General features: G+C 40.9%; 3 protein-coding genes, 1 long non-coding RNA gene and 1 pseudogene across 12 annotated transcripts; 4 read left to right on the top strand and 1 right to left on the bottom strand.

Annotated features, from left to right (window-relative positions):
• The first annotated feature begins 4,124 nt into the window (after positions 1-4,124).
• On the top strand, positions 4,125-6,153 carry LOC123643461. Its single transcript, XR_006736800.1, has 3 exons — positions 4,125-4,188; positions 4,735-4,985; positions 6,087-6,153. It is a non-coding gene; the product is annotated as an uncharacterized LOC123643461 (long non-coding RNA).
• Positions 6,154-13,733: 7,580 nt separating this feature from the next.
• On the top strand, positions 13,734-33,532 carry LOC123643664 (nuclear autoantigen Sp-100-like). 2 transcript variants are annotated; one of them, XM_045559303.1, is made up of 9 exons: positions 13,734-13,887; positions 19,948-20,110; positions 21,203-21,371; positions 23,493-23,576; positions 28,355-28,501; positions 29,390-29,452; positions 31,318-31,422; positions 31,927-32,069; positions 33,269-33,532. In XM_045559303.1, the coding sequence occupies exons 1-9, from the start codon at positions 13,856-13,858 to the stop codon at positions 33,308-33,310; spliced, it is 948 nt and encodes a 315-aa protein (XP_045415259.1). In that variant the 5' UTR covers positions 13,734-13,855; the 3' UTR covers positions 33,311-33,532. The 2 variants fall into 2 exon arrangements, with proteins under 2 accessions (XP_045415259.1, XP_045415260.1); XM_045559304.1 differs by lacking the exon at positions 23,493-23,576.
• Positions 33,533-46,501: 12,969 nt separating this feature from the next.
• On the top strand, positions 46,502-92,012 carry LOC123643470 (nuclear autoantigen Sp-100-like). 4 transcript variants are annotated; one of them, XM_045559026.1, is made up of 14 exons: positions 46,506-46,617; positions 62,372-62,534; positions 63,600-63,768; positions 65,893-65,976; positions 68,067-68,129; positions 68,538-68,687; positions 76,945-77,091; positions 79,840-79,923; positions 81,428-81,487; positions 85,689-85,742; positions 88,849-88,911; positions 89,798-89,902; positions 90,393-90,535; positions 91,729-92,012. In XM_045559026.1, the coding sequence occupies exons 1-14, from the start codon at positions 46,586-46,588 to the stop codon at positions 91,768-91,770; spliced, it is 1,359 nt and encodes a 452-aa protein (XP_045414982.1). In that variant the 5' UTR covers positions 46,506-46,585; the 3' UTR covers positions 91,771-92,012. The 4 variants fall into 4 exon arrangements, with proteins under 4 accessions (XP_045414985.1, XP_045414984.1, XP_045414983.1 ...); XM_045559027.1 differs by lacking the exon at positions 89,798-89,902 and having other exon boundaries at positions 46,505-46,617; XM_045559029.1 differs by lacking the exons at positions 90,393-90,535; positions 91,729-92,012 and having other exon boundaries at positions 46,502-46,617; positions 89,598-89,818.
• A 2,511-nt stretch (positions 92,013-94,523) lies between these two features.
• Positions 94,524-100,326, top strand: LOC123644095 (annotated as a pseudogene).
• LOC123643609 (nuclear autoantigen Sp-100-like) lies at positions 98,900-119,482 on the bottom strand. Of its 5 annotated transcripts, XR_006736849.1 has the most exons (14): positions 119,264-119,482; positions 118,164-118,293; positions 117,268-117,351; positions 115,907-115,969; positions 115,363-115,512; positions 114,839-114,913; positions 112,724-112,870; positions 111,672-111,764; positions 110,091-110,159; positions 109,500-109,595; positions 108,908-108,976; positions 105,850-105,933; positions 103,490-103,543; positions 98,900-100,182 (listed from the first exon to the last, which is right to left on the bottom strand). XR_006736849.1 is itself a non-coding variant. In XM_045559207.1 (9 exons), the coding sequence occupies exons 1-9, from the start codon at positions 119,417-119,419 to the stop codon at positions 110,788-110,790; spliced, it is 912 nt and encodes a 303-aa protein (XP_045415163.1). In that variant the 5' UTR covers positions 119,420-119,482; the 3' UTR covers positions 110,386-110,787. The 5 variants fall into 5 exon arrangements, 1 of the variants encoding a protein (XP_045415163.1); XR_006736850.1 differs by lacking the exon at positions 98,900-100,182 and having other exon boundaries at positions 103,369-103,543; positions 108,908-108,997; XR_006736848.1 differs by lacking the exon at positions 98,900-100,182 and having other exon boundaries at positions 103,369-103,543.
• Between the last annotated feature and the right edge of the window lie 15,845 nt (positions 119,483-135,327).

Below are 135,327 nucleotides of genomic sequence, written 5' to 3'. Positions count from 1 at the left end.
CTCCATTGTCTTCTGTGATTTAGAGTAATCCTTCTCTTCCTGGCACAAAGTGGAGATTTCTTTTACAGATGTAAATTTCCCTTACAAAGGGGTAACTTCTACCCTGTTTTCAGAACTTTTCCTGTGTCTGCTGTTTCTCAAGATAATCCTTTTACCAAACGGGCATATTTTGGGGTGGCATAGTCTGGCCTCCCACACGTGTCTCCACACAGACCACATTGGCAAAGCTTAACTGCAGCTGATGTGATCTCAGTCTTGGCAGAACACCCTGTGGTCCTTCCAGGACATGAGTGCATGGAAGGCTTGAGGGCAGCTGCTTCAAATCTTTCCCCACTTGCCTGCTCATCTCCTGGAGGCCACTGTTGGAGAATCACAAACTCAGGCTTGTGCACCCACTGTGCAGCTAAAGCCAAATACTCTGACACCGGTGCTTGGAGACAGAGAAAGGTTTATTTGATTTGGCCAAAGCAAGAAGACAGGAGAACAAAGTCCTGTCTTCCCAGATCCAGTGTATTCTGGTTATGGGAGACCAAGTTCCACAAAATAGCAGCTGGTTCACAGCATACACTACGTCCTTCATGGCAGTACCTCAACCTCCAATATAACTGTCTCCAGTTGGCCCTAAAGTTAAGTCTTCAGCGAACCATCTCACCATTTAAATAATGAAGTTTTGTTGTTGGAGTGGGTAATTTTGTAGATTAAATAATATACTGTATGTAAAAGAGCTAAAATAATGTCTGAGACACACGAATATATTGTGGCTACACAGAGCAGGGATTCTGTATTTAAAATGTTAACTCAAGCAAGAGGGAGCCATTCTGATTGCCTACCTAGATATCTGACGGACAATGAGATAAATACAGGCCACAAGAAACATTAGTTCTTTTCAAAGAGACTAATGTCTACTTTCCAAGGTAACTATGCACTGGGAAAAGGAAAATCCTTTAAGAAATTATTGAACACTGGCCCTCAGCTATTTCTAGGGCCTGGAAAACCATGATGACCTATTATTAATAGAAGAGTTTCATGTAAAAAATTCAGGTTTGATCTCATGGTTCACCCAATCAAAACTGCTTCTTAATACAATTGACATAATTATTTAGGCATAATTCATAAATAAATTTGCTCCAAAGTCTATCTCCCTTCATTGAAATTATGACTGAAAGGGGGATAGTCTCCTAAATGGGTAAAAATTCAGGGATCCTGCCAGAAAATGAACTTCCTAGGACTATAGTCACCTGGAATAACTGAATAAATTCCATCTCAGATAAAGCAAAATATTCTATCTTGCAAGCTCTCACCTGTAGAATATTCTATTTCTAATCCTTTGGCTCTTACATTATATTTTTCGTTTAGATTTAGTGTTTGAAGTTTGACCTATTTTTCTTTTTAACTCCTTTTTATTTGTTGGGTTGAGGGCATTTCAGCAATGTGGCTTCATTCTTCTGTCATTATCGAGGATTGGCCCTTTTCTAGTCTACCATTTTTATTTGTGGCATAGACAGCATTCACCAAATATCACATGTGTCCCCCCAGATGTTTCTAGCCTCTTGCATTTGGCAGAGCCAAGTGATTAATTCTAGCCAAGCAGCTGTGAGCAGAAGTGGCAAGTGTCATTTGCAAGCTGATTCATAGGAGAGCAGTGGGAGTTCTCTGTGTATCGCTCCCCTCCCACATTGATTGTGGAGGCCTTGTTCTGAGATAACAGAGCCTAAAGATGCAAACAGCCTGGTGTATATTCACTACCACCTCAGAGGGCCTCCTAGATCCACTGTACGCTTTGAATGAGTAAGAAGTAAACTTTTGCTGTGTCAGCTATGGGAATTTGAGGGTTGCTTATTACTAGAGCATAACCTAGCAAGACCTGATTGATGTATGTTGGAAACAATACAGACATACTTATAGGTGTAGACTTTTTTGGGTGTTGGACCAGTTAGAAAAGATTATAAGACTGGGTAGTGGAAGAAGCCAGGTATGGTGGTGTGTGCCTATAGTCCCAGCTACTTAGGAGACTGGGGTGGGAGGATCGCTTGAGCCCAGGAGTTAAAGTCTAGCCTGGCCAATATAGCAAGACTCCATCTCTTTAAAGGAAGAAAGGTTAGATAGTGGAGACTTTACTGACATTGAAGTCCTCCTTTTTGGATCAGAGTGTGATCCAAAAGTCTATGCCCATTACGACTGTATTAGTCATGGTTCTCCAGAGACACAGAACAAACTGGATAGATTAGAGAAAGAGAGAGAGAGACAGGCAGGTTGACAATCAGACTGATGATCCAAGTAATGCAGACTGGTCTCCATCACACCCCCATTCAACTCACCTGTGTGTCCTCTATAAAAATCATGTGGATCGTGTGGATGATAGGGAGCAATTAACCCTATAATACAGCTGTTGTGTCAAATATGATGCTACTACTAGAACAACCCACCTATTGGCACTTGGAATTCAGCTATTGATATGGCAAAAAACAAAAACAAAAACAAAACAAGAAAAACAAACTCCGTTCCATCCCTATCAGTAAGTAGTTCACTTTTATATGGGAAAGACAGTAATACGCATCCATAGCCCCAGGGCTGTATCGGTTCATGTGTTATTTAATAAGGATATGTTCTGAGAAACGTGTCATTAGGCAATAATGGCTTTGTGCAAACATCATAGAGTATACTTACACACACCTAGATGGTATAGCCTACTACATACATAGGCTATATGGTATAGCTTATCGCTCCTAGGCTACAAGCCTGTACAGCCTGTACAGCCTATTACTGTACTGAATACTGTAGGCAACTGTAATGCAAAATTTGGGACAATCGCTTGAGCTCAGGAGTTCGAGGCCAGCCTGAGCAAGAGCAAGACCCCATCTCTACTAAAAATAGAAAAATAAGCCGGTGCTGTGGCATGCACCTGTAGTCCCAGCCACTGCACTGTAGCCAGGGCAACAGAGCAAGATTCTGTCTCAAAAATAAATGAATGAATAAAAAATTAAAGTGATTATGGCATATCAATTCTATGGAATAGCATTTAGCTGGTAAAAAGAATGAGGTAGGTCTGTATGTATTAAAGTGAAAACATCTCTAAGATTGTCGCTATTAAGTGAAAATGCAGAAAGAACACCATGTGCAACATAATCCCATTTATTACAAGATGGGAACACAAATTTTGTATTTACAAAAACATATCGTATATACGTAAATGCATAGAAAAAGATGTGGAAGGCTGAACTCAAGGCTCTCCATGGGACTAGGAAAGGAAGCTACTGTGGGAGGGTGAGTGGTAAAGAGGATTTTTCCTCTATATACTTCTATATTGTTTGAAACTTTATAAACAAGAATGTGTAATATAATGTGTTTCTTTTGTTTAAAAAAATTTGCAAAGTTGTGGAAACAACTGAAGTGCCCATCAGTACATGAGTGGGTTAATAAAATGTGGTTTATGTATACCATGGAGTACTACTCAGCCATAAAAGAATGGTGAACTACCTCTTGTATTAACCTGAATGAAGCTGGAGCCCATCGTTCTAAGTGAAGTATCACAAGAATGGAAAAACAAAACCACATATACTCACCATTAAATTGGTACAAACTGATCAACACTTATGCGCACATATAGGAAGTAACATTCATCTGGTGTTGGGTGGGAGGGGGAGGAGGGGATGGGTAAATTCACACTTAACGGATGCAGTGTGTGCTATCTGGGGGATGGGCACTCTTGTACCTCTGACTTGGGTGGTGCAAAGGCAATTTATGTAACCAAAGCATTTATACCACTGTAATATTCTGAAATTAAAAAAAAAAGCACACAGACACACACACATCCCAGAATCTTCTAGGAGATTTTAAAAAATGTATTGCTTAATTTCAGTTAAAATTTTTGAAAATAATAAAGCATGTTCTAAATTATTCAGAAAAAAATTAAGTAGTGTTATTTCTGAACCTATTACTAAAGAAAAGATAGGATTTCTATCCCTTTTCTTTTCAGAGGTATACCCCATTCTGGAACAGGAAATTAAAGTAAAAATAAAAATATTCAGCCTGCACTAGTCTTTTGCCATCCTAAGCCTTTCTCTTCCTGTTCCTTCTTCTGACCAAGGTCAATGGAGGAAGAAATCAGACGCCAAGCCAGCCATGGGAACAGCCTGGAAGTTGTAGAAGCTCCTCCGCCCTGTCCTGGCACAGCATCCAATGTTTAAAGTAAGCCAGGTGTTTACTGCTGAGCATCTATTTGCTAAACTACCTTCTTTGACATGACCCATGTGAAGGTAGAAGAAGGCAGAGGGACATACGAGGGTTCAAAGGTCATGGGAATTAACAAATTCCTGCCTCAAAGGACTCCTGTGTTCAGAGAGTCCTCGCCAGCTGAGCAGCAGCTGCATACAAGGAAGTCATGTGTGTTATGGCAAGTTGGACTCACACCAACAGCTGTCCTGCTGCAGTTTAAAAAACCCGGTTTCCTCTTTATATACTCTTTGATTTCATCATCTTGCATACTTGTGTCCTTGCAAAGCAGGTTAACAGCTGGACTAAAGGCACAAAGGCAGCATTATAGCCAGAAATTAGGAGGGAGATTAAGACTCACCTGTTGCTCAGGTCACAGCCCTCACCTGGACTGGACTGAGTTAGGTCTGGACATTGGCACCCGGGGCTGGAGAGAGCCAAAATGCTCGGCATTAGACACTGGGGAGGATGTGCTGGGGCAGGAGGCTGGAGCCAAGTTGGTGACAATGGTTAATGTCTTAGGTGCAAGGGTTTAAGGCCTGTCGACTGTGGGGCTGCTTTACAACACCAGAGTGAAGAAGAGACACCTGAGCTTTAAAGAAGTCACTGGAAGCCTGAGAGGACAAACGCTTCTCATTGGAGGAAGCTGGAGGTTGGAACCCAGGAAATCTAGAAATGAAAAAGGGAAATGGATTTGGGAAGAGTCATGATGACTCCACCTTTGGCATGTTCCCCAGTGTGCACACCGAGACCCTTCATTCCACCCATTTGGGGTAGGTTTTGAAACTTCTAGCCCTGTAGTACAGCATTCATGGTGCCTTGGGGGTGGAAGTCATGGTTGGTTGGAACTAGGAAACCTGGGGGATTCTTACCCTTTTGGGTTAGGAGAATACGACTCTCTTTTGTGTGGTTCCTATCCATTTGGTAGACCTTTGCATTGAGATCAAGATTGTTTGCATTGGGAATTCCCTGTACTGTTTACTTGTCAACTTGTGTTTGTTGTTGTTTGTGAGTTTTATTTCAACATGGGAGGCTCCATTTCTATTTCATCAGAAAATGAGTTTAAACAAGGTCCAAGAATTGCAACAAAAAGCTAATGAAGATCCCTCTGGATTTTGGGAACGCATCTATAAGGCATATTGAAAATATGCAGATGCAGATCCAGTGGCCCCTGTAAATATGCACATGGTTAATATGACTTTTATAGGGCAGAGTGTTCCAGATATAAGGAGGAAACTACAGCATGTAGAAGGGGCAATTGGCATGAATCCCTTGCAGTTTGTTGATATCGCCTTTAAAGTACATAAGGCTAGAGAAGAACAGAAATGAAACCTATGTCTGTTCTGTTAGCCGTGCCAACCAAGGGTCCTTTGATACAGTCAAAAGGAAAGGGTAGAAAGGGTCACTGTAGGTTGAAGTACAATCAGTGTGCTTTTGTAAAGAGGACTGACACTGCCTGAAATTGCAAAGGGCTCTGGGTGACAAGAAGCCCCCAGGACAGCAAATGCTTTCTTGAGTCCAGGACTCAGATGATGAATGAGGAGCCCAGGCTCCACGCCTCACTGGCAGCCCCTCTCCAAATATCCCCACAGGAGCCCCAGGTACGATTGACATTGGGGACTTGGTTAGAGGACTTTTTAATTGACACAGGAGCTACCTTTTCTGTTCTAAACTGTAACTTTCCTTAGCGAGAACACAATGGCAGTGGTGGGGTAACTGGTCAGACCCAACACCAAGCTGTGCTCCAACCTCTTGAGTGCCAACTGAGAGAACAAAAGCTGAGACAGTTTCTTATATGTGACAGACTATCCAATACCTCTCCTAGGCTGTGATTTGTTATGCAAGTTGAACGCTCAAATAACTTTTTTTTCCAGAGAAGCAACAACTCCACTTGCTGGTCCTTCCAAAAAATGCTCTCTGGTTTCTTCAATGTCTACTCTCTCACGAAGAAGAAGCAAATTGTACTCCTTCTCGAGGTCTACCAAAAAGTAAGGACGTATGGGCTGACAGGACCCAGGCATGTGCCACAACAGCCACACCAAATACCATTCTGTGAAAAGAAGGGACCTCATGCCCTCACAAGGAACAATACCCCCTTATAAAGGAAGCATTGGAAGGAAGTCATCCTATGTTGAATAGATTTCCAGAGCATGGACTAATTCATCCCTGTCTGTCCCCTTATCATACGCCAATTTTACCTGTCAGGAAGCCCCATACCAATGAGGACAGATTTGTGCATGATCCACATGCCTCTATTGGTATTGTACAAGACATACACTACAGGGTCAAACCCATATAGTCTTTTGACAGTAGTACCAGGTGACTATGAATGGTACTCAACATTCCTCTGAAAAAAGAGGCCAAAGTCCTTTTTGCATTTCAGTGGCAGGATCCTGAGACTAGGATGATGCCGTAGTACTGCTGGACTGTGTTGCCTCAGAGGTTTGACAACTCTCCTACCCTGTTTAGTGAGAGCGTAGCAAAAGACTTGCAGAACTTGCAATTGGACTAAGGGATTCTATCACAATACGTGGATGATTTACTTATAGCTAGCCCCAATTATCATCATTGTCTCACAAATACAGTGGCTGTGCTAAATCATCTGGCTTTGTGTGGCTATAAAATATCACCCAAAAAGGCACAAATTTGCAAACAACAAGTTACTTATTTGGGATTCCAAATTAGCAAGGGAACCCACAGCCTAACGTCAGACCACAAGCAAGGCATCTTGAATCTTAAGGTGAGCAAAAATAAAAGACAATTGCTTGGGTTCCTAAGAATGGCAGGGTTCTGTGGCATCTGGATTCCAAACTTTGGACTAATGGCAAAGCCCTCGTATAAGGCCCGCAAAGGAAAAGATGCGGAGCCCCTGATCTGGACCACAGACTGTCAGAATGCCTTTGAAAAACTAAAGCAGAGTCTTATGCCTGTCCCCACTTTGGGGTTGCCTGACTTGCAGAAAGAATTCAAATAATATACATTCATGAATAACAAGGAATGAGCCTTGGAGACTTATTACAGATGCTGGGAAACGTCCCAAAGCCACATACTTGTCAAAGCAACTGGACAATACTGTGAGACGATGATAGCCTCTTTGCCTCCAGGCAGTAGCAGCTGCTTGTGACTTGTTATAAGAGGCTGAAAAATTCACCTTACAACGTGTTGTAGTATATGACCCCCACCAGGTTCTGACTTTATTAGAGCAAAAGCAGGGGTGAGTTACTGACTGACCATGGGAAGGCTAGGAAAATACCAAGCCATCCTTTTGGATAATCCAAATGTTAAATTAAGCACTATCTAGTCTCAGTGCTGCCACCTCGTTACCAGTTGAAGAGAATGAGCCTTTACGGCATGACTGTTTAGGGATTCCGGATGCTGTCTATTCTAGCAGGATGGACCTGTCAAACTAGCTAGTGCCAGAGCTGAATTGGGATCTTTTCACCCATGGGAGCAGCTGTATAGAAGGTAGACAACAAAGGGCTCAGTATGTGGTGGTCACAGAACGACCGGTACTGGAAGCAATGGCGCTGCCACCTGGGACTGCAGCCCAGAAAGCTGAGCTGCTTGCTTTAACCAGCGCTCTTCAGTTATCCAGAGGGAAAAAGGTAAACATTTGTATGGACTCTAAATATGCTTTTATGGTCATCCATGCTCATGGTGCCATCTGGAAGGAAAGGGGCTCCTGATAGCCAGAAATGAGGATATTAAGTATGACACTGAAATAATGGGCCTGATACAGGTCATGGCTCAGCCCAAGCAGGTGGCCACCCTGCACTGTGCTGGTCACCGAAAAGAAGACACTTATGTTGCAAAACAAAATCAGGCCACTGACAAGACTGCCAAGAAGGCCACTAAAGGTGCCACCTTTCTTTGGTTATTTGTTCTGCCTATAGAATGGAGAGACAACTCCTTAGTGAGGATTTCCCAAACTATCCCCTTCTCTGCTAGTCTGTCTCACTGCTGGGTTTGTCATCCCAAACCTCAGTCAGTGCGACCCCAGTCTGAGCCCGTAGTTATTCCTGTATATAATTTCACTGATGTACCTTCCTAGACCCTGAATTTGCAGAAGCTGGTCTCTCAGATCACCGACAAGGTGTGACTAATAGCTCTGTACTCAGGGGCCCCAGGTTTCCTTCTTACCCAGCCCCATAGCAGACACTATGTACAAGGCAACAGCAAGGACCCAAAGTCCCACTGGTGCACTTTGTACTGGCCTACCAGTCTCCCCCAGTTGACTACTTATTTTAAGAATGCAACTGATACAGTCTTTTCAGCCCCACCTCCTCTAGATTACCTTGTTAATAAGTGCTGCAACTCCTCAGATAAGGAACACGGGACTCCCATTTGAGCAATAGTATGCCAGGGGAAAAAATGTGTCCCCAAAGCTTGGGAAAATTTCCAGTCTGTCAACTCCAGGAAGGACAATATCAGCTTCCTTATACAGACCTTTGGTGTGAGAACTTAACCTTAATGCTACCCAAGAATGGCTCGATAAACATTTAAATAGGAGCAGGTACTATCTATGTGTCCGTTGGATACATTTTTGTTTGTTGAGGCAAAGTAGGAAGTCCTTGGGCTTATGATTACTTAAATAGCCAAACAATGAGGGAACTTGTTTATCGGGGATCCTCACCACTCCCTTGTCAGTCTATAACAGATATGAGACTGCTCACTGGACTAGCTCCCTGAAATTATTTCATGAGTAACCAGGGAAATTTTAGAGGAGGACTCCATCCGGGGAATCCCAAATCAGTATATCCTGGGGGAATCCCAGATGGAGATGAATACTTCTTTGGGTACAGTCCACTCTCTTGGTGAGGAGTGGCAGCTCATCAACATGTGCGTTGCAACCTGTCTGTGACCTTGAGGATTATTGACAATGAAATTGCATTGGCAATAGCTGCTCAAAAAAAACTCTTTAGACTCTTTAGCTCAAGAAGATCTTGATAATCCCATTGCTTTTGACTGTATTTTATCTAACAAGGAGGTGTCTGTGTTACAGCTAATTCTTCATGCTGTGCTTATACAGATTCCTCTGCAGAGGTAGAAGTACATGTTGAGAAAATTAGGCAGCAAGCTACCTGGTCACAGCAAATTGTAGAACGTGGAGATCTGGGACAGGGATAGGTGATTGGTTTTCTAATATTTTCTCTTGCCTACCAAGCGAGGTGAAAGCCCTCCTATCAGGTATCCCCCATTTCACCCTGTCAGTCCTCACAGTTGTAGTTGTTGCATACGCCCTTCGTCACCTGGTGGTCTCCTGCATCCGTTATTTTTGTAAGTCTACTGCCGAAGCCTTGACAGAAAGAGCAATGGCATAAACAAGTACAAACCTTCCATCTGAAACGTCACCCCAGTTAGCAGGAAGCAGCTCGATGATTGTGTCACCCCTCCTCACATAGCCGTGGAAGGGTAAGATGGACACTGGGGAATGTGCAGCAGAGGAAACGGTGGGAAAAGGGCAATGGAAAGTTTCACGCGTTGTCCTTCTGAAAACCCCACACTTTTTGGGAGTTAAAACTTGCAATCCATCCCCAGGCCAGTGATCAAAGGGGCAGAAAAATGTTCTTTGCTGTATGTTTTTTATTATCTTTAAACAGGATGGTCCATATAAGGACAAAGACCACGAAGTCATAGTCACTGGAGATAAGGTCACCATCTCCCAAGAACCAAGACCCAAATCAAAAATACCAATTATAGTTAAGCAACAATAGCCCAGAGTGACACTGGTCAAGCAGGCCTGAGTCCCACTGCTGAAAATCCCCTTTTAAAAAGCCCTGTGTTTTTGCGTAAAGGGAGGATGGTAGGCTTTGAGACACTAGTACATTGTCCTTCTCATTTGCCAGCAAATTAATAAACTTCTCTTTCCTTTGTCCTTAAACCGCTTGTCCTCGTTCTTCTTCCTCATTCCTTAGGCCTCAGGGATAAGTACTGAACTTTCTGTTGTGTTTGCAAAGGAAGCATTTTCTGTTTCTGTTTCCACAAACAGAGCCCAGCTCCAAGGAGACTGTAATGCCAATTACAGCCTCTAGAGGGGAGTGTGGATGTGGCCAAAGCTAAGCCAGGGAGGAAAGCAGGTACTGGGCCTGGGTGATGGGGACACTGGGCTGCTAAAATGAGAGATGGAATCACAGGCCCTTCCTTGCCTTGTGTGCACACAGTGTGTCTGTGACCGGCCTTGCTGAAGGCTGGTCATGGGAAAGATACCTGAGCTGGTATCACTGGGCCGTGGGAGTCTGTGCCAGGGTACAGGCAATATCTGCCCTTGTCCTGTTGTGCATAACACAGGGGCTTAAACTGAAGGACTATGGGTGATCATGCAGACTGTAGGTGGGGACCACAATGTGGCCCTGGGCCAGCCTCCTTGCTCCTCGTGCTGCACAAGGACTGTGGCTTCCTCGGGGGTGTTTCTCATGGATGCTCCCTGGACCTTCAGCGGCTGCCCAGATGGACTTCCTGTGCTCCCCTTCCCTTCCCCACTCCCACAGGCCCCCACCCTTTAGCCTCTTCCTCCTCTGCCAGGACAGCTCTTCCCATTCATCTGCTTTTCCAGGATTCGCTCCCTTCCAACAGAAATAACCACATTTGCACCCCCAACAATCCCTCTGGCATTCTCCAAACCTGCAGCCTCAGGTGTCCAACGCCTCCACCACCTTAGCTCTGCCAAGCAGAGGACCAGGAGATGGAGACAAGGCTTGGGCTCAGCTTCACCCCAGGCCCTAAGAGCTGAAATATTGCCACCAATGCCTGCTGAGCCCAGGGGATAATCGCACCATGATTATGCAATTGCAGGGGCTATGTCCCCAGCCTCTGCCCATCTGGGGCACAGGTAGGACAGAATCTGAGGAGACAGACATTGACCCATATGCTTGAACCATTTAGAGTGTGAGAGGACCCCAAATTGCAACCCTTTTTTCTACCTACGTTCCAAACTGACTAAGAGGTAAGCAAAAAGGAGAGACGGGGGATAAAAATACCAGTTTTATTCTGATAAAAGATGTAGGGGGAGTATGGCTTAGATGTGTCACAATAAAGGCATCACTAAAACTGAAACCTAGAATTGAGCTTATCCACATGGCCTCAGGCTACTCCAACCAACCACCCTTCACCTCACCCCCACGAACCCCCCTGTCCCTGTGCTCCTGAGCTGGGAGGACCCACCAGGGCCCTGGTCCCTGGAGACAGGATGACTCTAGGGAGACCCAACAAGGGGAAGACACTCCCATTCCCCAAGGACCCCAGTCAGAGAAGTCTCCCCCGTGAGACAGGAGGGGATAGGGAGAGAGCTGGCGTGTGGCCCTGACTGGCGTGCAGCTCCTAGAAGGAGACACTGGAGCAGGACTCAGTGCTCCCCTGAAGGTCCCAGGCTCCTGCTCTTCACTCTCCATTTCTCCCCGCTGGAGGGTAGCAGGTTCTCCATCCTCACGCCCCAGTGGGTGCTGCCCCTGTGCCTGCAGCTGCCCCCTGCCCTTGAACTCTCCTGTCCAGGATGCCAACTGCCTTAGTCATCTAGGGGATGCACCTCCTGTCCCCACAGTGTCCACCCAGCTTGGGGAATCACCCCCACTTCTGAAGTGTGAACCGAAGCTGCTCTTGCTGAAGCTTATGAAGCCTGTCACCTTGCTGGGTCCCCTGCCCATGTCCTTCCTCAATGACTGCTCTCCTGCTGCCGCGTTTTCCAGGCTCCAGTAACATGAGCTACTTCTGTGACAGCAGAAACATTCCCTGTTGCCACTGCTCCTTACAGCCACGGAAAATGCCCCAGGAGTTGCATTATTTCCTTCCCATCAGTCCAGCAGGATTTTAGAAGTTCACCCTGCTTCTTAATTTGATCCTGTCCCTTTCCCAATCCCAGTGGGTCTGACATTGTTGTCTGGGTCAAACAAACTGCTTTCTCCACAAAGACCTGCAGATTCTTCATAAACTGCCATTGCTTTTGCAGAGTGTGGTGTGTGCTCAGCTTTCTCTGACCCCATCTGCATGAATGTCCCCTTCCCCACTGCCAGGGGCAGCACTGGCATGGATGTGTCCACCCGAGAAGGTCAACGTGTGTGGATTTCCCCGCCCAGCCCGCTGCCCACTGGCCTGGAATTGCAGGTGCTGGCCTTAGCAGACCCTAAGCAGACCCGGGGAAAAGCTGGCACATTTATGTCAGTGCTGACTCAGCTGTGGCCTGGGCCTGCCTGCTGCCTAGAGACAGAGAGAAGAGAGAGAGGGGACGCCACAGCAGGCTGGTCTGGTCCGTGCCTGGCCTAGCTGGGGCCACTGTGCCATGGGGAGGGTGGCAGCAGAGGACAGCTGTGCCCAACAGAGGCTCAGCTCACCGGCTCCTCTGCCCACAGTCGGGGGTTGGGGGAGAGACACACAGAGGGAGACCTAAGGGTGTGCAGCACCTGGTGGACACAGGGACCCTGCCCTCTGGAAAAGATGTCCTCATCAGTGTCCTGGAGTCTGTCCCAAGCAGACTGGTGCTCACTTGCTCCTTTGGGGAAAGAAGAGCAGAAGTGGAGCGAGGGTGGAATCCCCCTTCTCCCATATTTCCAAGTGTGACTGAGCAGCCACCTTGTCCACAGCGGGGGGAGGTCGGACTCAGTGGGAGCCAGTGTGGAAAACATCCCTGGAGCACTGTCCCCCTCGGGCCCCTGAATCCTGCCCTGTCCTCCCTCTGCTCACCTGGGGCCCTGGATTCTAATGCTCACGGCTCCCCCCGGCCTCCCTGTCTTCACCTTTGATGCTGGAATGATGGATCCGAATCTGGATGAACGATCTGCACAGACACAGCTCCGAGGCAGAAGTCACCCCCAGCCAGAGTCACCTGCCCTTTCCTTTCTAGATCACCTGGGTCCAACCTCCAGCTTCCTCCAATGAGAAGCATTTGCCCTCTCAGGCTTCCAGTGACTTCTCTGAAGCTCAGGTGTCTCTTCTTCACCCCTGGTGCTGTAAAGCAGCCCCACAGTCAACAGGCCTTAAACCCTTGCACCTAAAATGCTAACCGTTGTCACCAGATTGGCTCCAGCGTCCTGCCCCGGCACATCCTCCCCGGTGTCTAATGCCGAGCGTTTCGGCTCTCTCCAGCCCTGTGGGCCAAGGTGCAGACCTGACTCGGTCCGGTGCAGGCTCTCCCTCGGGCCTGAGAGCGATTTGACATTTCTGGCTTTCCCTGCAACCTGCCCCCACCACCCCAGCCTTCTCAGCAAGGGGCAGAGGAAACATGGAGTCCCCCCACCCCCCGCCGCTCCCCCGTCACTCCCAGGAACCTTGCCACCTTCTTGGAAAGCAGAAGCAATTAATGGGTTTGAGTGGATGGTTTTTCTGTCCTTTGCACAAACACGTGGGCTCCTGGGAGCTGTCTCTGCTTGTCCTGGGGTCCTTATTTCCTGGTCCTCCAGGCCTTGCCCAGGGTCTCTGACCATCCCTCTGCCACATTTCAGGAAACCTGAGAACCCTTTGGAGTGAAGGAGGCGAGACACAGTGTCCACAGCAGGTCATGAGGTTGGGTAAATACTTTCACTTTTCTTTTCCCCATTTGGGCGGAGCCCTCTCTGGGTAAGTGGGTCTGTCGGCAGACATTCTGCCCAGAGTCTGGGCAGCTACAGTGGACACAGGCCAAGTAGACTGGAGGGATCGAGGCCAGGCTCTCAGGATGGCAGGGAGGGGCCGCAACCTGAGCAGCGGGTGAGTCTTTATCTCCCTCCTCATCTCTGGCAATATTGCTGCTTTTGTGCCTTTAGTGCACTTCCTGTCCACAGTTTTACTTGAGTTTAGTCCTGCTTTGCCAGGACACAGGTATGCAATATAACAAAATCAAAGAGTATATGATGAGGAAATTGTGTTTTAAACTGCAGCAGGACAGTCGTCGGTATGAGTCCAGGTTGCCATAACACACATGGCTTCCTTGTTTGCAGCTGCTGCTCAGCTGGCCAGGACTCTCTGAACACAGGAGTCCCTTGAGGCAGGAATTTGTTAATTCCCCATGACCTTTGAATCCTCGTATGTCCCTCTGCCTTCTTCTACCTTCACATGGGTCATGTCAAAGAAGGTAGTTTAGAAAATAGATGCTCTGGGGTAAACACCTGGCTTACTTTAAACATTGGATGCTGTGGTCTCACCTGCCCTGGCACAGGGGGTCCTGCCACTCCTTGGCTGTTCACATGACTGTCTTGGGGTCTGATTTCTTCCTCTATTGACCTTGGTCAGAAGAAGGAAAAGGAAGAGAAAGGCCCAGGATGGCAAAAGGCAAAGTGCAGGCTGAATATTTTTATTTTCATTTTAATTTCCTGTTTCAGGATGGTGGATACTTCTGCAAAGAAAAGGGATAGAAATCCTAACTTTTCTCTAGTGATAGGTTCATAAATAACACTGCTTAATTTTTTAATTTAAAAATTTGTCAACACAAAAGAAATATGCTATTTGTGGTTGCTCATAAAGCTTCAAACAACGTAGAGGTACCTAGAGGAAAACATCCTCTTCACCACTTGCTCCCCAGCCCCGAGAGCTTCCCTTCCTGGTCCCATCGAGAGTCTTGAGCTCAGCCTTCCTCATCTTTTTCTACTCATGTACCTGTATACAGTGTGTTTTCATAAATACAAAATTTGTGTTCCAGTCTTGTAATAAACGGGATTATGTTGCACATGCCGTTCTGCATTTTCACTTAATAGTGGAAATCTTAGACATCTTTTCACCTTAATACATATAGACCTACCTCATTCTTTTTAACAGTGACATGCCATTCCATAGAATTGATATATCATAATTTTTTAACCCTTTCCCAATTGGAGGACATTTAGGTTGTTTCCAAGTGTTCACTTTTATCAACAGGCTGTAATAACAATTGTTATCTATTTCTTTTTGGTTTTTCTTTTGCATGTATACAAGTATTTAACTTGTGTCAAAACCTAAATAAGTGGAATTACTGAGGCAATGGGTGCTAATATTTTCTTGCTTATAGATCCTGCCAAATTGCCTTTCTAAGTGGCTGAGTCAATGTACTTTTCTTCCAATAGCAAATGAGACGGATGAGCCATCTCCCCACATCCAGCCAAACTTTACAAAGCTGATGGATAAAGAGTTGCATCCTCATTTAACTTGTATTTTCCTGATTAGGTGGGAAGTTGAACAGTTTTCCATGTTTATTGGCCATTTAAATTCTCTCTTCTATGAATTATTCGTTTATTTTTTGCCAGTGTTATTCAGTTGAGGTGTTTTCCCTTTTTTTTTCGTGATATAAGAGAGTTCTCTAAATATTCCAGTAAGTATAAATATACTTTTCTTGTTCTTTAACTGTATGGTGACTTTTACCTTATTAAGGCTTGAAAGTTGAGGTACACACCTATCACGGTTTTGATTTTATAAGAGAGATGCATGCTCATTGTTATAAATAAAGTGCTGAGGAAAGATACTGACAAATTCCATGAGCACTGCCAGGTATAAGGTAGTTCTTGTGATCTTCAAGGTGGCAGATTTGATTCTACCTTTATTCAAGGAGAAGTTTCTTCTCCAGTATCTGTGAACATTTTTTCTTTTTCAGTTTTTAGGCCTGATTCTTCGTACATTGGTACAACTTTAGCCTTCACAGCTCTTACGTGCTGCCTAGCTAGTGCTTTCATCTTTTCAGTTTTTTACTTATGTTCATAATGGTTGTCTCAAACTTTTCCTCCATGACAATTACTTAATTTTTAGTAGGTTTTTGTTTCCTGTAATTTCTGATTTAAAAAAATTGATTATGTTTCTTTTTGAGGGGTATCTTAATTTGTTTCTACAGCTCTGCAATCTCCATTTTAACTCATATTCTGTTAATTTATTATCTCATTTTCACATTCTTTTGTTTTTTTTTCTTTTTCATTCCAGCATATTATGGGGGTACAAATGTTTAGGTTACGTATATTGCCCTTGCCCCACCCGAGTCAGATCTTCAAGCGTGTCCATCCCCCTGACGGTGCGCACCACACTCATTATGTCTGTATATACCCATCCCCTCCCCCTCCTCCCATCTGCCCGACACCCGATGAATGTTATTACTTTATGTGCACTTAAGCGTTGATCAGTTAAAACCAATTTGATGGTGTGTACATGTGGTGCTTGTTTTTCCATTCTTGTGAAACTTCACTTAGTAGAATGGGTTCTTGCTTTATTTAGGTTTTGTGTGGCATTAAGCACTGTGAGGACATTCTGCTCATCTTCTTCAGATTGCATTCCGTGTTCCTTTCTTCTCTCCTGTGCCTACTGTGGCTGCTGTGCTTCTCCCCAAACCTCCCACCTCCTCAGACGTAATCTGAGTGAAATTTTTTTTCACATTTCCTGCCTTGTTGGAGGTCAAATTGTTTCCTCTCTGAGCTACTGTTTTAAGGCTCTATTTTGATTCTTAACAATTTTTCTGAGGACACGATTAATTGATTAAACCATCCTTTTCCCCACTGATTTGCAGTGTTACCCTTTTCCTTAACCACGTTGCCATATAGGCAGGTGCTTTTCTGTGCTCTCTCTTCCCTGCCATTGTTCCGTGATTGCCCCTGCTTGTGCCAGTACTACACTGTCACAATGGTGACAGCTTCCCAACAACTCCTGATACATGGTAGAGTAAATCTACGTCTCCTCTTCCTGCAAAGTGTCTTGACCTTTGTGTTTCCAAAACAGCTTCTCAAAATCTTATTGTGATTTTGTATGAGATTGCACTGAGTGTATGGACCAATTTGAAGAGATTTGACATCTTAACAGTATTATGTCTTCCATCTCATGAATACATTATATATTTATGTATATTACTAATTTAAAAATATTTTCTAATAAAATTTCTATTTTTATGTCTGAAGGTTTTGTGCTTCTAGATTTCTTCATAGATATTTGATGTTTTATGCTACTATAAACTACAGTAGTCCTCTCTTATCCACAATTTTGTTTTCCATCATTTCAATTACTAGCAGTCAACCGAGGTCTGAAAATATTCAATGGAAAATTCCAGAAATAAATAATTTATAAGTTAGAAATTGCATGCCATTCTGAGTAGTGTGATGAAATCTCATGTAGTCCCTCTCAGTCCCACCTGGGGTGGGACCCATCCCTTTGTCCAGCACCTCTATGCTGTAGATGCCACCTGCCTGCCCGTTAGTCACTTAGAAACTGTCTCAAGTATCAGATCAACTGTTGTGGTATCGCAGTGCTCAAGGAGCCCTTATTTTACTTAATAATGGCCCCGACGTGGGACAGTGGTGATGCTGGCAACCCAGATATGCTATAGAGAAGCCATAAATTGCTTCTTTTATGTGAAAATATTAAAGTTTTAGAATATAAGGAAAGAAAAGAAAATTGTATGCTGAAGTTGCCTAAGAGCTACAGTATAATGAGATATTTTGAGAGAAAAACCACATTCACACAGTAGGCACTATTTTACTATATTCTCTCTTATGTATGAATCTGTATAGGTGACCCGTGTTCTGACCCATGGTTCTATTTTTTATTTGTTTCCTAATGAAATGTTTTAGTTACTGTGATTTTATAGGTAATGTTCTGTAACCTATCTTGCTGGAATTCAATTGAGAGACATTGAATGAAAAGATAAATTTAGGAAGAATTTACATTTTAAACAACTCTGAATGATCCCAGCTACAAACATGTATATCTCTTCATTTATTCAAGTGTTCAAGTATTTGAAGTTCTATAGTAATGTTTAATGAGTCCTGTCATATTCTCATTGGATCAACTTAGTGCTAGGCATATAAAATTTAATTTGTAAGTGGGAGTTCGTTTTTCTTTTACATTTCCTAATTATTTATTGCTGGCATAGGGAAATCTATCAATATTTGTTTGTTGATCTTGCATGTAGGAATTTTACTAAGTGGTCTTCTTCATCCTAATATTGTCTTGTATTTTCCTGGAGAAATAACTACATATTCAAATATATTAGGAGTTCTGTCTTCTCCTTTTCAAATATATACCTCTATATATTTTTTTCTTGTTTAACTTCTTTCTCTCCCCCTCGTGTGTGTGTGTGTGTGTGTGTGTGTGTGTGTATGTGTCATAGAGCATTAGCCAGGACAGCCAGTTAAACTGAATAGCAGTAAAAATGACCATTTTAGTTTTGTTCCTGATTTTAGGGGAATGTTTATAATGTTTAAATTGAGGGTTTCTGATAAATGCCCTTTATCACTGCGGTCCCCAACCCCCAGGCCATGGACTGGTACTGCACAGTAGGAGGTGAGCCTCCCGTCAGATCAGTGGCAGCATTCAATTCTCACAGAAGCACAAACCCTGCTGTAAATACACAGCACATGTGAGGGATCTGGGTCTCATGCTCCTTATGAGAATCTAATGCCTGATGATCTGAGGTGGAGCTGAGGTGGTGATGCTAGTGCTGGGGAGCGGCTGCAAATGCAGATTATCATTAGTAGAGAGGTTTGACTGCACAGAGACCATAATAAACCAATTGCTTGTAGACTTATATCAAAATTCTATCAGTGAGTTTCAAGTGACAAGCTGCATCTGGTGGCAGGCTTTATAGTGGCAAGTAAGCATCTTACTTCAACTGTTAAGCTACATGTGGTGGCAGGCTTTATAGTGGCAAGTGAGTTGATGTACATCAATGGTACAGCTGCATCTGGTGGTAGGCTTTAAGTCAGAATCCGACACTTATTTTAGTCTGTGCATGGCCTGCCCATTGTTTTATTTACTATTTCCATCCACGCCTCTTTCCTGTACTGTGCACTTGTCTCAGTCACAGTTTTGGTAAGCCCACTAGCCAACCCTAGCAAAAATGAGTAAAAAAACAAATGTCGCTGGAAAGCGTCTTTGAAAAGGGGGAAAGAGCCAATGATGAGACAGTAGATAATGAAGGACTGCCTACAAAATGAAAGCTGCATTTAAAAGAAAATACCAAGAGTCCAACTTAAATTACAGGCTCATTGCAACAGGTGATTCATATTCTCCAAGCCCGCATTGTATATGTGGTGACTGACTATCCAAGAAGTCATGAAACCTTCAAAACTGCTTCACCACATGAAGACCAAGCATTCTGCATTAACAGACAAGACTTTGGAGTTTTTCAAAAGAAAAAAATGTGAACACAAAGAACACAAACAATTATTGAAGGCCAACACTTCATCAAATGTGTCTGCACTGAAAGCCTCATTCTTAGTGGCTAACTGCGTTGCTAAAGCCAAGAGGAACTTTAAACCCCATACCTAGATATATTATCATGAAAATCTAGAACATCAAGGACAAAAAAGAATCATAAAGATTTCAGAAAGTAAAAGAAACTTACTGACAAAGGAATGAAAACCTGATTAAAGGTGGGCTTTTCATAGGGGGCACTGAATGTAGGAAGACAATGGAAAAATACGGTCCACATTTTTCAGTGAAAAATCAATGTGATTTAGTAAATTAAAGAATAAAAATGAAAAATTATATGAATACCTCTGTAGACACACTTGATAAAATTCAGTATCTATTCATGATTTTTTAAGTCAAAAATATTCCAGTTATGTTTAGGTGAAGATATCTTTACAATGGCTTGATCAGGATGGACAGGAGTTTTTCAGTTCTATATATTAGTCTTTCATAACCTCCATGCTTTCTTCTATTACATCTTTGCTTCAATTCCATTTACTCTGGCCTCTACTCAAGACCACCTGTTTTACATATGTTCAGTCTTCGAAGCCTGTTTTTCATATATAAAATCTTACATCCTCCAAAAACATGTCAGAATCTTGATGACTGTTTCTACATGGTATCTTTTTTCCCTAGGATGGCCATAGAAGAGCAGAACGTAGAGGACAGGCTTATCTATGACCGTATATTCAGTCACTTCAAAAAACATAAGGTGGAGATTTCATGTGCAATAAGAAAGACATTTCCATTCCTTGAGCACCTCCGTGACCATGAATTGATCACAAAAAAAATGTTTGCAGTAAGTAAAGTTCATTATGTCATAACCTGGTAAACCAGCTGCAAAGTAAATTTGGCTTTGATATCCTAGACCCAAACTTTGGGGTACAAGTGGCTGACTGAGGGGTCTTCTATGAGTGGGGAACATTTTCAAGTATTTCTGTAAGTGCTCCTGTAAGGCAGAGGGTAGGGGAGAAGCAGACATCACCAAAGATGATCCTGCTTCTAACTGAAGGAATGGTGTCCATGGCACCCTCTGGCGTCAGGGTGAACGGCACTGGAAATAAGCGGGGTCAGAAATCGGCATACTCCATAAATGTACAGTGTCTTGTAGGGATTGATGCAATATAACATAAACTAAACATTAAAAATATTTTAATGAATTGAATAATTTTAATGAATTGATTTACTGAAATGGTAATTGGCATGGCATTTTATTTGAGTTAATATCAATTTAAAATATCTAGATTTAAGAACATTAAAACCCACAGGAATTAGCGTATGATTAGGACAAATTTGGGAGTAGATGCTTCCTATTCTTTCTCCAACATCTTTCAGGTTTCTTTTTTTTCCCCCCTTTTTTAATTTTTTAAATTTGGGTAATTTTCACCACTAGGCCTTGTTGAAGATACATAACAGGAAGTATTCTCTTTGCCTTTGAGTATGCCTCCTCTATGGCCAAGTTCAAGGCAAGGGAAGAATGGTCACCTGGTTTCCCTGAGCCCTTCAGGCCAAGGCAGTCCTGGGGAAAGGGCAGAGAGTGTCCATCAAACAGAACAGCCACTCATCACCTGCTAAGTCTACTCCTAAACATCTCAGCCAGGCTCTTAAAGGGCTACACATCCTTTAACTTTAATCCAGTTTTATTCTTCAAAACTGCTTCTTTTTACATCTAATGTAAATGAGGCTGAAGAGATCAGACTCATCAATGGTTATTTTTAAGGAGGATGGATTTACTTGTTTCATTTAGTAGCTATATGAATATATAAAAATTATAAATCATTACATGAAGAAGACACCTATGTAGGGAAATTGGAATACATTAATCATAAAATTACTTTCCACAGTTCTTTGAAATCTGTATTTATATTTTTCCCATCCAATATTTTTTAAGGATTTTGAAGAATCTTGTAGAAACCTGGTCCCCGTAAAACGAGTGGTGTACAATGTTCTCAATGAGCTGGAGAAGAACTTTAACCTAAAAGTTCTGAAGATATTGTTCAGTAACATCAACATGAAGGAATACCCTGCTTTAATTCCTGTTCGTGAAAGCTTCAGAAGTGGTAATTAGATTTACTACCTATCCTTTGAGGTCTAGGGCCAATTTTTTTCAATAAGCATGTATTGTTCTTCCACCACACGCTGTGCTGGGCAATAGGGATACAGTAGCTAACAAAACAGGCATGCCATGAGCCTTCTTAAAGCTATGGTGTAATAGCTATGGAACAACAACCATCTAGAGGTCTGCTTAACTGGACATTTAGACTCACAAGACAACCAGAGCTACACTGGCATCAGCTTTACTTAGAAGAACATAGGATAAGCAACACAGAATCCCAACAGGGCAGCATCAGTTGCTTCTCTTCAGTGAGAGCGTTTGCAGTGGTCTACACAGCAGTCCACCAAGTTGACTGCTACCTGCCTTGAGTGACAGCTTACCTGTGCTTAGAGGATCCATCTTAGCCTAGCACCACATCCCTGTGGGAGGCAATGTCTCTTATAAAAACTCCACAATCATAGCTTTTAAGGACTCCACAGTAGATAAGCTGAGTTACAAGAGTTACCACATTGAAGAAAGACCAAAATATGGCTTCCCACCAGTTATTCGTAGTTGATATTTAGTCTTTCCCAGTATGCCAGTCATGGGTATTTTCTAAGCCCAGTGTTTGCCTAGTAACAGAGCAAAAAGGCCATAACTTCCAGATTAATGAAGAAGGAAGTAAACCCTGGGTCAAATTTGCCTTTATCCACAAGGAGTGAAGCAAACATTAACCAAATAATCACAAAACTGATTGATCTGCTAGGGATTATTTTTGGTGTTATACAAAACTAACAGTTTGCTTCTAGACTTTTTCCTGAGAAGGCATATTTTACTCTTTTATTGGGACACAGTAAAGAGGATGCCCTTCATTTTTTTAAATTTACCTTGAAAACTTTTTATTCCAACACAGTTTGGTCTCAACCCAGTTCTCCAAATAAGGCTAGAGACATCACAAGAAAGGTAGGCACATGCCCTGAGCAGGGTGAATGCTGTGGGAACAGGAATAAAAGTGCGAGAGCATACCTGCAAAACAGACCAAACTGGAGTTGGCCAAATCCAAGAGTGCAAAGCAGTGTAGAAGCTGATTCAACAGAAATAAGTTGGAGAAAGATTTTGAAAGGTCTGGCAATTAAAGCTAAGGAATTTGAAGTTTACTTAAGAGGCAATAAAGAGACACTACAGGTCTATAAGCAAAGAAAAAAATTTTAAGGATGTATATATGGCTTGTTGATTTGTGTCAGTAGTAACCTTATCTAATTAAAAATAAAATAATTTTCATTGCACATCATTCAAATCAGAAGAGGAAACTAAAGGCAACCAAATACGTGGGCCCAAATTTCAAGTCAATATTATATTTAATGTCCCCAGGCTGTGGGTGCCCATGGAATGGTGTTACCTTTACTGCTCACATCCCAGGGGCTCTGATATTCTCCATGGACTACAGGTTCCCCCTCCCTGGTTCCAGAGTAGCTCCCTGTGCTTGGGTGATGCACGCTGAGTATAACCACTGTCCAGGGCACTGCCCACTGCCTCACTCAGTGCAGTCGCCCCCTTGCCCTCAGGGAGACGCTGCCTCCTCCTGGACCCTGAAGTCCATGCGAGCTGCCCCCCAGGCCCCGTGTCCTCTGTTATGTTTCTCTGGGAATCGCTCCTCCTCCCTGACACAGTTAAACCAAAACCTTCCTCTTTTCTAGCCCCATTACTAAAGTTGTTGGGGTTTTCTATTTTATAATCAGCTCTCTAGGACCCAAGACCTTCTCCCCAAGAAATCCCCATTTCTTCCTTAGTTTGAACAGTTCAGAACACACACTTTACTTCTATTAGTTATTTTGAAATGTGTTTTTCCTGCCATCTGAAAACTTTTTTAGGCGAGTAACATGGCTCACAATGTTTCACTTCTCTCTTACCCTAAAATCTTGAGTGTCTCTTTTCTGTGTGGTAGACAAAGTCTTCCTTGATGGGGTCTTCTCTTTTCTGTCCCAGAGGATGATGGGAGAACATTGAGTCATGTGGGACCCACTGAGCTCTGAGTGACGCAAGGGCTGGAAATTCCTAAATGTAAAATTTACAGATGCTGTCACTGGTCTCTGGTGGAGGTAACTAATTGCCTTCTCTCTCCCGCTGACTCTCTCCGGCTCTTCAGTGCTCCCAGACAAATTGTATTTACAAGAAATTGATGAAGAAGGGAGAGAGGAGGGGCCCAGCAGCCAACTAAGCTTTGAACAAGGTAATAACGACAGGAGAGACCTTTCTCAGCTGCTAAGAGGAACAGGGGCCCGAGGTGCTGAGTGGAGATTGTGAGTCGGGGAAGAATGAGGAAGGACCATAGGGACGGCAGGGAGAGGAGTCTGTCTGAGCTCCCACCCAGGTGTGGGTCCTGAAGGAGGAGCCATCACAAGACACTGCTGGCCCAATAATAGTATGTTTTAAAGTCAAATAGTGTGATGCTTTCGGCTTTGTTCTTTTTCTTTACAATTGCTTTGGCTATTCAGGATCTTTTTTGCTTCCACACAAATTTTAGAGTTGTTTTTTCTATTTTTGTGAAAAACACCATTGGAATTGTCATATGGATTGCATTAAATCTATACAGCACTTTGAGTAATGTGGACATTTTAACAATATTAATTCTTCCAGTCCATGGATATGGGATGTCTTTCCATTTCTTTGTTTCTTATTCAATTTCTTTCATAAATGTCTTAGTGTTTTCCATGTAAAAGTTTTTCACTTTCTTGGTTAAATGTATTCTTAAGTATTTTTTGTACTTATTGTAAATTGGATTGTTCTCCTGATTTCTTTTTCAGTTACTTTATTGTTTGTGTATAGAAACGCAACAGATTTTTGCACATTGATTTTGTATCCTTCCACTTTACTCAATTTGTTTCTTAGTTCTAGCAGTTTTTTGGTGAAGTATTCAGGGTTTTCTACATATAAGATCATGTCATCTGCAAATAGGGACAATTTAACTTCTTTCTGTCCAATTTGGTTGTCTTTTATTTCTTTTTCTTGCCTAATTGCTCTGGATAGGTCTTACATTACTATATTGAGTAGGAGTAGTGAAGAAAGTGTACCCTAATATTATTCCTGGTCTTAGAGGGAAAGCTTTTGACTTTTCACTGTTGAGTATGATGGTAGCTGTGGGCTCGTCATACATGACTTTTATTGTGTTGTGGTCCATTTCTTCTATAGCTAATTTGCTGAGAGTTTTTATTATGTTGAGGGTTTTTATCATGAAAGAATTTTGAATCTTGTCAAATGCTTTTTCTGCATTTATTGAGATGATTATACGGTTTTTGTCCTTCATTTTATTAAGGCAGTGGGTGACCTTTATAGATTTGTGTATGTTGAACCATCATTGCATACCAGGAAGAAATCCCACTTCATCATAGTGAATATCTCTTTAATGTGCTATTGAATTTAATTTGCTAGTATTTTGTGGAGGATTTTTCATCTTTGTTTTTAAGGATATGGGCCTGTAATTTTCTTTTCTTGTAGTGTTCTTCTCTGGCTTTGGTATCAGGGTAATGCTGGCTTCATGAAATGAGTCTGGAAGTATACCCCCTTCTACATTTTTTTTAGAGGAGTTTGAGAAGAATTGGTATTAGTTCTTTAAATGTATGGTAGAATTCAGCAATGAAACCATGTGGTCCTGGGCTTTTGCTTGATAGGATGTATTTGATTATGGATTAAATCTCCTTACTTTATATTGATCTGTTCAGATTTTTCTATTTCTTTGTGACTCAGTCTTGGCAAGTTGTATGTATCTAGGAATTTATCCAATTATTTCTTCTAGGATATCCAATTTGTTTGTGTATAATTTTTCATAGTATTCCCTTATGATCCTTTGTATTTCTGTGTTATGAGTGGTATTATCTCCTCTTTCATTTCTGATTTTATTCATTTGAGTCTTCTTTCTGTTTTTCTTACTCTAGCTAAAGGTTAATGAATTTTGTTTATCTTTTCAGAAAACCAACTCCTTGCTTTTATTTTAATCTTTTTGTTGTTTTTCTAGCCTCTATATCATGTATCTCTGATATGATATTTATTATTTCTTTCTTTCTGCTACTTTAGGGCTTAGTTTTTCTTCTTTATCTAGTTTCTTGACGTGTAAGATTATTATTATTTGACATCTTTTCCCTTTCTTGATGTAGATGTTTATTGCTATCAACTTTCCGTCTTAGAACTGCTCTTACTGAATCCCACAAATTTTGGTATGTTGTATCTCCATTTTCTTTTACCTGAGGATATTTTAAATTTCCTTCAGGAGCATGTTGTTTAATATCCACGTACTTGTGAATTTTCCAAAATTCTTCCTGTTATTCATTTCTAATTACATATCACTGTGGTCAGAAAAGATACTTGACATAATTTCAAACTTTTTGACGTTTTTAAGATTTGTTTTATGGCCTTTCATATGATCTATCCTGGAGAATGTTTCATGTACAATTTAGAAGAATGTGTATTCTTCTGCTGTTGGTTAGACTGTTTTGTATATGCCTGTTAGGTCAATTTGGTCTAAAGTTTTTATGTTTAATGTTTTCTTATTGATTTTCTGTCTGGATTATCTGTCCATTCTGAAAGTAAGATTTTGAAGTTCCCTACTATAATTGTATTACAGTCTATCTCTCCTTTGGATCTTTTAATATTTCCCTTATGTATTTAGTTCCTTGGGTGTTGGGTGCATTTACATTTATAATTGTAAATTATATATCATCTTGATGAATTGATCCCTTCATCATGATATAATGACCTTTTTTGTCTTCATTTACAGTACTTGACTTGAAGTTATTTTACCTGATATAAGTATAGCTACTCCTTCTTTCTTTGGTTTCCATTTGCATGGAATATCTATTTCAATCTTTTCACTTTTACTCTATGTGTGTCCTAAAGAAGAAGTGAGTCTCTTGTCAGCTGCATATATTTGGGTAACTTTTTTTATTCCCTTAGCCATTCCTTGTCTGTCGATTGTAAAATTTTTTGTTGTTGTTGTTGATTGTAAAATTTAATCCATTCAAATTTAAGGTTAATTATTGATAGATAAATAATTACTTCTCCCGTTTTTTAAATTGCTTTCCAGTTGTTTCATTTATCCTCTTTCGTTTCTTCCACTCTTGCTGTGTTCCTTAGTGTTTAGGTGATTTTTCTCTAGTGTTAAACTTTTTTTGATTTCTTTTTATTTTTGTATATTTACTATGGGTTAGTTTGTGGTTAACATGAAGCTTATAAAAAACATCTTATACTTGTAACAGGCTATTTATTATAAGCTGAAAACAACTTAACTTTAATCACATACAAAAATTCTGCAATTTTAGTCTATCCCCTCCATTTAAATTATGGAAGTCAAAATGTACTTCCTTTTATATTGTGTCCCTTAAAAATTATTGTAGATATTATTTTTACGTTTTATCTTTTATCCTTCATACTTGAGATATAAGTGATTGATACACAACCGTTACTATTAGAGTACTCTATATTTTGACTGTGCTTTTATTTTACCAGTTAGTTTTATACTTTCTTATATTTTTATATTATTAATCAGCAACATTTTCTTTCAGTTTGAGGAATTTCTTTTAGATTTCTTGTAAAACAGGTCTGGTGGTAATGAATTACTTCAGCTTGTGTTTGTCTGGGAATGTTTATGTCTTCTTCATTGCTAAAGGACATTTCTTAAAAGTACAGTATTCTTTTTTTTTTTTTTTTGAGACAGAGTCTCACTCTGTCATGCAGGCTAGTGTTCTGTGGCATCAGCCTAGCTCACAGCAACCTCAAACTCCTGGGCTCAAGCAATCCTCCTGCCTCAGCCTCCTGAGTAGCTGGGACTACAGGCATGTGCCACCATGCCCGGATAATTTTTTCTGTATATATTTTTAGTTGTCCATATAATTTCTTTCTATTTTTTTAGTAGAGACAAGGTCTTGCTTTTGCTCAGGCTGGTCTCGAACTCCTGAGCTCAAATGATCCACCCACCTCGGCCTCCCAGAGTGCTAGGATTACAGGTGTGAGCCACCGCGCCTGTCCAAAAGTACAGTATTCTCGGTGGACAGGATTTTTTTTCTTTTAGTATTTTAAATATATCATCCCACTCTCTTTTGACTTATAGGTTTCTGCTGAGAAATGCACTACTAGCCTTATTGAAACACCCTTATATGCTATTTGCTTCTTTTTTTTTGCTGTTTTCTAGATCCTCTCTTTGTACTTAACTCTTGGCAGTTTGATTATAGTACGTCTTAGTTTAGTTTTGTTTGGATTGAATCTGATTGGAGATTTCTCAGCTTCCTGTACATAGAAATTTATGTTTTTCCTCAGATTTAGAACATTTTCTGCTATTATTTCTTTAAAAAAGCTTTCTACCCCTTTGTCTTTCTCTTCTCCTTTATGAATTCCTATGACTCAAGTATTAGCTCTTTTAATGTGTCTCACAAATCCTACAATTTTTTTATTCCTTTCATTCTGTTTTCTTCTCATGTGCTCAAATAACCTGTCTTTGAGTTCACCAATTCTTTCTTTTACATGATCAGTTCTGCTGTTGATGCTCTGTTACATTTTTCATTTCATTCATTGTATTTTTCAGATCAAGAATTTCTGTGTGATTTTTTTTAATAATATCAATATCTCTATTAAAATTTTCCTTTTGGCAGTTTATTGTCTCCCGGATTTCAGTGAATCATTCCTCTGTATTTTCTTGAAGTTTTCTCAGATTCCTTAAAACAATTATTTTGAATTCTTTGTGAGACAGTTTGTTATTTCCATTGCTTTGGGATCAACCACCAAAAGATTGTGGTTTTTTGGTGGTCTTATGTCTCTTTGTTTTTTTATGTTTCTTGTTACTTTACATTTATGTCTGTGCATTTGAGGAAGTAGGGACTTATTCCAGTCTTTTCCAACTGACTTTGTCTGGAAAGACTTTGAGCCCATGCAGAGATTTTGGGAAGAGGGAGTTATCAATGGCAGTGAAGAGCCCAGTGGGAAAACAAATGAAAATTCTTTGTTCCTTACAATTTGGCCCAGGGGCAGAACTCTCCAGCCAAGGACTCCAAAGTAATTCCCGTTTTGTGCCATTGATGAATATAATGAAGGAAAAGCCATTTTTTAACTCAGAAAATAAGCAGCAAGCCCAAGCAAGAACTAACCACAACCAGGCATCTGAAATAATAGGTAAGGCTGACTGGATAAATTTGTAGCTGTGAATCACAGGCTACCAGGTAAGGGGCTCAGGCATTTCATCAGGGCCCATTGAGGCAGTCCTGGTATCCTGGGATGGAAGCAAGAAGGGGAAGGGGCCAGCACCTCAAGCAGTGAGCCCTCACCTTAACAGAAGAAAGTCCCTAGGAACTGGGAAAATACCAAAAGACAGAAATGGAGGTAATAAGTATTGATGTCGGAGAGGTTATTTCTTAAGGAAGAGAGGAAGGCATAGGGGAAGAGTCAAAGAGTGGATTAATAAAATGTGGTATATGTACACCATGGAGTACTACTCAGCCACAAAAAACAATGGTGATCTAGCACCTCTTGTATTATCCTGGATGGAGCTAGAGCCCATTCTACTATGTGAAGTATCACAAGAATGGAAAAACAAGCACCACATGTACTCACCATCAAACTGGTATTAATTGATCAACACTTACATGCACATATAGTAGTAGTAACATACATCAGGTTTTGGACAGGCGGCAGAAGGGAGGAGGGGATGTGTATATTCACATCTAATGGTTGTGGTGTGCACCATCTGAGGGATAAACACGCTTGTAGCTCTGACTGGGGCAGAGCAAAGGCAACATATGTAAACATGCATCTAGAATGACTCACTCTTTTTTGGACACACCCAATCAACATATATTAATATATCAGATACTACATTCTTCTGAGATATTTTTAAAGTCAATCCTTTGTGCTATCTTTAACTCTACATCTCTTAGACCTGGGGCCTTAATTTCTACAAATTCCCTGAAAAGTTACAATTGAATGGTGTTTTGGTAAAACACTACTATTTGTGATGCAATGTCATAAACAAGAGATGTTGGTGTTATTTTTCTACTTTCTCAGAGAGAAAAACTGCCATCCCTAGACCTGTGAGGACAAGAAGAAGCAGAAGAGGCAGAAAAAGAGGTAAAAACACTTTTAATAGTGAACTATCTAGATTTTTATTTTGTATTCTGTGCTCTGAGTGAAAAATCATTTTTCTTAACTGGCTTAGGGGCAGCCAGTACGGGAGCCACAAACTTGGCCACAAGTCTGGCATCAGTCTTCCAGACTTCAAACTTTACTACAGGGCTATAGTAACCAAAACAGCATGGTACTGGCACAAGAACAGAGACATAGACCGTTGGAATAGGACAGAGATCTCAGGTGAAAAACCATCCTCATATAGCCATCCAATCTTCGACAAAGCAGAAAAAAGTATACGCTGGGGAATAAACTCTCCATTCAATAAGTGGTGCTGGGAAAACTGGGTATCCATATGCAGAAGATTGAAACTGGATCCCCACCTCTCACTTCTCACAAAAATCAACTCACAATGGATGACAGACTTAAACATAAAGCATGAAACCTTAAGAATTCTGGAAGAAAATGTTGGGAAGACTCTTTTAGACAGTGGCCTAGGTAAAGAATTTATGAAGAATACCCCAAAGCAATCACAGTATCAACAAAAATAAACAAATGGGACCTGATCAAATTAAAAAGCTTCTGCACAGCCAAGGAAACTATCACTGGAGTGAACAAGCAACCTACAGAATGGGAGAAAACATTTGCTTTCTGCACATCTGATAAAGGGCTGATAACAAGAACCTATATAGAACTTAAGAAAATCAACAAGAAAAAAATCAAACAACCCCATCAATAAATGGGCAAAGGACATGAACAGAAACTTTTCAAAAGAGACAAATGGCCTGCAAACATAAAAAAGTACTCAATATCTCTAATCATTAGGGAAATGCAAATCAAAACTACAGTGAGATATCACCTTAGTCCAGTGAGAATGACCTCTATCAAAAAGTCCCAAAATAACAAATGCTGGCGTAGATGTGGAGAGATTGGAACACTCTTACACTGCTGGTGGTACTGGAAATTAGTACAACCCCTGTGGAAACTAATTTGGAGATACTTCAAAGAGCTAAAAGTAGAACTACCATTTGATCCAGCAATCCCACTACTAGGCATATATCCAAAGGAAAAAAAGACATTCTATAATAAAGACATCTGCACTCGAATGTTTATAGCAGCACAATTCACAGCTGCAAAGATGTGGAAACAACCCAAGTGACCATCAATACATAAGTGTGGTATATATATACCATGGAATACTACTCAACTACAAAAAACAATGGTGAACTAGTACCTCCTATATTATCCTGGATAGAGATTGAGCCCATCCTTCAAAGTGGGGTATCCCAAAGATGAATAAACATGCAACACCTGTACTCGCCATCAAATTGGTATTAACTGATCAACACTAAGGTGTTCACATGGTAGTAATATTCACAGGGTGCCAGTCAGGTGGGGAGGGCAGGGGGGGACAAACCCACAGGTAATGGAAGTGGAGCACACACTGTATGGGGGAAGGACATGCTTGTAGCCCTGGCTTCGGTGAGGCAAACACATTACATGTAACCAAAATATTTGTACCCCCATAAAATCTTGAATTAAAATAAATAAATTAATTAAATTACATAAAAAAAGAAAAGTTGCTCTCATCTTTCAGACTTCTATGAAGTTCATGCTGAAAATTTACAAGACACATAGTAATGTTAATGCCAGAAGCAGTGTTTTATGAATCTCTGTTGGTTTCTTACAAATATATATTGGTTATAAAAGGATTTGTATTTAATTAATTAATGAATTGCATTTTAATAGATTTGTATTTCCTAATAAATTTGCATCTAATAATAATAAGAAGAAGGATCTGAGGATGGGTGGGAGAGATGCTGCCCAGCTATAGAGGAAGATGGAATGAAAAAAATGCTTCCTTGCAGGTCCAAGAATTCCCAAAGATGAAAGTATGAATTTTCAACTTCCTGAACTTCCTGTGACCTGTGGTGACATAAAGGGGACTCTATATAAGGAGAAATTTAAACAAGGTGAGTTTTCTGGTCATCTAGGATTTTCAACTGGAAAATACCCATGCAAATAGCACACTGTTGAGGAGTAGATACCTGCTTTGGGGGACCCCAAGACCAGCCCCAGGTCTGATTTGCTAGGAGCTCTCCTAAGCCTTGGTACAAAGTCACACTCACAGCTTGGGTTTGTAAGACTGAAAGGACGCAAAGCAAAGTCAGCAAAGGGAAAAGGCACATGGGGCAAAGTCCAGAGGAAACCAAGAGCAAGCTTCCAAGAGTCCTCTCTGGGTGGAGTCACACAGGACTCACTGCTTGAAGGTCAAAGAAATATGCACACATGGCCGGGAGTTCCCTTCTTGCCTGGCGTTTCAGCCTGAGTGTGGGGCCCCTGATGTCAGAGAGGAAAATTCAGACTCTCCTGCTGCTGATCCTGAACCCAAAGTGGGTGGCTCCAGATCCAGTGTTGGGGGAGGCCAAGTGTAGGTGTTTTCACAGTCGGGAGCTGAGCTTGTCTTGCTCTTACAGGAACCGCAGTGAAGTGTATAAAGAGTGAGACTGGAAGGTGGCTCACTCTCAGGCAATTTAAAATTAAAGGAGGCTACAATGAATCCAGCGACTGGAAGCAATGTATACGCTGCGGTGGATTTCCCCTGAAACACCTGATAGAGGTATTCTACTGATAAACAGCTTAAATTGAGGATTGGGCTGTCATACCAGGCTTTAGCAGAATTTCTAGGTGTCCAGAAAATCGTCACGACTCCCTTTGCCCAGGGCCCAGTGCATATGCTGCTACTATTAATAACGTTCCCCCAGGTGTGACCATGGATGGCTTATACTACAGCTCACTCCTCTAAGCACAGTAACTCTTCTCCTTTTGAAGCTAAGACAGTAAATAGTGGACTTGACTCTGCCAGGAATGAACTGTGCAGTTTGGTCACATGAAAGTAACTTAAATTGGAGGGAAAGGGGTCTTAAACTTTGGGGGCCAATGTTAAAAGTAACATAGTAGAATTATATATCTCAATATAATACCTCAGGATAGTTAGTTCCTACATTGCACAATATTTGGAAAATATTCCTTTTCATAAGTCACCTCAAATTTGTTCTTGAAAGAGAATACAAATAAATTGTATTTTAAACTAACTGCTGTGCTCCTCATATGAATCCCCTGATGTGGACAAAGCAGGGACAGGCACTTTGTTGAGGATGAATCTATTTCTTTTGACTCCGGATACAGTGATTTCTCAGTTGCACACCTCAGACAGCCCCTCCCTGTGCCAGTCTAACCATAAAGAAGAGGGAGGTCTTTGTTAGGTAAATGTTTATTGAGCTACATCTAAAGCCACGAGGGAGTACAAGGTGTGAGCCCCTACCTGGGAAGAGGGCTGTGCTTTCGTAACCATAGGCCTGCACAGTGTGAATGCTCTGAAGAAAGACATTTGCAGGAAGAGATGAAGGAGGGAGGAAGGAAGGGCATTTCTGCCTTTGAGTTTGAGAATGGTTTCTTAGAACAGTTTGCACTGAGCTTGGTCTTAAAAGTAGAACAGTTCTGACAAGCAAAAATGTAGAACAAGGCATTCTACATTCATAAGAAAGGATGGCATGAAAATCTGCTCCACAAAGTGTTAACAAGTTGTGGATAATGAGGTGTGATACATTCATTGAACTGACTGTGGACATCATGAGGCCAGAGAAAGTAGCCTAAACACTTCTTTTATCCTTTAATCCCTGAGGAATCATGGAAGATACCTAGAATTTGAGTTGAAAGAGGGATATGCAAGTAGAAATATCTGGAAGACATTCAGAAATATTGAGTCCATAAAATAAAAACAAGAACCCATCATATCATTAATCTCTTTTCTTTCAGAAAGGATATCTGCCAAAACCACCAAGAGGCAGAAAAAAGTGATTATCCAGTGATTTTCTGCTGATGCCTCATCATTCATATTGTTGGTTTTCCATCGCTGTAGCCTTGCTGTCTTTAAGTTGACCAATCATGAGAAAATTTGATTGTATAATATGCTGCTTTCAAACATTATGTAACGTATAAGGCTGGGACTTTGAACAACAAAACATTTGAGATAAGGGTGGGAACAATCCTTAAAAATAAATAAGACAGACGTCTTTTTTATAGCATGTCTTTTGTTCTTTTGGGTAGATGCCCAGTAATGGGATTACTGGGTCAAATGGTAGTTCTACCTGTAGCTCGTTGAGGCATCTCCGTATTACCTTCGACAGAGGTTGTACTAGTTTGCAGTCCCACCAGCAGTGTATTAGTGTTCCTATCTCTCCACATCCACACCACCATTTATTGTTTTGGGACTTTTTGATAAAGGCCATTCTCACTGGAGGTAAGTCACTTGAAGCTCTTATACATAACCTAAAGATTGGTACCATTGTTTCTTATAGCTGAGTAGTACTACATGGTATACATATACCACATTTTATTAATCCACTCACGTATTGATGGGCACTTGGGTTGTTTCTACATCTTCACAATTGTGAATCGTGCTGCTATAAACATTCGGGTGCAGATATCTTTGTTATATAATGTCTTTTGTTCTTTTGGGTAGATAGCACCTCTTGTATTTTCCTGGAAAGAGTTGGAACCCATTCTACTAAGTGAAGTATCCCAAGAATGGAAAAATAAGCACCACATGTACTCACCATCAAATTGGTTTCACTGATCATCATCTAAGAGCACATTTAAGAATAACATTGATCCGGTGTCGGGTAGATGTGAGTGGGGGAGGGGATGGGTATATACATACAGAATGAGTGCGATGTGAACTGTCTAGGGGATGGACACGTTTGAAGCTCTGAATTGGGCTGGAGGAGAGGGCAATATACGTAACCTAACCTTTTGTACCCCCACAATATGCTGAAATAAGAATAAATAATAATAATAATAAAAACACTAAAAAAAAACACAGTAAAAAAAATTATATATATATATATATATTGGACCTCCACAAAAAAAAAAAAAGATTTGCACCCCCGTAATATGCTGAAATAAAAAAAAATTAGAAACAAAACAAAAAAATAAATAAAATGAAATAAAAATAAATAAATAAGACAAAATTGACCTCGTGAGTATGATTTAATAACAGATCTGAATGCCATTCTTTCTCAAAATTAAATATAAAAGATGGGGCTGGAGTTGGAAAAGCAAGCATGATTTTGAAATGCACAAAACAATACACTGAACAACTATTGTCTTTACAACCTCAACTTACACACTGATTGTTTTTCATTGGTTTTTATAGTCTCTGTCTTTAATGAAATAAGAATGAAGCAAAAGTTTTCCTAGAAACATCCCGTGGTCAATACAGATGACCTAATGTAGAATTCCCTTGGAACGTATGTACCGCCATATTCACCCAGGGAAGCAAACAACAAAACACACCTTCTCTTTCTTTCTTTTATCTTTTTCCTCCACTGCATACACACACATTCACAGACAGGCAGACAGACAGACACACACACACACACATACACAGAGTTCACTGGAAATTTTTCCTTCATGCCACCCTTGAGAATAGAGTGATTGGAAGGCAGAAATGCCCTGTAAAGCTGCTGACCAGGAAAATCATTTTCTTCGTGGAGAGGCTCTTTGGCCCCACCAGAGATGCTGTGCAGACCTCACTTCCATCCATGAAGGTGGAGTCTCCCTCCATGGAAGTGGCATGTGGAGTTAATGGACCACTTGTCTCCAAGCTGGGTGGATTCCAGGGAAGCTGGTGAGATCCTGTGTGCTCTTCACAGCCTCTCCTAGGCTGAGTGTGAGGGAGAATCTGGTGAAGAAAGGAGGTGGACGAACTTCCACTTTCCTAACCTCTGACATCAGTGACCCTGGATAACTCTGCCACACCAGGATACCACAGTCTTCACAGAGCTGGCTTCTGGGGCTCTTTGCTACCCTGGCTTTATGACTGGAGATACAGTGCCTACGTCCTGCATCCACTGAGATTTCTGGAGAAGGAGACATTATTTGATCTATTTCTTAAGGCCAAATATGTCTTTCCAGAGAGTCAAGGGAGGCTCAGTTTGGGCCAATCAATTGAGTCGGCCTCCCCCATCCCTTCATTGCAAGCTCCCTCTATCTATTCCCCATGGGTTCCATGGCCCTACAGGGGCAACTGCCTCAGTTCTCACGGGGTCTCTCCAAAGGGTCTCCTGCCCCAAACCCTTGGCTTCTGATGCTTCTGTCACTCATAGCTCCACATGGCACGTGCCGCTGTTGGTAGCTTCCCTGCTCTTAAGTTTCTTATTAAACCTGCTGGTGGCAGGTGACAGGCTCTGGGATAGTAAGATACAAAAGTCCAAGCTGAGTATTTACTGGCTGCCACTAAATCTCTACTCCTGAGTGACAACTGTGTTCATTTGTTCACACACTTATGTGTCCATTCAGCAAACAAATGTGGAGCAACTGCAAAGGCCCACATGATGGGGCCAGTCAATGGCAATGCAAAGGAGGACCAAAGGCAGCCTTAGGGGCTGTGTCAACCATGTTGTCTTACCTGGGAGGTCACTAGTGGGGTGGGGTGAGGGATTCTAGGCCACTCAGATACTACACCAGCTCTTGGCCAAAAGGCCAAGAAATAATCCAGGCCAAACAGAGACAGTGACAAGTCCTTTTCTCCCATCATTGTGCCTTGGATCACACTGGGTGCTTTGTATATGGCCTCTGCCCTGGCTGGAGGTAAAAGCTGAAGCAGTCATTGTTCCAGACCAGAAAGAGGCTGAGTCATTCCACAGATATCCAAGGTCAATGCAAGCTCTTGGGATTCAAGAGAAAGTGGAGAGGTGCTTTCCTTCAGGAAGAAGAACTGCAGCACCAGGGACCTTGGAGGCATTTTATCTTCAGTGCTGTGTCTCTGGGGAGCTGCAGAAAGCTTGGAGTTCTTTCCTGGGATGCTTCCATGGCCTCCAGACTGGTACAAGAGATGAATTCTCAGCCCAATCCCCTTTGCAGCTCCTCTGAGTGGGAAGCTGCTTTCTAATTTACAGAGAAATGCCTAAGGGAAGGCGGAGAATAAGAAGGAAAAGATGCCAGACTAGAAGCAGCCCGTGAGCATGCCTCTCTCAAGGAAAGGATCATAAGTTGCAGGCAGATGCCTACCTATGGATAGCTCTTCTCAGAAGGAACATTGTGAAACCCCAGAGAAGTTCTGTGGGACATTTGGAGTGAAGGAGAAGCTGACAGGTGATTAATTTGACAACGTAAAAATGATCTGTGGGGAGACATCTACACATGGGGAAGATTAGGAGGATAGAGAGCTGGGGTGCCATGCTCACCCCTCAGGCACTATGGCATGAGTTGTGAGAGGGCTACCTCCACTGCCACAGACCTCTGTCTGGACTGACTGGGGAGCTGCCTGGGGTCTGTGCATAGTCATTGCACTGGAGAACAGGTGCAGTAAGGATCCGGTGGGTGTCAGTCCCAGGTTTCTGCAGCTCATGCCATCCTGAGCTCTCAGGTTCACAGCACAAAGTTAGCACAGGACTCAGCTTTTCAGCAATAGCCTTCACATTGCCCTTACCAGGCTTTGAAGGGGGCAGACAGAGTGGATGCTCCCCTGTGTTGTGCCCTGTGTCTGGGAGTCTATCACACCTCCCCACAGCATGCTGGGATCTGAACAGAGGAAATTCCTTGGGTCCTACAGGCTCGACCTGGGAACTTTTGGGTGACTGCCTCAGCATGACTTGGCATGGGGGGAGAACTGTGGTCCCTGGGCTGCTGGAACCAAACCCTGCCCATGCAACTGGGCACCTGTGGTCTCTAAGCTGGTGGAACACCCTGCTGCTTGAGTTGCCCTACCTCCACAAATCCCAGTTCTGGCTCTGAGGTACTCACCCTTCAACCTGAGGATCCATACCTGTGGCCCCAGAACTCCTGCCAGGCCCAGATCACTGCCTCTGAGATTCCAGCATTGCACCTAGAATCCAAGACCCCAGCCCTGGGCCAGCAGAACTGTCCTGAGGTCCAACGCCCCACCAGGGACCTGCAAGCCTCAAACTACCATTACACCTGCACCTGGTTTGAGCAAATGCCCATAGCCCAGGCACCCATGAGAACAACCAAGGTAGCAGCTACTGTCGCCTCTGTAGGGAGAGCCTGGGCAGAGCAATACCTACAATGCCACCCTTCTTGGGAAGGTTCTAACCCAGCCCCCAGCTGGAACTTCCTACAATGATCTGTGAAATAATCCACCACCACATACAAAGATCATCCAGCACTGACTTGAACTGTGGCATTCCCAGGTGAATGGGGCAAAACAGAACAACTATACTATAGGGTTATAGGGCACACACTTTTCCCCTGCTAGGTCAACATTTTAGACTAGGAAAAAATGTACAATATAGGGACTGCCCCTTGTTCTAATTAAGCAGGAGAAGTCTCACCAAGGACAATAAGTCCTCTCTAAACCTATTTCCACTGAGCTGAGAAAAGAGATGTCAAATGAGAAGAAACAAGCAAAAAATACCTGAAAACACAAAGAAAAAAAACATACAGTTTGACACCTCCAAGTCATCACAATGGAGCTACGGTAATGGATTCCAACTAAAGGAAATGGCTAAACTGAAAGAAATGGAATTCAGAGTATGAATAGCAAATAAGATGTGTGGAATTGAAGAGCAAGTTGAAAACCAACAAAGGAGCCAAAAGAATATTTCAGGAAATCAATGAAAAAGTTGCTAAAGAGCTAGACAACATAAGAAAGGATATAATAGAACATAAGGAAATGAAAGAGTCATTTAGAGACTTTTAAAACATAGCAGAAAGCTTCAACAGATTAAACCAAAGAGAAGAAAGACTCTCAGAGCTTGAGACAAGGCTCCTGAGCTAACCCAGTCATTTAAAGAGGCAGAAAAGGGAATTAAAAAAGACTGAGCAATCACTTAAAGAGATATGGGACTATGCAAAGCAAACTAATATATGAATTATAGGTTTTGCTGAAGGAGAAGAAAAAATAGCTAAAAGCATGGGAACTTTATTCAAGGAAATTGTTGAGAAAAATTTCCCTGGTATCACCAGAGATTCAGAAACCTAGATACAAGATGATCATCAAACACCCGGAAGATTCATAGCAAATAGGACATCTTCAAAACACATAGTAATCAACCTGGCCAAAGTCAAAATGAAGGAGAAAATTCTACAAACAGCAAGATGAAAGCAACAACTAACCTTCATAGCAAAACCCATCAAGCTAATGGCACACTTCTCAGTAGGGATTTTATAAGGCAGAAGGCATTGGGGCTCCATCTTCAATTTCTGTAAACAGAACAACTGCCAGCCTAGAATTTTGTATCCTGCAAAACTAAGTTTCACAAGTGAAGGAGAAAGAAAGTCTTTTCCAGGTAAGCAAACACTGAGGTAATTTGTCACAACCAGGCCTTCTCTGCATGAAATACTCAGCATAGATACCCACCAGTGTAAAATCACCTAACAAAGCTATAGGTCACAGCTCTTATAAAACAATAGCACAAGGAGGAATATAAAGCAATGAGGTTCTATCTACCATGATGAACTGAACAGCATCCCACATATCAGTTCTATCAATCAATGTTACAGTCTGCATGTTCCACTGAAAAAACAAAGGCTGACTGAATGGATGGTAAAAACATCCCAAGTCTGCTGTCTCCAAGAAACATATCAAAACCACAATGACACACACATACTCAACATGAAAGGATGGAAAATAATATTTCACGAAATGGAAACAAAAAGAGACCAGGTATAGGCATTTTCACATCAGATAAAATTGACGCTAAATAAAAAATGGTAAAGTCAAAGATGGCCATTATATAATGGTAAAGAGAGTAATTCAACAAGAAGACATAACAATCCTAAATATATATACACATAACACAGGAACTCCCAGATCCATAAAGCAAATTCTACTAGAGCTAAGCAAAGAAATAAATACTAACATCATAATTGCCAGGGACTTCAATACCCCACTATCACAGCTGGACAAATCATCAAGGCAAAAAAGAAAGAAAGAAATACTGGACTTAAACCAGACACTAAAACTAATGGTCCTCAACGATGATGATCTAGCACCTCTTATATTTTCCTGGATAGTTTGAGCCCATCCTCCAAAGTGAAGCATCACAAGAATGGAAGAATAGGCACCACATGTACTCGCCATCAAACTGGCACTGACAGATCAACACTAAGGTGCTCACACAGTAGTAATATTCTTTGGGGGTAGGGGGTTGGATGTGGGTAAACTTACAACTGATGGACGTGATGAGTGTTGTAGGGGGTAAAGGGTACGTCTCAATTCATGGTTGGGATGTGGCAAAGTCATAACATGTAATCAAAATGTTTGTACCCCCATAATTTCCCAAAATAAAAAAATAATTAATTAAAAAAATAAAAATAAAATAAAAAAATAAAACTAATGGACCTAACAGACATTTACAAATATTCTACCCAAAACTACTGAATACACATTCTTTTCATCAACACATGGGACATTCTCCAAGACTGATCACATGTTAGGCCACAAAACATGTCTCAACAAATTTGAAAAAATGAAAATCATAGCATGTATGTTCTCAGACCATAGTGGAATAAAACTAGAAACCAATTCCAAGAGAAACACTCAAATCCACACAAAGTCATGGAAATTAATCAACCTGCCTCTGAACAGTTATTGGGTCAATAATGAAATTAATAATTAAAAGATTCCTTGAAGTTAAGGACAAAGGAGACACACAGTACTAAAATCTATGGGATGTAACAAAAGCATTTCAAAGAGGAAAATTCATAGCCTTAAATGCTACATCAAAAAGATAGAAAAATCACATATTAACAACCTAATGTCACATCTCAAGGAACTAGAAAAGGAATAGCAAATCAATCCCAAAGGCAGCAGAAGAAAAGAAATAACAAAGTTCAGAGTAGAAGTAAATGAAATCTATAAGAAAAAACAAAACAAAGAATCAATGAAATGAAAAGTTGGTTCTTTGAAAAGATAAACAATATCGATAGACCGCTTGCTAGATTAAGCAGGATTAGAAAAGAACAAAGTAACATCAATCAGAAATGAAAAAGGAGATAGTACAACTGATACAACAGAAATACAAAACATCATCTGTGAATACTATAAAAATCTCTATACACATAAAGTAGAAAATGTGGAGGAAATGGACAAATTCCTGGAAACATACAACCTCCCAAGACTCAATCAGGAAGAAATAGAACTCCTGAACAAACCAATAATGAGCAGCAAGATTGAAACTGTAATGAAAAATTTTCCAACAAAAAAAAAGCCCCAAACCATATGGATTCAGAGATGAATTCTACCAGAGGTACAAAGAAGAGCTTGTACACATACTACAGAAATTATTCCATAACATCAACAAGGAAGGAATTCTCCCTAACTCATTCTATAAAGCCAGTATCACCTTGATACCAAATTCAGGAAAGGGCACAACAACAACAAAACCTACAGACTGATATCCCAATTATGCTTTTATGGTCATGCATGTTCATTGTGCCATTGGGATGGAATGGTCTCCTGATGGCAGGAAATATAAGTATGTCACTGAAATAAGAGCCCTGATATTAGCTGTGGCTGAGCCCAAGCAGGTGGCCACCATGCACTGTCCTAGTCACCAAAAAGGAGACACTTATACTGCAAAACAAAGTCAGGCCACTGACAAGGCTGCCAAGAAGACTGCTAAAGGTAATCTGTTCATCGGGACCCTGATACCCCAGCTAGATTTAGATCAATATAAGCCCCACTATACTGATGAGGATGGAAATACAGCCAAATGCTGGGGCTTTGACACTTGGGATGACACAGCTAAGTGGAGACAGAATTCTCATGGACTCATCCTTCTACCCAAAGCTTAGTTCATCCCCTTTGAGGCACCTACATGAATACACACATTATGGGCATGATGCCTTAATGGATTTGGTGGGGACCTCATTTAAGAGGACTCCATTTGTAACAAACTATCCAAAAAGTAACTCAAAGCTGCTTTATATTTTTGAAACAATCCAAAAACAGAAAAGTGACCTCCTGCACAGGGAACCCAACATAAGGGGACCCACCCTTTCAATGATTGGCAAATTGATTTCACTCAGAAATCAATAAAATCTCTAGAAACTTCAAATAGCTGCTTGTACTAGTAGATACTTTTTCAGGCTAGGTAGAAGCTTAACCTACCCAAATGGGGAGAGCATCTGCAGTTACCTGAATCCTTCAGAAGGAACTCATTTCAAGGTATGGTCTCCCTTCCTCGATACAGAGTGACAATGGAAACTCTTTTATATTGGAGGTAACTCAACAAGTAAGTAAAGTTCTGCATCTAGAATGTAAATTGCATGCATCCTTGTGACCTCAATCTATAGAAAAAAATGGAGAAAATGAATCATACTTTAAGGAAAACTATGGCAAATTTGATGCTGGAAACCCAACTAAAATGGGATAAGGTGTTGGTGTTGCCCTCCTCTGGATAAGGTAGCCCCTAAAAGCAGGCTTATGATAAAACCCTATGAAATGGTTTATGAGAGACCCTTCTCAATGCCCCAAGGTAAAAATGGTAATAACACCATAAATGAGGAAAACAGAGTAAAGTGTTATGTCAAACAAATAAAATAAATACTAACTACTTGAAAGAATTTGCCCCTTTCAAGTCCCCTGCCCAGTTGGGAGCACCCCAACCCTTTTAACCAGGAGACCAAGTGTTGCTTAAAGCCTGGAAAGAATGAGGATCTGAAAAACAACTGGCAGAAAAATGGAAGGGACCCTATGAAGTACTTCTCACAACTCACATCTTGTTGAAACTGTCAATGGGTCCATCATATCAGAGTGAAGAGGTGTCCTGTGGAAGAAGAAGACACAAGCCCCCAGTGGATGGGCCAGCCTTTAGGCAATCTAAAGTATCTGTATAAGAAGAAGGAAAAATGAAAACGTTGATATTTTTGCTAACTTTTCCTTGGTTATTTGTTCTATCTATGGAATGGAGAGACAAATCCTTAGGGAGGATTTCCTAAACTATCACCTACTCCTTTGCTAGTCTGTCTCACTACTGGGTTTGTCATCCTAAACCTCAGGTGGTGCAAGACCATTCTGATCCCGTGGTTATTCCTGTATATAATTTCACCAGTATACCTTCCTACACTCTTGAATTTGTAGAAGACAGTCTCTTGACCACCTACTAGGTGGAACTAATAGTTCTGTAGTCAGGGGTCCCATGTTTCTTACCTAGTCCCATTCAGGCACTTCGTACAGGGCAACAGTAAAGACCCAAAGTCCTACTGGTGCACTTTCTACTGACCTACCAGTCTCCCCAAATTGACTACTCATTTTATTAATAAGAATGTAACTGATAGTCTTTTGAGCCCCACCTTCTCTAGATTACCCTGCTAATAAGTGCTTTAGCTCCTCTGATAAGGACCATGGAACTCCAATTTGTACCATAGTATGCCAGGGAAAAATGTATCCCCAAGGCTTAGGAAAATTATCAATATGTCAGCTCCAGGAAGGACAATATAGGCATCCTTATACAGACCTTTGGTTTAAGAGCTTAACTTAAATGCTACCCAAGAATGACTCTATAAATCTTTCAATAGGAGCAGGTACTATCTAAGCACCCCTTGGATAGATTTTTGTCTGTGGAGGCAAAGTAGGAAGTCCTTGACCTTATAATTGCTTAAATAGCTGGACAGTGGGGGAACTTGTTTATTGGGGAACCTCACCACTCTCTTGTCAGTCCATAACAGATCTGAGACTACTCACTGGACTAGCTCCCTGAAATTATTTTCATGAATAACCAGTGAAATTTTAGATGGGGACTCCATCTAGGGGACCCTAAAACAGTATTCCCTTGGGGGAAATCCCAGATGGAGATGAGTACTTCTTTGGGTACAGTCTACTTCCATGGTGGGGAGTGGAAGCTTGTCAACACTTGCTTGGCACCTATCTGTGACCTTGAGGATGATTGCCAATGAAATTGCATTGGTGATAGCTGCTCAAAAAAAAAATCTTTAGACTCTTTAGCTCAAGAAGATCTTGATAATCCCATTGCTTTGGACTACATTTTAGCAGAACAGAGAGGTATTTGTGTTGTAGCTAATTCTTCATGCTGTGCTTATAGAAATTCCTCTGCAGAGGTGGAAGGACATGTTGAGAAAATTAGGCAGCAAGCTACCTGGTCACGGTAAACTGCAGAACGTGGAGATTTGGGACAGGGATACGTGGCTGGTTTTCTAATATTTTCTCTTGCCTACCAAGCGAGGTGAAAGCCCTCCTATCAGGTATCCCCCATTTCACCCTGTCAGTCCTCACAGTTGCAGTTGTTGCATACGCCCTTCGTCGCCTGGTGATCTCCTGCATCCGTTATTTTTGTAAGTCTACTGCCGAAGCCTTGACAGAAAGAGCAATGGCATAAACAAGTACAAACCTTCCATCTAAAATGTCACCCCAGTTAGCAGGAAGCAGCTCGATGATTGTGTCACCCCTCCTCACATAGCTGTGGAAGGATAAGATTGGACACTGGGGAATGTGCAGCAGAGGAAACAGTGGGAAAAGGGCAATGGAAACTTTCACGCGTTGTCCTTCTGAAAACCCCACACTTTTTGGGAGTTAAAACTTGCAATGCATCCCCAGGCCAGTGATCAAAGGGGCAGAAAAATGTTCTTTGCTGCTTGTTCTTTATTATCTTTAAACAGGATGGTCCATATAAGGACAAGGACCACAAGGTCATAGTCACTGGAGATAAGGTCACCATCGCCCCAGAACCAAGACACAAGACTGAAAACACGAATTATACTTAAGCAACAATAGCCCAAAGTGACACTGATCAAGCAGGCCTGAGTCCCACTGCTGAAAATCCCCTTTTAAAAAGCCCTGTGTTTCTCCGTGAAGGGAGGATGGTAGGCTTTAAGACACTAGTCCACTGTCCTTCTCATTTCCCAGAAAATTAATAAACTTCTCTTTCCTTTGTACTCAAACCACTTCATTCTCATTGATTCCCCCTCAGGGACAAGAACAGAATTTTGGGTTGTGTTTGGATAGCTGCAATCTTGAGAAGAGAAACATTTTCCCTTTGTTTCCACAAACAGAGCCCCGCTCTAAAGAGACTATAATTCCTATCATGGCCACTAGAGGGGAGTGTGGACGTGGCCAGAGTTAAGTCAGGGATGAAAGCGGTACTGGGCCGCGGTGACAGGGACGCTGGGCTGCTAAAATGAGAGACGGAATCACAGGCCCTTCCTTGCCTTGTGTGCACACGGTGTGTCTGTGGCCAGCCTTGCTGACTGGGCTGGTCATGGGAAAGATACATGAGCTGGTATCAGTGGGCCGTGGGAGTCTGTGCCAGGGTACAGGGGATAGGTGCCCTTCTCCAGTTGTGCATACAACAGGGGCTTAAACTGAAGGAGTATGGGCCCTGGGCCCTGGGCCAGCCTCCTTGCTCCTCGTGCTGCACAAGGACTGTGGCTTCCTCGGGGGTGTTTCTCACGGATGCTCCCTGGACCTTCAGCAGCTGCCCAGATGGACTTCCTGTGCTCCTTCCCTTCCCCACTCTCACAGGCCCCCACCCTTTAGCCTCTTCCTCCTCTGCCAGGACAGCTCTTCCCATTCATCTGCTTTTCCAGGATTCGCTCCCTTCCAACAGAAATAACCACATTTGCACCCCCAACAATCCTTCTGGCATGCTCCAAACCTGCAGCCTCAGGTGTCCAAAGCCTCCACCACACTGGCTCAGCTGGGCCTGGGCCTGCCTGCTGCCAAGGGACAGAAAGAAGAGAGAGAGGGGACGCCACAGCAGGCTGGTCTGGTCCCTGCCTGGCCTAGCTGGGGCCACTGTGCCATGGGGAGGCTGGGAGCAGAGGACAGCTGTGCCCAACAGAGGCTCAGCTCACCGGCTCCTCTGCCCACAGTCGGGGGTTGGGGGAGAGACACAGAGAGAGAGACCTAAGGGTGTGCAGCACCTGGTGGACACAGAGACCCTGCCCTCTGGAAAAGATGTCCTCATCAGTGTCCTGGAGTCTGTCCCAAGCAGACTGGTGCTCACTTGCTCCTTTGGGGAAAGAAGAGCAGAAGTGGAGCGAGGGTGGAATCCCCCTTCTCCCATATTTCCAAGTGTGACTGAGCAGCCACCTTGTCCACAGCGGGGGGAGGTCGGACTCAGTGGGAGCCAGTGTGGAAAACATCCCCGGAGCACTGTCCCCCTCGGGCCCCTGAATCCTGCCCTGTCCTCCCTCTGCTCACCTCGGGCCCTGGATTCTAACGCCCCCAGCTCCCCCCGGCCTCCCTGTCTTCACCTTTGATGCTGGAATGATGGATCCGAATCTGGATGAACGATCTGCACAGACACAGCTCCGAGGCAGAAGTCACCCCCAGCCAGAGTCACCTGCCCTTTCCTTTCTAGATCACCTGGGTCCAACCTCCAGCTTCCTCCAATGAGAAGCATTTGCCCTCTCAGGCTTCCAGTGACTTCTCTGAAGCTCAGGTGTCTCTTCTTCACCCCAGTGTTGTAAAGCAGCCCCACAGTCAACAGGCCTTAAACCCTTGCACCTAAAATGCTAACCGTTGTCACCAGGTTGGCTCCAGCGTCCTGCCCCGGCACATCCTCCCCGGTGTCTAACGCCGAGCGTTTCGGCTCTCTCCAGCCCTGTGGGCCAAGGTGCAGACCTGACTCGGTCCGGTGCAGGCTCTCCCTCGGGCCTGAGAGCGATTTGACATTTCTGGCTTTCCCTGCAACCTGCCCCCACCACCCCAGCCTTCTCAGCAAGGGGCAGAGGAAACATGGAGTCCCCCCCCCACACACACACTCCCAGTAAACCGTGCTGCCCTCTGGAAGGCAGAAGCAGCCGAGTGCAGTTTGGGTTCAAGGGGATGGTTTTTCTGTCCTTTGCACAAACATGTGGGCTCCTGGGAGCTGGCCCTGCTCGTCCTGGGGTCCTCCTTCCCTGGTCCTCCAGGTGTTACCCAGGGCTTCTCTCCATCCCTCTGCCACATTTCGGGAAGCTGAGAATGGCTTGGAGTGAAGGGGGAGAGCTCAAGCACCTCATGAGCTTGGAAAAATAGTTTCACTTCTCTTTTCCCCATTTGGGCGGAGCCCTCTCTGGGTAAGTCAGTCTGTGGGCAGAATTTCCCGGCAGCTACAGTGGACACAGGCCAGGCAGACTGGACGGATCAGAGCCCAGGCTCTGAGGATGGCAGGTGGAGGCCACGACCTGAGCCTCAGGTGAGTCTTTATTTCCCTCCTAATCTCTGGCAATATTGCTGCTCTTATGCCTTTAGTGCCGTTCATGTCTGAAGCTTTATTTGAGTTTAGTCCTGCTTTGCAAGAACATAGGTATGCAATATAATGAAATCACAGAGTATGTGATGACGAAATTGTGTTTTTAAATTGCAGCAGGACAGCTGTTGGTGTGAGTCCAGCTTGCCATACACACGTGGCTTCCTTGTTTGCAGCTGCTGCTCAGCTGGCCAGGACTCTGAACACAGGAGTCTTTGAGGCAGGGATGTGTCGATGGGATGTGTTATTTCCCCATGACCTCTGAACCCTCTCCTGTCCCTCTGCCTTCTTCTACCTTCACATAGGTCATGTCAAAGAAAATAGTTTAGAAAATAGACGCTCTGGGGTAAACACCTGGCTTACCTTAAACATTAGATGTTGTGGCCTCATCTGTCCTGGGAAGGGGTGGGGCGAGGGGATGGCTCTTGCGACTCCCAGGATGTTCCCATGACCGGCTTGGGGTCTGATTCTTCCTCCATTGACCTTGATCAGGGAAAGGGAAAGGAAGAGAAAGGCCCAGGACAGCAAAAGACTAGTGTAGGCTGAATATTTCTATTTTTACTTTAATTTCCTGTTGCAGGATGGGGGAATACCTCTGAAAGGAAAAAGGATAGAAATCCTACCTTTTCTCTAGTAATGGATTCAGAAATAACACTGCTTAATTTTTTAATTTAAATGTTTTTATGAAAAAATAAATATATTATACATTCATGTTCATAAAGTTGTAAACAATGTGGAAGTATATAGGGGAAAAGATCCTCACCACTCACCCCACCCAGTAGCTTCCTTTCCTGGCCCCGTGGAGAGGCTTGAGTTTAGCCCTCCTCATCTTTTCCTACGTGCTTACCTATATTCAGTGTGTTTTCATAAATACAAAATTTGTGTTCCAGTCTTGTAATAAATGGGATTATGTTGCACATGCTGTTCTGCATTTTCACGTATCGTAATAGTGGAAATCTTAGACATCTTTTCACCTTAATGCATATAAACTTACCTCATTCTTTTTACCAGCTAAATGCTATTCCATAGAATTGATATACCACTATTTTTAAAAAATTTATTTACATATTTATTTATTTAATTATGAAACAGTCTCTGTGGCCCTGGCTGGAGTGCAGTGGCATCATCATAGCTCACAGCAAACTCAAACTCCTGGGCTCAAGTGATCCTCCTGCCTCAGCCCCCTAAGTAGCTGGGACTACAAGCACATGCCACTGAGCATGGAGAATTTTTGTATTTTTAGTAGAAACGGGGTTTGGCTCTTGCTCAGGCTGGTCCTGAACTCTTGAGCTCAAGAGATAGTCCCATCTTGCCCTCCCAGAGTGCCCGGGTTACAGATGCAGCCACGGCTCCTGACTGATATACCATAACTTTTTAAGTTGAAGGACATACAGGTTGTTTTCAGTTCACTTTTACCAATAAGTTGTAATAACAATGATTACCTTTGGGCTTTTTTGCATGTATACAAGTATGTAACTTGTGTCAACACCTAAAAAAGGGGAATTATTGACACAATGGGTGTTAACATTTACTTGTTTATAGATCCTGCCAAATTGCCTTTCTAAGTGACTGAATCGATCAATATATTTTTCTACCAATAGCAGATAAAATGAACAAGCCATCTCCCCACACCCAGCCAAACTTTGCAAAGCTGATGGATAAAAAGTTGCATCCTGTTTTAATTTATTTATTTTTTGCCAATGTTACTCAGTTAATGTGTTTGTCCTTTCATAACATGAGAGAGTTCATTAAATATTCCAATAACTATAAATATACTTTTCCTGTCTTTTATCTTATTAAAGCTTAAAATTTAGCATATAGACCTATGGTGGTCCTGATTTTATAAGATAGGTGCGCACTAACTGCTATAAATAAAGTGCTGCAGAAAGTTACTGACATATTTCATGAGGACTGCCAGGTATAAGGTAGTTCTTGTGATCTTCAAGGTGGCAGGTTTGCTTCTACCTTTATTTCAGGAGAAATTTCTTCTGCAATATCTCTGAAAACTTTTTCTCTTTCAATTTTTAGGCCAAATTATTCTTACATTGGAGCAACTTTAGCCTTCACAGCTTTTGTCTGCTGCCTAGTGCTTTCATCTTTTCATTTCTTTACTTTGTGTTAATAACAGTTGTCTCAAACTTTTCCTCCATGACAACTAATTTTTAATAGGTTTTTGTTTCTTGTAATTTCTAATTTTTTAAAAATGGATTCTTTCTTTTTGAGGGGGATCTTAATTTGTTTCTACAACTGTGCAATCTCCACTCTACCCCATTATTTTATTAATTTATTGTCCCATTTTCACATTCTTGCTTTATTTAGGTTTTGTGTGGCATTAAGCACTGTGGTGATATTCTGCTCATCTTCTTCAGATTGCATTCTGTGTTCCTTTGTTCTCTCCTGTGCCTACTGTGGCTGCTGTGCTTCACCCCAAACCTCCCACTTCCTCAGACGTAATCTGAGTGAAATTTTTTTTTTCACATTTCCTTCCTTGTATGAGTCCAAATTGTTTCCTACCTGGGCTACAGTTTTAAGGCTCTATTTTGATTCTTAACAAGTTTTCTGAGGACACGATTAATTGATTAAACCATCCTTTTCCCCACTGATTTGCAGTGTTACCCTTTTCCTTAACCACGTTGCCATATAGGCAGGTGCTTTTCTGTGCTCTCTCTTCTCTGCCATTGGTCCGTCATTGTCTCCGCTTGTGCAGTACTACAGTGTCACAGTGGTGACAGCTTCCCAACAACTCCTGATATATAGTAGAATATTCTTCTCCTCTCCCTCCAAAGTGTCTTGGACCTTTGTGTTTCCAAATCAGTTTCTCAAAATCTTATTGTGATTTTGTATGAGATTGCATTGAGTCTATGGACCAATTTCAAGGGAATTGACATCTTTACAACATTGTGTCTTCCATCTCATATATATGGTATATATATATTACTAATTTTAAAATATTTTCTAATAAATTTCTATTTTTGTATTTGAAGGGTTTGTACTTCTAGATGTCTTCATAGATATTTGATATTTTTATGCTATTATAAACTATAGTAGCCCTCCCTTATAAATAATTTTGATTTCCATGGTTTCAGTTAATCTTGGGGTCAACCAAGGTCTGAAAATATTCAGTGGAAAATTCCAGAAATAAACAATTTATAAGTTATAAATTGCATGCTATTCTTAGTAATGTGATGAAATCTCATGCAGTCCCACTCAGTCCCACCTGGGCTGGGACCCATCCCTTTGTCCAGCACCTCTATGCTGTAGATGCCACTCACCCACCCATTAGTCACTTAGAAACTGTCTCAAGTATCAGATCAACTGTTGTGGTATCACAGTGCTGTGTTCAAGGAGCATTTATTTTACTTAATAATGGCCCCAACGTAGGATAGTGGTGATGCTGGCAACCCAGATATGCCATAAATAAGCCGTAAATTGCTTCCTTTAACTGAAAAGGTGAACATTCTAGACAATAAGGAAAGAAAAGACAATTGTATGCTGAGGTTGCCTAAGATCTACAGTACAATGAGATATTTTGAGAGAGAGAGAGACCACATTCAAATGGTTGGGACTACTGTACTATCTTCTTTCTTCCGTATGAATCTGTATAGGTGACCCCTGTTCTGACCTATGGTTCTATTTTTTGTTTCAATACTGAAATGTTTTACTTACTATGATTTTATAGGTAATATTCTGTAACCTATCTTGCTAGGATTCAATTGAGAGACACTGAATGAAAAGTTAGATTTAGGAAGAATTTACATTTTAAACAACTCTGAATGATCCCAGCTACAGACATGTATATCTCTTCATTTATTCAAGTGTTCTGAAATCTTTATGATTTGTTTTTTGGCTTTGATGTTCTCTATTTTCTTGATAATATGTTTAGGTATGTGCTTTAAATATTCATTCTCTGAGCCTATATAAGCTTTTTTAAAAATGTATGTAAAACTGTATTTATTTATTTATTTTGAGGGGATGTAAATTTTTCAGTTAAAATCATATCCAAAGTTTAAAAACATTTGTTATTCTACAGAGAAGCATAATGTAATACTTTGGAAACACAGAACATGATATAAATTGTTTGAATTAAAAAATGACCAGAAGTTAAACTATTTGGTTGTGATTGCCTTTTTATTTCTTTCCTTTTTTCTGGTGTCATTGAGATATCATTGACAAAGTTGGATACATTTAAGATGTACAATGTGATCATTTGATATACGTAAATATTGTACAATGATTGCCACATTCAAGTTAGTTAACATATCCATCTCCTCACATAGTTACCTTTTTGTGTGCGTGTGGTAAGAACATTTAAGATCTATTCTCTTTGCAAATTTCAAGTATACAAGGGCTCTCTGGAAAGTATCCAGCCATTGTTAACACTATTTTTCAGATTACATGGCTGGATACTTTCCAGATAGGTCTCATTATTAACTATAGTCACCATATGGCACATTAAATACCCAGAACTTATTTATCTTATAAGTGAACTTTTATACCCTTTGACCAACATTTCTCCATTTCCCCCACTCCCCCACCCCTGGCAACTGCCATTCCACTCTCAATGATTCGACATTTTTAGATTCCACAATCAGTGAGATCATAGTATTTGTCTTTCTGTGTCTGACTTATCTCACTGAGTATAATGCCCTCAAGATTCGTCAGTGTTGTCACAAATGGCAAGATTTCCTTTTCTATGGCTGAATATTCCATTGTGTGTGCATATAAAATACATTATAATATAAAATATGTTCTACATATTAATATATAATAATATTCCTTTGTATTTTCTTTATCCATTCATCCATTAATGGACATTTAGGTTATCTTCATGTCTAGGCTAGTGTGAGTAATGCTGCAGTTAACCTTGGGATGCAGATAACCCTTCAGGATACTGATTTTGTTACCATTGAATATATGAGGGCTGTCTGGAAAGTATCCAGCCCTGTAAGGTGAAAACTAGTATTAAAAATGGCTGAATACTTTCCGGACAGCTCTCGTATACCCAGATGTGGGATTGCTGGATCCTATGATAGTTTTATCTTTAATTTTTTGAGGACCCTCCATACTGTTTTCCATAATGACTGTACCAATTTACATTTCCCCCAACAGTGCACAAGGATTCTCTTTTCTCCACACCCTTACCAAAATTTTTATCTTGTCATTTTTATAATAGCCATCCTAACAAGTGTGAAGTGATATCTCATTGTGATTTTAATTTACATTTTTCTGGTAATTAGTGATGTTGAGCACCTTTCATCTACCTGTTGGCCATTCATATGTCTCCTTGGAAGAATGTCTATTTAGGTCCCTTCCCCATTTTTTCAATTGAATTATATTTGGGGTTTTTTTTATATTGAAATGTACGAAGTTCTTATATATTTTGAACATATAAGGGTTACCATTATCAGGTAAATGGTTTGCAAATATTGTCTTCCATTCTGTAGTTGCCTTTTCATCCTGTTTATTGTTTCCTTTGCTGTGCAGAAGCTTTTTAGTTTGAAGTAGTCCCATTAGTTTATTTTTGCTTTTGTTGCTTGTGCTTTTGATGTTGTATCCGAAAAAACATTGCCGAGACCGATGTCAAGAACCTTTTTTCCTGTTTTCTTCTAAGAGTTTTATGAGTTCAGGTCTTACATTTATGTCTTAAACCCATTTAAAGTCAATTTTTTGAGTATTATAATTTCATTATTGTGCATATGGATATTCAGTTTTCCCAGCACTATTTATTGAAGAGACCACCCTTTCCCCATAGTGCATTCTTGGCATCATTGCCAAATATTACTATATGCATTTGTTCATTTCTGGGCTCGTGATTCTGTTCCATTGGTTTCTGTGTGTGTTTTCATGCCAGTATCATATTGTTTTGGTCACTATTGCTTTGTAATACAGTTTGAAATCTGAGACGCCTTCAGCTTTGTTCTTTCTAAAGATTGCTTTGGGCCAGGCGTGGGGTGGCTCATACCTGTAATCCTTTGGGAGGCCAAGGCAGGAGGATTGCTTGAGCCCAAGAGCTCAAGGCCAGCCTAAGCAACACAGTGATACACAAAAAATAGAAAAATTAGTAGGGTAGGGTGGTTCCTGAAGTCCTGGGCACTAGGGAGGCTGAGTCGGGAGGATGGCTGGAGCATGGGAGTTTGAGTTTGCAATGAGCTATTATGATGCAACTGTATTCTAGCCTGCCAACAGAATGAGACTCTGTCTCAAAAATTTTTAAAAAATTTAAAAAATTCAATAAAATAAAAAATAAATAAAGATTGGTTTGGCTATTTGGGGTCTTTTGTGGTTCTCTACAAATTTTACTTTTGTTTTTTGTGTATCTGTGAAAAATGACCTTTGAATTTTGATAAGGATTGTACTGAATCTATGGATCACTATAGGTAGTCAGGACATTTTAACAATAGTAATTCTTCTGACCCATGAACACAGGATATCTTTCCATTTATTTGTGTCTTCTGCAGTTTTCTTTCATCAATGTCGTATAATTTTCAGTGTCTAAAGCCCTCACTTTCTTGGTTAACTTTATTCTTAAGAATTTATTCTTTTGATGCTGCTGAATAAAAGATTGCTTAATTTTTCTTCAGATAATTTGTTGTTAATGTATGGAAACACAACTGATTTTTGTATGTTGATTTTGTGTCCTGCACCCTAACAGAATTCTTTTACTTTTCCTAATAAATTATTGGTAAAGTCTTTAGGGATTTTTATATATATATATATATATATGTATATATATATGTGTGTGTGTGTGTGTGTATATATATATATATATATAAAACACCATGTGATCTGGAAGTAGAGACAATTTTACTTCTTTCTTTTTTGGATGCCTTTTATTTTTTTCTTGTCTAAATGATCTAGCTAGGACCCTCAGTACTGTGTTGAATAGAAGTGGTAAGAGTGGGCATCCTTGCTTTGTTCCTGGTCTTAGAAGAAAAGCTTTCAGCTTTTTATTGTTTTTTATGTTGTTAGCTGTGGGCTCGTCATATATGGCCTTTATTGTGTTGAGGTACATTTTTTATACCTAACTTGTTAAAAATTTTTATCATAAAAGGACATTGGATTTTCAAATGCTTTTTCTGCATCTATTACAATGTGCATATAATGTTTGTCTTTTATTCTACTAATGTTGCATATCACATTTATTGATTTACATATGTTGAACCATCCTTGCATCCCAGGGATAAATCCCATTTCATCATGGTGAATGATCCTTTTACCATACTGTTGAATTTGGCTTGCTAGTATTTTGTTGACAAATTTTGCACTTATGTTCATCAGGGATATTGATCTATAATTTTATTTTCTTGTAGTGTTCTGAGCTGACTTAGGTATCAGGGTAATTATACTGTCATAAAATCAGTTTGGAAGTGTTTCCTGCTTTTTTATTTGGAGGGGAGGGAAGAGTTTGAGAAGCATTAGTATTAGTTCTTCATTAAATATTTAGTAGAATTCACCAGTAAAGCTATCTGGTCCTGGGTTTTTCTTTCATGGGAGGTTTTTGATTACTGATTCAATATTCTTACTCATTAGTGGTCTCCTCAGATTATCCATTTATTCATAAGTCAGCCTTGGTAAATTGTATGTGTCTAGAAATTTATCCATTTCTTCTAGGTTATCCAATTTATTGTTATATAATTGTTGATAGTGATCTCATGATCCTTTGTATTTTTATGGTATCAATTGTAATGTTTCCTTTTTCATTTATTTGTAAGTTTATTTATTTCAGTTCTGACTCTTTTTTTCCCTTGGTTAGTCTAGCTAAAGATTTGTCAGTTATGTTTATCTTTTCAAAGAACCAACTCTGAGTTTTGTTGACCTTTTCTATTGTTTTTCTATACCCTATTTATTTCTACTCTAATGTTTATTATTTCCTCCTTTCTGTTTAACTTTGGGCTCAGTTTCTTTTTTTCCCTCAGGTATAAAGCTAGGTTGTTTGAGATCTTTCTTTTTCCCAAATGTAGGTGTTTATAAAAGTCTCCTACTGTTATTGTATTGCTGTTTATTTCTCCTTTCAGTTCCGTTACCATTTTCTGTATACATTTAGGTGCTTCAACGCTGGATGTATAAATACTTGTAATTGTTACATCCTATTGATGAATTTGTCTCTTTTTCCATATATAATGATTTTCTTTGTCTCTTATGACAATTTTTTACTTAATATATATTTTGTTTGTTATAAATATGGATGAATATAGTCATCCCTGCTTTCTTTTGGTTACTTTTTACATGGGATATCTTTTTTCCATTTCTTCACTTTCAGCCTCTGTGTGTTCTTAAAGCCAAAATGAATCTCACATATGCAGTAAATTGTTGGATCTTGGTTTTTAAAATTATTTTGTGACTATTTTGAAGTTCCTTTTTTCATTCTTCTTTTTTTTAGCTTTCTTTGTGATTTGATGGCTTTTTCTGGTGGCATCCTTTGATTCTTTTCTCATAATCTTTTGTTTATCTACTACAGATTTTTCCTTTCTGATTTCCATGAAGGTTATGAAAAAATCTACTAGTTATACCATCCTATTTTAAGCTAACAACTGTGATTGTATACAAAACTTTGTACTTTTACTTCTCTTCCACTTTAGCTTATTGATGTTAAAATTTACATCTTTTTAATATTGTGTACTTAATAACAAAATACCAAGGTTATACTTATTTCTAATTTGTTTTGGTTTTTTACTTTATAACAGAATGTAAAGTGATTTATGCACAATTATTACAATATTAGAGAATTCTGAATTTGACTGTATATTTACTTTACCATTGAGTTTTGTATATTCATATATTGTTATCTTCTTAATTAATGTCCTCTCATTTCTGCTTGAACAACTCCCTTTAGCATTTCTTATAAGACAGGTCTAGTGGTAATGAAACCCTCAGCTTTTGTTTGTTTGGAAAAGTCTTTATCTCTCCTTCATTTCTGAAGGACCGTTTTGCCAGGTATAGTATTCTTGGTTGGCAGTTTTTCTCTTTCAGTATTTTGAATATATCATCTCAATCTCTCCTGGCCTGCAAGGATTCTGCTGAGAAATCCATATGGGGGCTCTCTCTCTTTTTTATTCCCCCACGTTCTTTCCTTTAATTTTGCACACTAGAGCCACAGTGTTAACACAGCCCCTGCTAGTCCCAGGGCAGAAAGGATTTTTTTTGCAGATCTAGAAAAAATAATTCTATGCTTCATATGGAACCAGAGAAGACCACATATAGCAAAAGCAATCTTAAGCAAAAAGAATAAATTAGGAGGCATCAATTTACCAGACTTCAAGTTATACTACAAGGTTATGGGGGCTCTCTTATATATGATGAGTTACTCTTTTTTTGCTGCTTTTAAAATTCTCTTTTTAATCTTTTGACAGTATAATTATAATGTTTCTTGATATAGACATTTTGTGTTCAACCTGTTTGAGCACTTTGGGACCTCATAAATATAGATGTCCATTTCTCTCCCCAAATTTGAGCAGTTTTGAGCCATTATTTCTCTAAATGGACTTTCTGATCATTTTTCTCTCTCTTCTCCTACTTTAATTCCCATAATGTGTATGTTGTTTCACTTGATGGTGTTCAATAAATCCATAGGCTATTTTCACTCATTTTCATTCTTTTTTCTTTTTGCTTGTCTGAGTGGAAAATTTCAAATGACCTATCTGGTTCACTTATTCTTTCTTCTGCTTGATTGAATCTCTGTTGAAGCTCTCTATTAAATTTTTTCTGTTCAGTCATTGTATTTTTTAGATTTATGATGTCTGTGCTTTTTTATAATTTCCATTTCTTGGAAATTTCTGATGTTCTAATTTTGTTTCTATATTGTTTTCTAATTTTGTTTTGTTGTCTATCTGTATTTTCTTGTAATTCACTGAACTTCCTTCAAAGTATTATTCTGAATTCTTTGTCAGGGAGTTCATAGATCTTCATTCCTTTACAGTCAGTTATTGGAGGTTATTTGTGTCTTCTGGTGGTGTTATTTCATCGTGTTTCTTTATGATAATTGTATCCTCATATTGCTATCTACACATTTGAGGGAGTAGTAACCCCTTCCTGCCTTTACAGGTTTGTCTGGCAGGGAAAGATGTGCAATCTTCAGTCTATCCTGGGGTTCTGGATGAGCCAGCTGGTAGTGTCCTTGGACAGGCAGAATTTGCTCTTGGGGTCTGTGTTTGGGTGGGGTCATTGCCTGTGCTCTGAGGTTAGGTGGGGCCACTGGCTGGTCTCTATGGTTGGGTTTATCTGTTGGCCAGGCTCTTTGATTAGGCATGGCTGAACTGCCTTTCCCAACATTCATTCTAAATCTTACACACAAATAAAAGACTTTATTAGTTTGATTTATATAAAAATAGGATCATAATATGTTAATCTGAACCTGATGTTTTTATTCAACACTAAAGCTATGACCTTCCATCCAAATTACTGGAAATAAATAGCTATGTAATATTTCAACTGTATATATTTACAATGATATACTCAACCATTCAGCCAACCAGGTTGTTTTCAGGATGAAGATACATGTTACTATTTTTTTCCTACTAATACTTCCATAAATACTTTTATATTTATGAAAATCTAGTCAACAAATATATATTGGACAGCTTGTATGTATTAGGTATACAAGAAAAAAATCAATGGACAAAACAGGCAAAAATCCCTGCCCTTATGGCATGTATATTTTGGGGAAAAGAGAAACAATGAAAAATACAATAAACAATAAGTAAAACAAATAAGTAATTCATTTCATATGTTAGCCAGTGATAAGGGCACAGAAAAAAGAAATAAAACCAGATTAGGGGCTTGGGAGTAAAGGGGAAACAGAGGGGTTGTGATTGTGATTTTAGATAGGTTGGTCAAAGCAAGAATCATTGAGAAGGTTACAATGGAGTAAGTACTTAGAGGACACAAAGACATTAGTTCACTACATGGATATCTGGACAAAGACTATGCTAAACAGAGGAAACAGCAAGTATCAAGTTCCTAATGCTGGAGTATGCCTGGTGTAGTCAAGAAGCAGCAAAGAGGTGGGCGCAGCCAGAGAGAAGTGAGCAAGGGGAGAGGAGAGAAGGGCTAGATCATTTTAGACTCTTTGAACAGTGTAAGAATTTGGTTTTTGCACTTGAAGAAATGGGGAGCCATTGACAGTTCTACAGTTCTTGTTTCTATAGGACGTATATTGGTGTTTTTGTTTCTATAGGATATATTCCAAAAGTGGGACTTCTGGGTCAGTCTGTAGTATATCTTAAAATTTGTTAGATATTGCCAGATCTTTTCTGAAAAGGCTGTAGTAATACATGCTCATATCAGCAATTTATGTCTGTTTCTCTCAATCTTCTTCCACATTGCTTAGTGTCACTAATGAAATTGTGTTTGCCATTCTAATGGGTGAGAAATGGTTTGTCATTGATGTTTTAGTATGTATACACTTGTATGTTTGTTGGACATTTTAATTTTCTTTTCTCTAAGCTGCCTACTCAGGTCCATCTGACTTCTTTTGAGACCAAGATTATGCTCAATGTTGATATGTATTTCAAAGATACTGAGAAAAAATGTGTACTTTGTTTTTAAGTCACAAGATTAAATAATAAATCATTTAAAATTATCCAGACCCTATATATTTTGCATACTTAAAGAGTCAAAAACTAGAGATGAATTGTTTTTATTTTCTTTTTTATTTCAGCATATCATGGGGGTACAAATGCTTAGGTTATGTATATTGACCTTGCCCCACCCAAGTCAGAGCTTCAAGCATTTCCACCCCCCAGACGGTATGCACCGCATTCATAATGTGTGTGTATACCCCTCCCCACCTCCCGCCTCCCATCTGCCCGACACCTGATGAATGTTATCATTATATGTGCACTTAAGTGTTGATCAGTTAAAACCAATTTGATGGTGAGCACATGTGGTGCTTGTTTTTCCATTCTTGGGTTATTTCACTGAGTAGAATGGGTTCCAGCTCTATCCAGGATAATACAAGAGGTGCTATATCACCATTGTTTTTTGTGGCTGAATAGAACTCCATGATATACATATACCAAATTTTATTAATCCACTCATGTATTGATGGGCACTTGGGTTGTTTCCACATCTTTGCAATTGTGAATTGTGCTACTATAAACATTCAGGTGCAGATGTCTTTTTTATAGAATGTTTTTTGTTCTTTTGGGTAGATGTCCAGTAATGGGATTGCTGGATCAAATGGTAGTTCCACTTGTATCTCTTTGAGGTGTCTCCATATGGCTAGAGGTGAATTGCTTTTCAATGTTCATAAAACATTTGTCCCATTATTTGTTTATTGACTTTTGTTTTGGTATTGATGGGAACATGCTTGCTTTCTTTATTGTTTGCAGTTGCATTCCTTAACTTGCCTATCTTTGATTCAACAAATTTTGTGTCACTTTGTCTTAGTTGTGACCTAGTTGGATTTATGCCTTTCAATATCATTTTTCATATATATTTAGTGTTATAACTAATCATTTATAACTTTTTAAAATTTTGTCTTTTATAACTCACTGTCTTTTTCTTTTATCTCTCTAAAAATGCAAACTATGTTGTGTGCTTTTTATTTTTATTTTCAGTGTTTCATAAGGCTTTATAGGGTCTGAATTTACTCGCCTAGTTGTTACTTTTAGTTTTTCAAATTCATTCCTTAGTCTGTATTTCTGTAATTGTCATAATTAAATTGGAAACCATATTATTCAAGCATATTGTTTTCATGCTTGAAGCAAATCACTTAACTCACATTTCCCTTTACCAGTTAACTCAATATTGTGAGTTTGTTTATAAAATTTGAAACTTTACATCCAAATAGTTACTATTGGAAATTTTTCTTCTATTCCTACAATATCTCTATTTCTGCTATAGTAACTTTTTTGCTCTTTTTAAAATATTATTCTTTCTAATATTGGAATATTTCTTCAACTGTCTGTTGATTTGTGTATCTATTCCTACTTAAGTTGAGGCTCTGCAAATGAACCAATGTGATTTAACAATTAAAGAATAAAAATGAAAAATCATATGAATATCTCAGTAGATACACTTGATAAAATTCAACATCTGTTCATGATAAAATTCTAAGCAAATTAGGAATAGATAAGAACTCCCTTAGTCTATTTCAATATACATATTTTTGTATATATAATGTATGTGTGTATATATACATATACATAAAACATCATACTTAATGGTGATACTCAATGCTTTTTCCCTAAAATTGGAAACAAGGCAAGGAAGTCCATGCTCACCACATCAGCATTGTATTTAAACTCCTAACCAGTGTGATAAGATAAGACAAAGGAAATAATTGTCAGAAAAGAATCAGTAAAATAGTCTTTATTTGCTGATGACATAATTATTTTCTATAAAATCCCAAGAAAATCTATAAATACTTTACTGGAAGTTATACACAAATTTAGCAATACTATAAATGCATGGTTAATATTTTTCAAACCAATTCTATTTCCATATGACACTAATAAGCAATTTAAAAAGCAATACTACTTTAAGTAGCATAAAAAAATAAAATAACTAGGAATGCATTTAATGAATGCATGACTTATATACTGAAAACTATAAACAGTGCTAGGCAAAATTAAATAAAACTAAATAAATGAAAAGATATACAATGTTAACAGATTGGACGCTCAATATTGTTAAGATGTCAGTTCTTCCAAATTTATCTATGCTTAAAAATGTCTGCCCATCAAAAAACATGCTTAAGGAAAGGAGAGGAAAACCACAGACTGTGAGAACATATTTATAATATATAAATCACAGAAAACATTCCTATCCATATTATATAAAAAATCCTTCTACCCATCAGTAAGTAAAAGAAAACTTAATAAAATAAATGGACCAAAGACTGAAACAGATATGCACACACATATATATATATACATATATATATCTAATAAGCACATGAAAATATGCTTCACACCATTAGTCATTAAAGAAGAACAAATTAAAACCAAAATAAGATGTCATATCATACACACCAGAATAGCTGAAATTAGAAAGACCATCTCTAATGGTCTTTGAAAAACAGTTTAATAGGTTCTAAAATGCTTACACATGATCCTACACAATGACCCAGCAATTCTACTCCTAGGTATTTACCCAAGAAAAATGAAAACATCTTACCAAAAAAGACTTTTACAGTTTTATTCATACTAGTCCCAAACTGGATTCAACCCAAATGTCCTTCAACAAGAAAATGGATAAACAGATTGTGATAGGTTCACAAAATGGAATATGACTCAAAAATAGAAAAAAAAAGGACCAAACTGCTATTCAATGCAACAACATGGATGATGAGCAAAAATGGCAGTCACAAAAGCATACATTATGTGTTATTCCATTTGTGTGAAATCCAATAACAGTATTAACATATGGTGAAAGAAATGACAGCAATGTTTGCCCCTGAGAGGCTTCCTGGCTGCATGTAGTCAGAATGTGGGATGGACTATTCTGTTCTTCATTTTTCAAATAACACATCAATTTTTAGCCCTGTGTCCCCCTCTCAATCTCCACAGCTTCTTCAGAGTTCTGCAGGGCACACTAATTGCTTTCCTGATCTCTGGGAGCATCCTCCACCTACAATAGCAAGTCTCTCCTCTGGTTGCAATTTTTCATCTACTCATTGTTCTCTATCATTCTCTTTTGTCATTGTGAATCCAATTCCTTTCTTAGCACTTTCGTGGGGTCTTTAATAAAGGGGAAGATATACTTCTCCCTAATCTACAATCTTTATAGCCAGAAACATTTTTTACATGAATTAAAAAGCAACAATGTGAGGGAGGGGAGCAAAAAAATTTTTTTGAAGAAAAAGAAGAACAATTAAGTGGTAATATTATTCCCTGCTGCATTTTGGGTACTAGGAAATGCTGATAATTCCCTCTGGTTTGACCAAGAAAGCTTATGAGTTGTCATAGCATTTAGGAATGTAGAGATGTTGATTAAAATATTATCATAGCAATAAAATGATCAAATAAGAGTCAGAATTACAGACTCGGGTGTAACATTAATTTCACAGGAAACAGCAGCAATTTCTGCAATTAAGATGCTGAAAAATATTCACTATATATAACAATAGCACAAACAAATTTATGTTAACACAAAGCAGAACTGGATGTCCCAGGAAATATCATTGATATATTCATGAAATTCTGATTTTATAGCTAACCATCTCATTGTCATTATTATACCACATAATATTTATGAATTAATTCTATGATTTAGGATAATATTTCTTCCTTAACAGCCTGTTTTTACCTTTCTGAGATTGTTTTTATCTTTCAGAGATTTAATTTTCTTAGTTGTTAATTAAGATGCATTTTCAAGATTGGAATTTATTTTTATACCATTGTTTTTCATTTCTGTATGGATAACCTGCTCACTCCACCTTGATTTTATAGGAATTTAGATTTTTTAATTAAAAAATATTCCAGTTATGTATAGGTGAAGATATCTTTGCAATGCCTTTGATCAGGATGGACAGGAATTATTCAGTCCTATATAATAGTCTTTCATAACCTCCATGTTTTCTTCTATTATGTCTTTTTTGTTGTTGCTTCAATTCCATTTACTCTGGCCTCTACTCAGAACCACCTGTTTTATATGTCTTGGTTCATCATAGCCTATTGTTCATATATAAAATCTTACATCCTCCACAGACATATTGGAATTCTCATGACTGTTTTTACATGGTATCCTTTTTCCCTAGGATGTCCACAGAAGAGCAGAACATAGATGGGAGGCTTAACTATGAACTTATATTCAGTTACTTCAAAAGATTGAAGGTGAAGATTTCACATGCAATAGAAAAGACATTTCCATTCCTTCAGCTCCTCCGTGACCATGAATTCATCACAAATGAAATGTTTGAAGTAAGTAAAGTTTATAATGTCACAATCTGGTAAACCAGCTCCAAAGTAAATTGGGCTTTGATATCCTAGACTCAAACTTTGTGGTACAAGTAGCTCACTGAGTGGTGTTCTGTGAGTGGGATATCTTTTCAAGTATTTCTGTAAGTGCTTCTGCAGAAATCACCAAAGATGATCCTGCTTCTAACTGAAGGAATGGTGTCCATGGCACCCTCTGGTGTCAGGGTGAACAGCACTGGAAATAAACTGGGTCAGATATAGGTATACTCCATAAATGTACACTGTCCTGTAGGGAAACACACAATAGAACATAAATTAAAAATTAAAAATAATTTTAATGAACTGACACCTAATTTTAATAAATTGATTTACTGAAACAGTAAGTAGCATGGCATTTTATTTCAATTAATATCAATTTAAAATATCTAGATTTAAGAACATTAAAACCCACAGGAATTAGCGTATGGTTAGGACAAATTTGGGAGTAGATATTTGCTATTCTTTCTCCAACATCTTTCAGATTTCTTTTTCTTTCCTTCTTTAATTTTTTTAATTTTGGTAATTTCACCAATAGGCCCTGTTGGAGACACAGAACAGCAAGTATTCTCTTTGCATATGAGTATGCCTCCTCTGTGGCCAAGTTCACAGCAAGGGGAGAATGGTCACCTGCTTTTCCTGAGCCCTGCAGGCCAAGTCATTCCTGGGAGAGGGCAGAGTGTCCATCAAACAGAACAAGTACTCATCTCCTGCTAAGTCTACTCCTAAAACATCTTGGCCAGGCTCTTAAAGGGTTACACATCCTTTAAATTTAACCCACTTTTATTACTCAAAATTGCTCCTTTTTACATCTAATAAATGAGGGTGAAGAGATCAGACTCGTCAATGGGTAATTTTAAGGAGGAAAGCTTTAAGTGTTTCTTTTAGTAGCTGTATGAATATTAAAAAAATTGTAAAATTTTATAAAAGAAAATACTTATGAAGGGAAATTGGAATACATTAATCATAAAATTACTTTCCAATGCTCGTTGAAATCTGTATTTATATTTTTTCCATTCAATATTTTTTAAGGATTGTGAAACATCTTGTAGAAACCTGGTCCCTATAAATAACGTGGTGTACAATGTTCTCGACGAGCTGGAGAAGAAATTTAATCTAGAAGTTCTGAAGATATTGTTCAATGAAGACAACATAAAGGAATATCCTGGTTTAACTCCCATTTATGAAATCTTCTTAAATGGTACTTAGGTTTATTACCTACCTTTTGAGGTCCAGGGCCAACTTTTATCAATAAGCATATATTGATCTTCTACCATGTGCCACACCCTGTGCTGAGCAGTGGGGATATAGTAGTTAACAAAACAGGCATGTCATGAGCCTTCTTGAAGCTTATGGTACAACAGCCACCTGGAGGTCTGCTTAACTCAGAAGACAAGCAGAGCCACACTGGCATCAGGTTTACTTAGAAGAACATAGAATAAGCAACACAGGATCCCAACAATGCAGCATCAGTTGCTTCTGTTCAGCAGAAGCCCCTGCACTGATCTACACAGCAGTCCACCAGTTGACTGCTACCTGCCTTGGGTGACAGCTTAGCTGTGCTTGCAGGATCCACCTTGGCCTAGCACCACGTGCCTGTGGGAGTCAATATCTCTTATCACAACTCCATAGTCATAGCATTCAGGAACCCCACTACAGATAAGCTGAGTTACAAGAGTTACCACATTGAAGGAAGGCCAAAGTTGCCACTTAACACCAGACATTTGTAGTTCATACTTAGTCTTTCCCAGTCTGCCAGTCATGGGTGTTTTCTAAGCCCAGTGTTTGCCTCATAACACAGCAATAAGGCCACAATTTCCAAAGTAACAAACAAGGAAGTTAACCCTGGGTCAAATGTGCCTTTAATAAAGGTAAATTTACCCTTTATCCACAAGAGGTGAAGCAAACATTAACCAAATAATCACAAAACTGATTGCTCTGCCAGGGATTATTTTTGGTGCTATACAAAACTAATGGTTTGACTCTAGACTTTTTCCTGAGAAGGCATATTTTACTGTTTTATTGGGACACAGTGAAGACATTGCCCTCCATTTGTTTTACTTGGCTAGAAAACTTTTTATTCCAACACAGTTTGATCTTAACCAAGTTCTCCAAATAAGACTAGACACATCATAAGAAAGGCAGGCACATTCCCTGAGCAGGGTGGATGCTGTGGGAACAGGAATATAAGTGTGAGAGCATATCTGCGGAACAGAACAAATTAGATTTGGCCAAATCCAAGTGTGCAAAGCAGTGTAGGAGCTTATTCAACAGAAATAAGTTGGAGAAAAATTTTGAAGGGTCTGGCAATTAAAGCTAAGGAATTTGAAATTTATTTAAGAGGCTATAAAGAAATACTATAGGTTTATAAGCAAGGAAAAAATTTTAAGCAGGTATATATGGCTTGTTGATTTATATCAATAGTAACCTTATCTAGTTAAGAATAAAATTATTTCTATACCAAGTCATTCAAATCAGAAAAGGAAATCAAAGAAATCCAAGTACTTGGGCACAAATTGCAAGTCAATATTGTATTTGTAACCAGGACATCCCCAGGCACTGGGTGCCAAGGGAATGATGTTACCTTTACTGCTCACATCTCAGAGACTCTGATCCTCTCCGTGGACTACGGGGACCGCCCCCTCCCTGGTCTCCAACGGGCTCCTTGTGCTTGCCATACAAGGGCAGGGAGGCTCACGCTGGCCAGGGCACTGCCCACCACCTTGCTCAGTGCAATCCCCTTTCCCTCAGGGAGACACTGCTTCCTCCTGGACCCTGAAGTCCACACAAGCTGCCCCCGAGTCCTCTGTTATGTTTCTTTGGGAATCGCTCATCCTCCCTAACCCAATTAAGCCAAAACCTTCTTCTTTTGTAGCCCCATTACTAAGGCTGTTGGAGTGTTTTATTTTATAATCAGCTCTCTAGGACCCAAGACCTTCTCCCCAAGAAATCCGTGTTTCTTCCTCAGTTTGAACAGTTCAGAACAAACATTTCACTTTTATTAGTTATTTTGAAATGTGCTTTCCCTGACATCTGAAAATATTTTTGTGAGTAACATGGCTCACAATGTTTTTACTTCTCTTTTAGCCTTAAATCTTGAATATCCCTTTTCTGTGTGGGAAACAAAGGCTTTCTTGATGGGGTCTTCTCGTTTCTGTCCCAGCGGATGGTGGGAGAACATTGAGTCATGTGGGACCCATTGAGCTCTGAGTGACGCAAGGGCTGAAAGTTCCTAAATGTATAATTTACATATGTTGTTGCTGGTCTTCGCTGGAGATAACTAATCGCCTTCTCTTTCCCGCTGACTCTGTCTCTGGCTCTTCAGTGCTCCCAAAGAAATGGTATCTACAAGAAATTGATGAAGAAGGGAGAGAGGAGGGGCCCAGCGGCCAACTAAGCCTTGAACAAGGTAATAACGACAGGACAGAACTTTCTCAACTGCTAAGAGGAACAGGGGCCCGAGGTGCTGAGTGGAGATTGTGAGTCAGGGAAGAATGAGGAAGGACCATGGGGACGGCAGGGAGAGGAGTCTGTCTGAGCTCCCACCCAGGTGTGGGTCTTGAAGGAGCAGCCATCACAAGACACCACTGGCCCAGTAACCAGGATGAAGGGATGGGAGTGAGTCAGTAGCCAGATTGCAAGACACTGACTGCCTGGAAGTGATGGTGACGTAGCCAGGTCCCTGCAGGAGAAGATCCCTGTGAAGCTGTGAAGGGCTAAGAACTGTGGCCCATGGTCAATACTAAAGAGAAGACTCTGGGTGAAAGAAAAACACCTGTCTTAGCTATCTGAGCCCTCACACTCACAGCACTTCTGACAGCGCATGTGGGAGAGTTTTCCCCACACCAACCAGTTCTCCAGTTCTCTGCAGATGCCAAGTGTCCTCTGATTTAATTCAGTTCTCCCAGGGTTAGCACAGACTCCGCATGTTAAGGCCTCAGTCTCACAAGACTGTCCCTCTCTTCAGACACCAGTCGCGGGTCTCAGGTCGTGACCTGTGCTCCTTACCAACTGGCTATAAGTCAGAGGTTCTCATGACCTTCTCTTTGAGTTTGATACTTTGCTAGCACAGGTCACAGAACTCAGGGAAGCATTTACTTACGTTTGACACTTTATTATAAAAAAATACAACTCAAGAACAGCCAAATTAAAGAGATGCATAAGGCAATGTATTGGGAAGGGGCACACAGCTTCCGCACCCTCTTTGGGGGAACCACCCTCCCAGCACTTCCATTTGTTTGCCAACCTGGAAGCACTTGGAACCCAGCCATCTAGGGTGGTTATAGAAATTCCATTATATGGTCATGATTGATCAAATAATTGGCTATAGCTGGGCTGAAAATCCCAATCGTTTAATCATTTGTTCATTTCACCCCCCACCAAGTCTCCATCATTAGAGGTTTTACAAAAGTCACCTTCTTAACATAACCTCAGGTGTAGTTGAAAGGGGCTTGTTTTATGGATTACAAAGATGCTCTTTTCACCCTTAACACTTAGGATATTACTAAGGTTTTAGGAACTCCGGCCAGGAGCAGAGGAAGACCAAAATACATATTTCTTATGACATCACAATATCACACTTGGTGATGGCAGAAGAAAGGACTGATTTAAATGTGGGGGTGTTGTTCAAGAGCAGGAATATTCACAGAGAAAGGAAGTCAGGTGGAGAGTCACAGAAGAAGTGGTTCCCATGTGGAGAAGAGGACATGAGTACTCTGAGAGAGGAAAGGCAGGGAGGAGGGGAAAGGAAAGACAGAAGAGAAGAGCTCTTTAGCAACAGCTCACTCTGAATGAACATCTGCTCTGTGGCAGTTGCTGGTTTAGTGCTCACGGCTGCCACTGGAGATTAGTGTTACTTACGTGCCCATCTTGCAGACAGGGAACTGAAATCTAGGGAGACCACGTGTGGATATTGCCTAGGGTCAGAAGAGCAAGGATGAACCCAGGCATTCTGACCCCGGGGCCTGTGTTTTAACCCTGTGCTGCTACCCGGGTAATCTAACAGAAAAGGCAGAAACATGGAGCAAAAATAGGGACGTATATCGAGAGACAAAAATACAGAGAAAAGAATAGCAAGAGCTTCAGGAAGTGGAGGCAAATCAGATGCTGAATCCTAATGGAAAAGCTTTCAGGAAAGAGTGAACAGATGGGCAGTGGGTGCGGGCAGGGTATGAAAAGGGGTGGGGTTGAGGCAACCAGGAACTGGCAGGAACTGAGGGAGGGCCCAGGGCAGGGCAGCTCTGGGACAAAGGCAGGTTCACTTTGGCCAGGGATGTCAAGACAAGCCATGGCCGGTTACCAGGGTGCGAGGTGGCCTGGCCAAGGCCTCTCAGTCAGGGGTGTGGTGGACTCGGTGGATCTGCCAGCTCCTGATGGGCTCTGCACTGAGACTTAGAGGGGTCTTTAACTCCTACACTATAAAGACTAAAAAGGGATTGGGGAAAAGGGCAAAACTCATACTTAAATTTCTGAAATAAACTTCTAATTTCTCTCCCCCAGGAAGTGGTGAAAACTCTTTTCCAAGCCTGCCTGGACCACAGTCAGATTCCTCCTTTTCCACTGGTCTGTTCCTATTGACTGTTCTGTCCTTTGTTGCCTCATCCCATTCTGGAATGTGCTGTGGGGCTGCCTCTTGTGTAACTGATTGCCCAGAACTTTCAGCCTTTGCATCTGCCGTGTTTCAAGTTCAGGATTTAAGTAACAGGCCTTTATCCTCTGGGTTGCCTGGGAGGGTTTCTTCTTCCCACACCCCTTGGACACACCTGCTGCCACTTCCTGCTGGCTCTGGGCCTGGGTGTTTTACTGATGAGCCTGCGCCACAGTTTTCTGCCTGTGTCTGCTCGACTGTGGCTACAGCCTTAGTGCTTTGACCTCCACCAGCGGTGGCCCGTGCTGTGGTGGTTGGAGGGGACAAGGAGTGATGAGCAGCAGGGGAAAAATAAAATATCTATGAATCAAAACATGGTTTAGGTACAACCCCACCTGAGAGCGGACTCTTGGAGCACCTCTGTGAAACAGAACAAGCAAACGCAAGGAGAAATGACACAACTGGAGACAAAAATGATGCAGTAGGAGGCCAACAAGCAAATCAACAATGTGCCCCAAAGCCTGAGCCAGCAGGTAAGACTGACTGACAGGGTTTGCATGAGTGTGGAGGGGCTGAGGCGCCCTGGCTGAGGGCAGGGCATTGGACTAATGCAGGGCACAGGGAGACAGTTATTTAACAAAGGTGGAAACCACACAGACACAGAGAGCGCAGGAATGGAGCCTGATATCCTGATGATGCAGACCTGGAGGAAGAACCTTAGGAAGGAAAACTGGGAGACAAGGGGGAAAGGTTGCAGAGCCTCACCAAGGAAGAGAAACACGCTTGAAGCTCTGACTTGGGGCGGGGGCAAGGGCAATATATGTAACCTAAACTTTTGTACCCCCATAATATGCTGAAATTAAAAAAAAGTTGTTAATTTAATATTCCAAAAATGTTTATAAATAAGTGTGATTAAGAAAAAAAAAGATCATATCATCTGTACATAGGGACAATTTAACTTCTCCTTTTCCAATTTGGATGCCTTTTATTTCTTTCTCTTGCCTAATTGCTCTAGATAAGACTTGCAGAACTATATTGAGTAGAAGTGGTGAAGACATGGCATCCTAATCTTATTCCAGATCTTAGAGGGAATGCTTTCAACTTTTCACCGTGGACTATGATGTTAGCTTTGGCCTTGTCACATATGACCTTTATTGTGTTGTGGTACATTTCTTCTATAGCTATTAATAATTGATTGAGAGGTTTTATCATGTTGAGAGTTTTTATCAAGAAAGAATGTTGAATCTTATCAAATGCTTTTTTTGCATCTATTGAGATGATTATATGGTTTTTGTCCTTCAATTCTAATAATGCAGGGTGTGACTTTTATAGATTCGTGTACATTAAGCCATCATTGCATCCCAGGGACAAATCTCACTTCATCATAGTGTGTATCTCTTTAATGTGCTATTGAATTTGATTTGCTAGCATTTTGTTGAGAATTTTTCATCTATGTTTATCAGGGGTTGGGCCTGTAATTTTCCTTTCTTATATTGTTCTTGTCTGGCTTTGGTATCAGAGTAATGCTGGCCTCATAAAATGAGTTTAGAAGTATCCTTTCTTCTACAGTTTTATAGAAGATTTAGAGAAGAATTGGTATTAGTTCTTTAAGTGTTTGCTAGAACTTAGCAGTGTAACCATCTGGTCCTGGCCTTTTGTTTCATAGGAGTATTTCATTATGGCTTAAATCTCCTTACTTCTTATTGATCTTTTCAAATTTGTCTAATTCTTTGTGATTCAGTCTTTGTAGATTTTATGTATCTAGTAATTTGTTCATTTCTTCTAGGTAATCCAATTTGTTGGTGTATAATCATTCATAGTAGCCTCTTATGATCCTTTGTATTTCTGTGGTATGAGTTGTATTGTCTCCTCTTCCATTTTGATTTTATTCATTTGAGTCTTCTCTCTTTTTTCTTAGTCTATCTATAGACTTGTCAACTTTGTTCATCTTTTCACAAAACCAGCTCTTTGTTTCTTGATCTTTTTATTGTTTTTCTAGTCTCTATCCCATTTATCTCTGATCCAAGGTTTATTACTTACTTCTTTCTGCTAATTTTAGGCTTGGTTTTTCTTCTTGCTCTAGTTTCTTGAGGTATACTGTTAGATTATTTGAGATCTTTCCTCTTTCTTGAGGTAGGTGTTTATTGCTATAAACTTTCACCTTTAGAACTGCTCTTGATGAATCCCATAAGTTTTGGTGTATTATATTTCCATTTTCATTTGTCTCAAGATATTTTTAAATTTCTCTTTTAATTTATTCATTGACCTACTGGTTGTCCTTGGCATAATTTCCGTGTGTTTGTGAATTTTCTAAATTCCTCCTGTTACTGATTTCTAGTTTCATAACTTGTGGTCAAAAAAGATACTTGATATAATTTCAACATTCTTGGCTTTCTTAAGACTTGTCTTGAAGGCTAACATATGATCTATCCTGGGGAATATTCCATATGCAATTAAGAAGAATGTGTATTCTTCTGCTGTTGGATAGAATGTTCTATATAAACTTGTTAGGTACATTTGTCTAAAGTGTATTTTAAGTCCAATGTTTCCTTATTGATTTTGTGTCTTGGTGATCTGTCTATTCCGAAAGTAGTGTGTTGAGGTTCCCTATTATACTTGTTACAGTCTATCTTTCCTTCAGATCTATTAATATTTGCTTTAGGTATTTCATTGCTTGGGTGTTGGGTGCATTCGATTTTTAATTATTATATCATCTTGAAGAATTGACCCCTTCATGATTCCATAATGATCTTTTGGTCTTCATTTATAGTATTTGATTTAAAGTTTATTTTACCTGATGTAAGCATAGCTACATCTTCTTTCTTTGGTTTCCATTTGCATGGAATATCTTTTTCCATCTTTCACTTTCAGTCTATGTGTGTCCTTAAAGGTGAAGTAAGACTGTTGTAGGCTGCATATATTTGGGCAATATTTTTATTCACTCAGCCAGTCTATGTCTGTTGATAGGATAATTTAATCCATTTAAATTTAAGGTAATTATTGATAGGTAAGTAATTACTACTGCCCTTTTGTTAATTGTTTTCTGGTTGTTTTGTAAATTCTTCATTCCTTTCTTCCTTTTTTGCTCTCTTCCTTTGTGAATAGGTGATTTTTCTCTACTGCTAAATTTTGATTTCTTTTCATCTTTTGTGTATTTTCTACAGGTTTGTTTGTGGTTACCATGAAGCTTACAAAAAACATCTTATAGTTATAACAGGTTATTTTAAGCTGATAATAACTTAACTTTGATCACATACAAAGATTCTGCACTTTACCTCTTCACATGAAATATTTGATGTCATAATTTACATCGTTTTATACTGTGTATCCCTTAACAAATTGTTGTAGCTATTATATTTTTAGTTTTATTTTTTAACCTTCATACTCAAGATATAAGTGATTTATACCTCACCATTATTATTAGGGTAATCTGTATTTTGACTCTGCACTTATTTTACCAGTGAATTTTATACTTTCTTTTGTTTTTATATTATTAATTAGCAACCTTTTCTTTCAGCCTGAAAACTCCTTTTAGGATTTCTTGTAAGATGGGTCTTGTGGTAATTAATTACCTCAGCTTTTGTTTGTCTGGGAAAGTCTATATCTCCTTTATTTCTGAGGGACAGATCTACTAAGTACAGTATACTTGGTTGGAAGGTTTTTTTCCTTTAGCACTTTGAGTATATTATTCCACTTTCTTTTGCGCTTACTGATTCTGCTGAGAAATCCAATACTAGCCTTATTGGAACTCTGTTATATGTTATTTGCTTCTATTCTCTTGCTGCTTGCAGGACATTCTCTTTGTCCTTGATTCTTGACAGTTTTATTGCATTATGTCTAAGTGTAGTTTTATTTGGATTGAATCTGATTGGTGATCTCTGGCCTACCTGTACCTAGAAATTTATTGGTTTCCCAATCTTGGAATATTTTCTGCTATTATTTCTTTAAGCTTTCTAGTCCTTTGTATTTCTCTTCTCATTTATGAATTTCTATGACTAAAATATATGCTCTTTTGATATATATCATAAATACTGTAAGCTTTCATCATTCCTTTTCATTCTTTTTTCTTCTCTGACAATATATGTTCAAATAACCTGTCTTTGCATGATTCTTTCTTTGCATGATCAGTTCTGCTGCTGATGCTCTCTGTTGCATTTCTCATTTTATTCATTGTATTTTTCAGCTCCAGAATTTCTGTTTGATATTGTTTTAATAATGTCAATATGTCTGTTAAATTTCTCATTTTGGTCATTTATTGTCTTCCTGATTTCAGTGAATTTTTTCTCTTTATTTTCTTGAACTTTGCTGAGATTCTGTAAAACAATTATTTTGAATTCTTTGTGACAGAGTTTGTTATTTCCATTGCTTTGGGGTCAAGCACCACAACATTATTGTGTTCTTTTTGTGGTGTTATATCTTTTTTTTTCTTGTCACCTTACATTTATGTTTGTGCATTTGAGGAAGTAGGGAGTTATTCCAGTCTTTCCTGACTTTGTCTAGGAAAGCCTTTCACCCCATCCAGAGATTTTGGAAAGGCCATCTTGCATAATCCAAAGGCAGGTTTCCTACAGGAGTCTTCAAGCAGGTTAACCTGGTGCCTAGGACAACAAGTGGGCAGGCCTGTGCTGGGGTGGGACTTGAGCCAGAGTCTGCAGGGCTCTGCAGCACTCATGCAGGCTCTTGAGGCACTAGAGGAGGCCTGAAGTCCACTTCCACTGGATCTGATCTGGCAATGGGTCACTGAGGCCAGACAGGTGCTGGGCCAAACTGGAGACTGAATCTGCAGGGGTGGCCTGTTGCTTGAGGCTGTAGGATTCAGCCTGGGGCCAGGGTCATCTTAGAGGTTCAAACAGCAGTATCGGCCTGGAGTCTGAGGTCTTAGAGACCAGCCTGGCACTGGGTTTTACTGCAGATGAACCTGGTGTTTGGGTCCAGGACAAAGTCTGGTACTCACAACCTTCTCCTTTTCCCAAGCATATGATATCTCTCTGAACACTATACTCCCTGGGGTTGGGGGATGGTTGGCAAAGATAATGTAAAACTGTTCCTCCTGTCTTTTTCAGTGTATTGTGTCTTATTTCTGTGTTACACCTAGCTGCTGTAATTTCTCATCTGGTATCCTCAGCTATTGTGAAGGTATTTTCATTAGTTTCATGCATGAATAGTTGTTCACATTGATGTTTCTGCAGGGGTAAAAGTGCTGGAGGGTCCTATTCTGCCATCTTGCTCTGCTCCTCCCCAATTTCATAATCGTACCTTTGTTTCCCTTTTTTTCCTTTTCTTCCCCAAAATTCGTATGTTGAAACATATCTTTTGTTTTCCTATCAAAGCAAAAACTTTTTGTATTCCCACACAAACTGGCTACTCCCACCCACTGCACACAGCCTCAGGCTGCTTTTAGCAGGTGTGAAATTCAAGGGAGAAAGATAGCTTTCTTTAATGGAAGGGGTATCCCTGGGTAGGGAATGGAAGAAAAGAGAATACAAAAAAAGATCAACTGCAGAACACTAAATAACAAAGTACAGTTGACCCTTGAACTATGTAGGGACTGGGGCACCAATCCCCTATACAGTCAAAAATTTTCACATAACTTTTAACTCGTCCAAAACTTAACTCTTCATAGACTATTGTTGACTGGAGGCCTTACTGATAATAGAAACAGACAATTGACACATATTTTGCATATTATATGTATTATGTACTATATTCTTACAATAAACTCTCTAAAAGAAAATGTTCTTAAGAAAATCAAAAGGCAGACAAAATATATTCATTAAGTGCAAGTAGATCATAATAAAAGTCTTCATTCTCATCTTCATGTTGAGTAGGCTGAGGAGGAGGAAGAAGAGGAAGAGTTGGTCTTGCTTCTCAGGGGTGGTAGAGGTGGAAGAAAAGCTGTGTACAAGTGGACCTGTACAGTTCAAACCCATGTTGAGAAGTTCAAACCGTGTTGTTGAAAGGTCAACTGTACATCAGTGAAACAGACTTTGGAGAAATTGACATAGAATCCAAACATTGCCATATTGTGGGGTTGCTGAAAAAAATAAGTTACAAGTTATGTTTCAGACATTATAATATAATAAAAATGTGGAAATCATGCACAATGCTGCCTTATTTAGATTTTCTAAAAAGGAAGCCCCACCGAAGGGCCTTCAGGAGGGAACTGCAAACCAAGGGATTCTGATGTGGTAGATGAGGGCCCTGGGTGAAACCTGTGGTGAACACTGGAATGTCTGAGATGAGAAAAATAAAGACAGACAAAAAGTGATACAGGAGAGGTATGCAGAGGTCACAGTAATGATTAAGAAACAGGCTGGGCCCAGTGGTTCTCACCTGTAATCCTAGCACTCTGGGAGGCTAAGGCAGAAGGATCTCATGAGGCCAGAATCTGAGTTTGCAGTGAGGTATGGTTATGTCACTACACTCCAGCCTGGATGGCAGAGTGACACCCTGCCTTAAAACAAAAAAATTAGGGCACAAAGGCAGACTAGCAGCAGGTAGGACACGTAGCAGAGATGGATCTACTGAAACCTCAGTTAGGGAACAGCAGGGCTGGCACTAGGTGAGGCAGGAAGGCCCCAGGGCACAGCGTGGCAGAAGGATCTCACTCTCAGCACCCGAGGCTAAGTGCTTCCTCAAATTTTAAGGCACCCAAGGTGCCACCTTTGCCTCACCCTTGTTCTGACCCTGAGAGACAAGACAGTGATTTAAAAAAAGTATAGGGAAAAAGAGTGTGAATAGAGAAAGATACAGAAGGAAATAAATATGCAGAAATAAGAAAAAATGGGAGAGGCTCAAAGAGAACTAACTATAGAGAGAATGAGCTGAAGAGAAATGAATGAGAAATTGGTGGAGAGCAGGCCATACAGAGAGGGAGAGAGGAGACACGTCAAGACGCTGTCTGAATTGAGGGGACAGTCACCAGAAAGGAGGCACAGGGTTGTCCCTGTTACCGTTGGGAAGGGTGAGGTGTATCCTTGTCAAAATGGCCCCTGTGACCCCTGAGATTGCAATGGGCCTCCCCTCAGGCACCTCATCATCTCCTCGGCTCAGTCACCGTCTGCTGATCCTGGGACACACATCTCCAGCTTAGACCTGTCCTCTAGGCTCATGTCTCCAAGTACCTGAAGACCGTTATTCGAAGGTCAGAAGGACGTTTCTCTTGGAGGCTGTATCAGTTACCTGTGGCCATGTCATGTCACAAACCATCCTAAAACTTGGTGGCTTAAACAATCATCGTTTTGTTTGCCATGTCTGTTAATTCCAACTTTAAATATCTCCAACCTGTCCATTTCTCTGCATCCCCAGCATGATCACCCCAGTCCAGATCCCCCTCACTCTCACTGAAACCAGGGGCCTCGTCACCCGTCTGGTTTCATCCTTTAGTCTTGCTCCCCTCAAGTCAATTCTCTGCACTTTGGCTGGATGGACCTTTCAAAAAGGGAACGGGTTCATATGGCTTTCCCGTTTAAACCCAGTGCCTGCTTGTGGCCCTCGGCGTTAGGTCAGCGCTGCTTGCTGTGCATGTTGAAGGATGCCCGCCGTGCACCACACATGGCCTGTCACTTGTCTCCCGCCCCCTCGTGCCACGTTCCCAGCACACCAGACTTCGTCAGTTACTTGAACTTGCCAAGTTCTCTCTCTTACATCTCTGCCTTTCCAAATGCTTTTGGACACAGTTTGGTGTAATCTTCCAAAGTTGAAAATACATATACTCTAGAACTCAACAATTAAACTCCTCAGCAGAAACCAAGAGAAATATGTATTACCTTCATCAAAACATATAGAAAAGCATGTTTATAGTGGAATTATTCAAAAAAGCTAAATGGATAATGGAAATAGCACAAGTGGATAAATACTTCGTGGCTTATTTCTATAATGGAATACTACACACCAGTGAACATAATTACAGAAAATGAATACACATGACTTTCACAAGCATATTGAAAAAAATATATAGATAAATTTGCTGGGATTTCGCTTCTTTTGGGAAGATATGTATATACGTGCATATATGTGTATATAGAAAGAAAGAAACAAAAGAGAGTGAGAAAAGAAGAAGAGAGCATGATTCCATTTATATAAATTACATAACAAGAAAAATTAATTTATGTATTGGGGGGCAAAATGGTGGTTGGCCTTAAGCAAGACTGTAGGGACAGTTAGTGGGAGGTGTCACTAGGAGACTTCTGAGGTGTTGGGGAAATCCTATTTCTTGACCAAAGTGATATGCTAACTTTATGATCATTCAAAACCCACTTTTATCTATTATTATTTTATTCTGCAATTATAATTATTTATTTATTTAAAGACATGGTCTTTCTCTACCACCCATCCTGGAGTGCAGTGGCACAATCTTAGCTCCCTGCAGCATTGAATTCTGGGATGAAGTTATCCTCTAACATCAGCCACCTGAGTAGCTGGGACTACAGGTGTGAGCCACTCCACCTGGCAAATTCTGCTTATTTTTTGTAGAGATGGGGTCTAGCTGTGTTGTCCAGGTTGTTCTCAAACTCTTTGCCTCAAGCTATCCTATAATTTTTATTTTTTAAAAAGTCTGGAAAATTAGTCATCAAAGGTTATGAAAACTAGGTAGAGAAACATAGGAAAAAAAAAAACACTGTGTCAAGGCAGGCACAAAGGAAGAAATAGAGTTAAGGAACAGGAAAAAAGAAGGGTGAGGGGAAGATTTCTCCCCAGCAGTGAAATTGAGGGAGGAGTTATCAATGGCAGTGAAGGGCCCACTGGGAAGACAAATGAAAATGCTTTGTTTCCAACAATTTCTCCCAGGGTCAGAGCTATCCAGCCAAGGACTCCAAATGAATTCCTGCTTTGTGCCTCTGGTGAATATAATGAAGGAAATACCACTTTTTCACTCAGAAGATGAGCAGCAAGCCCAAGCAAGAACTAACCATAACCAGGCATCTTACACAATAGGTAAGGCTGACTGAATGAATTTGTAGCCATGAATCACAGGTCACCAGGTAAGGGGCTCAGGCACTTCATCAGGGCCCATCGAGGCAGCCCAGGTAGCCTGGGATGGAGGCGGGGAGGGGAGGGGGCCAGCACCTCAAGCAGTGAGCCCTCAGCTTAACAGAAGACAGTCCCTAGAAATTGGGAAAATACCAAAAGACAGAAATGGAGGTAATAAGTATTGATGTCGGAGAGGCATTTATAAAGGAAGAGGGGAAGGTACAGGGGAGGAGTTAAAGGGGAAGAACCAGGGAGCCACGATATGCACAAGAGGAGATGGAGAAAGAAAGGCTTCAAGGCAAGGAGAGGTATAAAGAGACGCCACTGCCAGAGACAGAGGCAGAAGCAGGGGAGATAGACAGAACCAAGAGAAAGTTAAGAAATAAAATGAGAGTGAAAGAAAAGTAGAAGGAGGGGGGGGGTGAGAACAGTGCCAGTGGATGGGCAAAGCTGCCCTCTGTGTGTAAATCTCATCAGCTTTTGGTTTAAGACCTGGAACAATCTGCGATCACATTCATTCAAGAAAGAGAGCAGGGCCTTGCGGGGTTTTTTTGCTCTTTGTTTTTGTTCCTGTTTTTGTTTTGAGACTGCCTGTCACTCTATCCCTCAGGCTGGAGTGCAGTGGCATCATCATATCTCACTGTAACCTCAAACTCCTGGGCTCAGAGGATAGTTTTGCCTCAAGACTCCCAAGTAACTGGGACTGTAGGTGTGCAGCACCACACCTGGCTAATTTTTTTATTTTGTGTAGAGACAGGGTCTCCCTATGTTGCCGAGGCTTGTCTCAAACTCCTGGCCTCAACGGACCTGCTTGCCAGGGCCTCTCGAAGTGCTTAGGCAAGAGCCTAACATTACAGGCAAGAGCCACTGTGCCGAGCCCCTGGTGCCCCCCCTTTTTTTAATCATTTTATTTCAGAATATTACAGGGGGACAAATATTTAAGTTACATATATTGTGTTTGCTCTGCCCGAGTCAGAGCTACAAGTGTGTCCATCCCTCAGACGGTGCACACCACATCCATTAGATGTGAATATCCACATCTCCTTCTCCCCCATCCCACCTGCACAACACCTGATGAATGTTACTACTATATGTGCACATAAGTGTTGTTCAATTAATACCAATTTGATGGTGAGTAAATATGGTGCTTGCTTTTCCATTCTTGTGATACTTCACTAAATACAAAGGGCTTCCACTTTATCCAGGATAATAAAATAGGTGCTAGATCACCATTGGTTTTTGTAGTTGAGTAGTATTCCAAGGTGTGTGTGTATATATATATATATAATCACATTTTTTAATCCATTCATGTATTGATGGACACTTGTATAGCTTGAATTCTGGTAAATTGATTTCTCCCAATTTGTTCTTTTTGCTTAAGATTACTTTTGCTATACAGTGTCTTCTCTGGTTCCATACAAAGCATAGAATTATTTTCTCTAGATCTGCAAAAAAATGATGATGGTACTTTAACAGTGATTTCATTGAATTTGTAGATCACTTTGGGTAGTATGGACATTTTAACAATGTTGATTGTGCTTACCCATGAGCATGGTATGGTTTTCCAACTGTATATGTCCTCTGCTATTTCCTTCCTCAGTGTTGTGTAGTTCTCCCTATAGAGGTCTTTCACCTCCTTAGTTAAATACATTTGTAGATATTTTATTTTCCTTGTTGCTATTGTGAAGGGTATTGAGTTTCCGATTTGGTTCTCAGTTTGACTATTGTTGGCTTATAGGAATGCTACTGATTTCATTCATTTTGTAACCTGAGAATTTGTTGAATTTATCAATTCCAATAGTCTCCTGGCAGAATCTTAGGGGTTTTCTCAATATAAGATCATATTGTCACCAAAGAGCAATAGTTTGACCACTTCTGCCCCAATTTGGATGCCCTTGATTTCCTTCTGTTGTCGCATTGTTTTGGCTAGGACTTCCAGCACTATGTTGAATAGAAATAGTGATAGAGGGCAACCTTTTCTGTTTTCACTTCTAAGTGACAATGCTTTCAATTTTTCCCCATTCAGTATGATGTTGGCTGTGGGTTTGTCATATATGGCTTGTATCATTTTTAGGTAAGTCTCATCTATGCCTATTTTGTAAAATGTTCTTATCATAAAAAGCTGCTGAATTGTGTCAAATTCTTTTTCTGTGTCTATTGAGAGGATCATATGGTCTTTGTTTATTCTTCTATTTATGTGGTGAATTACCTTTATAGATTTGCATATGTTGAACCATCCCTGGTGCCCTGTCCGCAAGAGGCTCTGTGCTCACTGGCAACAGCAGTCTCTGGGCTGGTGTCGGCAGGTCTCTCCGGCAACTCGGGAGCCCACCAGCAGTCTGAGATGCGAGGGAGGGGAAATTTAACTGCTCCACCTACCCTTGTTGCTGGTCTCAAAGCTTCTCAGGGCCTAATCCCTGACGATGCCTTTTTCCTTCCAGTTCTGCTCTGCAACCTCTTCCCATGGAGTCTCCGGTAGGTTAAGGCAGCCTTCCTTCTGACCCTCATCCAATCTATGTTTGTCTCTCTGTTTGTTTTTTTTGTTTTTTTCTCTTTCATGTAAAATTTCTCCTTCTTGCAGAGACGCTCTGACTGGAGGTATTTCTCATCTGCCATCTTGCCTTTCCCCCTAGTCCTCTTATTATGGGATTTCCTGCTGTATGGACTCCTTGGTCACACCCTGAAGTTAAAGAGTTTTGCTTCTTTCCACAGGCATCAACTGTGGAGACTCTGGAAAACCCAATGATGGACACGAGCCCCCAGGACCCTCCATCTCAGCACTGGAAGGTGGGCATGGTAAGAAATCTGAACTATGCGTTACTATTTCCTGATACACTTTATTCTGAGCCCTTTCTGTACTTTGGATCCAGTTTATCCTGAAGTCTCATTCTCTGCATTTATTTTACTTGAGCTTTTTGGGAAGTATAAGAAGACAAGAACTTGTTATAACTTTATTTTTGAGGATTGGGCTTATTAATTGATGGATTCTATTAATCAATATGTGCACCCATACATTGATTATATAGAAGAAATAGGATAGCAAAGTGATGAGTTTCTTTTTAAAACTGACTAGTTACTGTGCCTGAAACGTGTTACATTTATTCAGGGATTTCTATAGAGAACATAAAGCTAAATACTCTTTATAGGTGGATCATGTTGTCATCTGACTATAAACTGTGAATAGTGTCAAAAGACAAATCATCCAAATATCTGGTGTTAGAAGAAATAAAGATTTGAGATAAAGTTTCTTGAGACCTGAAGAATTGTTTTCGACAGAGTTCTTTAGCAAGTCACGGCATATTTAGTGATTTTTCAAAACAATTTTGCAAATAGTATTTTTTCATTACAATAACCATAAACGATAAGCAGGATAGACAGTGTCATCCTCGTTGCCTAGATAAGAAAACACAATCACATAAATGTTTCAAGGTCATCTACAAAGACTCATGGGAAATTAAAGCTAAGTCCAGACTAGAATCCTGGATTCTTAGTTTTTTCAGAATCAATTATCAAAATGTTGTAATATCGCAATCCTATTTGCAGTATGAGTTGCGATATGATTTATACCTCTTTAGTGTACAAATTGGTGATTTTTACTTTCTAGATCCATAGAATATTAGAAACATGCCACTTTAGGTAAAACACACTAGGAAAAGACCAAAAAGAAAAATACAAACGTTGACTCATCTTGATGCTGCAAAAGAACAATGTGTTAAATACATTCATTCTAATTGCTCACTGTATATTTCAAAGTCAAATGAAAATTTGCTTCATGTTCTAGACCCTGCACACAACTTTTATCTTAGTGTTAGAAAACTGTTCTAAAATGTGGTCCTCAAATGTGTCTATGCCTCAAACACAAAAGGTGATTTCTCAGGCTTGTAAACAGTTCAAGGAGTCCTGTGGATAGATGGGGTAGAGGAGGCTCAACACCTTCAACACAAGATCTTCAAGGTCTCCTTGTGTGGAAGACAGAGGCAGAGGTGAAAGAAATGTGAAATGACAGGAGAAGGGGTGAGAAGTAACATAGAGGCAGTGCAGTAAAGCAAAGGTCAGCAAAGCAAAATTGCCCCTTGCCAGTGAATTGTCTCTGCCTGTGGGGATGGGAATGGAGTATCACTCACCTACTAGGCAGGTAACTTAGAAGGGAAGACCAGCTTGGCCTGGGTGCAGTCTAGGACTTGCATAGATTTACAAGGTTTTTCAAAGTTTTTTTATTAGGGAATTTCCTTGGCCGCACACTGAGGCCCCTAAATAATCCTATTCTTTCTTGCAATGATCAATGACCATGGCTCTTCAGAATCAAGTAAGAGAGAGAAGGCCCAAGAAGCCACTTGCTCACGACCCCAGACTGCACCAGGTAAGAATATTGGAGTTGCAATTCCTGGACTATAGAATATCTAGAGTCCAAATCTAGAGCTCTGTTTTCCTGATGGATTTTATTCTGAACGTTCTCCTTATGCCTTGATTCTATAACTTCTAGGGTATCATTTTCTGCATTTAACTTCACTGGCCCTATTGGGAAATGGAAAGTATCAGGAAGGCATTATAAACTATTGTTCAATTGGATAGGTCCAATGAAATTGTATATTGAAAATGTAGGAAAAACATGTGAGTAAAATGATGGCCTGTTTTACTACACACTATTGTATTTATTAATGGTAAAAAGTTGGAATATTGTGTTTATTCTCTACCAACATCCTTCATATTTGATGCAGCACTGTCTGCACAGGATTCCTCTGTCTGTTGCTATATTGTCGTTGGTCACAAGCTCACAAAGTCTTCAAACTATAATTTGTGCTGTTATTTGATTAATTAATGTCAATGAAAATATTTCAACCATATTTATTGATATCAGTGTGGAAGGAATAATAAAAATCACAAAGAGACAGAGTAGGGATGGAGTCAGCTGTATGCTATACAAAATACCTAGAAAGATAGAGCCAAAATGGATGAACACAGACATAAAGTGGAGCAGAGATTAAGAGTATTATCATGACAAGATTAAAAGCAACACAAGAGACAAGAACTATCAGGGCAAGACAACTTCACAGAGTAAAAGACATAGAGTTATAAATGTAAGAGGCAGAACAATGGGTAGAAAAATGAGAAGTGAGGGTGAGAATGAAGAATGGCCAGACCAGAAAAGAGAGCAAATTTCTGTTGGATGTGAGGTGCAGTCACTGGAGTAAGTGTATTTCTTTCTCTGCTCATCTGAGCTCTGAAAATAGTTCAGCAGGACCACATTGAGTTGCATTCCCTGGTTCCCTGGTCACTATCTATAGTTCATCATTTTCTTATTTGTCTTCCATGTCCTGTGAATACAAAGCTCTTCAAATGAATACAGAAAGAGTCAGAAGAGATTCAGCCCATTGGCCTGTGTTAGAGAAGACAATTATTATATTAGTTACCATGGATCATTGTTTTCCTATGTGCAGGGAGGAAAAGCTCTTTCTTCTTTTCCTTACGTCTACCAAAACACATTACAGACACAAATACGCACATAGACACCACACACGCAGACTTGTGCACAGGCTCTGACTGCTTTCAGCAGGTTTGAGTTAGGCAAAAGAGAAAGAAGTTTTGGGCTTCTCAATGAAGGAAGGAGACACTGAGTGGATAATATAAAGACAAAGAATGGAAAAAAAAAATAGGCCATGGTCAACAAATGAAAAGACATCAGAATAAGCTTCAAGTTTTTCTGAGTGGATATAGGATCTAAATATATCAGGAGTTAAGGAGTTTTGTGGAGGAAGCGGGATGATTCTTCAAGCTACCACTCAGAATTTATAGCAGAAACATCAAAATAAAGTTGATGACTAGTTGACAGGGTTGCAATGTAGAAAGCTCATAAGGAATTGACAGAGGTAATAGAGCTGGCTGTGTGGTCAGTGTCAGAAGAGCAGGCATTTGGTGATGATGAAAGTAGTCTGTGAGATTCAGCTGAATACAGGTGAAGAAAATATGGATACCACCCAGGGAAACAGAGTGAGGCCATGTCTCCACAAAAAAAAAAATTTTTTAAAGTTAGTCAGGCATGGCGGCTGCACCTGTAGTCCCAGCCACTTGGCAGGCTGAGGCAGGAGGATTGCTTGAGCCCAGGGAGTGTGAGGTGGCAGTGAGCTATGATCATTTCACTGCACTCTAGCCTGGACAAAAGAGCTAGACCCAGTCTCAAAGAAAAAAAAAAAAAGAAAGAAAGAAAGAAAAGAAAAGAAAACACAGATAAAGATAATGGTTGAATTTATAAGACCAGCCAAAAGATCACAATAATATTGAGAGAGAACAGAAAGCGAAGTAAGTGGTGGGAGAAACAGTACCCCCTCAATAATAAAACTAGATCTAGAGATATGAAATGGAATCTAGTTGGAATGAGATATATGCAGAGGGTTATGAATGGAGAGTTGTGAAACATGAGACACGACAAGAACTGTGTAGAGGAAGAGTTAAAAGATGGGAGAAACATGGAGGAGAGAAGGGAAAGTGTAAAAGAGAGAGAAGAGAGAGATGGAGAAATTGTGGGGTCTGAGATGATCATGAGAGAAAAGCAACTTTGGCACAATGCACGATTCCCAGTAGCAGTGAGTTTTCAGAGTAAGTTATCCCCAGGTATCAAAGTGGCCCCTGTAACTCACCCAGATTGCAAAAGTCCTCACCGAGGCATTTCATGCATTTCTATCAGTTCGATCACTCCCCTCAACCGGATGATTCCTAAGTGTATATCTGCAGCCAGCCCTGTCTTCTAAACGCCTAAACTCATTCATCCAAGTGGCCAAAGCCTCTGTCCAAGGTCCTAAAGGCCATAGGCTTCTCCACTTGGATGTCTCTCAAGATGTACAAACTTCAAACTGAACTCCTCCAAAACCGAGCACATCGTCTCTTCCCCTAAACACCACCTCTGCTTCTCCAGTCTTCTCCATCAGTGAAACACACTGTTAATTCACCCTTTCTTTCAAGTTGAAATTCTTGGAGTCATTCATGAAAGGAAAGGACAAATACAGTGAGGAACAAGAAAAGAGAAAGAGATTTCAGAGGTAGATCCATGCTTTAATGTAGCAGTGGGTAGTCACTAATGTTTGGAGAGGCTAGGGCAAAAATGAAACTGTTTACAAATCACAATTTAGGATTCAGAGCTACAAATACCTGAAAAGGAGAAGTGTTCCTGTGTCATGTGTTTTTCAAAAAGCATGCCAGGAAATCAAGAAGCAACAACAGAGAGTAGCCAAACACCTGACATGATGGGTAAGGCTGCCCAAGGGTCTTGGGATGGACATGGCTGAGTGGATACCACAGACACCAGGGAGGGCTGTGACAGGTGATCAGAGTTCAAGGAGAACATGAAGCAGCCTCTGGGTCACCAACAGGAAGTGGGCCCACAGACCCCAAGTGGCAGAAGTTCAAAAGCCTGAAATTGGAGCTCCTGATTCCTGCACAATTGGCTGTGAACACACTGTGACAAGGAACAGGCCTGGTCCAGGCCAGAATCCTGTTCTCTGCATTTGGTTGGCCTGACCCTTTTGGGGACTGCAGGGAGGCAGAAGATCATTATAGAGCCATGTTTAACAAGATGGGCTCTCTTGGTCATGTAGGAATGACGTAGAAATAAGCTGGTTAAAAATGGTATCTCATTTACTATATTAGCATATCAATAGTAAAGTGCTGGATTTATACAGTGACTTTCACCATTGTTTGCAGAACAAAGAAAGCCATGTTATTCCATTGGTAGATAATAGTGTCACTTTGTCACACCTTGGAAAGGCCTAAAAAAACCAAATGGTCCTGTTACCTGTCAGGAAAAAGACCTCAGATACCTACTCTTAAACTAAAAATGCATAGTTTTGTTTTTTTTTTTTTTTGAGACAGAGTCTGGCTCTGTTGCCCGGCCTAGAGTGAGTGCCGTGGCATCAGCCTAGCTCACAGTAACCTCGAACCCCTGGGCTTAAGCGATCCTCCTGCCTCAGCCTCCCAAGTAGCTGGGACTACAGGCATGCACCGCCATGCCTGGCTAATGTTTTCTATATATATGTTTTAGTTGGCCAGATAATTTCTTTCTATTTTTAGTAGAGACGGGGTCTTGCTCTTGCTCATGCTGTCCTCAAACTCCTGACCTCGAGCGATCCACCCGCCTCGGCCTCCCAGAGTGCTAGGATTACAGGCATGAGCCACCGCGCCCGGCCTAAAAAAAAAAAAATGCATAGTTTTGAAGGCTGTCCTCCAGCATGTTATTGATTTATATGGTGATTTCCTATTAATTTATTTAATCTTCACAAAATATTGAAAACCTGAACAGGATAACTGCTGTTTTGTAAACAGGATATCCCTGTTTCGTAAATGAGGAAATTGGCACATGTAATTAAGAGCTTTTTCAAAGTTTTAGAGAACTAAAGGGAGATTTTAGATATCAGTTCTGTACCTGTTTGTTTCCTTTAGAAGGAAGACAGGGAACTGATACTCAGAACATCGTTGTTAACTCCATCCTTTCACACAGTGTGAATTGCTGTAAGATTTGTAACGTTTATTTACAAATTACAGTTCTCTGACCACCACCTGTCACTTTCTAGATACCATGGATGCTGGGAACAATTCTGCTTTGGAAGAACACAATGGAAAAAGAAGTAAGAACAAATAAGAATTTACTTGATTTTTATGTGACAAATGAACTATTTTTTAATGTTACGGTTTATTATCATTATTTTCTATACCTTTCATGAGATAAAAAATAAATGCCTTTTAAACTAACAATTTCCTTTTTCAAAATGCTCATATCTTTATGTTGCTTTTTGTTCTGATTTCAACATATGTTTCTTGCAAGCATTGGTGTATATTTTTCCATACATGTATTAACACATTTTGGAATATAAGTTCATTAATTTAAATGAAGCAATTTTATATGTATTTTTATTTTCTTGCTTTTTAAACTAATATATCATATTTAGACAATAAAACACTTAACATTTTTAATTGAAATATAAAAAGACTTATTTCAGTGCAGCTTTAACTTACATTGTTTTCATTTTTAGTGTGGTCAGGAATTTTTTATTTGCTATTGATCATTTGTTTTTCTTCTTTGTGGAACTCTTTGTTGTAGAATGCAGTCAGTGTTTTCTGTGGTGGTGTTTATCTTTTTCTTACTATGCTGAACGACTATAGAGATTCTTATATGGGCCAGACACACTGGCTCACGCCTGGAATCCCAGCACTTTGGGAGACCAAGACGGGAGGATCACTTGAGGCCAGGAGTTCAAGACCAGCCTAGCCAACATAGGGGGACCCTATCTCTACAAAAAAAATTTTTTAAGTTACCTGGGCATGGTGGCACACACCTGTAGTCCTAGCTAGTTGGGAGGCAGAAGGATTGCTTAAACCTAGATGTCTGAGGTTGCAGTGAGCTATGATTAGGCTACTGCACTCCAGCCTGGGCGACAGAGAGAGATACTGTCTGTAAAAAAAAAAAAAGGAGGAAGAAAGACAATAAAAAGAAATACTTTTCTGTTATATGTATTAAATCTTGGTGTTATATATTTTGTCCCATTTGCTGTTTTTCTTTCAGGTTTGTTAGGGGAATCTTTTATTCTAGAGAAGTTTGAAATTTTTAGGCAGTTAAACTTGTCAGCCTTTTTCTCACTGGGCCTGCATTTCATATCATATTTACAACAGCCATTTCTTCCTCAAGATTTAAAAAATTATTGTTCTATATTTGATTCTAGAATGTTGGGAGTACCTGATTATTTTTAATGTGTACATGTATAATCCACATGGGATTCGCCTCTTTGTGTATATGAGGTGGGAATTTAAAAAATATTCTCTATGTTACACTGTCATGATTGGAATCACGAGTTTGATCACACAGTACCTTCACCAGAGAACTCAGAGTTCTGCCTGGTGTTCTTCCTTGTTTTTCCTGGCATTGTGCTTTATATTTTCATATCAATTTTAGAATCAGATTTGCTCAATTTAAAGAAACCATCTATTGGTACTTGTAGTGGGATAGCCTTAAATATACAAATTAACGGAAGGAGAATTTCCGTCATTATGGTGAGACTGCCTCTCCAAGAGCACCATGTTGGGGTCCATTTATTCAAACAGTCCTTTGCCTTCAGTAGGGCTTTAACATTTCCTGATACAGGTGATGCAGACTTTCTGGTAAGTTCAGTCTGAGATTTGTTGTTGTTGTTGTCACTTATTAGTGCTTATTTTAGGTAGTTATCTAGTGCTTATTCGGTAGTTATTAAGACTGGTAGACCCAAGAATGGTTAAATTTTATTTTCTCCAGGCATTTTACTTCCTGGAGGTAAAATAGCAACAAGGTGCTACAGCAAGCTGGCTCACAAAGAACCATTGGAAAGCAAAGTTCAACAGCACTTTGTTACACATGATCTGGTCTTTAGCCCAAACTTCTCCATGTCCAGAACTGGGAGGGAGTAAAATGACTGTCTGTTTCTTTGCCCTAAAGTTGTTTGCCCTCAATAGGTTTTGACTGAAAGGAGAGTCTAGCTAACCCTCTAGTCCTAGAAGGGAGATTTAAACAGAGAGTTTGAGAGCAAGAGAATGTGTGTTGGCCAATAATGGCTATCACTGGACAGACCCAGGTAGTGACCAGGGCTTCAGTTTGACCACCTTAGGGGGAAGGAGAAAGCAGGCAGAGCACAGGTGTTTCCTCCTGGGACAGTGGGGAGGAGGGGGAGGGCAGGAGAGAGTTCGAGCTGGCCAGTTTTCCTGTGTGCACCTACCCCTTCAGCACCGTGAGTGGCAGGAGGGAGGGTCCCACAGAGCCACACCTGTGTGGATGACTTTTTCCCCTGGGAACCACATCAACTACCACACATAGCCGAATCATGTTCTTTGAAACAGATCGATCTAGAGCAATTTGTATTGAGAGACAAGCAAGGAGTGTTAAGAAAGCTTCATTTACCTTCTTGAGGACTCCATTTTCCCCACTTTACTTGTTTCTTTTAAATCTTTAGTTCAATAACCAAACCTATAATTCTTTTATGTAATTTTACTAATCTCTTTTCTCTGCATGTCTCCATAATATCTTAATAAACTTCCTGAGGGAAACACCTTGTGAGATAGAATATGCTTGATCTTGGGATCTGATTCCTCTTGGGATGTTAATTATCATTAAATGTCTTACAGTACCTTTTTTATCTTGATGAGGTTAAAAAAAAATCTCTGGGTAATTGGTATGGCAAAGGCCCAGAAAATAAAATAACATCATCAAACCCGAGGCTTCTTTGTGCTTGACTGCAGGAGAGATTCCTTTCCAGCTTACTGTGGTCATAATCCGTTAGAAGGAAAGAGCATTCATTTGTGGTGTCAGGAAGAGGTTTCTCCTGCGTCCTGCACTAGGCAGGATAGAAGCCATGGGCACACTGTGATGGGCACAGACCTTCAGGAAGAAAGAGCATTCCCTTGGTGTCCCTGACATCAACATTCAAACACATTTGAAGAACGCAGACCTAGACATGTACCTGGAATGACTCACTCTTTTTTGGACACACCAACCAATGTATATTAATATATCAGATACTACATTCTTCTGAGATATTTTTAAAGTCAATCCTTTGTCCTACGTTTAACTCTACATCTCTTAGACCTGGGGCCTTGATTTCTACAAATTCCCTGAAAAGTTACAATTGAATGGTGGTTTTGTAAAACACTACTATTTGTGATGCAATGTCATAAACAAGAGATGTTGGTGTTATTTTGCTACTTTCTCAGAGAGAAAAGCTGCCATCCCTGGACCTTTGAAAAGAAGAAGCAGCAGAAGAGGCAGAAGAAGAGGTAAAAAGAAGTGATCAAAACACTTAATAGTGAACTATCTAGATTTTCGTTTTATGCTCTGTGCTCAGAGTGAAAAATCAGTTTTCTTAACTGGCTAAGCGGAAGCTAGTACAGGAGCCACAAACTTAGCCACAAGTTCATTTTAAGACCTTCAGTATCTGCTTTGGCTGAATCCAATCCCTAGTGCCCTACTCACATGTGCGGGGCTCCCTGAGCAATGTGAAGTTTCTTTTTTATTGATTCATTGAGTGATACATAATAGATGTACATGTTTTGGGGGTGCATGTGATAATCTGATACTTTCTTATGATTGAATCAGGGTAATTGGGATATCCATCACTTACAATACGGATCTTTACACTAGGAACATTTGAATTATTGTCCTCTAGCTATTTTGGAATGTACAATTGATATTAACCGTACACCCCCTACTGATCTATCAAATACCAGGTCTTATTTCTTCTATCTAACCGTAGATTTGTACCCATTAATCAACCTCTGCTAATCCCCACTCCTGCAGTGGGCAGTTTCTTCTAGAACTCCCTGCCCTGAGCTTCCCCTTCAGCCACAGAGAAAGCTCAGGTGAGGGAGAGTGAAGGAAAGCAGATGACAAAGGGGGAGACAGACACCAGCCTGTTCGGTGCCGCATTCGCGGCCCTGCTGCCATCCTGCTCTCTGTTCCCCAGGTGATTTTAGGGGGTTGAGCCGAGAATGACATTATCTACAGATATCTAATCTGCCATAAAAGAAAGACCTTGAAGTGTAACTAATTCCTGGGGAAAATCCTGCAATCATTTTAAATTATAAAAGAAGGATCTGAAGATGGGTGAGATAGTTGCTGCCGAGTTGTAGAGGAAGATGGATTGAAAAAATTGCTTCCTTGCAGTTCAGAGATTTCCCAGAGATACAAATATAGATTTTCAACTTCCTGAACTTCCTGTGACCTGTGGAGGGATAAAGGGGACTCTATATAAGGAGATATTGAAAAAAGGTGAGTTTCATGGTCTTCTGGGATTTTCAACTGGAAAATACCCACACAAATAGCGTACTATTCAGGAGCAGATACCTGCTTTGGGGGGCTCCAAGACCAGCCCCAGGTCTGATTTGCTAGGAGCTCTCCTAGGCCTTGGTACAAAGTCACACTCACAGCTCGGGTTTGTAAGACTGAAAGGACGCAAAGCAAAGTCAGCAAAGGGAAAAAGCACAGAGGAAACCAAGAGCAAGCTTCCAAGAGTCCTCTCTGGGTGGAGTCACACAGGACTCACTGCTGGAAGTTCAGAGAAATATACACACATGGCCGGGAGTTCCCTTCTTGCCCGGCGTTTCAGCCTGAGTGTGGGGCCCCTGATGTCACACGGGACAATTTAGACTCTCCTGCTACTGATCCTGAACCCAAAGTGGGTGGCTCCAGATCCAGTGTTGGGGGAGGCCAAGTACAGGTGTTTTCACAGTCGGGAGCTGAGTTTGTCTTGGTCTTCCAGGAACCTCAGAGAAGTGTATAAAGAGAGATAATGGAAGGTGGTTCACTCTCAAGCGATTTGAAATTAAAGGAGGCTACAAAAACTCCAGCAAATGGAAGCAAAATATACGCTGCGGTGGATTTCCCCTGCAAGATCTGATAGAGGTATTCTACTGATAAACAGCTTAAATCGAGGACTGGGCTGTCACACCAGGCTTTAGCAGAATTTTTAGGTGTCCAGAAAACCATCACGACTCCCCTTGCCCAGGGCCCAGTGCATATGCTGTTACTATTAATAACGTTCCCCCAGGTGTGACCATGGATGGCTTATACTACAGCTCACTCCTCTAAGCACAGTAACTCTTATTCTTTTGAAGGTAGGACAGTAAATTGTGGACTTGACTCTGCCATGAATAAACTGTGCAGTTTGGTCACATGAAAGTAACTTAAATTGGAGGCAAAGGGGTCTTAAACTTTGTGGGGGGCAATGTTAAAAGTAACATAGTAGAATTACATATCTGAAAATAATACATCAGAATAGATAGTTCCTACATTGCACAATATTTTTACAATATTCCATTTCATAAGCCACCTCAAATTTGTTCTTGAAAGAGAATACAAATAAATTACATCTTAAACTAATTGCTTTGCTCCTCATGTCAATCCCCTGATGTGGACAAAGCAGGGACAGGGTTTTTGCTGCAGATGAACCTGTGTCTTTTGACTCGGGATACAGTGATTTCTCAGTTGCACACCTCAGACAGCCCTTCCCTGTGCCACTCTAACCATAAAGAAAAGATCTTTGTTAAGCAAATGTTTATTGAGCTACATCTAAAGCCATGAGGGAGTACAAGGGGTGAGCCCCTACCTGGGCAGAGGGCTGTGCTTTAGTAACCATAGGCCTGCACAGTGTGAATGCTCTGAAGAAAGACACCTGCAGGAAGAGACACAGTAGGAAGGAAGGTCATTTCTGCCTTTGAGTTTGAGGACGGTTTCTTGGAACAGTTTGCGTTGAGCTGGATATAAAAAGCAGAATAGTTCTGACAAGGAAAAATGTAGAACAGGGAATTCTACATTCATAAGAAAGGATGGCATGAAAATCTGCTCCACAAAATGTCAATAAGTTGTGGATAATGAGGCATGATACATTCACTGGACTGACTGTGGACATCATGAGGCCAGAGGAAGTAGCCTAAATACTTCCTTTATCCTTTAATCCCTGAGGAATCATGGAAGATACCTAGAATTTGAGTTGAAAGTGGGATATGCAAGTAGAAGTATCTGGAAGCCATTCAGAAATATTGAGTCCATAAAATAAAAACAAGGACCCATCATATCATTAATCTCTTTTCTTTCAGAAAGGATATCTACAAATACCACCAAAGGCAGAGAAAAAGTGATTATCCAGTGACTTTCTGCTGATGCCTCATGGGTCCTGTTGCTGGTTTTCCATCGCTGTAGCCTTGCTGTCTCTAAATTGACTAATCATGACAAAATTTGATTGTATAATATGGTGCTTTTGCAGTTGCTGCTTTCAAACATTATATAATGTATAAGGCTGGGACTCTGAGCAACACAACATTTGAGATAACGGTGTGAACAATCCTTAAAAATAAATAAGACAGATATCGTTTGTATAAAATGTCTTGTTCTTTTGGATAGATGCCCAGTAATGGGATTACAGGGTCAAATGGTAGTTCTACTTGTAGCTCTTTGAGGTATCTCTATATCACTTTCCACAGCGGTTGCACTAGTTTGCGGTCCCACCAGCAGTGTCTGAGTGTTCCTACCTCTCCGCATACACACCACCATTTATTGTTTTGGGACTTTTTGATAAAGGCCATTCTCACTGGAGATAAGTCGCTTGAAGCTCTTATACATAACCTAAACATTTGTACCCCCCGTAATATGGTGAAACAAAAACATTAAAAATGAAACAAAACAAAAAAATAAATATAAATAAATAAGACAAAATTGACCTCGTGAATGTGATTTATTAACAGATCTGAACACCATACTTTCTCAAAATTAAATATAAAAGACGGGGCTGGAGTTGGAAAAGCAAGCGTGCTTTTGAAATGCACAAAACAATACATTGAACAACTATTGTCTTTACAACCTCAACTTACACACTGATTGTTTTACATTGGTCTTTATAGCTTCTGTCCTTAATAAAATTAGAATGAAGTAAAAGTTTCCCTAGAAACATCCCAAGGTCACTACAGATGACCTAATGTAGCTTTCCCTTGGAACGTATGTATAGCCATATTCACCCAGGGAAGCAAACAACAAAACACACCTTCTCTTTCTTTCTTTTATCTTTTTCCTCCACTACATACACACACAGACATAGACAGACAATAATATACCCAGATAATATGGATAATAATCAGAATAAAATTAATCGATAGAAGCTCTGATTTCAAGCTCCCGTTGGTGGCCATTTGGCATCTTCCTTACCCAGACCGCTTCTTGGTGCTGAGCCAGAGGCTTCCTGGGGCATTTCTTTATTACTCACTTGCAGAGAGTCACCCCTACTGGCCTCTGAACAAAGAAAGGAAACCTTTGGAGGTCTTAGCAGGTGCCCAAGGAGCCAACGCAAAAGGAAATCACATAAGAAGACTAGGGGGAACCTGGGAAGCTCCAGGAACTCAGGAGTAGCACCAGGCCCACCTGAGGCTACCCTGGTGTGACTCTCAGGTACTTTGTCTTCCCACTTTCCATTTCCTACACCTCATTGTCATTCTCCTTCTTACTCTTCCTACTTGTCTCTACTAATCTTGCCTGACTCTTAATTCTGTTTCTTCCCCGGGATCATCTCAGAAGATGAGCATTGAAGATGGTAGAGCCTCCAGCATCCCAGGTGTCTCAATGACTGTGTGGGGTACAGCACCCATCCTCTCTTCCGACACCTCAGAACCCACTCATGACCTGAAACACTGTAGATTGTCCCACAAACAGAAATCAACTTCTATTTATTTTAGCAATTACAAATGTTCAGGGTCTATTTGCTATAACATAGCCTACCCTAACTAATAAAAAAGATCAATCTGGACCCTGCAAAATTTATTAGTTTACTTGTGAATGTTTCCACCAACAATGGGATTTAATGATTTGTAGAATATTTAAAAGTGGGGGGGCACCTTAAACATTTGAGAGCTTTGGTTTCCTTGGGTATAGAAGAGAGCTATCAATAATTTATTATGCCTACATCTCACAGCTTTCGTAAAGTTAAAATGAGAGATTTTTTTAAAGCCTTTTGATAAACCACTACATCCTCAATGACAAATAAAAAGTAAAACGAGGAAATAGAAAGTAAAAATCTGCTCTGTCATTTGTGAGAATGCAATAACAGATACAGAGGAAGTCAGCTGCAAAGATAACAGGAAACAGTATTTCTCCTAAAAACTTGCTGCAGCAATAAACTGTCGTAACAACCCCCTTCTTTGAATGAATACTGCTTTCTTACTCGCTGAGGAACTTTGCTGTCAAAAATCACACACAGGGCCAGGCACGGTGGCTCATGCCTGTAATACAGTTTCATTTATATTTATATCCCAAGGAACACTGCGAGAATAATAATAATGAGAGCTAACACTTAAGTGCTTATTATATGATAGACATTAATACAAGACCTTTACATCTACTCATTTATTTATAACATAGGGAGTTTTACTACCCCATTACCAATGAAGACACTGAAGCATATGGGGACTGACTGTGTTGGCAGCCAGCTACAGCCCCACTGGTAAGGATACCATGAAAAGGCATCATTACTTCCCACAGGCCTCCCTGGGGGTGGGAAGAGCTCGATTACCTCTTCTAGAGAGATATTCAGTCCATGAGAATCACTTGGTGGATGAGGTGACCCTGCAGCAGTGTGGACCACCCAGGTGCTGGGAGCCTAAGAGGGAGGTGGCAAACAGCCAGTTCCTGCACTGGGGGAACTTCAGTCGATCGGTTCTCTCTAAATTGGGTGTCTCTGAAGAACTCACAAATGAACGTGGCTCGTCCATCCACCACATCTGGGAGACACCAAGGACAAATCACGAGAGGGCCATCCCTGCTCCTCACCACTTCCTTCTCTCCCTCCTCCCGGACCCAGATTAGCTGAAAGCAACAGATACTGACCGGAGTTAGGGAGGGAGTGCGGATGGAAGAAGATGTCGGCCTCACCCAGCTTCTTCGCTACATGGTTTCCAGTTTTACTATTATATCAGGTCAGGCTTTTTAATATTGAACGAGGTACCACCACTGCTAGAAAGGACTAGCTCAGCTCTGAGGCTTACCTGAGACTTCGTCCATGGGCAGGAAAAGAACTATTGAGCGAACAGGTTTGAAAAGGAAGTAGGAGGAGGAATAAAGGTGATTTCTGTTTAGACTTACCAAATCCAACTATTTTAATAAAGCAGGTCAGAGAGGTTGAGAGGTTTCCACAGAAACCAGTAAAAACTCAAAGGAAAAGAAATCTTAGGCCTAAGTATAAACTGGTATATAACCAAGATGATAAGGATAGGTATGGAGATAGAAATGATAGAGATGGTAGAACTGTTAGATGCATACGTTTATGTATGTTATGACTATATTTAAAGTCATTTATGATTGAAAGTATTTATATTATTTACATAAATATATGTATATATAAGTGACAGAAATAATCAGAAGTAATGGGAAAAAAGCAAAATATATCCAAATATGCCTCAACTCTAGAGGAGAAAGCCCTGCAAACTCTACAGTGCCATATAAACTACTAAAAGTATTTTATTTTATTTTTTGGGTTTTTTTGAGATGGGGTCTTGCTTTGTTGCCCAGGCTAGAGTGTAGTGGCATCATCTTAGTTCACTGCAATGTCAAACTCCTGGGCTCAAGTGATCCTCCTGCCTCAGCCTCCCGAGTAACTGGGACTACAGGTGCATGCCACCATGCCCAGCTAATTTGTAAAACTTATTGTTTAGAGAAGGGGTATCCCTATTGCCCAGACTGGTCTTGAACTTCTGGCCTCAGTGATGGTCCTGGCTTGACCTCCCAAACTCCGGGGATTACAGGTATAAGCCACTGCAACCAGACTAGAAATATTTTATATGATGTAAAAAAAAGTGAACAAGAGAAATACAACAGGCAAAAGAAACATAAATAGAATAGGAGAGGGAATAAAAAAGAAGAGAGACAACACAGAGGGAAAAAAGGAGGAATACAACAGAAATGAAAAACTGCAGAACCTGATGCAGAAAATGGAACCTCACATCTTTTTCAGCCTCTAGTGCACACAGTGTGGTACATGCTCTGGTTGAGTTTAGTTTAATAATTGTGTGTTTCCCAGGCTTAGATGGGATGTGGCACCAGTACTCTGACTTCTGCTTAATTGATTCCAGTTCTCTCTGTGTCTCTTTGTTCTGTAATGGGCTATATTCAATAATTAAAACACACCTTTCTAACACTTTCTCCTGTTCCCTCATTTCCTAATCAGAGCTGGCATGCTTCTGGCCACGTAGCTCTGTGCTACATCCCAGGTTCCAGCTCCTACTCTGCTGAAAGGATCTCAGGTGACAAGAAGACTGGATTTGAATCAACATAGAGTCTGAGTTTTCCTCATTATTTGAGGAAATCAATGACTTCGCATGCAAACGTGGAGAACAAGTAGGCAGATTATTATTTGTCACCCATAATCCTTCTTTCTTTCTTCTGTAAGAATAGAATTACAGCTGAGTGCCTGGCCAGTGATTCCGTTTCTTGGCCTCACTCAGCTAGCTCTTGGCCCTGTGACCAATTTGGGCCAATGGGATGTCAGCAGAATCTTCTGCATCTTTCCATTAGAAGAAATGAATACCTGATTCTTTTTATCATTTCTTTCATTCCCAGTGGTTGGGAAATAATGTCATCTAGAGCAACCTTCTTGGACCTGGAGTTGGAAAACACATGTTAAGGAAGGCAGATTCTTCCTACCACTTCTAGACTGTTAAATGAAAGAGAAATGAATTATTTGGTTGAAGAAACAGTATGTTGGGATCTTTTTGTTACAAAGACTTAGTCTTGTATTCTAAATAATCCATTAGTTATGAAGCCACCATGGCCCATGGGAGATTTAGGGGCTACAGCCAGGATGGGGTCTGGCAGGAAGGTCAGGACCACAGCAAGCTCAAAGGAACGAATCCTCAGATTTTTTTCTTACCTCCTGACAGTACATTTTCATTATCTATATGTCTTATCTTTTCCCCTTCAACAGAAAAGAAAGAAAATAATCCTTTAGAACTATAAATGAAGATTTACAAGCTTTATTTCTCAGTAGTTGTCAAGTATTTTATTTTTAAGGCTTCCTCCCACTTCTGTGGGGCTAAACCCCCAGTTACCAACATCACACAGAAAACAACTTCAACCACAAAACAACATTTACACAGTTCCAGCCATTTACCCTGGTTTTACGTAACCACATGAGGTCCTATCATTGACAATACAGAAAATTTCAAAAGCAGCTGAAATCAGGGAGAAGCTGATGGCAGAAAAAGGAGACTGTCAAGAGGGTTGAGCCACAGTATATCTTCAAAATCACCATTTAAAGTAAACCTTTTGGAATTCAGAGGTAGGCCTTGAAAAGCTAAAGCTGTAACCCATATTTATGACAGCCAGAAGTTAAGAAAGAATTAGAAGGGAAAAAAAAACTTCAGACAGATAAAGATAAATTTAGGAGGCGAACAAAGGAAATTAGACATTTTAGAAATTAAAGCAAAGGGCATAGATTAAAGAAACATGAAAAGAAAACAAGGAATTTTAAGAAAAATTAGGAAATATTAGAAAGAAAATAATCCATGGAAGACAATGAACAAATCATTGAAGTTCCTGAAGAAGAAAATCAAAACAATAGAAGAAATACTTAAAGATAAAGTCAAGAAAAAAGTTTGTGAAATTATAACATAAAATGGAATGTATATATGAACAGTTCATACATTTTCACCCTGAAGTAGAAAAATTGACTCTAACCTGTCAACACTGAGATATATTCTAGTAAATTAACTGGACTTTAAAGATATAGAAAGAATTGAATAGGCAAAAAGATCAAGTCATTTTCAAAGGAAGAGATCTTATTGATCATAAAATTTTCCACAACTTTTTTATGTCTGTTTGTTTTTTTAGAGAAAGAGTCTCACTCTGTCACCCTGGCTGGAGTGCAGTGGTGTCATCATAGCTCACTGCAGCCTGGAACCCCTGGACTCAAGTGATCCTTACACCTCAGCCTCCTGAGCTGCTAGGACTACAGGCACACAACATTATGCCTGGTTAATTTTTCTATTTCTCGTAGAGATGGGCTCTTGCTACGTTGGTCTTGAACTCCTGGGCCCGAGTGATCCTCCTGCCTTGGCCTCCCAAAGTGCTAGGATCACAGGTGTGAGCCACTGCACCCAGCCTCAATTTTGCTTCTTTTAGCCCATGAGAGATCAGTGAACAAAATACAAAAGGATGGAAGACCCAAATGATGCATTTAACAAGGTTGATATGACTGATACATTTTGAACCCCAAAGCCAGAAAAGAATATTTTCCCCACCCTCTTTTAACTCTCCCATAAGTTAGTTCCAGTTTAATAGAGAGTACAATTAGTATTTGTTTTTCTGTGCTTTAGATACTTCACTTATGATAATGGTCTCCAGTTACATCCAAATTGTAGCAAAAGGCATTAAATCATCCTTCTTCATGGCTGAGTAGTATTCCATGGTACACATATACCACATTTTGTTAATCCACTCATGAATTGTTGGGTACTTGGGTGGATTCCACATCTTTGCAATTGTGGATTGTGCTGCAATAAACATTTGAACACAGCTGTCTATAATGAATTCCTTTTCTTTGGGTAAATACTCAGAAATGGGATTGCTGGATCGAATGGTAGGTCTACTTTTAGTTCTTTGAGGTATCTCCATACTCTTTTCCATAGAGGGTGTATTAATTTGCAGTCCCACCAACAGTGAATAACATACCTTTCTCTCTGCATTGATGCCAGCATCTACTGTTGTGGGGCTTTTTAATAAAAGTCATTCTAACAGGGATAAGGCAATATCTTCTTATGGTTTTAATTTGCATTTTCCTGATGATTAGTGATGTTGACCATTTTTTCATATGTTTATTGGCCATTTGTCAATCTTCTTTTAAGAAGCTTCTGTTCATGTCTTTTGCCCATTTTTTGATGGGGGTTGTTTAATTTTTCTCTCTGATTTGCTTGACTTCTTTGCAGATTCTGGCTATTAGTCTTTTATAGGGGGTACATAGCTTGTGAATATTTTCTCCCATTTGATTGTCTTGACACGACAATTTCTGAGACTGGCTGTAATATTTTAAGAGATATCTGTATCTCTACACTATGTAAATATTGGAATAATTTTATATTAAATCATTGGCATCCTGATTTTCTCACATACAAGTAGATAATAAAATGGCTACAGATTTTCCACTTAAATATTACTAAAAATTTTGAGAATCTTGTCTCATTAAAATTTACTCCAGTTATTAGGTAATGAAAAAAACAGATATTCATAGTGACACATAACTTTATACAGCACATAAAACTTTTAAAATGCAAGAGTTGTACAAAGAAAATTCTTAGTGGAAGAACATTAAATAATACATGAATAAAAGGGTAAAAGTCTCTGTTCTCCCTAAATTAATCTGCAAATTGAATGCATTTCTAATCAAAGGTTCCAATGGACTTAGGAAAGGAGTAGGGGGAGATCTTCCTGAGTTCATTCTAAAATTTACCCCCAGTGAATCATCAGGGTGTTTCTATCTCTGAGTTCTCCTTTCTCTTCTCTAGCCGATTTGGTTACAAAACAAAAACAGAACATAGGCAGGTAAAGATACTGTGGGATCAAACTGGTGTTTTAAATCATGATGCAACAGTGTGGAGAATATTTTTTAAATTTCCACCTCATATACACAAAGAGGCAAATCCCATGTGGATTACACATGTAAACATTAAAAATAATCAGGTATTTCAAACATTCTAGAATCAATATGGAACAATATTTTTTAAATCTTGAGGAAGGAATGGCTGTTGTAAATATGATATGAAATCCAGGCACCAGTGAGAAAAGACCTGACAAATTTAACTGCATAAAAATTTAAAACTTCTCTAGGATAAAAGATTCCTTTAACAAACCTAAAAGAAAAACAACAGAAGCTCTGCGTTCTGGAGTAGCGCTGCTTGGGCCGGTGGCAGACTGCAGGCTGCTGGCGTCGCCGCTGAGGACGGCGAGTGGGTTCGGCATTTCCCGGCGTGTGGGTTCGGCACTTCCCGGCGGGTGGGTTCGGCATTTCCCGGCGGGTGGGTTCGGCATTTCCCGGCGGGACCCCTACAACGAGGAGCGCGGCCGGAGAGTCTCACCCCCACGGGGTGAAGCGTTCAGCCTCCCCAGTCGACGATCCTGAATCTAGCAATTGGGAGGCCGCAGACTTGGGTAACGAAGAGAGAAAACAAAAATTCTTGAGACTGATGGGTCCAGGAAAGAAAGGACATACTGGTCGTCTTGTTACAGGCGATCACAAATCGACATCGCCCTTCCGAACAGGGGAAGAAGACAAGAAAATTAATGAAGAACCGGAGTCTCAATATCAGCAAGTATGGACAGTAAATTATCAGGAAGATACCGGCGACATTGTGGACTTGGCTTCAGTGAGGTAGAAGATCATGATGGAGAAGGTGATGTGGCTGGAGATGATGACGATGATGATGATGATTCACCTGATCCTGAAAGTCCAGATGACTCTGAAAGTGATTCAGAGTCAGAGAAGGAAGAATCTGCTGGAGAACTCCAAGCTGCTGAGCACCCTGATGAGGTGGAGGATCCCAAAAACAAAAAAGATGCAAAAAGCAACTATGAAATGATGTTTGTTAAATCCAGTGGTTCACAACTCCCAAACACTCAGTCTTTGTATTAAAGGTAAGACTTATTGTTATAATGCACAGTGGAGGACTGCTTATAGAGCACAGAACTTTGTCTTACAATTTTTAAAAAGGCCCTTTTAAGTAATTACAAAGAGTGTTTGCTTTCAGATGCCATTGGTTACACTTTTATGGGCATGATTGTAAAGAGTAAGAGTTGTATGGAATAAGAAATAAATACAGTACTCAACTTCCTTTCATATTAGCATCATCAACCCTCTAATCTTACCTTTTTACCCCTTCAGATGCAGTTATGGGGGAGACCCTTCTTTTTGTTTGTGGTAGCTACTTTATCATTTTTGTTCCCTCATATTTTTCTCTCATAAAAATTTGATACTGTGATATGTTCATGAGAAGTATTCTTTAATTATCCTTTGTTATAGTAGAACTATTCATCATGGATATTTCTGCTGCCAATCACAATTAATGTTAGCAAAAGATTAGTTTCCTCTTACTCAGCTCTTCTCTTTGGACCAAAGCAACATGAGAGCAAGTACTTTCACACCTACTAGGATGGAGTAACCACTGTCATACATTTGAGATGTTATGAGCCCAAGCAGTCTTTATATAATTTGAGTTACATTTTGTTAGGCTTTTCATAAATTTTTTTTACAGTTTTTACAGAAGTTAATTCTGTAGTCATTTAGTCCTATCTATTTAAAAATATGTAAAACTGGTTTTGTTTTTTTTTTAGATAATATGTGACCAAAGTTAATTTTGTCCCAAAAGTCTAAATAAGGAGGAAGCAGTTTCCCATATTTGGTTGTGATATCTTTATCCTCGTCTAAAAATGAGAAACAAGTTTATTGAACAAGAAGATGAAATAAGAAATTCTCTTCATTTTATCCCAGTGCTGTTATATTGATTATCTAATTACTAAAAAGAAATATTACTTTCTAATTTTATTGCTGCTTCTGTTGGACTGAGATTAGAATCCTCTGACTGCTGTTATGGGGTTGATTTGTACAGCTGATTAACACAAACTGCATTATGGATTAGTCAGTGGATCTTTGAATAATTGGGTCCAAAGTCTTTTTTTTTTTTTTTTTGAGACACAGTCTCACTCCATTTCCCCGGGCTAGAGTGCCGTGGCATCAGCCTAGCTCACAGCAACTTCAAACTCCTGGGCTCAAGCAATCCTACTGCCTCAGCGTCCCAAGTAGCTGGGACTACAGGCATACGCCACCATGCCCGGCTAATTTTTTCTAAATATTTTTAGTTGTTCGGTTAATTTCTTTCTAGTTTTTAGTAGAGACGGGGCCTCGCTCTTGCTCAGTCTGGTCTTGAACTCCTGACTTCGAGCGATCCTCCCACCTTGGCCTCCCAGAGTGCTAGGATTACAGGTGTGAGCCACTGAGCCCAGCCTGGGTCCAAAATCTTAATCTCTCTAAGTAATAAGTTCAAGGTCTTGAGTCAAGCCTGTGAGCTGAACTGTTACACATCTAGATACTTAGGTATTTGCTGTGTTGGATTTTTAAAAAATTATTCCTGTTTTGAAATTAAGAATGCTTTAGGAGTGTAGCAACTAGAACAGGTGGTTTCTGGTTGATAGACTCCATCTTGCAATATTTTTCACATCAAACTCTCAATTCCTGGGTTCAAGTTTTGTTTTGTTTTTTTTAGTTTCTCACATTGTTTTAAAATAGGTGCTACTCTGTATAGTAAAATATTGAGTCAGTGGGTGGTTGACAATACGTATGACATTTAAGAAATAACTTGGTTTAAAGAAGTTTGGATTTATTCAACAATTTTAGTTTGCCCACTGATTTTCAAATACCTAGTTTGTGGGGTTGCTCATTGCAATTTCAGTAGAAAGTGAAGACTGAATTAGGTTTAAGAATGGAAGAGGGGGCTGGGGGGCAAGGGCAATATACATAACCTAAACTTTTGTACCCCCACAATATGCTGAAATAAGAAAAAAAAATTAAAGTGGAAAAAAAAAAAAAGAATGGAAGAGGGAGAGACTGCGATTAGTATTATGTTTTTAAAGGTGGGTATTTTCATCAGTTCATTATTTAAATATACTTGGTTGTTAAGTCTTGGTTCTAACAATGTAAATAGAAACACCTTCTTCTAAAATAACTACACTAGAAGACTTTTTTCTTCATCTCCAAATAGAGAAATTCTTATTTCAATTATTATAACTTATTTATTGGACACTAACAAAGTTCAGGGTTGTGATAAATTTAGATCTGTTGATCCAGGTAGCCTAGTGTCCCAGCATCACATTAAACACCATGGTGTCTTTTAAGCATTAAAACAAAAGAAGAAAAAGAAAACAACAAATGAGACAAAATATTAGCAACATATATGACCAAGATTTAATATATATACAAATAAGTATTTCTTTTTCTTTTTTTAGAGACAGTATCTCACTCTGTTGCCCAGGCTGGAGTGCAGTGGCCTTACCATAGCTCACTGCAACCTCGAATTCCTGGGTTCAAGCAATCCTCTTGCCTCAACCTCCTAAGTATGTAGGACTAGAGGCCTGTGCCACCATGCCCAGGTAATTTTTAAAATTTTTTTTGTAGAGACAGAGTCTCACTATGTTGGCTAGGCTGCTCTTGAACTCCTGGCCTCAATAATCCTCCCATCTTGGCCTCCGAAAGTGCTGGCATTACAGGCGTGAGCCACCATGCCCAGCCCATATAAATATTTCTATCCTCATTCAGCGTAGTAAGAAAAAGATAAACACCACAACGGAAAACACTGACTGCATTCTACAACAAAGAATTCTATGAAGAAGAAAAACAAATGACCAAGAACAAATAAAAACTTCCTGACTGCAATAAAAATGAAAACAGTGCACATTAAAGCAGCACTGAAATAAGCCTTTTTATATTTCAATAAAAAATGTTAGATGTTTTACTAAGTATGATATATTATTTTTAAAAAGCAAGAAAATAAAAAGTAGGTATCAAATAACTTCATTTAAATAAATAAAATTATATTCCAAAATATGTTAATGCATGCATAGAAAAATTCTGGAAAGATATACACCAATGTTTACAAGAATCATATCTTAAAATCAGAATATAAAGCAATGTGAAGATACGAGCATTTTGAAAAAACTACTCTAAAAGGCATTTATTTTATCTCAAGAAAGATATAGAAAATAATGATAATACACCTTAGCATTTAAAATTAGTTCATTTGTCACACAAAAATTAAGTAAATTCTTATGTTTTCTTACTTCTTCTTCCACTGTGTCTTTCCAAAGCAGAATTGTTTTCAGCATCCATGGTATCTAGAAAGTGAAAGGTGGGGGTCAGAGAACTGTAATTTGTAAATAAAAGGCACAAATCTTATGACAATTCACACTGTCTTGTTGTTTTGTTTTGTTCTGTTTTGTTTTGTTTTGAGATGGGGTCTAGTGCTGTCACCCAGGGTGGAATGCAATGGCATGATCCTAGCTCACTACAGCTTTGAATTCCTGGGCTCACGTGATCCTCCTGCCTCAGTCTCCCAAGTGGCTGTGACTACAGGTGCGGTAACCATGCCTGGCTACATTTTTTACAATTTTTTTGATAGTCTCACACTGTTCCCAGGGTGGTATCCATATTTTCTTCACTTGTATTCAGGTTCATCTCACAGACTACTTTCATCATCACCAAATGCCTGCTCTTTTGACACTGGCCACACAGCCGGCTCTATTACCTTTGCCAGTTGCCTAAGAGCTTTCTACATTGCAAGGCTGTCAATCAGTCTTCAGCTTTATTCCCATGTTCTGGTATAACTTCTGAGAGCTATCTTGAAAATCATCCCTCTTACGCCGCAAATCTCCTTAACTACTGGTATATTTAGCTCCTATGTCCACATAGAAAAACTTGAAGCTTACTCTGATATCTTTTCATTTAGTGACCCCAGCCTCCCTCTTCCCATTCTTTCTCCTTATATTATCCACTCAGTGTCTCCTCCTTTCATTCAGAAGCCCAACTCTCCTTTCTCTTTTGCCTGCCTCAAACCTGCTGAAAGCAGTCAGAGCCTGTGCACAAGTCTGCGTGTGTGGTGTCTATGTGCGTATTTGAGTCTGCAAATGTTTGGGGGCGAGGTAAGGAAAAGAAGAAAGAGCTTTTCCTCTGTGCATGTAGGAAAACAAAGATAACTGATAATTAATAATCATAATTGTCTTCTTCATCACAGGCTAATAGGCTGCATCTCTTCTGACTCTTTCTGTACTCATTTGAAGAGCTTTGGATTCAGAGGACATTGAAGACAAATAAGAAAATGATAAAGTATAGATAGTGGCCAGAGAACCAGGAAGCACATCTTATTGTGGTCCTGCTGAAATATCTTCAGAGCTCAGATGAACAGAGAAAGAAATACACTTACTCCAGTGACTACACCTGACGTCCAACAGAGATTTGCTCTCTTTTCCTGTCTGGCCACTCCTCATTCTCACCCTCACTTCTCATTTTTCTGCCCATCCTTCTGCCTCTATACTTTCCTAACTCTATCTCACTGATTCTGTGAGCTTCTCTCTCCCTGAATTTTCTTGTCACCTGTGTTGCTTTTTCTCTTTTCATCATGATGCCCTTAATCTCTGCTCCCCTTTATTTCTATGTTCATCCTTTTTGGCTCTATCTTTCTAGGTATTTTGTATACCACATGGCTGACTCCATCCCTATTCTCTGTCTCCTGGTGATTTTTATTTTTCCCTCTCCATTGATATCAATGAATATAGTTCAGATATCTTCATTGATATTTCAACCAGTATATATACACGTGTGTATGTATATATTATATACAGTGAATACACACACTCACACACACAAATGGTTGTTGTTGTTAAACAAGCTTCCTTGCATCAGGCACTGATATAGTTCCCTGTGAATACTCTGGGTTCCTTGTGTCTCTTCTTTGGACTTTGATTCCCATGACATAGCTCTTAGCCGCCTGTCTGTTACACGCAACAGTTACCCACCATGAGACACTTGGGTTGCCAGTCCCTATTGTTCTTTTTGTTTTCTGGCCCTCATACCTTTGTACATCTATTTTGTCACCCCAAAATGGGGATAGCAAGCGTTAGGCCGCCTACGTCTTAAGGATTTTGTGATGACAAAATGGGATCTTATTTGCCAAAGTGCACTAAAATAACACAACGTATTTCTGCCAAAAAGTATATTAAAGTTTGAGAGTGGCTGATCAGAAGTTTTTATTTCTGTCTATAATTACATAGTAGGAACAGTTGTCTTTTGAGGCTCTTACAGACAACATTAAGGTCAACCAATATGTTGCTATAAAAATCTAAGATCTCAGTATTAGTAGGCACAATAGTAGCTATTAAAAAGAAGCCATCATTTTGCTATTTATTTCTTCTACAGCAGCAATATATAATTACATACACTTAGTCACTAAGACCCATCCTGTTAAGCATGAGTTTATTACAATGTCCTGCCTGCTTCCATTTTCTGAAATGCTAAAAAGGAATTCCCAGGATTAACTGGATACAAGGGAGTCAAAGTGCTTAGAATAAAATGCATCTGGAAGCACTAGCTTTTAATTCAGATTTCTAACATCTTGCAGGCCAAGGCTTGGCATCCTAATCTTTACCTGACCCACTTCTTAGGGCTGAGCTGCAGGTTTCCTGAGGGTCTTCTCCATGACTCATCTCTGAAGGATCACTATTGCTGATCCCTGCAGAAAGAAACATAATTCCTTAACAGTCTTAGTGTCTGTGTTTTAGGAGTCAATCCTGCAAGGAATTCTTTAAAAGGAAATTCATGTAGGAGGGGTAGAAATATTCCTACCACTGGGCCACCTTTGCCTTCATCTGACCTGTTAGTCACAGTTGGCCCAGGAGCCATCCCCAAGGCTGGGGCTGGGGACAACTTTGTCAAGGCAGGGATTCCCTTTTGTCACCAATTCTTACACTTCCTGCCCTTTCCACTTGTTTGCACACACTTCTGTTTCCACATCAGTTTCTCATCCAGCTGAACCATGGAAGCAACATTTTCAAGATGCCAGAGCCTCCATCAGCTGGACCCTAAATGACTGTGTAGAATAGAACACTGCTCCCAGCCCCAGAAATCTTTTATCCTATTTAAGTTTTTATCCGGTATTTATGTGAGTGAAGAGCAAACCTGTATTGCACTTGTGCTATCAAACGCTTTGAGGCCAATTTTGTCTTTTCCTTTTGAGTATCCTCCAAGTATTAAGTCACTAAATGTGAAATGTCCAATTTTGAATCAAAAGTGTAGTTTATTATATCTCAAACAAGAAGCAGCGCAATTAATCAAAGTATGTGCCTAAAATATTGACACAGCTTTGCCATCTTAACAGTGGCTTGTTTATGCCAGCAGCAAAGAATCTTGGAGAGTGAGTGGCGATGAAATCACAAAAGGTGTTTTCCACAGCTTGTTGAGAATTGAATATTTTTCCTTGAAAGAAGTGATTCAAAGCCTGGAAGAAGTGGTAGCAGCTGGTGCAAGGGCTGGTAAATACGGTTGATGGCAGAGAGTTTCCAAGTCAAGCTTCTGTAGTTTCCGCAGTGTTGTTTGTGCGACATGTGGTGGAGCGTTGTCTTGCAAGAGGATTGGCCTGTCTCTATCGACCAATCTCAACTGCTTAAGTGCAAGCATCCCCTTCATTTCATCCAATTGGTTGCAGTAGACATCTGCTGTAATCGATTGATCAGATTTCAGGAAGCTGCAATGGATACCAGCACTGGACCACCAAACAGATACCATTAGCTTTTTTGGATGAATATTTGGTTTTGGACTGTGTTTCGGTACTTCATCTTTATCCAACCATTGGGCCAAACACTTATGATTGTCAAAAAGAATCCATTTTTTATCACATGTCACAATACCGTGTAGAAACAGTTTACCTTTATTTTGTGACAGCAAAGAAAGGCAAGCTTCAAGACGATTTCTCTTCTGACGCTCGTTTAATTCATGCAAAACCCATCTATCCAACTGCTTTACCTTGCTGATTTGTTTCAAATGGTGCAGTATTTTTGGAATAGTAATGCCAAACCTTGCTGCTAATTCACACCTAGGTTGTGATGGATTCATTTCCACTACAGCTTTCAGCTCATTCTTATCCACCGTGGTCTCAGGTCACCCACATGGCTCATTTTCAAGATCAAAATCACCAGAACAGAACTTCAAAACATTGACATACTGTGCCTTCATTAGCCACATCCTTCCCAAACACTTCATTGGCATTTTGAGCTGTCTGCACCACAGTGGTTCCATGACAGAACTGATATTCAAAGATAACTTGAATTTTTACTTTACCCGTGGTTTCACAAAAATTGCTGTAAAAAATGTTTTTGAAGGATAATCACAAGCCAAACCATGTGTTTTAAAGAATGAGGATGTACCTTCACAATAAAAATAAAACAAGAAGTGTCAAAGTGAAATGTCAGAGATAGCAACTGTCAAGCTGAGTACTTAAGGAAATCGGACATTTCATACTTAATAACCTAATAGCTGTGTTTCCAATATTCACAGGATCTAGAACGGCAAGGAAAACAAAACCAGTAATCCATAACTAAAAGATTGTAAATCTTATGACTACTTACACTGAAGACAAGATTTGGGCCATAAAGATGCTGTAATGATCATTTCTGTCTCTCCCTGTCTAAAGGAAAGGGATCACTACACCAAATGGAGTAGGGACCAACAATCCTTTAGCTCTAATTGCAAAATCAAACATGTTTTGAAAACCAATATTTTTGCATATGTTTGCAGCTAGCCAATTTGGCGGTAAATCTGGACTTCAGCCACCATAAGTCTCTATAAAATCTTATATTTGGAGTGAATATTTATACAATTTGCTGCTGAAACATTAATATAGTATATTTTAGAATAAGATTTTGCCCCAGACTCTATTGAGGTGTTTTATAATATAGAAAATATAAATCACATTGTCTTTTAAAAATAATAAAAACATTTTTAAATTCTGAAATACATGTTGCTTCAAGGGTTTTGAATAAAGGACTGTGGATGTTTGGTAGTTCAGGCTATTACTCCTGCCTCTTCCTGTAACCTTCCATATATCATGTGAAAAAAAAAAACAAACCCTGAAGTGTTTGTGTGCTGGAGTTTCCCCATTTGTGAAATGGTGGAAACAGCCATTATTTTGCCTATCTTCTAGGGTGTTGTCAAGATAAAAGGAGATCTTATCTGAGAAGATCTTTCAAATATCATTATTTGGCCAATGTCATGTTGGGGTCATCTGTCAAAAGCTATGAATTGAATTTGACAGTAATAACCAGAAGGATTTCTTTCTGTCAATAATTAGAGAGTATGACCCGGGTCTGTTGAGTTTTGAACAGGTTTGCAAAAAATCAAGAAACAGCAGACCACCCACTTTCTCTTCTCTACAAGATAGGGGATGGGCCGAAGCAGAGATCACTACATAAATCCAATACTTAGGGGTTAGTTGGTCTGGCGGTCAGTAGTAAAAAGGGCACTGCCACTCAATTGCAGCCATCTTCTTGAGCCTGAATTTATAATGGCTTCTTTCCTCCCATTTTCTAAAATGGCCAGATGGGGCATATGCAGAGAATGGGCTCCCAGTGTATGCGCAGAGGAAAATGCACCAGGAAACAGGAGCTGTGCAGTCAGACTCCTGCTGTCCTGGAGAGGCAGGTGGTCCTTACCCTTCTCACCATGCTCACTTCTCAGTGCTGAGCTCCAGACTTTCGGGGGTGACTCATCCTCACTGGATTCTGAAAAGTAATGGTCATGTCCTATTAAGGCAGAAAAGAGCAAACGTCCCTTGGAGTTCTCAGTGTGCAACAAGGGTACCAAGACAGAAGAATATTCTAAAAAAAGAAACTAGGAAAAACTTGGGAAATTCTGATGATGAGGCAATAAAGTCCCTGCTCTTAGACCTCCAGGACCTGCCTTTTGAATTCGTGTGGCCTGAAGGTTAGTATTTTAGCCCTCGCTGTCACTTGAGCCGAGGGCTGAGAAAATTTCACTCCAGTGGGCATCTCTGCTTTGTCTTGGCTCTTTCTCATCTTATACCACATTATCTTTCTTCTTTTATGAAAAATCACAATGTAAGCCAACTATTTAACTATAATGTGGGTTTGGGTGTAGTTGCTCTGAAGTCTTTTTTCCCCATTAATAATTAAATAGCAGCACAAATTATTCTTTGAAGACTTTCTAAGCTTGTGACACCGCCCCCCACCCCCCAAAAAAACCAAACAAACTCTTTCATCCCATTTATGTGAGTGAGGAATAAACCTGTATTGCACTTGGGACATGGAACACTTTGAGGCCTATGTGGTCTTTTCCTTTTAAGTATCCAACAAGTAGGTGTGTTTCCAATATTCACAAGATCTAGAAAGGAAAGAAAATAAAACCAGTAAGCTATAACTAAAAGGATTATAAACCTTCTGACTATTTACATTGTACACAGGATTTGGACTACAAAGGTGCTCTGATGACAGACAGAAAGACAGAGGAATGCTGTGCTGACAGTGCCCCATCAGACGTGAAGGGTGGTGGAGAGTAAGTATTGCTCCAACTCTGTAGCATCAATATATATGATAGTGGGTAGTGAAATGACTGTCATTGTACTAACATATTTTTGCTACATCTTCAATGTATGATTCGATTGGACCCATCCAATCAAAGAACAGTTTATAATGCCTTCCTGACACCTTCCATTTCCCAACAGGGACAGTGAGGTTAAACGCAGAAAATGATACCCTAGAAGTTACAGAATCAAGGCATATGGAAAATGTTCAGAATAAAATTCATCAGGAAAACAGAACTCTGGATTTGGACTCTAGATATTCTATAGTCCAGGAATTGCAACTCCAATATTCTTACCTGGTGCATTCGGAGGTCATGAGCAAGTGGCTTCTTGGGTCTCCTCTCTCTCGCTTAATTCCTTGATCACTGCACAAAAGAATAGGATTCCTTAGGGGTCTCAGTGTGTGGCCAAGGAAATTCTCTAATAAGAAAACTTGGAAAAACCTTGCAAATCCATGCAAGTCCTGTACTGCATCCAGGCCAAGCTGGTCTTCCCTTCTAAGTTACCTGCCTTGCAGGTGAGTGATGCTCCATTCCCGTCCCCACGGGCAGAGACAATTCACTGGCAAGGGGCAACTTTGCTTTGCTGCACTGCTTTCTGTTACTTCTTGCCCCTTTTCCTGTCACTTCACATTTCCTTCATCTCTCCTCTTGTTTTCCACACAAGGAGACCTTGAAGACCTTGTGTTGAAGGTGTGGACCCTCCTGTACCCCCACCAGCTGGATTCCTCCTTGAACTGTTTACAAGGCTGAGAAATCACCTTCTTTTGTGGTTCAGCCATAGACACATTTGAGGACTATTTTTTAGAGCAGTTTTCTTACACTAGGATAAAAGTTAGAGTGTGCACTGCCTAAAAAATGAAGCAAATTTACATTTTACTTTGAAAGATACAGTGAGCAAGTAGAATAATGTATTTAACACATTGTTCTTTTGTAACATCAAGATGAGGCAACATTTGTGTTTGTTCCTAGGTTTTTACCTAGTGTGTTTTCCCTAAAGTGGCATGTTTCTAATATTCTCAGGATCTAGAAAGCAAAAAGGGAAAACAAATCACTCATTTGTACCCTAAAGAGTTATAAAACATATGACAACTCATGCTGCAAATAGGATTGAGATAATACAACATTTTGATAACTGTTTCTGTCTCTCATTTTACAAAGGAAAAAACTCAGAATCCAGTATGCTAAGTTTTGTCTTTCCTTTAATTTCCCAAGAGTCTTCGTAGATGACCTTGAAGCATTTATGTGATTGTGTTTTCTTATCTAGGCAACGAGGACAACACTGTCTATCCTGCTTACCCTTTGAGGTTATGGTAAAGAAAAAAAAAACTATTAGCAAAAGTCTTCTGAAAAATCACTATATATGCCATGACGTGTGGAAGAACCCTGTCAAAAACAATACTTCAGGTTTCAGGACACTTTATCTCAAGTCTATTTCTGCTAACACTAGATATCTGGATGAATTGTCTTTTGATACTATTCACAGTTTGTGATCGGATGACAACATGATCTTCAAATAAAGGAATATTCAGATTTCTGTTCTCTACAGAAATCATTGTATAAATCTAACACTTTATAGGCACTGTAATTAGTCAGACTGAAAAACAAACTCATCACTTTGCTAGCCTATTTCTACTACATAATCAATGTACAGGTACATATATTGATTAATAGAATCCAACAATTAATAAGCCTAATCTTCAAAAATAAATTCAGAACAATTTTTTGTCTCCTTGCAACCAGAAACCCAGAAGGGTCAAGTTACATAAGTGCAAAGAATGAGATTCCAGGATAAACTGGATCTATCCTGAATAAAGTGCATCAGGAAATAGTAACTCATAGTTCAGATTCCCGCAGCCCAAGCCTTGCTCCTCCGACCTTCTCCATGGGGCTCACTCTCCAGTGCTGAGATGGGGGCTCCCGGGGGTTCATCTCCATCGCTGGATTCTTCAGAGTCCTCGCTGCTGATGACTGTGCAAAGGAGCAAAATCCACTCATTAAGAGTCTCAGTGTGTGACCAAGAAATCCACACACAGAAAATCCCATAGTAAGCGCACTAAGGGCTTCCCAGCACTTTGGCAGGCCCAGGCAGAAGGATCCCTTGAGGCCAGGAGTGTGAGACCAGCCTGGGCCACATAGGAAGACCCCGACTCTCCAAAAAATGTAAAAATTAGCCGGGCGCGGTGGCACTCGCCTGTGCTCTCCGCCACTCCAGAGGCTGAGGTGAGAGGAACGTCTGAGCCCAGAAGTTTGAGGTTACAGTGAGTTATGCTCGGACCACTGCACACCAGCCTGGGGGATACAGGGAGACCCAATGTCAACAACAAAAAAAAGAGCACTAGGAAGACCTGGGAAGCACAGTGAACCCTCTTTCTTGAATGAATGTGATCGCAGGTTGTTCCAGGTCTTAACCAAAAGCTGATGAGATTTACACACAGAGGGCAGCTTTGCCCATCCACTGGCACTGTTCTCACCCCACCCTCCTTCTACTTTTCTTTCACTCTCATTTTATTTCTTAACTTTCTCTTGGTTCTGCCCATCTCCCCTGCTTCTGCCTCTGTCTCTGGCAGTGGCGTCTCTTTATACCTCTCCTTGCCTTGAAGCCTTTCTTTCTCCATCTCCTCTTGTGAATATCTTGGCTCCCTGGTTTTTCCCCTTTAACTCCTCCCTGTACCTTCCCCTCTTCCTTCAGAAGCAGCCTCTCCGACATCAATATTTATTACCTCCATTTCTGTCTTTTGGAATTTTCCCAATTCTTAGGGACTTTCTTCTGTTAAGTTGCAGGCTCACTGCTTGAGGTGCTGGCCCCCTCCCCTCCCCGCCTCCATCCCAGGCTACCTGGACTGTCCCGAGGGGCCCTGATGAAGTGCCTGAGCCCCTTACCTGGTGACCTGTGATTCACAGCTGCAAATTCATCCAGTCAGCCTTACCTATTATGTCAGGTGCCTGGTTACGGTTAGTCCTTGCTTGGGCTTGCTGCTCATCTTCTGAGTTAAAAGGTGGCTTTTTCTTCATTATATCCACCAGACACACAAAACAGGAATTAATTTGGATTCTTTGGCTGGGTAGCTCTGCCCCTGGACAAAATTGTAAAGAACAAAGCATTTGCATTTGTCTCCCCAGTGGGCCCTTCACTGCCATTGATAACTCCCTCTGCCTCAATATCACTGCTGGGGAGAAAGCTTCCCCCCTCGCCACTCTTCTTGTTTTCCTGGTGCTCAACTCTGTCCCTTCCTTTGTGTTCTCTTGACTCTGGTTTTTGGTTTTTTTTTTAACCTTTCCCTTTACCTATTCATCTCATCCACGGATGACTAATTTTTTTTGCCTTTTTAAAAATAAAAGTTACAGGCCGGGCGTGGTGGCTCATGCCTGTAATCCTAGCACTCTGGGAGGCCGAGGCGGGAGGATCGTTTGAGCTTAGGAGTTCGAGACCAGCCTGAGCAAGAGTGAGACTCTGTCTCTATTTTTTTAAATAAATAAATAAATAAATAAATATTATAGGATTGCTTGAGGCTAGGAGTTCGAGACCAGTCTGGGCAACATAGTGAGACCCAATCTCTACAAAAATAAGAAGAATTAGCAAGGCATGGTGGTGCATGCCTGTAGTCCCAGCTACTTGGGAGGCTGAGGTGGGAGCATCACTTGAGCCCAGGAATTCAAGGCTGCAGTGAGCTACGATTGGGCCACTGCACTCCAGCCTAGGCAATAGAGCAAGACCCTGTCTCTAAATAAACAAATAAAATAATAAAATAAAAATTATAACTGTACAATAACATACAGAGATAAAAGTGGGTTTTCAGTGATCACAAAGTAAGCATATCACTTTGGCCAGGAAACAGGATTCCCCCAACACCTCAAAAGCCTCCTAGTGATACCTCCCACTAACTGCCCCAACCATTATGGAAAACAGTATGGAGTGTCTTCAAAGAATTAAAAATAGAACTACCATATGATCCGGCAATCCCCCTACTGGGTATATATTGTATCTGAAGGATATGAAATTAGTACAGAGGCTTCTAGACTTATGATGGGGCTACACAGCTCCATAAGCCCATTGTAAATCAAAATTACTGTAAGCCAAAAATGCATTTAATATTTTGATAAACCCATCATAACGTTGAGGAATTATAAGTAGAGCAATCATAAGTCAGGGACTGTCTGGATGTTGAGGAGACGTCTGCACTCTCATGTTCATTGCAGCATTATTCACAATAGCCAGGATTTGGAATCAACCCATGTATCCATCAAGGATGAATGGATTAAGAAATGTGACACATAGATACACAGTGGAATATTATTCGGCCTTAAAAAAGATAGAAATCCTGTCATTTGCAACAACACGGATGAACCTGTAGGACACTGTGTTAACTGAAATAAGCCAAACACAGAAGACAAACATAGTATATGTCACTTATACACACAGTGTAGAAAAGTTGAACTCATAGAAGTTGAGGGTATGTGGTGGTAAAGGGGCAGGGGTTGGGGAAAGATGGGAATAGGGGAGATGTTGGTCAAAGGATACAAAGTTTCAGTTAGAGAGCAGGAATAAGTTCAGGAGATCTATTACCAGCAGTCCCACACCTTTTTGGCACCAGGGACTGGTTTCATGGAAGACAATTTTTCCATGGACCGGAGCAGAAGAGCAGGGTGTCATGGGCCAGGGGGTGCAGGGCTCAGTGATGCGCGGCTGTGTCCTAATAGGCCACAGACCAGTAGCAGGCTGCAACCCAGGGTTTGGGGACTACAGTATTATACAACATGGTGATGATAGTGAATAATGCATTGTAGTCTGTAAAATTACTAAGAGGACAGACTTTAAGTGTTCTCACCACAAAAATTATAAGTATGTGAGGTAATGTATATGTTAATTAGCTCCATTTAGCTTTTTCATAATGTATACATATTTCAAAACAATGTACATGACAAATATAGATAGCTTTTAATTTGTCAATTTAAAGAAATAGTTAAGATGGTATAAAATAAACAAACAACCAAAAACATAGAGCATCTAAAAAAAAGAAAATTTATAGGTAAGTAATAATTACTTGGCTCATCGCAGGGCAATGGGCTGGGTGTCTCCTTTCTTGCATCTCCATTAGTCACTACTGGTCCACAGGACTCTGAAGACAATAGAATCCACAGCTGAGATACAACAGAGCCTTGCTCTGTCCTATTTCCATTCTGTTATACCTCACCCTGCCTCTTTCCTTCTCAAGTTTCTACTTAACAGCCCTGTCTGCATCTATTGCTGTCTCCACCCTGTGAAGGTGTCTGTGCTTCACTGAGTCCGTGGCCAGCCTCTCTCTAACGCCTCCTTTTCCATTTTGTTTCTGTTTCTCTTCCCTGGTGAGGCATTTCCCCCTTATCTCCCAGTTTTCCTTCCTAACTTTCTTCCTCCAGCTCTGTCTCATCAGGATATCAGACTCCATTCCTGCCCTATCTGCATCTGTGTGATTTTCCCCTTTGTTAAATAACTGTCTCTCTGCGTCCTGCGTTAGTCCACTCCCTGCCCTCAGCCAGGGCCCCCCAGCCCCTCCACACTCATGCAAACCCTGTCAGTCAGTCTTACCTGCTGGCTCAGGCTCTTGGGCACATTGCTGATTTGCTTCTTGACATCCTAGTGCGTCATTTTTGTCTCCAGCTGTGTCATTTCTCCTTGCGTTTGCCTGCTCCGTTTCACAGAGGTGCTCCAAGAGTCCACTCTCAGGTGGGGTTGTACCTAAACCATGTTTTGATTCATAGATATTTTATTTTCCCCTGCTGCTCATCACTCCTTGTCCCCTCCAACCACCACAGCACGGGCCACCGCTGGTGGAGGTCAAAGCACTAAGGCTGTAGCCACAGTCGAGCAGACACAGACAGAAAACTGTGGCGCAGGCTCATCAGTAAAACACCCAGGCCCAGTGGCAGCAGGTGTGTCCAAGGGGTGTGGGAAGAAGTAACCCCCCCAGGCAACCCAGAGGATAAAGGCCTGTTATTTAAATCCTGAACTTGAAACACGGCAGATGCAAAGGCTGAAAGTTCTGGGCAATCAGTTACACAAGAGGCAGCCCCACAGCACATTCCAGAATAGGATGAGGCAACAAAGGACAGAACAGTCAATAGGAACAGACCAGTGGAAAAGGAGGAATCTGATTGTGGTCCAGGCAGGCTTGGAAAAGAGTTTTCACCATTTCCTGGGGGAGAGAAATTAGAAGCTTATTTCAGAAATTGAACTATAGGTTTCGTCATTCTCCCTTTAGTCTTTATAGTGTAGGAGTTAAAGACCCCTCTAAGTCTCAGTGCAGAGCCCATCAGGAGCTGGCAGATCCACCGAGTCCACCACACCCCTGGCTGAGAGGCCTTGGCCAGGCCACCTCGCACCCTGGTAACCGGCCATGGCTTGTCTTGACATCCCTGGCCAAAGTGAACCTGCCTTTGTCCCAGAGCTGCCCTGCCCTGGGCCCTCCCTCAGTTCATGCCAAGTCCTGGTTGCCTTGGCCCCACCCCCTTTCATACCCTGCCCGCACCCACTGCCCATCTGTTCACTCTTTCCTGTCGGCCTTTCCATGAGGATTCAGCGCCTGATGTGCCTCCACTTCCTGCAGCTCTTGCTATTCTTTTCTCTGTATTTTTCTCTCTGCATTTATTCCCCATTTGTGTTCCAAGTTTCTGCCTTTTCTGTTAGATACTGGGTAGCAGCACAGGGTTAAGAACACAGGCTCTGGGTTCAGAATGCCTGGGTTCATCCTTGCTCTTCTGACCCTAGGCAATATACACACGTGGTCTCCCTAGATTTCAGTTTCCCTATCTGCAAGATGGGCACGTAAGTAACACTAATCTCCAGTGGCAGCCGTGAGCACTAAACCAGCAACTGCCACAGAGCAGATGTTCATTCAAAGTGAGATGTGAATAATATGGTTCTATTTATTGCCCTTTACCCTTTTCTACCCTTTCATTTCCCCTCCTTCCTTGTCTTTCTCTCGATCTCTCTCTCTGTCTCTCTCTGTCTCTCTCTCTCTCTCTCTCTCGTTCTCAGAGTTGCCACATCCTCTTCTCCAGATTTGCACCCCATCTTCCCTGTCTCTCTACATGACTGCCTTTCTCTGTGAATATTCCTACTCTTGAACATCATCCCCCACATTTAAATCAGCTCCTTCTGCCATCACCAAGGATCTCCTCTTTGATGTTGTTGGCCACAGGCCCACCATTCTTGGCCCGTCACAGCTTCACACTGAAGGTCTCCTGTAATCTTCTGATTCCACTCTCCAGGTTAGTGGGCAGAAAGTCTCTCTTTGCCACTTCCCAAAAGTGCTCTTGGATTCCACTTGGAGGCAGGTCACTTTGGAATCAGTGCAAGGTGACCCTCGACTACCTTCCCCACGCCCCTCCAGCACTCTCCCCAGCAGGACAATCTGCCCTCCAGAGCTCAGGTCTCTGTCTCCTTTTCCTCTTAGTAGACCAGAAAACAAAGCTTTAATCCAGTCATAATTACCTCTTTCACAATCTGGCTGAATGCTGTGCTTTTTTTGTGTCTCTTTTCCATCACTTTTCTGGGGAGAATATTTGTCTTGGAGCACTGAACACAGAAAAATATTAATTAAAGTCTGCAGGCAAGTGATCAGGGACACCACCTCATGATTACACAGAAGGAGCATGTATGTCTTCTTATAATTCAAGGGGGAACTCCTAGCCGTTGAGTCACTCTGAATCTCAGTAGCTTATGAGTTGGTATTACTCGTCCCTTCCCCTGAGACAACAAAGAGTAGGGGGTAAAAAAAAACACTGAAATCTTACAGGTGGTGAGCCTCGTGGGTTTTAAGAATGATGGATCAGTGGAAAAATTGTAAACAATAATTAATCCTCCAAGAAGATGATCAGAGAGGAGTGAAAGCTTATCTCAATATAAGTGGCATGTCTCTGTGAACTGTACAAATTTTAGGGAAGAAACAGAGGATCCTAGAATCCTTTTACCATGTAGGTAAAAGAGAAAGCCCAAAAGTCAAAAAGGTGTGCCTAGAAAAGAGGAGAGTTTTGGCTTAATTGGGTCAGGAAGGGTGAGAGGTTCCCAAAGACAGAGGATACCATGGAGGAACTAGACAGACTTCCCCAGAGATGGCACAGATCCAAGGAACAAAGGAAGGACTATCAGAAGGCTCCAAGCAAGTGAATATTGCGATGCTGAGAGATGTTCCAAGATGCCTGGAGCAGGGACCCAGGAGGCTGCCGGTGAGGGGAGGCCAAAGCACCAGCTCAGTTATATTCACACTGCCTAGCTCAGGGCCTGGGACACAGAAGCATTTCATGAATACTTGTTAAATGAGGGGCTGAGCCAATGAATGAATGAAAAGTAGACCAGGACCCCAAAAGAAAGGGGAGAGAATGGATTACCATTTTCGAAGCTTTTATGAATTTCAATTAATTCAGGATATTCCTTCAGGTTAACCCTGCTGAACAGGACTTCTAGAAGTGAACAATCAAATCTCTCCTCGAGGCGGCAGAGAACGTTGTACACCACTCTCTGTACAGGAACCAAGTTTATACAGGCTTCGTGAGAATCCTTTTTCAAAGTTCAATGGGAAAAGAGTACAAAATAACAGTTTCAAAGTTAAACAGAGATCCAGGAAGTAATTGCATAGAGCACTTGTTCCATTTTCTCGGTGCAGGTAGACTACTATTTTTCATGTAACATTTTAAAACTGCTTATATATTTGATCCACTGCTTAAAAAACAAGTAAACCTTTCCTTTTGACTTTTGAAATTTCAATCCACCTAGGATGCTTCAGGAATGGATCTTACAGCAATTCTGTTGACTGCACAGCAGTCACTGCCCCTGCCCTGCCCCCTTCCCCCTAGGGTAGGAGAAGTCCTGAATGGGCTCCAGGAATTCGGGAAATGGCTCTGCCCTTGCTGCAAAGAACACAAAGAGCACAGCCACACACTGAAGAGATGGCTTCCTTCCCTATGTCTCCAGGAGTGCCTATTGATCAAATTTACTTGAATCCCACAGCTCCAGAGTCATCTAACGAAATTTAAACACTCTGGAGGAGACAACAGCGAGGCAGAAATTCATTTTATAATGGCATGAATTCCCCAGGGCTTTCATCTGACATAAGTGGACATTATAATGAAATGCTGCTCCAGTCCTCCTAATTCTCTTAATTTTCCTTTGTGATGTTATATAAATCATTATACATTTGCAGAGCATATCAGTTTCAATACAGCCACCTCACCATTACCATCCACTCCACCCCAACACTTGCTACAAAAGAGAAGGGCTTCAGTTAAAATAGAAGATCTTCAATGACATCTGTTTGCCCGGTCACCTTGTACCATATAGGATGATTACCTAACAGAAAAGAGTCTTCCCATGAAAAGCATAAAAGGCCATTTAGGTAGTTAGCAACATACTAAACTTTGAATCCAAGAGGCTAAACATAAATTAACATGGGGCTGGATTACCATGGGGTGATGTAATAAACTTCACTTACAGTATAGATTTTATTGGTGATAAAAGAGCGGTCTCTGAGGCTTTCGAGGAAAGGAAATAGCTTTGTTATTGCACTTGCTATCTTCACCTTATTTTCCTTGAAGTGATTGAAAAAGATCTCATAGAGAGTATTCTTCTTATGGAGAACTGCAAGCATCTTAAGGAAAAAAATACAATGAGAAAATAAAAATCAAGATTTCAAGATGCTTTTCTCAGTCAAAAAAAAAAAATCCAGGTCCAGATGACTTCACTTGTAAATTCTTCAAAACATACATTTAAGAAAGGACATTACCAATCCTACACAAAGTCTTTCAGTGAATACAGAAAAGAGGAACACACCCCATCTTACTAGAGAAGGACAGCATAATCCTGATACAAAAACCTGACAAAGACATTACAAAAATGAAAAGTACAGGTCAATGTCTCTCATGGACATAGATGGGGAAACTGCAACACAACATCAGCAAATTAAATTCAGCAATAAGTAAGAAGAATAGTATATCAGGATCAAGTGGGACTTATTCCAGCAATGCAAGAATTCCTTAACATTTAAAAATCAAGGAATGTAAACCACCACATTGACCAAATAAAGGAGAAAAACATAGGATAATTTCAATCGATCCAGAAAAAGCATTTGATAAAATCCAATATCTGTTCATGATTTTTTTAACTCTAAGAAAACCGAGAGTAGAAAGTAATTTTCTTAATCTAATAAAGTACATAAACAAATAAACAAAACCCAATGGCTAACATTATACTTAAATGTGAAATATTAAATACTTTCCTACTCAATTTGAGAACATGACAAAGATGTCTACTGTCACCGTTTCCATCTAACATTTACTAGAAATCCTAGCTAACGCAATAAGGTGAGAAAAAGAAATAGAAAATATAAACCTAAAAAGGAACAAATATAACTGTCATTATTTGCAGATGACTATATACTTAGGAAACCTAAAAGAATCAATAAACAAACTATTATAATTAACTAGTAATTTTAGTAAGTCAATGAGATTCAAGGTTAATATGCAAAAATCAATTATATTTCTATATACAATTATATTTCTATCAAATGACAAGTGGAAATAAAAATAGAAAAGCAACATTATTTTCAAAAGCATCAAAAACCATCAACAATACAGATAAATCGAACAAAAGATGTGCACAAACACTACACTGTAAATCACAAAACATTTGCTGACGAAAATTAAAGAAAGCCAAAATAAATGGAAAGATATACCATGTTTGTGGATTGAAGACTAAATATTAAAATATCAATTCTCCCCAACAGATCTATAAATCCAATATAATTTTAATAAAATCCAAGTGGGATTTTTTTTTTGTGGAAATTGACCAACTGATTCTAAAACATAAATGGAAATGCAGAGGGCCAAGATTAGTCAAGACAATCTTGAAAAAAATGACAATGTTTAACTTCAATATAAAGTTACAGTAATTAACACAATGTGATATGGGCACAAAGATAGTCACATAAATCAATAGTACAGAGAGCACAGAAACAGACACACACACATATGGTCACCAGATTTACAACAAAGACACTGTTCCCTTTCAGCGGGAAAGGGTGGTCATTTCGTGAAATGGTGTCAGAGCAATTGAACACCCCTACCTCATGCTATGCAAAAAAATTACTTTCAAGTGAATCATAGACCTACATATAAAAGATAAAACAATGTAGCTTCTAGAATATGTTGGATAATATCTCCTTGGCTTGAGGTAGGTAAAGAATTCTTATGCAAGATCCAAAAAGCACTAATTACAAAAGAGATCAATGATAAATTAGACTTACTTAAAATTAAGAGCTTTTGTTCACCAAAAGACACTATTAAGAGAGTGAAAAGAAAAGCCACAGAATACGCAAAGATATACACCACACATATATCCCACAGAAGATTTATATGTAGAACATATAGAAAGAACTCCTAATAATTAGAAAGAATAACATAATCCCCAATTATTAAAAAATAGGCAAAATAGCAGGCATTTTATAAAAGAGGATATCTATTAATAAATTACCAATAAGCATAAGAAAAGGTGCTCAAAAGCATTACTTATCAGGGAAATGCAAAGTAAAACCTCGATGAGAGACCCTGAGTGGTAGCTCCTGCAAACCCAAGATTTTGGGAGGCAGAAGCGACAGGATCACTTGAGGCCAAAAGTTTGAGACCAGCCTGGGTAACATAGACAGACCTCGGCTCTACAAAACAATTTTTTTTAAAGTTAGCTGGGCATGGTGGTGTGCCTATAGTCCTAGCTACTCAGGCGGCTGAGGCAGGAGGATTACTTGAGCCCAGGAGTTCAAGGCTGCAGTGAGCTATGATCACGCCATTGCACTCTATCCTGGGTGACAGAGCAAGACCCTGTCTCTAAAAATAAAATTTTTTTTAAAAAACCCTCAATGAGATACCACTATATATTGACCAAAATGGCTAAGATTGGGGGGAAAAAAATAATAGCAAACATTGAAAACAATACAGTGATTGGAACACTCATACATTGCTGGTGGAGTGAAAATCAGCATCCCTACTTTACGAAACTGGTGATGTCTACTAAAGCTACTCTATGACCTATCAATTTTACTCTAACGTCTACACCAAGAGAAACAAAGCAAAGCTAATAAAAGAGACTTCAGGGTTCAAATGGCTTTGACAAACCATATTTGCAAGTTAACAAGTCAGGGTCGGCAGTGTCTCACCGGTAGCTATCACTTGCCACTTTTTACCTGATTTCTCATAGCTTAGTTTTTCCTACTTTACAATATATCATTGGTTTTATAAGCCAGTTCAAAGAAGTTTCAGGATGAAACTGGATATAACTAACTAGCAAATGAAAACCTACCTTGACAAAGATGATGGAGAAAGGGAGATAAAGATTAATCTTTGCCCGCCTGCTGCCTCCACCTGCCGGCCTCCTGCCCTGCTACTTTCTGGGCTGAAGAGCCGAAGGGGGGATGACTCAACATCGGGACCATCTGTGCTCCCTCAGGCCCACATTGGGCTTCCCACCCTGGCTCCCAGGGGCCAGAACAGAGAGTCTGAACTGACTCGCCAAGAAAGCAGAAAAGAGAAGTGAAAGCATTTGTGAAAACTGTAATAGATCACAGATATCTTTGGTCTCCTTTTTCAGTCTCCAAGTTCCTCAGCTCTCCCGTCTCGGGGAACTGAGAAGGACGTGCAGAGTCAGGACGTGGAGGAGCAGAGGAAGGCCCAGCCCAACGAGTAGGCACAGGCGACCAGCTCCAGGGAGTCCGTGGAAGACAGGAGCCATGCGTTTATGCAAAGGAAAGAGGCGGAAGAGTCTACTTGGCCAAAATTGACTGAAGCTGTTTCTAGGTGAAGTCTATATAGGAGAGAAGTAAACCTCCACGTTTGCCTCCTCTCCTTGCAGAGATCACCGTGGCAGGGAAAGGGAAAGACAGAAACTTCCAGCTTCTCTCAGGCCTGTGGGTTGGCCGGGCACCTCGTGACCTTGACTGGACAAGTTAGACCCCAGGCATTTACAGACAAGGCTGGAGGGAGCCGAAATGCTCTGCCTTATAAAGTGAACTGGCCTCTGCGACTGCTTGACCAATACAATGTGGCGGAGGCGACACTGCGCAGTGTCCAGGCCCCAACCTCAAGACGCAGCAGCCTCGGCCGGCCGTGGGGGGCTGCGTACTGGCAGCAGACCCCCCAGGGGGTTCCCACCTGCGGCGGAGACAAACCGTCTCCACTGAGCTCTGTCCCAGCTCAGAGGCAGAGCAAAATAAAATGTGATTTTTGTTGTTTTAAATCACTATATTTGGGGTAGATTTTTCACAGTACTGTAACGGGAACAGATTTTGAAGTGGGATGCTATTGTAACAAAAACGAAACATGTGGCGCTGGCTGTGGGACACGGAGCAATGGGTGGAAGCCTAGAAGTGCCCAAGAAGCTGTCCCTGGGACTTACTGGAAGGTGAGAAGTGTTAGTAGAAGCTGAAGGGAAGGAGAGCCCTGCTTTGTCGTGGTGGGAACTTTTATAAAACTCCCCCCGCGGTAACGTGGAACTAGAAGATGTTACTAACAAAGTCAATGATCTAGTTAAGGAGATTTCTAGGCAGAGGGTTGAGAAGGCCAAGGCTTCTCGCGGGACGGGCCAGAGGGATCGGAACCAAGACGCCGACAGCAGTGGCCCCCAGCCTTTTCGGCACCAGAGGCTGGATCCCAGGGCCCCAGACGGCAGAGGGCGGACGCAGTGAGGGTTCAGGGGCCAGGGCAGACGGTGCTCCGGAACAGTATTTTCTAAATCATGTTCCGCTGGATTCAACTTCAGGACAGAAGTGTTCTGTGCCCAAACACTGAAGAATGTGGGGAGAAGACATTTGCTTCTTGGTTTGCTTTCGGTTCACACAGATTTGACTGGGACAGATCCCAGGACACTGGTGAGGACATCCTCACCATCAGCAAGGCTCGCTGTGCCCACCAGATGCTACACACGCCTGGGTCCCTCTGTCTCTCTGCCCTCGGTGTCTCTCTTTGGTTCTGATATGTCACTTGTGTGCCGCAAAGCTAAGCTGAGGCAGGATGTGCTCCCTCAGAGCAGACCCGTCTCTCCCGGCTCTGCTCTTTCACCCTGCCCATCTTGCAGCAAGTTTAACCTCAGCAAGACCTGCGGCTGGACACCCTTGCCCCTCCTGCTGCTCCCTCCCCTTCCCCTTCTGTCCCCTCCTCCCCATCTTCCTTCTCCCTCCTTCGCCTCTTCTCTCTCCTCTCCCTGCTCCCCCTCCTCCCCTTTCATCCCTCCTCCCTTCAGTTCCCTCCCTCTCCTCTCCCTCCCCTCCCTCCTCCCCCCTGCGCCCTCCATCCCATCTTCCTCTTCCCCCTCCGCTCTCTCTGCCCCTTCCTCCCCCACTCTGCCCCCTTCTCCCCCACCTTTCTCCTCCCCTTCTTCCTCCTCCGCCCCCACCTCCCCTCCAGCATCCAGACTCTGCTCCTGCCCCAGCCCTGTCCTAGGCCACTTCTGAGCAGAGAGTGGCCCAGATGTGCTGACTTCTCTGACTCCCTTGGCACGAACAAAGCACTCTGGTATTCTTCAGATGCTGAATGGCAGGATTAGGACTCGTGGCTCAGAAAGAAACCCCACGCTCCAGTCCGGTCAAGAGTGCTGCAGTATCATACACTGGCCTGCTCGTAATACACTGGAACTGAGTTCCCATCTCCCAGAGTCTTTTTTTTAATAATTCCGATTCACTCAGGAGCCTCACTGGAGGATTGTCTGTGACCAGATGAGATGTGGGCACTCCTGACGCTCCTTCCTATTATCACCCATGACAACAAGGGACTCCGTAGTTCCTGACACAAGAGCAGCTTCTGCTCCCTCCCAGGCCACGGGAACAAGGCGAGGACGCAGGCCAGCCTGCTCACGTCTCCTCCCATGAGACAGGCAGGCGTGGCCAACAGCAGCCTTAGGGGCAAATCCACACTGCCTGCCACCAGGGCCAGACTCCCCCCACCCGCCCTTGTGAGTGCACTGAGACCCATCACTTGAAGTTAGGAGATGACCTATGCAGAGTCCCGGTCACGACCCCTGGGTAAGGGCCTAGTCACGTGGTTGCGTGGGCAGATACACACAAGACTGACTTGCAAGGGGCTGACTTGTGGGGATGAAGTCCCTGTGACTCAGGCTACCCATGGCACCAAAGAAGAAAGATGCATTTAGGGCCCACAGCCAGCTTGTCAGCACCTCACTGTGCAAGGGCAGCGAGAGTTCTAGCAGCATCCACAGGCCTCCACGAAGGAAGCGGCTCCCTCTGGACGGCAAACATCTTGCTATAAACAGGCACAGGCTTCTCAGCCACTGGTGAACGGAAGGAATTTTCCATCACAGCTTGCTTTGCCTCTTGATTCTGCTTCTCACCAGAGCTCCAAATGAGGCCAAAGCAGAAAGTCTCAGCGCACATGGTCCCAGACTTCAGGGAGCTAAAGAAACACTGGCGCTGCCATGACGAATGCACTTCAGGGGTCCCGCTTAACATGCTGCAGTTCAGCAAGTCTGAGGCTAGAAGCCAAGTGTCTCAGTGTCTCTGCAAGCAGCCCCCGACTCCAGTGCAGTGGTCAGGAGACCCACCTTGAGAAACATTCCCTGCCCTTGACCTTTTGGGCTATGAGAGCTGGGAATTGGTGGACACTCCAATGTTAATTGCCTCCACTTCTGTTTGTCTTTCTCTACTTTGGAATCCCACAAGGTCTGACAGGGAACCTTGGCAGGTTTCTTGTGGGTGAAGCTTATCTTGACCCCCCCCTTCCCCTCTGATGAAAGCACGTCCCCTCCCTTAGAAGAGGACTGACTACGGTACTGAGTTGCAGGGAACGGAAATGGGGTGTTATTTGTGCAATGAGAAGAGAATTTATGTTGGGAATGACGAAACAGTTTTGGAAATAAATGGTGGTGATGGATACGCAACATCATGAATGTATTTAACACCACTGAATTGTACACTTACAAATGGTTACATGCCAAATTGATAATGATAAATGATAAAAGATCATTTTAATGATAAATATTATGCTATGTGTATTTTACCACAATCAATAATGACAATAGTAATGAGAGGGGCTCGTATTATTTGAATTTCAAGCTTTGTGTGCATTATTCCAACTAAGCCGTCACGTGGCGCTCTCTGCAGAGCCAGGGCAGACAACAGGTCTGAGAGCAACTGGGGGCAGAAAAGAAAATGGGGGGAGGGTTTTCAGCTTACTGGGGGCGAGATTTTGTAGAGACTGAACATCATGACCGACATCAGAAATTTCTCAGAACCCTGAGCTGCTACTGCTGGTTTCAAGTGCCTGCCAGGCAGCAGCAGAACCACGGGGAGTCGCCCGAACGAGCCTTCCTGTGTCCCCCTCCTCCCCGGGGTCAGCCACGCCCCGGTGCCGGCTAGGTTTGGCCGCCAAACTTAACGGTTTAACAGAAAAGGAAACGGAAGTGAAGAAATTAAGGAGGAGGGGGAGATGGCTGGCCCTAGCTCCTCACTCTTCCCCCAGAGGAGGGAATTCCCAGCTGCTCCGGCGCCTTTCCCGGACCAGGCACCAAAGCCCGGCGGCGGCGCTCCGGCCAAGGACAGGGTCTGGCTTGCCCCCCCCTCCCCGGCAAAGCCGGCAGGAAGCGGGCGGAGGCCCTGGGCCGGCTCTCCTTGCACAAGCCCACTTACTGCAAGGCCCCCGTGGCACAACTTCCGCCCCTGGGGGCCCCATTTCTCGGAACTCCCCGCCCCCGCCGGGTGGGGCCGTGGCCCCCCCACCCGGATGCCGCACTAAAGCCATACACGTTACTCAAGTACAAACATGTTTTTGACCCAGTTGGTAAACAGCCTCTGCCCTGAACCCTTCAAGGAGTCAGGAAATGCCACCCCAAAATACGCCGCTTTGGTATACCGATCACTTTGAGCTGAAGACACGTGAGAAACAGCAAATGCAGAGAGAGGCTTTCTCTCAGCTCCCCTCTCCTGCCTAAAGAGGGACCCTCGACCCCTCCCAGGGAGTTTGATCTACCAGGAGAGGAGGCTAGAAGACTCCACACCCTGGCAAACCATGCCTTCTTCCGGGGGCCCCCTGATCTTTACCCAGAATCATTTACTCTCCCTGAGTGGCCTGCACCCCCACTCCCTTCTCCCCTGTGGGGGGTATATAAGCGCCCAAACCTCCCCGATTTCCGGCACGTACTTTTCTTTGCCGTGATGCCCCTGCGCAGGTAAGAAATTAGCATACCTTATGTGCTGTTACTTTGCCTGCTGTTACTTCACTTCATAGGCTCAGGTACCGAACACACGGAGAGTAGAAAGAGAGTCTTCCCTCCCCTGCAGTCCTGAAGACCCTCCCTCCACCCTGGCTGCCTGGCCACCTCCCCAGACCCCCCAATCAGCAACCTGACCCCCAGGAGCCTCCGGAACCGGCTCCAGACCTCACCAGGTGTCAGTTCTGATCTGTAGGAGCACACAGAGCACCATGACAGGCAGGGCCCTCGTGCTGGGGTTGGTTTTTAATTCTCACTTTAGGAAGTAAAACTTTATTTGAAATTTGCATTTTACTGCCAGTTCTCTCCCCGAGAATTTCAGAACCTTTTTCCTCACTTCAGATTCTCCAGACAGGCTGCGCTGCCCTCTAGTGGCGTAATGTAGCTGTTGCATAGTCCCCTTTGGAAGCCTCTGACTTTTCCTCTCATAATTCATCCTGGTGTCCCTCCTGGGAAAAATGGAAGTCTTTTTTCAACCCTCTAACCAAACATGAGAAAAATCAAGGTTATGAGTGACATTATTGCTTCTAAATAAGGGAATACGGGTGGAATAACATAAGGAAGGGATGCATGAGCTGGTTTTCATATTTGGCAGTTCATGCACCCATAAATGGGTTTATGACCTAAACAGAGACATCTTACTTCACATTGTGAAGAAGGTGCTGTATCTTTGACTCTCTCCCATCCCCTTTATGATCATTCCATCGTCCTAGGTCCCCCATGGCTTCATTGTGGGCCTAGGAGTCCCTGAAGACAATGTATCCCTGCCCGCCCTGGGTTTTTCACCCTAGGGTGCAATGCTCTGAAGTGAAGCTCCCCACAAAGCGACTCAGGTTCCCAGGGGGCACACAGCAGTGAGCCAGGGGATAGTGACGTCCCAGAGGACTGAGGTAGCACCTGGACACCCATCTGGGCAGCCCCCACCTCAGCACAGAGCCTGTCGGCTTCCACTGGCTTCCCCTGTAGGTCCTTCCTTCAAGTGGAGTCTCGACGGTGGCTTGAGCAGACAAGAAAAAACTGGGCTTATGAGATGAGCTTAATACAGCAGGCAGTTGCCTTTTTATGGAAGAAAAGTGGGCTGTTATAAGTGGCTGCCGTCCCGGCCAGGGCATTCGTCCTGCAGTGTGGATTAGTGCACAGCATCTCACCGTTGCTCTAGACCTGATGCGTGGTGAAGTGAATCCAAAAAAAGGTGACTCAAAGAGGGCCCTGCTCCCCAACAGGAGCTCTGTCTATGAAATGTGCAGTTGGCAGACACAGAACCGTCACTTTGTGCACTCACGAGGGGCCCGGTATCCAGGGCAAGGTGTATCTTCCCAGTCTGACAGCCATAACTAAGATGGGCTCACAGCTCTGGCCCTAGGAAATAATACCTAACTAGAGCATCCCCCAGGGGCAGCCAAGCATCTGGAGCAAGTGCCACAGTGCCAGAAGTTGTCCCCACTTCCCCTGCCTTGTGAGGAGGGAGGCAGCCTCCATAAACAAGAGAACTTCGTGCTACAAATCCTGAAAGTTAAAATCCCAAGTAACGAAGGAATCTTAATATATTTCTCCCCTGCACGAACATTGAGAGCTCTTTATAAATCCTCCACGTTTTACTGGACAAAGACTATGACCTTTTTCAAATGTTTGTTTTCAGTACTCTTTTCATTTGGCCTTTTTGAAGAATGTTAACTGTGGACCACAGTAGTTCACCTGCCCATACCCTGCTAAGTGTCACAAGGCCTCATCTCCTTGCCTGCATGTCATGAGGCCATTCCTGCCCAGCCTCCCCAGAGCAGTTCATGGAGGGATGAAAGGTCGTGTTCATGTTACACTTTTCCAAAAACTTAGAAACAATCTTCATACAAATATAAAATAAACATGCCAATGGTTTTATCCAACTCATTCATTAATGAAGGAACCAGAAATATGCTAAAACTAGTTGAACAGAGAATTTGAAGAACTGAGATTTATATTGCCAGGCGAGTCAAAAGTATGCTGAAATGAATTTGCTAATAGGCACAAAGCTGGTTAACATACTGCTAAGCAATAAACTGTATGAAGTCATCTTTTCTATCAGACAGTAAATAATTGTATTTCTCCTAGACAAAATTCATTTGCATAGCTATACACAGAATCATTTACAAGACTTTCCAATAATAATCTTTATATTATTATCATTAGTTTTCTGCAAGTTAACCTGTACCTCCTAGAGTTATAAGGTATGCAGGGAGATAAAAAGTTAATCAAAATTGCATAGCAAACATTGCACTGGAGGAATACCCAGTAATCTCTTAATTTCTCCTGACTGTATAAAATAAAGTGTGTAAATTTGATGTCGTAGGGAACTGAGGCATTATGATCTCCACGCTTCTCTTTCTGGAAATGTGGTTCACGTACATGCCAGAGCTCACTATAAGTTCTGAGCCCACAGGTTGTTTTTCCCTCATAACACTGGCTTTTGCTCAGGTGCATTTATGCTAAATCTGGGGCCACGTGAAGGACAAGTGAGCCAGGCTGGCATCTTAGAGTTCAGCATGATCACAGCACAGAAGGGCACCCGGGACTGGCCTTTCTGGAGACACGTCAGGGTGGCCTTGGAGCAAATTTTTCTATAAAGTACCGGATGGTAAATACTTCAGACTTTGCAGGCCATAAGGTCTTTGTAGCAACTACTGCTGCCATGGTAGCACAAAAGCAGCCTTAGACAACATATAAACAAATGGGAGTGTCTTTGTCCAATAAAACTTTATATACAAAACAGACAGTTGGCTGGATTTTGCACATGGGCCATACTTTGTCAACACCTGGTACAGAAGATACAAGAGCTTTAATTTATTCACTCAATAAATATTAACTGTGTTGCTAAGTGAGCTGTTCTTAATCAGACCCCGTCTCTGCGCTCACCAAACTGCTGGTATGGCAGAGAAGGCACAGTTTAAACAAGAAATTTTAAGGAAGTAAATGCAATGGCAGAGATGGCAGAACAGACAAATGAAAAATGCCACTTACACTGAAACGTCAATACTTATTAAGATGCTGAGTTTGAGGTCCCTGTGACATATCCAGCAGAGACATCATTTGGACAGGTATATTTATTGAGTCCAGAGCTCGGAAAGCCAGTCTAGACTGCAGGTCGGATCTGGAAGTCACTGAAGCCTTGGGAGAGGAGAGTGGGTGGTTGAGAGGAGCCACGTGATTGTCTACACCTGAACTTCTCAGGCACCTGGGAGGCTGCTTAAGATACAGATTGCTGGGCCCCACCCCCAGAGTCTCTGATTCAGTACCTCTGCTTTGGAGCCAAAGAATTTGCATTTCTATCAAGTTCCCAAAGAAGAAAGTACCTCTGGAATATAGTTAGGTTTTGAGAAAATGCCTTTTAACTACAAGCTGAGTATAACCAGGAAAGATAGCTCCTTGTACCCTCCAGGGGAATAATAATATCTTCTAAGAAAAGTCCAAGATTCTGCCATTTTGGTTAAGAGGTCAAGAAATAAGCTCGAACTAAAAAAAAAAAAAAAAAAAAAAGGATCATCGTGAGATGGACCCAAAGTCTATTTCGCTAACATTAGTCATCTTGGACTATCTAATGCAGAGCAACAAGTACCTTCCGTGATTCTGGGCTTCCTTATGAACAGTTTTTAAAGAAGCAACCTCAGTGGGCACTGATCAATGAAACAGAAATTGTTACAACACAAGAGATCTAAAGGTGGAAATCTGCCCTCGGTTGGGCAGTGCTAGCCCTTGACTTAATTTCCTTAGAACTAAAGTGAATGTGGCTTTTGTCACCATGGCTCCAATCCAGAAAATAATCTGGCTGCAATGGGCCCCAGGAGAGACAGATCTCAAGATTTAGTGAAAAGATTAGAAGCAATGACTCTGGAATCAGGCAGTCATGGGTTTGATATCTAGATCTGTCATTTACTTTGAGTGACCTAGAGCGCTAGAGTACTAGGATTACAGGCGTGAGCCACCAGGCCCAGCCAGGATATCATTTTGGATTAGTGGGGTGGGATAGATGTCTCAAAAAATGGTCTCAGGAAGACCAGCTACCTTTTGTCCTTACCCCCCAAATGAACTTAAGATAGATTTTTTAATATAATCCAAAAATTAAATCATAAAAGAAGAAAAAACAGAAAACATGTGAATTTCGTTATATTCTTGGCATAGAGAAGGCCTTTGTAGCATAATATATCAGGACACCATAAAAGGAAAAAAGATTTTTTACTTTTCCGTAAATAAAAACTTTAAACTTCTTCAAGAAAAAAAGACAAACCAGGAGAAAGTATTTGCAGATGTATGGCTATTTTCCTTAAACTCAATGAAATCTTTATAACCAACAACATAAAAGATAACCCAATAGAAAAAAAAATGGGCAAAGGAAATGAACAGTTGATAGGAAAATATAAAAATAGCCATTAAGCATGAAAAAATGTACTTTCCTAATAATTTTTAAAATGCAGGTGACTATATAGTTAACAATTTATTGTATATTTCAAAATAGCTGGAAGATTTGGAATGTTCTCAACACAAAGAAATGATGAATATTTGAGGTGATGTATATGCTAGTTACCCTGATTTGATCGTATTTGCATGTATCAAAATATCACATGTACCCCATAAATCTGTACAATTATTATATATCAATTTTTATTAATAAAAAGAAAAAAGAGAGATGCAAATGAAAACAACTAGATATCATTTTTACTAACTCAGATTAAAGCCAGGCACAGTGGTGTATGCCTGTCGTCCCAGCTACTGGGGAGGCTGAGGTGGGAGGATCCCTCATGCCAGGAGTTCCAGCCCAGCCTTGGCAATACAGCCAGACCTCATCTCTAAAAACAATTACTGGCCGGGCGCGGTGGCTCACGCCTGTAATCCTAGCTCTGGGAGGCCGAGGCGGGTGGATCGCTCGAGGTCAGGAGTTCGAGACCAGCCTGAGCAAGAGTGAGACCTCGTCTCTACTAAAAATAGAAAGAAATTATCTGGCCAACTAAAAATATATATACAAAAAAATTAGCCGGGCATGGTGGCTCATGCCTGTAGTCCCAGCTACTCGGGAGGCTGAGGCAGTAGGATCGCTTGAGCCCAGGAGTTTGAGGTTGCTGTGAGCTAGGCTGATGCCACGGCACTCACTCTAGCCCGGGTAACAAAGTGAGACTCTGTCTCAAAAAAAAAAAAAAAAAAAAAAAAAAAAAAACAATTACTAAAGCAGATTAACAAAATTTAAATATTAGATTGGTGAGGCAGTGGGAGATGTAAACAAGGCACTCTTTGGAGAGTAATTTTGCAATAGCTACGAAAAAATATAGAATGTAAATACATATTCTTTAGTTCACCAATTCCAGTTCTTTGGGATATAGTCACACAGGTCTGCAGATTGTTGTTGTGGATATGACCACAAATCATTGATGGTGACAGCAAAATTAGAAAGAGCCAACTGTATATCGATAAGATAATAGGTAACTCTAGGCACCATTATAAAGAACAGAGTGGGTCTGCATTGTAGCTATGGAAATTGTCTGAAGATATATTATTAAGTAATGAAAGCAAAATATGCAACAGTGTTATAGCATAACTTGTGGGGTTTTTTAAGAATTCACATGTATCAAAATACACATAACCACTTATGAAAAAACATTTTCTATTTACCCATTTTTGCAATTCTTATTTTTTTAACCACATGAATGGTTAAAAAACATGAAAAAGCTAGTTTTTTAAAATGATAAAAAATTATGTGATATAAAATTACTGACTTGGGTCAATATTATTAAGTGAAAAAGTCAGGTTACAAAACAGCATGTATATGATAATCACCTTTCTTTATACATCTGTAATGATTTCCATATATTTTTGTACATAAAAAACTGGAAGAATTTAGTCAAATTGTTAATTGTGGAAATCCCCAGCAGTGATGATTTTTCCATTTGCTTCTTTGAACTTTGTATTGTTCTACAGCAGGGTTTTTCAACGTCAGCACTATTGACATTTGGGAGACTATTCATTGTTGCGGGCGCTGTCCTGTGTCTTATAAGATATTTAGCAACATCTCTGGCCTTTGTCCACTAGATGCCAGTAGCACCCTCCTCAACTGTGACAACCAGACTATTTCCAGACATTGCCAAATGTTGCCCCTAGAGTGCAAAACTGCACTCCCCCGACCACTGTTGTACAGTAAACATGATTTCGTTATGTAATAAAAGATTAAATAACTATAAATTGGATAGAAATACAGATGACTGATAGATAAATAGATAGAATGTATAATATAAGAGACAAAGAGTAGAAGATATACAAGACATGCAGAGTAACTATTGGGAGGCAGAGAAGCCAAGAAGCAGTTGAGACCACTCCACTGAGATTTTTTTCTGACCTTTTTCTAGATTCTTCTGAAAGGGGAGTAAGGTGAGTGACTATTCCCCAACTCATCTGAAGACATTCTTCCAAATGAGGGAGTGCCCACATGCTATCCTTGGAGACTTTGCCTATATTCTAATGATGCTGCCAAGATAAAAATATTTTTGATGCTCCTCTTTGGAATATCTCTTCAGAATGTATAACATAAACTTTTGAATAACTTCAAAGACGGTTGATAGTTTTTTTTTCTTTTAAGTGAAACCACTTATAAGAAATAGACAAATTTAATTCTGGATTCAAATGTGATGAATCAGCTACATGATCAACTTACACATATTGTGCAAAAGAAGCAGTGAGAATAGTTTTAAGCAGATGTTGTTGTTTCGAGTTAAATTGTGTCCCCACCCAAAAAAAAAAGATATGTTAAAGCCCAAACCCCCACCGCCCCATGATGTAGCCTTATTTGGAAATAGGGTCTTGTAGCTTAGTTAGGATGAGGTCACACTCAAGTAGGGAGAGCCCCTAATCCAATATGACAAACATCCTCATAAGAGAAGTGAATGCCGCGTGAGCACAGACGTGCTCAGAGAGAAACTAACACCCAGGAAGAAGATGGCCACGAGACCAGAGACATGCAGCTGCAAGAACAGAAATGCCAAGGGTTGCCCCAACACCAGAGCAGGAAGAGTCAAGGAAGGATTCTGCCCTTGGGAGAAAAAGCGTGTGTCAAAAGTGTATGTTATCTATTCTGAAAAGAAATTTCAAAGAGGAGTATCAGAAATATTTTTATCTTGGAAACATCGTTAGAATATAGGCAAGGCTGCAAGGATAGCGTGTGGGCGCTCCCTCATTTGGATGAATGTCTTCTGATGAGCTGGGGAATAGTCACTCATCTTACTCCCATTTTAGAAGAACCCAGAAAAAGGTCAGAAAAAAAAATCTCAGCAGAGTGGTCTCAACTGGTTTTTGTTTGTTTGTTTGTTTTGAGGTAAAGTGCCGTGGTATCATCATAGCTCACTGTAACCTCAAATCCTGAGCTCAAGGGATCCCACTGCCTCAGCCTCCCAAGTAGCTGCAACTACAGGCGCACATGACACCTGGCTACTTTTTCTATTTTTAGTAGTGATGGGGTCTCTTGCTCAGGCTGGTCTCCAACTCCTGAGCTCAAGCGATCTGCCTGCCTGGACCTCCCAGAGCGCTAGGATTACAAGCGTGAGCCATGATGCCTGGCCTCAACTGCTTTTTGACTGCTCTGCCTCCCAGTGGTTATTCTGCACATCTTGTATATCTTCAGAAAGATCGCCACCTTGCTAACACTTTGATTTTAGACTTCTAGCTTCCATTTAAATTTCTGTTATTTTAAGCCACCCCATTTTTTGGTACAGTCATGTGCCAAATAAAGACATATTTAGGTCAACAATGGATTGCATATACAACGGTGGTCCCATAAGATTATAATGAATTAGCCAGGTGTGGTGGTGCGAGCCTGTAGTCCCAGCTACTAGGGAGGCTGAGGCAGGAGGAGTGCTTGAGCCCAAGAGTTTGAGGTTGCAATGAGCTAGGCTGGTGCCATGACACTCTAGCCTGGGCAACCAAGTGAGACTCTATCTCAAAAAAAAAAAGGTTATGATGGAGCTCAACAATTCCTATCGCCTAGTGACATCATAGCCATTGTAACATTGTAGGGCAATTACTTTATTGTTTTATAAGTTTAGTGTAGCCTAAGTACACAGCATTTATGAAGTCTACAGCAGTGTACAGTAGTGTCCTAGGCCTTCACATTCACTCACCACTCACTCACTGACTCACCCAGAGCGACTGACTTCCACTCCTGCAAGCTCCATTCATGGTAAATGCCCTGTACGGGTGTACCATTTTTCAATTTTCACACCATATTTTTACTGTCCCTTTTCTATGTTTAAGTATGTTGAGATATACAAATACTTGCTATTG

This window comes from Lemur catta, chromosome 8 (assembly GCF_020740605.2).
Source record: "Lemur catta isolate mLemCat1 chromosome 8, mLemCat1.pri, whole genome shotgun sequence".
NCBI classification, from domain to species: domain Eukaryota; kingdom Metazoa; phylum Chordata; class Mammalia; order Primates; family Lemuridae; genus Lemur; species Lemur catta.
This window is presented reverse-complemented; position numbering and strand designations above follow the sequence as displayed.

Coding starts and splice junctions, on each gene's coding strand:
- LOC123643609 (XM_045559207.1), bottom strand. CDS start 119,419: ATGCTTGCAGTTCTCCATAAGAAGAATACTCTCTATGAGATCTTTTTC. Junction 115,513..115,906: donor AGATTCCTCCTTTTCCACTG/GTCTGTTCCTAT, acceptor AACATGGTTTAG/GTACAACCCCACCTGAGAGT. Junction 112,871..114,838: donor ATTGCCCTGCGATGAGCCAA/GTAATTATTACT, acceptor AATTTTGTCCAG/GGGCAGAGCTACCCAGCCAA.
- LOC123643470 (XM_045559026.1), top strand. CDS start 46,586: ATGGCAGGTGGAGGCCACGACCTGAGCCTCAG. Junction 65,977..68,066: donor CCAACTAAGCCTTGAACAAG/GTAATAACGACA, acceptor TCTCTCCCCCAG/GAAGTGGTGAAAACTCTTTT. Junction 88,912..89,797: donor CAGAAGAGGCAGAAGAAGAG/GTAAAAAGAAGT, acceptor GCTTCCTTGCAG/TTCAGAGATTTCCCAGAGAT.
- LOC123643664 (XM_045559303.1), top strand. CDS start 13,856: ATGGCAGGGAGGGGCCGCAACCTGAGCAGCGG. Junction 20,111..21,202: donor TCACAAAAAAAATGTTTGCA/GTAAGTAAAGTT, acceptor ATATTTTTTAAG/GATTTTGAAGAATCTTGTAG. Junction 21,372..23,492: donor TCGTGAAAGCTTCAGAAGTG/GTAATTAGATTT, acceptor CCGGCTCTTCAG/TGCTCCCAGACAAATTGTAT.